The sequence below is a fragment of the Hyperolius riggenbachi genome, chromosome 2 (genome assembly GCF_040937935.1).
Source record: "Hyperolius riggenbachi isolate aHypRig1 chromosome 2, aHypRig1.pri, whole genome shotgun sequence".
In the NCBI taxonomy this organism is placed as follows: domain Eukaryota; kingdom Metazoa; phylum Chordata; class Amphibia; order Anura; family Hyperoliidae; genus Hyperolius; species Hyperolius riggenbachi.
In genome coordinates this window covers 30,355,381-30,494,285 of record NC_090647.1, presented here as the reverse complement: position 1 = coordinate 30,494,285, position 138,905 = coordinate 30,355,381, and the positions used below count along the sequence as shown (strand labels likewise).

Here is a 138,905-nt window from a genome sequence, read left to right as displayed (position 1 = left end):
GTGGTCTTTAACCATTTCAGCCTTTTGGACGTAGCTGCTACGTCCAAAAGACTGCTGCCACACTGCTGCGCGCTCCTGCAGCTGATCGCACCCCATTCATTGCTCTAAGCCCCCTTTAGAAAGACCGATGGCTTCTATGATAAGCTGCAAACTTTCTGAACAAAAAAAAATTCACGGCTTCCCTACACTTCCTGTAACCGAGAGCGCCCGCTTACAGGATGGAAAAAAATATGACTGTGGCCATCTTGTGGCCAAATAGTAAAACTACATCTACATACATTTGTTTAATAAACACAATAAATTACATTCAGAATTAACTGTTTACCCCCCACACTCCAAAAAAATACCTAAATAAATGTTTTAACTAAAAAAAAATAAAAAAAATTACAATAAAAAAAAAAAAAACATAAATAGGGTCTGAACTTTTTAATATGCATGTCAAGAGGGTATATTACTAATATTTGTTAAATTATAAGCTTGTAAATAGTGATGGAAGCAGAACTGAAAAAAATACACCTTTATTTCCAAATAAAATATTGGTGCCATAATTGTGATAGGGACATAATTTAAATGGTGTAATAACCGGGACAAATGGGCAAATAAAATACGTAGGTTTTAATTACGGTAGCATGTATTATTTTAAAGCTATAATGGCTGAAAACTGAGAAATAATGATTTTTTTCCATTTTTTTTTTTCATAATATTCCTGCCTAAAAAGCATTTAGAAAAAATAATTCTTAGAAAAATGTACCACCCAAAGAAAGCCTAATTGGTGGTGGAAAAAACAAGCTATAGATCAATTCATTGTGATAAGAAGTGATGTGAAAATTGCTCAGATGCATAAGGTGAAAAACAACTGAAGGCTGACGTGGTTGATATCTATAGGCCACAGAACCCGCTGTGTGATGCAATTAAACATAGGTAATTTAATCAACGCAGAGGCTGCAGTATGTTGCCAAACAGTACGAGGGCTACCAGTCAATGATAGTTATATTGTTGCGGTAGCAGTGTGGCATGCATGTGCATACCGGCAAAGTTACATGATGCACTTCCTGTCTGGAAGTGACATCTGATGTCACTTGTATTTACGGTCGAGGGGCGGGAGCGTGCAGGTTTCCCTGCCGGTGCTATCTGCTGAAGGGACAAATCTGCATACAATGGTGCATTGGGTAGGCTCTTCTGCCGCCCGCAAATGTGTGAAACTAGCCAGCCTAACATAGATAAGTTAAAAAGATAGATACCAGGATATGTAATAGAGATACAGATAAAGATAGTCAGATAGATAGATAGCTAGATAGATAGATAGATAGCTAGATAGATAGCTAGATAGCTAGATAGATAGATGGGCAGATAGATAGATAGACAGTCTATCAATCTGTATATCTATATATACTGTATATAGAGAGAGAGAGAGAGAAAGAGAAGAGAGATTAAATAGATAGATAGATAGACAGAATAGCCAGCTAGCTATGCTTTACAATAGCGTTTTACAAGCGGCGCCTGGAGACTTTTAATGTTTTATAACTGCTCCTCATGATTACACATTATTTAATGATTTATAATTTTTTAAACATTATTTTTAAACGAAAAACAGTACAATATTTTTTAAAACATTATTTTTAAACGAAAAACAGCACAATATTTTTAAAAACATTATTTTTAAACGAAAAACAGCACAATATTTTTTTAAAACGTTATTAATGATTATCACAGGGGTTTTTTTAGGTTTAGGCACCACCATGGGGGTCTTAGGTTTAGGCACCACCAGGGGGGTCTTAGGTTTAGGCACCAGCGGGGGGGGGGGGGGGGGGGTCTTAGGTTTAGGCACAACCAGGGGGGTCTTAGGTTTAGGCACCACCAGGGGGGTCTTAGGTTTAGGCACCACCAGGGGGGTCTTAGGTTTAGGCACCACCAGGGGGGTCTTAGGTTTAGGCACCACCAGGGGGGTCTTAGGTTTAGGCACCACCAGAGGGGTCTAGGGGTTAGGGGTAGGTACAGGGAGGGTTCTGTGTGAGAGTGGGGTTAGGTATAGTTTTAGTAAAATTCTTATTAATCTTTTATAAAACGTTATTATACATTTCACTTTTTAAACAGGGAAGATTAACGTTTTTACAATTGCCGATTTCATACACATTATTTAATGATTTATAACTTTATAAGACATTATTTTTAAACGAAATATAGCACAATTTTTTTTAAACATTATTCATGATTATCGTTTAAAACCCTGCGCCCTTTCTTCCCGACGCCCTTTTTTAACGTACACAGATAGAATAGCTAGCTATGCTATATACATACTGTATATATATATATACACAGAGAGAGAGAGAGAGAGAGAGAGAGAGAGAGAGAGAGAGCAAGAGATAGACGGATGGATAGATAGATAGATAGATAGATAGATAGATAGATATCTAGCTATGCTATATACTGTATATATATAGAGAGATAGATGATAGATAAATATATATAGATTAACGGATAGATAGAATAGCTAGCTATGCTATACTGTAGATAGATAGATAGATAGATAGATAGATAGATAGATAGATAGATAGATAGATAGATAGTCATGCAGTCACCTGGCTCTCAGCTGTACAGATCTGCTGCTCACACACAGCTGCGTTTGAAGGAACTGATCTCTGGGTCAGGAAATGGAATGTGGACAAGAGAGGAACATTATAATGAAGGTGACCACAGGCAGACTTCAGTTATTACAGAGTTATTTATATATACAGTATATCTCAGTGTAGATGTATGTTACTCTGCAGTACAGCAGAGAGTCCCCAGGAAAAAGAGATCTGCAGTGTAGTCCAGGCTCTCAGCAATGCTACCATGATTAGGGCTGTATGCTAGCCAGGGAACTATCTGCACGGAGTTTGTATGTTCTCCCCGTGTCGGCGAGGGTTTCCTCCGGACATTCTGGTTTCCTCCCACGTCCCAAAAACATACGGTTAAGTTAATTGCAAATAAGCTTGCTTACCTTTTATTCTGCTTCCTACAAAACACAACCATTCAGCATTGTCAAAGCCAATTGCCTTTCCTTGCCTTAAAGGGATACTTAAGTCAAAAATAAAAAATGATTTTTACTCACCTGGGGCATCCCTCAGCCCCCTGAAGCTGTATGGTGCCCTCGCAGCCTCGCTCCGGTCCTCCTGTCCCCCGGCTACTTCCAGGTTTGGCGACAGCAGCTGACAGGCTGGGAACGCAAGTGATTCTCCGTGTTCCCAGCCACTATATCACCCTCTATGTTGCTATAGCGTATAACATATACATATAACATATACGCTATAGCAGCATAGAGGGTGATATAGCGGCTGGGAACACGGAGAATCACTCGCGTTCCCAGCCTGTCAGTGGCTGTCGCCGAACCCGGAAGTAGCCGCTGGCAGGGACAGGAGGATCGGAGCGGGGCTGCGAGGGCACCATACAGCTTCAGGGGGCTGAGGGATGCCCCAGGTGAGTAAAAATCATTTTTTATTTTTGACTTAAGTATCCCTTTAAGCACTGCAGCTGAGCCAACACAGTGTGTCCATGCCTAAAACTGAACCAGTGAAAATAATTTCTACAACAAGTTCTAAAATGCACGTGGTTCATGGCTACTTATTAATTTGATCTGAAGGATACACGGTCAGTGGTGGGCCGAAATTTCGCATATGCAAAATTTTGCATTGAAATTCGCAGCTACGCATGGTAATCGTGATGCTAAATTTCTAAGAAAATTGGAATTCATTTTGTATGTATTCATAATTTTGCGTAATGTTTGCATAATTTCGTGCCGACTTCGGCAGTTAAAAGCAAAGCCGCCATACACGCTATTGCTACCACAATTGCTACATATGTTACGGAGAATTGTGGGCACAAGTGAAAAAAAGGAGTAGTAGTAGTAGTTGTAGTTTTTGAGAAAATCGATTTTAAAAATGGAAAGAAAAATGGTTTTTAAACTGTCATTTTTTTAGAGTTTTAAAAAGGATTTTTTTCTTTGCATTTTTAAAATCGATTTTCTCAAAAACTACAAGGTCTTTTTGTAAAAAAATGTTTGGACTTGTATCAATAGCCTATATGGGGGCATTGCTATTCAAATCACTGCTAAACGTAGCATGAAGTTACGCGGAAATTATGTGAAATTTTACGTGAAATTACTAATGACTATGCAAATCAAATTTGCGTAATCGTAATTAGCAGATTACAATCATCGCTATACACGGCTATATATTTCTGGTACAGTGTAATCTCATTATAATAATCTCAGGTACAATAAACATTCGGGTATAGTAAACTACCTCTCCAGGTCCCGACCAATCTCCATTATAAGTCTATGGGAGCAACGCCTTGTATAGTAAACTCTGATATAATAAAACTTCTGTTACAGTAAACATGTTTTTTGGCCCCTACGTGATGCTGACTCTGGATATAGAAAAACAGTGGTCGACGCATGCGTCATATGTCAGTGTGAAACCCAGGGGCATTGCTAGGATCCTAGGAGATCCGGGGCCCCCATGGGCACCAGGGAGTTCCGCACCGCAGCGGAAATGGGCGTGTGGCCATGGGTGGGACCAAATTACATGAACTTAAAGGAGTTATTAGGCAAATGTAACAAAATAAGGGCTACTTAGCCGGGGCTTCCTCCAGCCCTTATGCTCCCAGCATGTCCCTTGCCGTAGCTCTGCCCGCAGCCGTTCCCCGCAGCTCCGTCCCGGTCCCCGAGGATGACGTCAGGCCGACCTTCAGGTCGGCCTGTACTGCGCCTGCGCTAGCGGCGCTGTCAATCACCGCCACGTGGACCGGAGCGGACTGTGCAGGCGCAGAACTACTGCGCTTATTTTGTTACATTTGCCTGCTAACTCCTTTAACAGTGGTGTAACCTAGCGATAAAGGACCTGCCTAGCAAAATGTTGGATGGAGCCCCCTATCCTTAAATTAGTGTTTACTATCAGTAAAGGCATAGAGTAAAGATGCATGCACACATTCAATTGGGACTGGAGTGGTCAATCACTGACCAATTTTACCACCACAATGTAGTATGAGGGCCAACAGACTGAATACTATCAATAGAGCTGGGCTGTCCTAATAACTAGAAATAGTAAAATTGGCTAATCAAAATTGTATGTGTGTAGCAGGCTTTACAGCTAACCCTGTACATACTGGAGGTAGCAGGGATCAGCACATGCTGCAGCTAGTTTACTAACAGTACAGGCACAGAGTAATAGCTTATTTTGTACATACTGGAGGTAGCAGAGATCGGCACACACTGCAGCTAGTTCACTATCAGTACAGGCACTGAGTAACAGTTTATTCTGTACATACTGGAAGTAGCAGAGATCAGCACATACTGCAGCTAGTTTATTATCAGTACAGGCACAGAATCATGCCCGTTTCTAGGGCCGTGCTAATCTAACCTATCCTGGGGGGCAGCTACCTAATCTAACCTATACTGGGGGCAGCTACCTAATCTAACCTATACTGGGGGGCAGCTACCTAATGTAACCTATGCTTGGGGGCACCTACCTAATCTAACCTATACTGGGGGGCACCTACCTAATCTAACCTATACTGGGGGACAGCTACCTATCTAACCTATACTGAGGGACAGCTACCTAACCTATACTGGGGGGCAGCTACCTAATCTAACCTATCCTGGGTGGCAGCTACCTAATCTAACCTATACTGGGGGGGCGCCTACCTAATCTAACCTATCCTGGGGGGCAGCTACCTAATCTAACCTATACTAGGGGAAGCTACCTAATCTAACCTATACTGGGGGGCAGCTACCTATCTAACCTATACTGGGGGCAGCTACCTAATCTAACCTATACTGGGGGGCAGCTACCTAATGTAACCTATACTGGGGGGCACCTACCTAATCTAACCTATACTGGGGGGCACCTACCTAATCTAACCTATACTGGGGGACAGCTACCTATCTAACCTATACTGAGGGACAGCTACCTAACCTATACTGGGGGGCAGCTACCTAATCTAACCTATCCTGGGGGGCAGCTACCTAATCTAACCTATACTGGGGGGCACCTACCTAATCTAACCTATACTAGGGGGCAGCTACCTATCCAACCTATACTGGGGAGGCAACTACCTGATCTAACCTATACGGGGGGACACCTACCTAATCTAACCTATACTGGGGGGCAGCTACCTATCTAACCTATACTGGGGGCACTTACTTATCTAACCTGTATTGGGGGCACCTACCTACCTAGCTAGCCTATACAGGTGGCAACTATACTGGCTACCTATATTGGAGACACCTACCTAACTAACCTATACGGAGGGCACCTACCTATCTAACCTATGCTGGGGGCAACTATTCTGGCTACCTATATTAGAGGCACCCACCTAGCTAACCTGTACTGGGGGCACCTACCTATCTAACTTATACCGGGGGCGCCTGCCTATCTAACCTATACTGGGGGCAACTATACTGGCTACCTATGCTGGAGGCACCTACCTGGCTAACCTATACCGGGGGCAACTATACTGGCTTACCTATGCCTGGCTACCTATACTGGGGGGACCTATAGCTGGCTACCTATACAGGGGTACCTATTCATGGCTACCTATACTGGGGGGGACCTATACTGAGTGCAACTGGACCTGGCTAACCTATACTGCGGGCACCCATACCTTGCTCCAAGGGGGGCGCAATTTTTACACCCTCGCCCTGGGTGCATTTTAGCCTAGAAACTGCACTGCACAGAGTAACAACGTATACTGGAGGTAGCAGAGATCAGCCTACACTGCAGCTAGTTTACTATCAGTACAGACACAGAGTAGCAGCTTATTCTGTAGATAATGGAAGTAGCAGATATAATCAGGGGGGATAGAGAGAAGAGAAGAGAAGAGAGAGACAAGAGGGGGGGGGGGGGGGGGGAGAAAGGGGGAGAGAGAGGAAAGAGAGGGTGAGAGAGAAAGAAAGAGGGAGGAGAGGGGGGGGGGGCAGAGAAAGAGGGGGCAGAGAGAGGGAGGAGAGAGAGGGGGCAGAGAGAGAGAGAGAAAGAGGGGGCAGAGAAAAGAGGAGAGAGATTGGAGAGCTGAGAGAAAGGGGGGACTACTGGGCTGGCTGTGGCTCCACATTATGTACAGGATGACTGAGCCCCCTAGCTTGTGGTCCCCCTTTCCCCGATATGGAAGTTGGAAGAGGGAAGCTGCTGACCCTGCCTGTCAGAGCAGAATTATCCACCAGGCAACCTAGGCAGGTGCTTGGGGTCTAGTGCATGTCAAGGGGCCCACTTACCACCTTCTCTGACCTCTCTCCACTTCGACTTACCAGAAGGAGGCCCCAAATCTACTACCTTGCCTGGGGCCCCATTACACCTTAATCCATCTCTGCTGCCTGTGGGTGAAGGTCCTGGGGGCGGGGCTTATAATCAAATATTAGAGTCCCTTTTAATGTTAGAGGGGCCTCAAGATGTATGTCCCCAATTCCAAGGCAGAGGGGGCTGTTGTTTTTTACTCCTAATTTGGAAGAAATACAAAGTTTATTTAAGGGATTGAAAACTTTTTACTTCATCTGTGTTTTTCACTTCTTCACCACTAATTAAATCAAACATAGCTTTATTGGCATGACCAAGCTTCAATACAGGCCACTATATACTGTATACAGTATATTGTCAATTGTTTTAAAGCAGTAGGATCAGCCATACTACGCCAGGGAAAAAAAAACATATATATAAGTAGATAAATACTTGATCTACTTACATAACACATGTATTATACTGTCCATGTTTTGATTTCAGTGAATGTTATATAGTAAATGACGAGAATTCTGTTCCTGGTGGGGGCCATGTCTTTTGCCCACAGTTAAGGCTAACTCGTGATGTCATTTCTGCCCTTTACTTTTTTTCTTGTCTCCTCCAATCGCTGAGTCGCCTCAGCCTTGCTTGTAAACACAAGTGAATAGGGGATCAGGTTTCAGATAAGCAGCTGGCAGGGAAATAAAGGGAAGAGGAGGAATAGATTGTAGATAAGAACCCCCAGCATGCAATTATTTGGCAACGACTACTAAAGGGCTAGTGCTCCTTAAGTATGTGATAACTCCAAATTATAACAGCAGAAAAAGTTTTGAATGCAGGATTAGCACCTTTATCACTTAATACACTCAGACCAGTTGCTGTTGAAATCTGATTTTTATGGTGACGATACCACTTTAATGCTAAATAATAGTTCACCAGTAGATGGCCCCAGAGGCTAATTCTTTTTCTTGCACTAAAAAAAAAAAAAAAAAAAAATAGAAAAAAAAGCAGCTGAACAAACTCGGATGGTTAAAAACTCAGCATAATAAGGCCCGTTTCACACTGGCATAAAAAAATGGTCTTTTTAGCGAAACTGATTGGACCAGATCCTAACGGAGGTGAACAGCTCCTATGTTAATCGGTAGGATCCATTTACATTGCTCTGCCAGATCCGATCGCCCCGTTCCGCTGAGCAGACTACAAGTTTGGGGTGGGAGTGATTTTTCCGAATCGACTCATCCGCTTTACTGACCGCCCGCTAATGGAAAATAGGGTCACGGATGAAAAACTGATGCCTTTTAAAAAGTGATCTGTTTGGACGGATCCGTTTTTACCCAGCAGTGTGAACCGACTCTCAATCTGGCTTTCATGCAAATATAGCGCGAGCAGTGTAAACATTGCATGTAAATTTAATGCATCTTGAAACTGGGCCAGATCGCTAAGCGTTTGCGGTTTGTTCACTATTTCCCATTGCAATTTTTGTAGAGATTTCATAGGAATGTGCAAATGTATGCATTTCTTCAATTGCCATCGCTCAGAAAATGCCACATACGTAGGATGTTACTGTCCTAGGGCTATGCCGATCGGCAGCAAGCGCAGTGAAAACACTGCTAGTGGGTCCCAGCCCTTAGCGACCCCAGCGCTGCAGAGCGAGAGTGCTAACCACAACACCACTGTGCTGACCACCTATACAAACACAAGCATTTATCAAGAATTGTGTGAATCATTTGACCTGACCGGCAAGTGCGTAGCGTGCTGGTCGCATGGGACTTCACTGGCCCACTCGCGATTTCCACCCTCCCCCCTTGATGGTTGGGTCAGTCCTGCTGTAACACTGAGCAGGAGTTAGTCCTAGACTTTTTGCTGCCTGAGGCAAACTTATGAGGATGTGCCCCCCCAATCCCTCCCCCCACCCCATATTTGGAATGATAGCACAACACCCGACAATTTACTCTGCTTCATTTAATGTTCTCACATGACATGCTGCAGCTCAACACAATAGCACATTGGCTGGCTGTGAGTCTGTGACAAACAAAACTGCTCACCCTCAGCCACTCTATTCCTCCTCAGTCAGGACAGCAGTGCCCCCCTCCTCCCTTCTGCAAGGCAAATGAAACACTGCTGCTCTCCTGCTTCCCCCCTCCTCACTCACTGTCAGACTCCTCACACAGCACAGCAAGCTGCTTTTCCCCAATGACGCTCTCCTGCCTCCCCTCTTCTCACTCACTGTCAGATTCCTCACACAGCACAACAAGCTGCTTTTCCCCAATGATGCTCTCCTGCCTCCCCCCACCTCACTCACTGTCAGGCTCCTCACACAGCACAACAAGCTGCTTTTCCCCAATGACGCTCTCCTGCCTCCCCCCTCCTCACTCACTGTCAGGCTCCTCACACAGCACAACAAGCTGCTTTTCCCCAATGACGCTCTCCTGCCTCCCCCCTCCTCACTCACTGTCAGGCTCCTCACACAGCACAACAAGCTGCTTTTCCCCAATGATGACCTCCTGCCTTCCCCCTCCTCACTCACTGTCAGACTCCTCACACAGCACAACAAGCTGCTTTTCCCCAATGATGACCTCTTCACCTCGCTCTCCTCTCGCTTCTCCTCCTCCTCTGACTGCATGCTGTTAGTGTAAACACAGTACAAACATGCTGCCCCTGTAATCTCTGCGCCTGATGCATGTGTTTCACCTTGCCTCATGAGAGAACCGGCCCCGACACTAAGGCTGCTTTACATGTATTTTTTGCATTGTGGTGGAGTTGTGATACTCCTGGTGTATCCCACCGCAACACAAGAAATGTCAATCATATGATCCTGCAGCAGTGTGCACCGACAGGGTCATATGCAGGAAGTACGTCGCTGGGTTTCCAGTCGGTCTGCACATGCGCACCGAGACACACCACGCACCGTCATTTACACTACATGTATCAGCCCATAGACTTGCATTACAGGAAGCTCCATGCGTTGAGCACAGTGCTTGCGGTAACACGTTGTTGCCCTTGCGTCGGAACAGACTGCAATACAGTGGCTTGCAAAAGTATTCGGCCCCCTTGAAGTTTTCCACATTTTGCCACATTTCTGCCACAAACATGGAGCAATTTTATTGGAATTCCACGTGAAAGACCAACACAAAGTGGTGTACATGTGAGAAGTGGAACAAAAATCATACATCATTTCAAACATTTTTTACAAATCAATAACTGCAAAGTGGGGTGTGCATAATTATTCGGCCCCCTTTGATCTGAGTGCAGTCAGTTGCCTATAGACATTGCCTGATCAGTGCTAATGAGTAAATAGAGTGTACCTGTGTTTAATCTAATGTCAGTACAAATACAGCTGCTCTGTGAGGGCCTCAGAGGTTGTCTAAGAGAATATTGGGAGCAACAACACCGTGAAGTCCAAAGAACACACCAGACAGGTCAGGGATAAAGTTATTGAGAAATTTAAAGCAGGCTTAAGCTACAAAAAGATTTCCAAAGCCTTGAACATCCCACGGAGCACTGTTCAAGCGATCATTCAGAAAGGAGTATGGCACAACTGTAAACCTACCAAGACAAGGCCGTGTACCTAAACTCACAGGCCGAACAATGTGGTCATGGGTGGAGCCAAATGTACAAATGCTGTTTAGATAGCCAGATGTGTGCCCCTTCCCCCGTTTAGATAGGCAAATGTGCCCCCTTTTAGTTAGATAGATGTGCCTTCCTTCCCCATGTTTAGATGTCAGATATGCCCCTTATAGTTAGCCAGGTGTGCCCCCCTTGTTCTGCTGCTGTTAACACTTCTGCACTCCTCTGCAGAGGGAGAGAGAGAACCAGGGGCACCAGCCAGCAAGCTGCCTCTCACTCACTTGGGGGTGCGGATGCCATGCTCTGCTGCGTCCCCTTACAGTGCTGCGCCCGGGGACATGTGTCTCCACGTGCCCACCCATAGCTACGCCACTGGCGGTAGCAAAGGGCAATGCAGGTTTACCCTGCAAGTGTAAAAGGGGCCTGAAACAAGCATGTGACACTCACTGACCACCACACATCATCCACTCTGCCAAAAACATTCCAAAACTATCACCTTAAATGAGACCTTACATTGTATGGTGCAGTTACAGGACCGTTCTCTATTATTTATCAGTAGTAAGTGAGGTAAACAACAAAAATGAGGAAAAGTTTAAAGAGAACCTGCAGTTAAAGTGAATCTCCAGCGTTAAAAAGTTATATTTACCTGCGGAGTCTTGTCTCATGAAGCCGTCCCGAAGCCCCTGCATCACTCCACTTCCGGCGCCTGGCCCCGCCTCCCCTCACGCCAAGCTATTTACTGCAGTACACACTTGGCCTTTTTTCTCCGAGGAGAGAGGGGAGGCAGGGCCAAGCGGCGGAAGTGGAGTGATACGGGGTCTTCAGGACGGCTTCATGGGAGGAGTCTCCACAGGTAAATATAACTTTTATTTGCAGCAGCGCTGATGGATTTTCATTTTAAGGCTGGAGGGTCACTTTTTAAAGACTTATGCAGGCTGCCATATTTATGCAAATGTTTTGGTACGTCACCGGTCAGCTTGGCACTGGGTGAGACCAATAACAACGACCCAAAGAACACTGAGGGACCTCAAAAACTTCTTGGGGCTAGAAGAAGCTCCAGGTGAGTAAAAGTCAAAGGACTTATCATATACCTGTATATAATCAACTGCATGATGTGATGAGGATGAATCATCTAACCTACAAAGCTCTCCACAATCTCTCTCCCCTGTACATCTCCTCACTAATTTCCAGATACCAACCCAGCCGCAATCTCAGATCTGCACATGACCTCCTTCTTTCATCCTCTAGAATCACCTCCTCGCATTCACATATACAAGATTTCTTACAGGCTTCACCTCTCCTGTGGGATCTCCTTCCACAACACACCTGTCACTCTCCAACCTCTCCCTCAAAACTCCCTTCTTCAGACAAGCATATGCTCTAACGAATGCCTTTCTCCTTCAACCTCAGGCCCAATTGTGCTCCTCGGACTTTAATGTACAGATGATGGCATCATGTAGTTATCTGTGAGCTATAACTGGACTTTTTATTTGTCCTAGAAACCCTCCGTGTCATTTCCCAGATCCTTGTTATTCAGCCGACAGGTATGTGAGGTGGGTGAGCAATAGGAAATCCACTTTCACTACTCACTGCTTCATTTATAAAATAAACTGACGCTGCTTACATTTCACCACTATGAGCTGGCCCAGCAGATTCTAAGAACTCCAGGAAAAAGAAATGATGAAAAAAAAAGATTTTAAAGAGGAACAGTAGTCAAAATAATGTAATGAATAAAAATGCTTAAAGTGAACATCCAGACTAAAAAATATCTACTCAGCAACACTGAAAAGACTTGGTGTTTCTTTAACAGTTTCACAGCATCATTACTTTGTTTTTCTTACCCAAGCCTTATTTTTAGCTGCACAGAAGAAAACTGCCCGGGCATTTTTCCCCTGATGCTGTGCAAAGCATAATGGGATTTCTGATGTTGTTTTTTTTTTTTTAATTTGAGATTTAAAGCCTAGCGCGTGCAGCTGGGAGGGGTGATCCGGACACAGGACAGTTGGAACTGTGTATCATGCTTCCTGTCACCTCCTTTCAACCAAAAAATGGCTGCCCCCATGAAAATCATAAGCATTTGCCTGTTCTTTTAAAACAGGGTGGGTAAGAGATTATACTACCTACAGTGGAGGAAATAATTATTTGACCCCCCTCACTGATTTTGTAAGTTTGTCCAATGACAAAGAAATGAAAAGTCTCAGAACAGTGTCATTTCAATGGTAGGTTTATTTTAACAGTGGCAGATAGCACATCAAAAGGAAAATCGAAAAAATAACCTTAAAGGAGTACTATCAAACTTAACCACTTTCTGTCTGTAGCATAAATCAAAATTGCAACAGCAGTCTGTGCGAAAACAGCATATCTTTCTGCTGTGCAGTGTAGCTTTTTTTTTTTTAATTTACCTTATAGACGGCATCTGACACACTGACAGCGACGGGGAATGGGGCAGCTCATTACATGAGAGGGGATTCCTTTTTTACAGTGCGGCAGTGCATTATCCTACTTTCATGTTCCCCCACATCAGAGCGCACTATACAGCGAGTGACCCGCCTGCTATGAGGAGCGAGAGACAACCTGGTTGAACTCGATGGACGTATGTCTTTTTTCAACCAAAATAACTATGTAACTATGTAACCGCTCTCGCTCCTATTCTGCCCAGCCAATCTGCCGTGTGTCGGGCTGCCTATGCTATGCAACGGCAAGCATAAGCTGGAGGAGGGCGCGTCATGATCCTTCCCTTCGGCTCCTGCTTCTGATGCAGTGGCGCGCCCTCCTCCAGCTTATGCTTGCCGTTGCGTAGCATAGGCAGCCCGACACACGGCAGATTGGCTGGGCAGAATAGGAGCAAGAGCGGTTGTCTCTCGCTCCTCATAGCAGGCTTCGGCGGGTCACTCGCTGTATAGTGCGCTCTGATGTGGGGGAACATGAAAGTAGGATAATGCACTGCCGCACTGTAAAAAAGGAATCCCCTCTCATGTAATGAGCTGCCCCATTCCCCGTCGCCGTCAGTGTGTCAGATGCCGTCTATAAGGTAAATTTAAAAAAAAAAAAGCTACACTGCACAGTAGAAAGATATGCTGTTTTCACACAGACTGCTGTTGCAATTTTGATTTATGCTACAGACAGAAATTGGTAAAGTTTGATAGTACTCCTTTAAATAAAAGATAGCAACTGATTTGCATTTCATTGAGTGAAAAAAGTTTTTGAACCCCTGCCAACCATTAAGAGTTCTGGCTCCCACAGAGTGGTTAGACACTTCTACTCAATTAGTCACCCTCATTAAGGACACCTGTCTTAACTAGTCACCTGTATAAAAGACACCTGTCTACAGAATCAATCAATCAAGCAGACTCTAAACTCTCCAACATGGGAAAGACCAAAGAGCTGTCCAAGGATGTCAGAGACAAAATTGTAGACCTGCGCAAGGCTGGAATGGGCTACAAAACCATTAGCAAGAAGCTGGGAGAGAAGGTGACAACTGTTGGTGCGATTGTTCGAAAATGGAAGGAGCACAAAATGACCATCAATCGACCTCGCTCTGGGGCTTCACGCAAGATCTCACCTCGTGGGGTGTCAATGGTTCTGAGAAAGGTGAAAAAGCATCCTAGAACTACACGGGAGGAGTTAGTGAATGACCTCAAATTAGCAGGGACCACAGTCACCAAGAAAACCATTGGAAACACATTACACCGCAATGGATTAAAATCCTGCAGGGCTCGCAAGGTCCCCCTGCTCAAGAAGGCACATGTGCAGGCCCGTCTGAAGTTTGCCAATGAACACCTGAATGATTCTGTGAGTGACTGGGAGAAGGTGCTGTGGTCTGATGAGACCAAAATAGAGCTCTTTGGCATTAACTCAACTCGCTGTGTTTGGAGGAAGAAAAATGCTGCCTATGGCCCCCAAAACACCGTCCACACCGTCAAGCATGGGGGTGGAAACATTTTGCTTTGGGGGTGTTTTTCTGCTAAGGGCACAGGACAACTTAATCGCATTAACGGGAAAATGGACGGAGCCATGTATCGTGAAATCCTGAACGACAACCTTCTTCCCTCTGCCAGGAAACTGAAAATGGGTCGTGGATGGGTGTTCCAGCACGACAATGACCCAAAACATACAGCAAAGGCAACAAAGGAGTGGCTCAAGAAGAAGCACATTAAGGTCATGGAGTGGCCTAGTCAGTCTCCGGACCTTAAACCAATAGAAAACCTATGGAGGGAGCTCAAGCTCAGAGTTGCACAGAGACAGCCTCGAAACATAAGGGATTTAGAGATGATCTGCAAAGAGGAGTGGACCAACGTTCCTCCTAAAATGTGTTCAAACTTGGTCATCAATTACAAGAAACGTTTGACCTCTGTGCTTGCAAACAAGGGTTTTTCCACTAAGTATCAAGTTTTTTATTGTTAGAGGGTTCAAAAACGTATTTCACTCAATGAAATGCAAATCAGTTGCTATCTTTTATTTAAGGTTATTTTTTCGATTTTCCTTTTGATGTGCTATCTGCCACTGTTAAAATAAACCTACCATTGAAATGATACTGTTCTGAGACTTTTCATTTCTTTGTCATTGGACAAACTTACAAAATCAGTGAGGGCCCGGGGTCAAATAATTATTTCCTCCACTGTATATATTTTAATTAACATAACTAATGAAACTTAGTGACAGTATGTTTGTTTAGGCTGGAGTTCCTCTTTACCACACTGCTTCCCATCCCCTTCTTGCACCTCTGACACTGTGGTTGTCCTTGATTGGTTTTGGTGTGTCGTATGAATTGTTATCTATAGAGTGCTTGGGGGGCCCCAATGTAAACCTTGCACTGGGGCCCACTGCTTCTTAGTTACCCCACTGCCTGAATGTTATATGTGGTTAGGTTAAGGTTCCCTTTTAAGTAAATTGAAGTGAAGAGAAAATTTCCAAAAAACAAAAATAGTATACATGTGCTGTAATCGCTAAAGCTTATTAAGGTGGCCATACAAGGTACAATTTTTCATTTTTTTTCTGATTAGATAAATTAGTTTGATTATTCCGTTAATTCGAATATAAAGATTTTTCCAGCATGTCCGATCAGATTTTTCTCAAAAAAACGGAGAATCGTTCGAATTTCTTGATCGAAAAAAAAAAAATATTTTCAACTTTCATTCGATTCGATCATTTCGATCGAATAAACAGGAAAATCGAACGTTTTTATTGTATAGTGTATGGGCACCATAAGGCTGCATTTCCACAACTTGTGAATACAATCCATGCATTTTTCTGCACCTGAAAATGCACAGAAACGCACTGTAACACAAGGTAATGGGTTAGTATCTATATAATGCGATTTTCCGCGTTGATAGCACACTGCATTTTTCTGCAGGATGCATAGGAACACATGCGATTCGTGGAAGGTCAGAAATGACGACTGCCAACTGTGGGAATTCTGATTTCTGCCAATGCTCATTACCGATTCCGTGGACTTCTGATTTCCGAGGTGTCTTTTGTTTTTGTTTTTTCTGATTGGTGCAATGCTACCTAGTTCTGTGATTGGGCTAAAACTTTTTACGTTTTTTGAATTCCAACGGAAAATGACAATTTCCAATCGGAAATGCGTAAATTTCAATTCCGTGGAATCCGAATGTCATCCCTATTCACGATGAATGTATTGCAATGTGGCCTCATAAGAACGCGTCTGTGCATTTTTCTGGGTGGAAAATCCCATTGCGTTCCTTCAACCCACACATGAAGTGGCCAAGAGACAGAAGTTATAACGTTGATTAATAGGTTGCTAGGCAGAAATCATGAAATAAAAAAAAAACACATGCAAAAATTTGCATTAGGACGCTCCTACACCGAAAATCCCAATCCGCAAACACTTCTGTGATGTAATTTTCATTATTTACATCACGCGATTTCTACCGCAACTCACAATAGGGAATTGCGAAGGGTTTAGAAAACAGAGGAAAAATGCAGCGGCCACAACTTCGGCGATCGGCGAAAAATCAAAGTGCATTGGTGCAAAAAGGGTCCTGTAATCACCATGTTATTGCAGTGCCCTTGCTATAGGCAAATCGTGGCGATCCAAAAATGCAAATGTGACAGTGTAAAAGGACCCTTAAAATGCATACAAAATTGTATGTGTTTTTTGCAATGCAGGAAAAAAATGCATTATAGAACCCTGCAATTATAATTATTATTTAGTATTTATATAGCGCCGACATCTTCTGCAGCGCTGTACAGAGTATATATATTGTCTTGTCACTGTCCCTCTGAGGGGCTCACAATCTAGTCCCTACCATAGTCCTATGTTTATATCGTGTAGTGTATGTATCGTAGTCTAGGGCCAATTTTTAGGGGGAAGCCAATTTACTTATCTGTATGTTTTTGGGATGTGGGAGGAAACCGGAGTGCCCGGAGGAAACCCACACAGACACGGGAAGAACATACAAACTCCTTGCAGATATTGACGTGGCTGGGATTTGAACCGGGGCATCATAATTCACAATTACAATGCAAAATTGTAATGGGAAATTATGGGGAAAATCGTAATTAATGTTGTTTTTAAACACAACCACGAACCGTAACTTTGCAATTTCGCATAATTTGCACGTAACTTCAGGCCGACTTTAGCAGTTAATAGAAAAGCTAACGTACATGCCACTGTCACCAAAATTGCTAAAGTGGATCTCCATCCAAAAATTAAAAACCTGTCAGTACAGCTGTAAAGAAAAGTTATATTTACAGGTAGTCCCCAGTTTACGAACGCCCGACTTACGAACAACCCGCCGATACGAACGTCCGCGGACCCGCCGCGATGACGTCACGCAACCCGGGACTACCTCTTCTGCTGCCGTTTTTGAAGCAGAGTAGGCGCAGCGGAAGGCAGATAGGAGACATCTCACCTGTTCCAAGGCGGTAGAAGGTCCCATCGTGCTGCCCAAAAGCTGCGCCCGGGCAGCTTCTCATGCGTCGCATAATGACGCAATCAGGAAAAGCCCCCTAGTGGTGGCTCCTCCTGATGCGTCATTATGCGACATATGAGAAGCCACCGGGGGGACAGTGAACGAAGAGAGAGGACGGGCTGCGCAGCTTCGGGGCAGCACAATGGGATGTTACACTGGCATGGAACAGGTGAGATGTCCCCTATCTGCCTTCCGCTGCGCCTACTCTGCTTAAAGGATGGGGGCAAAGGTGGCTGGCACAGCGTCCCGACTTAAGAACGGATTCAGGTTAAGAACGAACCTACAGTCCCAATCTCGTTCGTTAACCGAGGACTAGCTGTACCTGAGGAGTCTCGTCCCACAAAGCCGTCCCGAAGTCCCTGCCTCACTCTACTTCCGGCGCCTGGCCCCGCCTCCCCTCACTCCTCGGAGAAAAAATGCCCGGCTATTTACTGCAGGGTGGAGCCAACTTCTGTACAAATACATCACTAGCCTACAGGCCTGTTGCTATGGAGGGGGCAGAGAGGAAAGACTTGGTACTTTTTTTTTCTCACAAGTCTTCTTAAGCTCTGGCCACCCCCACCTGCATTGGCATGGCCCGTCCTTAGCTCAGTAGCCGTGGCCAAATCGGCTGCTGAACAGATGATAGCCGCTCGCAGGTGGGGGTGGCCACAGAGCTTCAGAAGACTTTATGTCTAGTGATTTACAGGAGAGCATAAAGACAGAGCCTGGCATGTTGTGCTCATCCGGATTCCGAATATCCGGGTAACCTGGATATCCGACCTTTTTTCAGCTATCCGATTCGGATTCCGGATTTCTGTGCAAATCCGGATAGCTATCTGCGGGTATTTGGTCGCATACCCGGATATCCGCGGATATCCGAATCCGATTACTGTAACTAAGGAGATGACATCATTGAGCCAATCAGAGGGCTCCCAGCAGAAGCCCTAGCAACCAATCACAGAAGGGAACCCTGGCCAGCCCCACCTGACCTCATTGAGCCAATCAGAGGGCTCCCAGCCTAAACCCTGGCACCCAATCACAGAAAGGAACCCTAGCCAGGCCCCCCTGTATAATAAGGAGGGTTGCCATTATGAGAAATCTCGTCCCTTGCTTGTGAATGCACACTGAGAGACATGCTGCAGTGCTGCTGGCCTAGCAAGTGCTGTATACAGTGATAAACCTAAAGCTGTTCAATGATTAACCCCTTCACTATCACTACACTATTGCTATATTGTTAATTAGGTAGCAGCCAGCTAGCTTGATTTCATTCAGTGAGTGACAGTCAGAGTGTGTGCTGCAGGGCTGCTACAGCTGCTATGTGTCTGTGTGTGTGCTGTGCACAGACCAGGCCAGCTGCTGCCTGCTGGCCAGCTATTAGCCTTAGCTATGTACAGTATAGGTTAGGTTAGGGATTAGGGAATAGGATTCCTGTGTTATTGTGTAGTTAGTACTGTAGTACTGCAGTCAGTGCTAGTAGTTGTTATAGTAGTACTACTATGTTAGCTTACTACAGAACTGCTGTGTTGCTGAGCAGTGCCAGTGTGATGATAAATGTGCACTAGTGTCTTCTCCTCTGCTGTCTGACTGTCACTCAGCACTTTGTACGTGGCACGTGGCACTTTGCACGTGGCACTTTGCACGTGGCACTTTGCACGTGGCCCTTTGCACGTGGCCCTTTGCACTTGGCACTTTGCACGTGGCATTTTGCACGTGACACTTTGCACGTGACACTTTGCATGCGCCACGTGACACGTGCCAAGTGCCACGTGCAAAGTGCCACATGCCACGTGCAAAGTGCCACGTGCAAAGTGACACGTGCCACTGCCAAGTGCCTGGCAGACGTTACACCTGCTGCTGCTGCTGCTTTGCCCTGCTCCTGCTGCCTGTGCTGCTCCCACCACCAGGGTGCCACAGACCACTGCTGCTGTGCTGATATCACCTATATTTAACCCAAAACACAATTGCTGCATAATTTTTGGGAGGTGTCTGGGCTGAAAACAGTCATGTCCCAGATGTGCGGTTGGACTTTGGACACAATGTGGACTGCACGACCGTTGTCTGGAACAAAGTCCTGATGTTAATTGACAGCCTTTTTTTTGGGAAGGGGGGGGATTTTAAGTCCCCACATCATCAATTTGTGTTTCCCTTTAAAAATCATGATGCTACATGTCCCATTTACCCTTAAAAATGTTTTAAAAGCAATTTAAAGGCCACTTCCGGTTTCCCTATCCAGATATCCGAATCTGCCCGGATATCCTGGATACTGGGGTCGGATATCCGACTCTATTCGGATGCCTAAAAGTTCGGATCCGGATATCCGATCTGGATCCGGATATCTGGGTATCTGGATCGGGATCAATTCGGATTTTGAAAAGGGGTATCCGAGCACCCCAGGACACAGGCTCTGCCTTTTACACTGGCAGCCTCATTTCTAGGGGCAGGCAAGGGGGGTGTCCGCCTGGGGCATAGTGCAGGAGGGGGGCGCAGTGGGGGGAGCAGCGTGCATACCAACACAGCCAGACTTCTCCCTCTCTCTCCCCCCTTCTGTGCTCCCCCTCCCATTGCAGAGGTCTGGCAGCGAGTGTGGGTAATTGAAACAAAAATTGAGACATAGACAGAGGCGCTCAAACCTACTGCTTGACCCACTGAGTTGTGCTCCCATTTTTGCCGGAGGAAGCGAGGTCACGCCCGTGAAACGCGTTGCATTTGTGGAGTTGAATAAATTATTTGCCAATTCTGTTTTATCGAGACTCGAGTGAGTTTTCTTTTTTGTAAGAGGGAGGTAAGTCCACCCTAACATCCCCTCTGCTTTTAAACGGTTTTTCAAACGTTTTACTCTACTCTGGCGCCTCTGTATACCGAGCTTTTGCTGATCTTCTAGTCCACCCTGGGTGGAGGGGTGCATCTTCATCTACTATCTACAGAGAGCGACTTCTTAACCTGAGTGGGGTCAGGTCCTAATGCTCCCCACCTGCATTTAAAGTGGTTGCCTATGGGTAACCCGTGTTTGTGAGTATACTGTATACACATAAAATTGTATTGAACTCTTCATTTTACCTGACAATACTGCACCATATTGGGCTCTCCATTCTCTTCTTGTTTTTAAGCATAGGGTAATTGAAAGCACTTACTCACCTCTTATCATGTGATAGAGCTTCGTGGGCTTCTCTGCCTCCCGTGCCGCTCACTCTACATCCTGAGGAGAGGGAGGGAAGAGTCATGCCCCCCTTCCCGCAGCTGTTAGTGTGCCCGCTACTCCCTCCTCCTGCACTGCAATCCCAGCCTGGGGACACCTATAACTGGCTACCAGTGGCGTAGCTAAGGAGCTGTGGGCCCCGATGCAAGTTTTACATGGGCACCCCCCAAGCACTCTATACATAACAATTGATACGGCACACCAAAACCTGCCAATGGCAACTACATTGTCAGAGGTGCAAGAAGTGGATGGGGAACAGTGTGTTAATGATTACCACAATTCAAAGTATCTATAGAAGTGATTATTATGAGCACCGGATCAATAGAGAGATAATACTGTAGTTGAGGGAGGGCCCTGCGGTGCCTCTCTGGCCCAAGGTCCCCGATGCGGTCGCAACCTCTGCACCCCCTATTGCTACGCCCCTGCTGGCTACCTACTGTATACTGGGGGCACATCTGGATATCTATGCTGGGGGCGGGGCACACTTTGAAATCTCCGCCTCTAGTGCTAGTGAACCTTCTCCCGGCCCTGTCTGAATTTGATACAGGAACCTACTTATCAGGAATGTTCAGTAATGGATGATAGGCAACACTGCTGTACACTTTAGTTAGAATGCTGCAGGTGCAATATAGTCAAAGGATTTTTGTTTTTATCTTGGCGCCCCTTTTAATTTCCATAATTCTCGTCTGACACAGAAAGTGTGACGTTGTGACATTCTATTTACCGAGACGCGAGATGATCTATAGAGCCCGGCATCCGGTGTCTGGCTTTAAATAAAGGGGGAAAAAATAAAATGCTTCTGGTTACTAGAAAGCAGCTTTGCCTGTAATTCTTGTGCTGGGAAAAATGAAGTCGGCGTCAGATATTAAAAGATTTCGGAGAATCCTCCCACTGGAGGTAATTATAGCTCCTGCGCTCCGCGCTGCGCCCTGCGGTATCCCAGCCCATTATGAAACACACACACACATCACGGCAGCAGCAAGCGCAGCAAACCTTACGCACGCCAGGATGCTGGATTAACATCCCTGCTGGAAGCTGACGTGATTGGCTGCGCTCCAGCCCACGGCCTCGCAGGCCTCTAAATAAGGTCAAATATTAGCTCCTCCAGATGCAATCGGCAGTTTCTGCATCAGATCTGGACGCCGGGCCTGGCGTGTGTGTGAAGCTGACAGGTCTGATGGATTGCGCAGGTCGGCGGTTGGGGACGGTCGGCGGTGTACGATCTCTGTTCAGCTTCAGATGTCAGGGCTGGGCTGCAGGTCACACTGCCTGGAACACAAAACAGCACAAAGCACATTCATTTTCCCAACATAAATTCTATGGTACGCCCGGCCTAGGACCGACGAGAGGGCTTTCAGCAGTGTTTTGGAATCACAGACAATTGCCAGTAACTGCAAAAATCGGCCAAATCGCAATTGGCCTGTAGCATTGTGCTAGCGATTGCGATTCAATGAGAAGTATTGGATTGCAGCAAATCACTTTGCAATCACTGCACAAAAGCAATTTTGCAGTTATTTTACTGCCCGAACTATCCTCCCAAAAATTGAAATTACAATAGCTACTCACAATCCCTTTTGCAACCGCTAGCGCTAAAATAAGAAAGCTATAAAAAAAAGTAGGGAATCCCTGCTGAAATTGCTTTACAAGATGCTGGCAAAAACGCTGTCCGATGGCGACTGCAACCAGCAATCTGTAGTGGGTTCCAGGCTTTAAGCTGGTGACACACAAATTACAATGTTTCAATTCGATTTTACTACAATTCGATGAAAAACTTAGTTGTACAGAAAAATTGCAATTTTTTTTAAATTTGACTGAGATATCCAATCAAATTTCATGTATTTGTCGATTTTTTCGATTGGAGATGTTCAGACCAACTGCCCCAAGAATTGTATGGTGTGTGTGTGATAGATTGCAGAATTGTATTCAACCTCTCAACTATTCAATACATACCAAACTTTATTTATTGTTTGTATAAACAACAAAAAGGTGGCATTATAAAAGAGTGTGAAAATGTACGTTAAACAAAAATATGGAAAGAGCATGGTATGTAATTTAAAAATACAAAAGTAGGTAGAATTATCATATATACATGGATAATAAAACGTAACAGTATTGTGCTTTGTTTATTTATTTCAATTAATTTCCATTAATAAACAGAAATCAATGAGTGGCTGCATTTGCTGAAAAAAAGTGTGTTAAAGGATACCCGAACTGACACGTGACATGATGAGATAGACATGGGTATGTACAGTGCCTAGCACACAAATAACTATGCTGTGTTCCTTTTTTTCTTTCTCTGCCTGAAAGAGTTAAATATCAGGCATGTAAGTGGCTGACTCAGTCCTGACTCAGACAGGAAGTGACTACAGTGTGACCCTTTCTTGCTCTCAGAAGCCATTTTCTGCTAGGAAACTGTTTTATAGTTGGAATTTCTTATCAGTGAGGGTCACACTGTAATCACTTCCTGTCTGAGTCAGGACTGAGTCAGCCACTTACATACCTGATATTTAACTCTTTCAGGCAGAGAAAGAAAATAGGAACACAGCATAGTTATTTGTGTGCTAGGCACTGTACATACCCATGTCTATCTCATCATGTCACATGTCAGTTTGGGTATCCTTTAACTTACCTTTTCTCCTGAATAGTGTAAGTAGTTTTCGCCTTTTTCTTGCGTACGTGTGAAATCGTGCGAGAGGGAATTACTATTCCCCCTCCAGGTCCACGTGGATAGTGTGGAATGATATAATACGGCTTTCAGCTATTGCTGGAGGCTGAATTACAGTTTTTTAAAAGTAACTTCATCTCCGTCTGACAGCACCGAAGTTACTATCTGTACGCTGCTGTAATTCCTGTTACGGTCTATGGTGGCGCCGGCTGCGCCCAAATCTCCTGCGCTGTATAGGCCGTGTTAGCTTTTTCTCTGCTCTGTTTCCTCCCCTTTATCATCTTACGATTGGCAGAGTGCAGGGCTACGGCAAGATGGCTGCCGAAGCCCTGTACTGGAGACACAAATAGTCTCCAGTACAGGGCTTTGGCAGCCATCTTGCCGTAGCCCTGCTCTGCCTGCCGGAGGAATATGCAGGCTGCTGGAGCGGGGCTGCGGGGAATGAACTGGCGCAGCGTCTATTAGACGCTGCGGCCAGTTGAGCACCTTGCTGGGGGGTCCAGAATCGGGCGGGCGGCAGCGCTCCCCCTGCGCACAGTGAGCGGGCCCCAGAGCGGCCCCGGGCCCCCCTGCGGCTGATTGGGTCGCATCCCCGGTAGGTACGCCGGTGCCCTCAGCCAATCGGCAGTCCTCCATTCCTCCTCAGTCAGGACAGCAGTGTCACCACCTCCCTTCTGCAAGGCAAATGAAACACTGCTGCTCTCCTGCCTCCCCCCTCCTCACTCACTGCCAGACTCCTCACATAGCACAACAAGCTGCTTTTCCCCAATGATGACCTACTGCCTCCCCCCTCCTCACTCACTGTCAGACTCCTCACATAGCACAACAAGCTGCTTTTCCCCACCTCGCTCGCTCTCCTCCTACTCTGACTGCATGCTGTTAGTGTAAACACAGTACAAACATGCTGCCTCTGTAATCCCTGCGCCTGATGCAAATGTTTCACCTTGCTTCATGAGAGAACCGGCCCTGCACACACCATGATGAAAACATGTATGAAAGCTCAGTGTCGTCATTTGTGATGAGTTTCTATTGTTCTGTTTCTGTGTTGTGTTCTGCATCTCTTGTGATATTCTTGCATTACTGGGACATGTATTCCTGGCAGTCCCTCCCACAGCTAACCCAGGCATCAGCATATTTCAATTTACCTCTGAGGTTTCCCATCAGTGTGTCAGCTGGACCAATGGAAATCCTCATCAGCAAATTTGGCTAATCTCCAATCCTACTAATGTACTCGTATATATAGCCAAACTCCTTAAAAGTACGCTGACCATACATCCCGCTTTACCTGGGACTGGTCGCGGATTCAGGGTCCCGTGTCCCGGGCTGCATGAGGTCCCGGGAAACATCCCGCTTTTAGCTGCGGGACGTCCTGGCCTCGGAACTCTGACCACTGTGCCATTGCATGAACTGGCGGTGGCATCTAATAGATGCCGTGCCAGTTCATAGCCCGCAGCCCCACTCCAGCAGCCTGCATAGTGTTCGGCAGGCAGAGCAGGGCTACGGGTCCGAAGCCCTGTACTGGAGACTGTGTCTCCTTTACAGGGCTTTGGGCGCCATCTTCCCGTAACCCTGCTCTGCTTGTCAGCGCGGGAGATTGGAGGAGGATCGTCCGAGGAGCTGTGCGCCAGAGGCCAGGAGAGGAGACTTCTGTTAGGTGAGTAAATTATTTGTTTTTTGCTAAAATGTTGCCCACATTGCGTTTGTTTTCTGCTGAAATGTGGCCCAAATTGCGTTTGTTTTTTGCTGAAATGTGTCCCAAATTGTGTTAGTTTTCTGCTGAAATGTGGCCCAAATTGCGTTTGTTTTTTGCTGAAATGTGGCCCAAATTGCGTTTGTTTTTTGCTGAAATGTGGCCCAAATTGTGTTAGTTTTCTGCTGAAATGTGGCCCAAATTGCGTTTGTTTTTTGCTGAAATGTGGCCCAAATTGTGTTTATTTTCTGCTGAAATGTGGCCCAAATTACGTTTGTTTTTTGCTGAAATGTGGCCCAAATTGCGTTTGTTTTTTGCTGAAATGTTGCCCACATTGCGTTTATTTTCTGGTGTCTGGGGTAACGGTTGCTGCATTTATTATTTAATGGTCATAGTTGGCTATATTTGCTGCTTTGGGGTTACGGTTATGCTCTGCTCATACAATGTCATGGCTACGCCCATTTTTTGGCTACATGCGCCGCAAACACCCCCCAAACCCCAATCCCCCCCTACGGCCATTTTTCGGCGCCGCAAACACCCCCTCCCCCCCAGCTCCCCACCCCCCATCCCAGGTTGGACCCAGAGAAATCTGGTCACTGTATTAAAGGGAACCCAATGTGAGAGGGATATGGAGGCTGACATTTATTTCATTTTACACAATACCGGGTCCCTTGCAGCCCTGCTGATCCTCTGCCTCTAATACTTTTAGCCATAGACACTGAACCAGCATGCAGCAGATCTGGTGCTCTGACTCAGCTGACTCAGGTTTTACTGGATTAGCCATATGCTTGTTCCAGGGTTTTGACTCAGACACTACTTATGCCAGAACATTAAAGAGACTCCGTAACAAAAATTTCATCCTGTTTTTTATCATCCTACAAGTTCCAAAAGCTATTCTAATGTGTTCTGGCTTACTGCAGCACTTTGTACTATCACAGTCTCTGTAATAAATCAACTTATCTCTCTCTTGTCAGACTTGTCAGCCTGTGTCTGGAAGGCTGCCAAGTTCTTCAGTGTTGTGGTTCTGCTATGAACTCCCCCTTCCAGGCCCCTCTACACTGCCTGTGTGTTATTTAGATTAGAGCAGCTTCTCTCTTATCTTTTACAAGCTGGATAAATCGTCCTCTGAGCTGGCTGGGCTTTCACATAATGAGGAATTACAGACAAGGGCAAAGCTGTTTGCAGGAAGAAAAGAGCAGCCTGAAACTTCAGTGCATGAGAGATGCAGGAGGAAAGAAACACACAAATGATCTCTTGAGATTCAAAAGGAAGGCTGTATACAGCCTGCTTGTGTATGGATGTATTTTCTATGTGTGGACATACTGTACATCAACCTACTTCCTGTTTTGGTGGCCATTTTGTTTGTTTATAAACAAACTTTTTAAAACTGTTTTTAACCACTTTTAATGCGGCGGGGAGCGACGAAATTGTGACAGAGGGTAATAGGAGATGTCCCCTAACGCACTGGTATGTTTACTTTTGTGTGATTTTAACAATACAGATTCTCTTTAACAGGACGGCCAGGCAACTGGCATTGTTAACATGGAAATAAATATGGCAGCCTCCATATCCCTCTCACTTCGGGTTCCCTTTAATGTAGTAAAATGAATCTACAACTTGAGCGGAGAACTGTCCAGTGTGCAAAAACCAAAGCCGTCCAGTAAGAGGTAAATTCCAGCATTGTCTTCATTCTCAATGTCAGGCAGCAGACAGACCTGCTTACTGTAATTCTAGTGATTTCCCAGAGCCAAGTCCAATCCCCCCCCCCCCCCAACACCCAGTTCTAAAAATACAGAGAAGCCACAATGTGGACTTTGTACCTGTGAAAATAAGAACCATGTTTTCTGTCTCTCTTCTATACTGCTCTCTTGTAAGAGTAAAATCTGGCATTGTTAGTGTAGTTCAGCAGAGTCGGGCATGTGATGGTCCAGTCCTTTGGGGAGATACATGAATATTGAGCATAGATGATGACATGTTATTCTGAAACATGGCAAAGGGTCATTTGCTTGAGCGTGGTCTGTGGGAGGCACCCGGTGTCTGCAGATCATGGGGTCCTTGCAGTGATGGTATTTCCTCCTCTAGGCCAACTTTCTTCTTCTTCTCGTGCAGCCCTGCTTCTGAATATTTAATTCACCCCTTGTATACAGCAGCCCCCTTCCCGTTCCATGTGCTGCCCCATTTCCATGCAACACATACAAGTACAGCAGACCCCTGGGATACACATGTGACCTGTATGTACTGTATGTATGGATTATTAGATTGCTGTTCACATCCCATCTGATCTATAAAGTTACAGTTGAGTTATGAAGTTAACCTCGAGCCTCTGGAGGTATTGGAGGTAACTTCAGATCATCATAACATGTTTTTTACATTGCAGTTCCACCTTTATCTTGTTCTAACCAGTTTTATCTGGTTTATGAAGGCCGAAGCCATGGCCTGTGCACGAGGTGTCCACGCTCGGCTGTGTTGTATTGCGCAGAAGCGGATATCATAGGTTTATACTGTGATCATGCACCTACGACAGCGACCGCATATGTGCTTGCGTGTGTTATTGTTTAGGGAGTATAATTGGGTTGGGAATACGCCTGGACTCCGCGACTTTGCTGAGACCAACAGACGTGATTGTGTCGCCAGGTGTTTTCCCCTACGGAGGATTGACGGAGTACCCTCTTCCTTCCTTAGGTGATGTTGCTACAACACTTGGTAAAGAATGTTGGTGCATGCTTACTCATAATTACTAACATTTAAACTATGATTCTGCAAATACCTTCTTAAAGATACATTTACATTTATAATAGAATTATAGAACAATAAATACTATTATTGTTTGAATTATTTCAGTTTTGCCTATATTTCTTTTTAATCTACTATAAGTAGTGTGCGCTTTGTAGCAGGGTTTAAAAACCCTATATTTTGGGGCAAAACACCCCCCTGTCTTGCACAGCTGCCATGGGTTAGACATCCACCCAATGATTGTTTAAAGGATACCCGAGGTGACACGTGACATGATGAGATAGACATGTGTATGTACAGTGCCTAGCACACAAATAACTATGCTGTGTTACTTTTTTTTTCTTTCTGTGCCTGAAAGAGTTAAATATCAGGTATGTAAGTGGCTGACTCAGTCCTGACTCAGACAGGAAGTGACTACGGTGTGACCCTAACTGATAAGAAATTCCAATTATAAAACACTTTCCTAGCAGAAAATGGCTTCTGAAAGCAAGAAAGAGGTAAAAAGTGGAATTTCTTATCAGTGAGGGTCACACTGTAGTCACTTCCTGTCTGGAGTCAGGACTGAGTCAGCCACTTATATACCTGATATTTAACTCTTTCAGGCATAGAAAGAAAAAAAAAGAAACACAGCATAGGTATTTGTGTGTTAACCTCTTGACGACCAGCTAACGCCGATTGGCATAAACTAGTCGTCTGCGGGTTACCATGGAAACGGGCGCTCGATCGAGCCGCCTTTCCATGTCAGTTCACGGAGGGTGCCTCCGTAAACAGCTGGAGAGCCGCCGATCGCGGCTCGCCGGCAAAATGTAAACAGGCGGGGAAGAAATCCCCGCTGTTTACATCATACGGCGCTGCTGCGCAGCAGCGCCGTAAGGCAGATCGGCGATCCCCGGCCTCTGATTGGCCGAGGATCGCCGGCATATGATAGGCTGAAGCCTATCCTTCAATGCGCAGGACGGAAATCCGTCCTGCGCAGCTCACAGGGGAAGGGAGAGGGAGGGAGCGGGCGAGAGGGTGGAAAGCGCTGCGGAGGGGGGCTTTGAAGAGCCCCCCCCGCTAAGCAACTGCAGCCGGCGGCGATCAGACCCCCCCAGCAGGACATCCCCCTAGTGGGGAAAAAAGGGGGGTAGTCTGATCGCCCTGCTGCACTCCTGATCGGTGCTGCAGGCTGTAGAGCCCACGCAGCACCGATCAGTGCAGAAAGCCCTGGTCGGCAAGTGGTTAAGCACTGTACATACACATGTCTATCTCATCATGTCACATTTCAGTTCGGGTATCCTTTAAGATAAAATGGGGTCCTAGGCAAAGTAGTAGGTTTAGGTCATCCTGCTGGTCCTATTGGCAATCTGAGGTGTTATACGAGACAGGGAGAGTGACAGTTGGTGCCCCTTAAACCCACTTGGCCCCAGGCACCTGCCTAGGTTGCCTTGTTGATGATTCTGCTCTGCCTCCACCCACCCATGCTTTGCTCCCCATTTGGTGCCTCCTTATTCTGTTTGCAGTGTACATAGTAACACTGCCTTCCATGTCCTTCTGCCCCTTTGGAAGAAGCTTTCCCTGACCCCTTTCCCTATGCAGAAACCCAGCCCTAGGATCTTGCAGAATCTTGTAATCAGTGATGTCAGTAATCCAGGTATAATGTTTGAAAGAAATGCTGCACTACTGGAGTCCAAATCTCAGGCTCTGGGGAGACGTGTAATGAACTGCATTTTTTACTTGGAGGATATTCCAAGGAGCCAGAGGATTGACTAGAGGGGTTCAGCTCCTATGATTGCAGGGGGCCTAGAGCTGTGGGGGGCCCCCAACTACTAACCTTTCATTAGCCCCAGGCACTCACATTTCCTGATTCCAACACTGAGGCCCCTTTTACACTTGCATTGAAAACCTGTGTTGCGTTACCCTGTTTTACCGCATGGTGACGCAATGGCAAGGCAATGGGGCCGAGCGCAACAGCGCATTACCACCAGACTTTTGCGGATAATGTTTTTATTGTAACAGCCAACGATTTATACAGGAAAATCATGACGATTAACAAACTTTTGCATCCCACTGTATATGACATGAAAATCTGTAATAAAGTATTATTGACAAAAATGTGAGTAATGTACCGACTTGAGGTGCAGAAAAGCCTTTGGGAAATGTCCATATCATTTAAGAAGACTCCTGTAATGCAAATATCAGAGAAGGCATTGTCCCAGCAGTCTCAGGATGGAACATACTTCCTCATAACAGCCTGATTTTTGGGTGAGAGCAAGGTCAGACTAATACATCTGTTGATCTTGGTGTTGATATTTCAGAATAATAACAAACGCGCATCTTCTGTGTCCCGGGATAAACAGTCCCCCTGGGAGCCCCCCTCAGAACCGCACAGAGACGTTAAAGTAAATTAGCACAGACAAACGGGCATTGGCAGGTCTGTCAGAGAGCCCATGAGGAATGTCACGCCTCCTCTACATATCTCTAAATATCTCTTCCCTCTCAGTGAGGCAGCCATGACAGAACGTTACACCCTCAGCAGAGTTCACAGCCAGCCTGATGGAGGCCCTGCCGTGGTGAAACACCTCCACACAGAGCCTATCGCAGATAAATCAGGGGAAAAACAGCCTGTCAGCTTACTGAGAACGAGTGACATTGCTGAGGTGTGAGACATTCTGGGCATCCTCCCTGCTGAATCCGCTTCCTCGAAGGTTAAGAAGAGAGTCTTGTGTATGGCGTAGTATGGATACAGAGGCGCCAAAAGGATAAAAGAATCTAAAAAGTTTAAAACATGAGGAGGAAGTGGTGGACTTACCTCCTCTGGGCAGACACAAAAATTGCCAATGTGTTTGTCAAATACAACAAGTTAATTTACATACTCCGGGGGACAATGCAACTCGTTTCGCAGGTTTGATCCCGCTTCATCAGGCAATAACAATGGAGCAATAGCATATGTGGTCAGTAGAAGAGCCAGGCACCTCTGACAGAGCTATATAAAGTCCACCCTTGGTGGAGGGGTTTTACCCCCTTTTTTCCTCATCTACGGAGAGCGACTTCATAATCCTGAGCGGGGTCAGGTCTAATCTCCCCACCTGCATGTACAGTGGTTGCCTTTGAGGTAACCCTGCTTTGTGAGTATAGCTTATTACTCTATCATACTTTATTTCAGCTACCAGTACATACTACACTATATTTGGCTCTTGGTGTCCCTACTCTGTGTTATGTATGGCGTGTCGCTTTGTTATATTGGGCTCAATTCACTAAGCCTTACTGCATTCGGTAATACAGAAAACAGACGTTTTTACTGAACATCTAAAGGGCCGGATTTCCGGAAAGGCCACCAAGGCACAGGTCTTGGGTGACAGTTGGGCAAGGGGTGTCTGGACTTGGAGGAGGGACTGCTGCATATGGAAGAAGAGGCTGCAAATGGAATGCAGACGCTGCAAATAAGGCGCAACACATGGAAATAGGGAGCTGCTGCCCTAGGGACCTATATAGAACTGAAGGAGGCTGCTGTACATGAATGTTAGACCTGGAAGAGGGGGCTGCACAGGGAGAAGGAGGGGTGCTGCACATGGTAGGGAAGAAAAGTATTAATACATGGTGCTAGAAAGTATTAATCTGGTAAAATATTGATTCACAAAGGCTCAATATATCGATTCATTTTACCACATGGTAAAAGTAAAATGACTGACTAGTGAGGTAAATGACAGACTTGTGCGGTAAGTACTTCAGTAAATGTATATTCACAAAGATTAGAGCATGCGGTAAGACAAGTGAGATTTGCGCAAAAAAGTGGGATCATCGCATCACCAGGCCGCCTCCAAATGGCCTCTGCTCAGAGATGCGCAAGCCCCACTCATGGGATAAAATACACACCGAGCATACACATGACCTGTCTACCACTTGGAGGATGTTGGTTTCCTGTAACAGCTTGCATGCAACTTGTTAAGTACTCGTCCCTCCCACTGCAAAGAAGTCTTTCCTCCATGGGAGGGGACCTAACACTAACTAAATCCTACCTATGCATATGCATAGCCTGGGCGCACTACCAAGTAAAATTGAAAATTGTGCAAAAAAGTGGGATCAGCGCATCACCAGGCCGCTATGTATGTATGCTATGTACTAATTTAATTTATTTTTGGTCAGCTGCTCCCACTTAACAGCTTTGCTTTTGGTGTATATGCAGAGCCTCTGTTTGGATTCAAGGTGCGTTTGTAGTTTCTGGGGGGGCTCAGCGCATCTCTGAGCAGAGGCCATTTGGAGGCGGCCTGGTGATGCGCCGATCCCACTTTTTTGCGCAATTTTCAATTTTACTTGGTAGCGCGCCCAGGCTATGCATATGCATAGGTAGGATTTAGTTAGTGTTAGGTCCCCTCCCATGGAGGAAAGACTTCTTCGACAGTGGGAGGGACGAGTACTTAACAAGTTACATGCAAGCTGTTACAGGAAACCAACATCCTCCAAGTGGTAGACAGGTCATGTGTATGCTCAGTGTGTATTTTATCCCACAAGTGGGGCTTGCACTCTCTTGCAGGTAGGCACGCATCTGTTTTTAAGTAGCGCTGTTCATTTCTTTGCTATGTACTAAGACAAGTGAGATGCTCGGTAGTTAACCTCCAGCCTGGAGCTGTTACTAGCAATTAGCCACTCTGTAAACTGGAAGGGCAAAGGAGATAGCCAATAGGAAAAGCCACCCCGTCCCACTCCTTACTCCATTGGTGCCGATACACTGCAGGGCGGGGCAGCAGAAAGTAATAAAAACACAACATGCAGGAGCAGAGCACATTCATAGGGGTTTCCCTTGTATCCCTTTAGACATGCACAGGGAAGGACTGATACAAGGAATCAGAGGGACTAGATTAGTCATGCAGTCTAAAGGGACGCCAGGGATGCCTTTTACAGCTGTAGGCTGTCACAAGCAGCTGTTGTAAAGGAACGGCTCATGTTTTAGGCAGATAACCTGAAGAATTTTAGGCTGATAACCTGAAGAATCAGCAGAACTCCGTCCAGAAATGGGAGAATATCACCGTAGCAGGACGCAGCTTGTTGCTGAGACTTTCTCCACAGCTAGTTACACTTCTACTTATTACAAAACAGGTCTTAGTGAATGGAAGCCATGTTTTTCTGTAAATTACCAAAATATAACCGCGTGTGTGAAAATCTTTGTGAACTCAGAAAAAAAAATATGAAAATACAAAATGTGGTATTTTACCGACCTATTATATTTTACTCAATGCATGAAGTGGTGAATACCACTGTTCCTTTTTTAAGACCCTTTTACTATATAGGGCAGCCTTTCTCATCCATTTCAGGGTCGAGGAACAACTACAAAATGTTGCCTTCTACCTACTATTATACACCTCTCAGTTAACAATAGTACGGTTGTCATATTACACATGCAGCAATCACTACCCCATGTTACAATTGCAGCAATCACTACCCCATGTCACACTGCACAGTGCAGCAATCACCCCACATATGAAGTGCAACAATTACTTCACAGTGCAGCAATCACCCCACATATGAAGTGCAACAATTACTTCACAATGCAGCAATCACCTCACATATGAATTGCAACAATTACCTCACAGTGCAGCAATCACCCCACATATGAAGTGCAACAATTACTTCACAATGCAGCAATCACCCCACATATGAATTGCAACAATTACCTCACAGTGCAGCAATCACCCCACATATGAAGTGCAACAATTACTTCACAATGCAGCAATCACCCCACATATGAATTGCAACAATTACCTCACAGTGCAGCAATCACCCCACATATGAAGTGCAACAATTACTTCACAGTGCAGCAATCACCCCGCATAAGAATAGCAACAATTACCCCCACAGTGCAGCAATCACATGCCCATCTATCAGTAGTGTCAGTGGGCTTCAGACTGCTCCTCCCCCCAACACAGCACATGCCCGGCTATCACCCCTTCCCACACATCTACACAGAAGAATATTGCCTCTGAATCAGTACATTGGTGCTCAGTGGTGGGGAGGGGAAGGCACATACTCACCGTCCTCCACTCACTCTGTCTCCTTCTCTCCATGCCTGCTGCCTTACTTGTGTTCTCTCTATTCTCACCTGAGCTCATCTCAGCCATCAATCTGTTGGTTGCATCAATGGAAGGGTTCCGCAGTACCCCGGTTCAGAATGGCTGTAGAGTGTACATTGTGATCTGTGATTGGGGAAAAGAGGAAGATGTGAAAATAGCTTTGTCTTCAGTGCAAGTTTAATGCAGATGGTATGCAGCTTGGAACTGGGCCTCATTGTGAACTGCATACGAATTATATGCAAGACGAGTTATTGGCTCCTCATCGACCATCTCACCTCCTGCTTCACTGAACTAAACTTACTCCATTATTATGTGACATAAACGGTAGAGGTCGCTTTTAAACAGCTGTCTGCTAGGTCAATTCTATAAAAAGCTGCTGATTCACACTGAAGCCTGGGGCCCACTAAAGCGATTTTGGCAACGTTTTTGGATTGACAACGATTCCAAAAAACGCTTTGCCAATGTATTGTATTGGGGTTGAACCCACTAGTGAGATTGTGATTATGAAAATTGCAGTCATAGGACATGCAGCTTTTTGGCATGTTTGTGCTCAATGCAAAGTTTTGAAGCGCTGCAAACCCCTCTCCTCCCCCCAGGGAATTCAATAGCAGAGTTAATTAGTAAACAAGTGTAAAATACACATTCCAGGAGCAGACAGTAGCAGATAGTATACATTACTTACAGTAATTGTTACATCTAATACATTATCGAAACAAATGAACTGTGTAAATAAACAGGAGGGATAGACAAATAAAATGTGTGGGTTTAATGTACAATAGAACTATTTACATTAAAGCTATAATGTATGAAAGTGGATACATTGTGTATTTTTTTCACTTTTTTCCTTATTTTCCTTTTAAAATGCATAGAAATTAAGGTAATTACTAATAACAAATATCAGCCACAAAAAGCCTTATTTGTCATGAAAAAAACAATATATAACCGTATTTTTCGGAATATAAGACGCACTTTTTCTCCCCCAAAACTGGGGGAGAAAAGTCAGTGCGTCTTATATTCCGAATATACAAATATAAGATCAAAATCGCAGCTTACTGTGGCTTGACGCTGCATTTCATACCATCCCCCATGTGCTTTGCCGGTACTCTTGTCCTAAGACAAGACTAGCAGCAGCATCTAGTGAGTGAGAGGTGAAAATATACTCTATGCAGCTGTTTAGTGCTTTCATGTAACCCCACAGCAGATACAGTACATTGGTATCTAGACTGACAGTGACTACACAAAATGAGGTATATGACAGCACCTGATGAAATATTTTAGGACTTTTTGGTTCAGAATATTTTTTTTTCTTTATTTTCCTTCTCTAAAACTAGGTGCATCTTATATTCCGAAAAATAGATAGATAATTTAGGTGTGATAATTATTGATAAAGTTATTGTCAAAGTAATCACAGCTGAACTGTGAAAATGACCAGGGTAGTGAAGTGGTTAAAAAAAAGCTAGTTATACTTAACGAGTGTTCTGATGTCCGGCTTCCGCCCGTAGCCCTGCCCCCTAGCAATCCCCTCCCCCTAGTCACAGACGCTTCTCTAATTGGTCCTAGCTAAGCACCTATGACCTATGGGGGCGGGGCTACAGACAGAAGCTGGACATCAGGACACCCGGTGAGTATAACTAACTTTATTTACAGGTACAAATTGCCAATGGGAGGCGCTGTACAGTGTACTGTATGGCACTTCAAAGCGCCGCCCATCGCAATCACTAAACTCCTAGGAATCGCTGCACACAGCATTTGTGTGGTTTAAAAGCGCTGCAGCAATTCCTAGTGGATTCCTAGCCTAAGAGCGCTTTTAGGGCTGGAGGACCCACAGGAGCCGTTTCAGCCGCACTTCGGAAGCGCCAGCAGCAGAGCTAGGCTAATGGAAGTCAATGGAGGTGATTCCACAGGAGTGATTTCCCGAATTACAATTGCGGATCCTGCAGCAGTTTCTGAGCGACTGCGTTCCAATACAAAGTATTGGATCGCTGCAAAATCACTTTTGAGGCCTGGAACCCACTACAAAGCGCTATCGCTAATCGCAATCGCTAGTGTTTTAAATGAGCGTTTTGTAAACGATTTCAAGAGCGTTTTCTGGCGATTTTGGTAGCAATTTTAAAAAGTGTAAGCGTTTTGGCAGAGATTGTGGAGCAATTTGCGATTAGCGTTTTTAATCCTGATTGGTCCTTTCAATTAATTTACATTTTTGTTATAGTGTACAGTAATTTAAATATGCTAGCAAAATCGCTCGATATAGCGATTCATGAGCGATTACGCCAGCGTTTATATACTTTACATTGCAGAAACGCTAACGCAAAACGCTATTGCTCAAAAATGCTGCATGTGCTGCGTTTGCGATTTTGCTAATCGCAGTCGCTCCAATGAAATTTGGCCCATCCATTAACATTAGCTGAGCGTTTAGGGAAATCGCCAGCGGTTTGAATCACCCCCTAAACGCTCAAATTGTTCTAGTGGGGTCCAGCCCTCCAATGGCCCTTACAAAGCGACTTTGCAGCAATTTTACAACCCAGAACCAATTTTTTTTTAAAGAGAAGGAAATCGCAAATTGCAATCACTGTTCAAATCACTAACATTAACTTCTAAAATGCTTTAAAATCATCAGAAATCGCTGTAGAAAATGTTGCAAAAATAACTACAAAAAAGGCATTTTGCGGTTGCGTTTTTGTGATTTCTAGTGGCCTTTTCTGATCGCCAGCGCTTTCCAGTGTTTTGAAAAGAGCAGGGACATTAAAATCCTATGGCCTATTTCACAAGGAGACTGAATCATTTCTCTTAAAAATCGCAAAATCAGTGCATGGGGTATTTGTATTTGTACCAATCAGGAGCATAACTACATATCATGGAGGCCCCCCAGCAAAACGCTGATGGTGCCCCCAATATTCACTCCCTTTCTCTTGTTCCCTTACCCCTGGTGACCATCACAGCCTGGGGGCCCATCTCACAAGGCTCATAAAATAAATACAGTACATAACAGTATTGTTAAAGAGACACTGAAGCGAGAATAAATCTCGCTTCAGAGCTTATATTTAGCAGGGGCATGTGTGCCCCTGCTAAAACGCTGCTACCCAGCGGCTAAACGGGGGTCCCTTACCTCTAAAATCCCCTCCTGCAAAATCCGCGACCAACTTGGTCGTAGATTTTGCTGCTGTTGAGGCAGGGCTAACGGCTGCAGCCCTGCCTCACAGCACGTCTATCAGCGGCGCATCGCCGCCTCTCCCCCGCCCCTCTCAGCGAAGGAAGACTGAGAGGGGTGGGGAGAGGCGGAGATACGCGCTGACAGACGCGCGTGGGGCAGGGCTGCGGCCATTAGCCCTGCCTGAATGCGGAAGCGCTCCCCGGCTGCACAGAGGGGATTTGGGAGGTAAGGGACCCCCGTTTAGCCGCGGGATAGTGGCGTTTTAGCAGGGGCACACATGCCCCTGCTATCTATGAGGTCTGAAGCGAGATTTATTCTCGCTTCAGTGTCTCTTTAAAACACATTATTGGAGGAAGGGGAGGTTAGTAACAATTATATAAAAGAAAAAGCGCTGTGAAAATTGCATCACTTGCGAAAATTCAGTCTCTCCAAAATCCCTATTCGCTGGCACTTATTTGGTGTGGAAATCCCCTAATAAAAACAGCTGATGTACAGAATGGCGTCACCGCCCTGAGATAACGCATTCAGAGGCGTAACTAGAAATCACTGGGCCCCCTCCCCTGCTTTCTGCACAAGTAAACTGAGAACCAATGTTATTCAGTTGGCTAGTAGTGCACACTTGAATGTGATTTCTCCAATCTCCATGCAGAACAAAACATCAGATCAGACAGCAGTGAAGTGAGCACTTTCTCTTTCAATTACGTTAGTTTCTGTGTTAAAACATGCATGTTTTCACACATACAGACACACATTGGTGTCAGAGCCGGGACAAGGTCCTCCTGCACCCAAAGCTGAGACACCAAAGTGCGCCCCTCCATCCCTCCCACTCCAGCCGTCACTCACTGATTGCTATGATTGCTATTAGACGGCGCCCCAGGGCCCCCAACACCTTAATCTCTAGTTATCTGGCCTGCAGACAATGCCATGCATCTCCTTTTCTTACTTCTCGTTGCTTCAAACACAATAGGGGAATGTTAGCTGAGTGAGTTGTGCACCCCCTCCTACACTGCGCCCTGAGGCTGGAGCCTCTCTCGCCTCTGCCTCAGCCTGCGCCCCCTCCTACACTGCGCCCTGAGGCTGGAGCCTCTCTCGCCTCTGCCTAGGCCCGGCCCTGCATGGTGTGCAGAAAACACATACAGAATACTGACAGACAAGTGTGCACCCAGCCACAGCTTAATACACTCAGTCTGGAGCAGAACTGGCTCTGCAGACTTCTCCAGCATTACTGCAGTACACAGCACTTGGGGAGGGGTAGAGAGGTTGGGGGCGTGGCCCTGTACACAAGACCCTGCTGCACACTGAATAAGGTCTGTCTACAAATCTTTTTCTACAAAACTTTGTATGACTCCTTATCAGTGGCTGAGCAGATGCAGTCATTAAAAACAATGGTGCAGAGAGCAGAAAATGTTTTACCTCCGTACCCTTAGTCATACCTCCCAACATTTTGAGATGAGAAAGAGGGACACTTAAGCCACGCCCCTGACACACCTCTAACCACACCCCTGCCACAACCCTAATCGCGTATACCTTAAAGACTTCATTAGAAAAATGTGGTGTTTTAGAATTCAAACCACACTGGTCCTTTCTGTCCTGGTTCATTTTCCTTCATATGAATATTTTAAAATTAGTAATGTATCAATTTAAAGGATGGTAATAAAGTTTAGAGTCAATCAAACACATTTTTTAGTAGAAAAATATATATTTACAATGAACGCATTGGTAGCATTGCTTGCTGCCCGCCTGGCAAGTCTGTACTTCCATATTCTGTGTCGTGTTTACCTGAGCCTGCAGTACTGCTTTCCTATGGGCATTTTATAGCAAAGTCCCTGTTATCTTGAACTCAGGCAACCGGAAGTCTCAACTAACCGGCATGCCAGAAGGGATAACAGGTACTGTTATTTTGGGCAGGTTTAAAGGCATTCAGATACTTACTGAGCCTCTGGAGACATTTTGTAGTCTTCCTAGCGGCTTTTCAGTGCCCTCCTTGCATGGAAGCAGACGTGCCACCTGATTCGATGCAGGTCAGGTGACATGCCAGCTTGCGTGCACCAATGTATCAGGTAACATGCCAGTTGCCGTGTCCCGGTGCGGGCACAGGAGGTCTGCAGGGGGCCAGTAGAAGCCCCAGGTAAGTTAAAGATGAGACAAGACACATAACATTTATACCGCGCTTTTCTCCTGGCGGACTCAAAGAGCCAGAGCTACAGCCACTAGAATGCGCTCTATAGGCAGTAGCAGACAGTGTTAGGGAGACTTGCCTAAGGTCTCCTACTGAATAGGTGCTGGCTTACTGAACAGAACCCTTAACCATTACACCATCCACACCCATAGAAACCATAGAAACCATAACCAAGAATTGAACTTCATCCCAATCTGTAGCTGATACCCCCTTTCCCACGAGAAATATTTCCCTTTTCTCAAATAGATCATCAGAGGGTGCTGTATGGCTGATATTGTGGTGAAACCCCTCCCACAAGAAACTCTGAGGACCGTGGTACTCCTGGCAGTTTCCTGTCTGTGAACCTCATTGCATTGTGGGAAATAGCTGTGTACAGCTGTTTCCAACTGCCAAAAAAAGCAAGCAGCACCTCCTTCCGCTGACATCACCTGCCAGCAGTAAAAATGCCACGACGTGATAAATGTCAGAATGTAAATCAGGGAGAGGAAATATTTTACAATGGGCAATCACTGACTAAATCATTTATACATAATTGTTGTAAAAATGAAGCACTTTTTATTACATTATTTCCACTGGAGTTCCTCTTTAAACTCATTTTTTTTTTTCATTACAGTACTCCTTTAAAGTACACCTGACGTGAGAGGGATAATGGAGGCTGCCATATATATTTCCTTTTAAACAATACAGATTGCCTGGCTGTCCAGCGGATCATCTGCCTCTTGTAGCCATAGACCTTGAACAAGCATGGAGATCAGATGTTTCTGACTTAAGTCTGACTGGATTTGCTGCATGCTGGTTTCAGGTGAGTGATTTAGACACTACTGCAGCCAAAGAGATCAGCAGTGCTGCCAGGCAACTGGTATTGTTTAAAAGGAAACAAATATAGCCGCCTGCAGATGTGAGTTGTTTGAATGGCGCAATTGTTTGTTATCATTTGATTTGAGCAAATAACACCGATTATGTCCCGAACTGATCTGCCAGGACAGTTCTTGTTCCCCATTAGTTTCCAGCAGTGATGGTCCAGCAAAAAGCTTCATAATTGTACAGTATAGATGTGATAGCTGCTACAGGTGTGCCTGCTGTACAAGCTGGGACTTGTAGTCCCACCAGAGCCTCTGTGTAATGTAAGAAAGACATGTGAGATGAAATCAGTTTCTCTGTAGTTTGTAACGACTAAAGGTGGCCACACACCATACAATTTTTTTAAATATCTGTTCAATTTAAGAATTGCAAACAATTTTTCTGACCGATTGTAACATTTCATAAATATGACCAATGTACCACACACACGTATGTTCAATTTCCCCCAATGATGATAAAAACGATTGCAAACTCAGAGAACATTGCTAGTGTGTGTATATTAATAAATTGACACTCCAACACACACCATACAATCTTTAGTAGAAATTGAAGAGAAATATCTGGAATTGCGGATCGAAATAAATTGAAAAAAAAAAAAAAAACGGGAAATCCGATCTGATTTTTCAGTCAAATGAAAAAAAGCTTTCTATTTTTCCGGGAGATACGATTGTTTTTATCGAATTGCTGTAAAATCGGATCATTTTATTGTATCGTGCGTGGCCACCTTTAAGCTTAACACACACCATACAATCTTGGTTGTACAGATTTACCAAATCTATGTAGTATAAGAGCCAACAGATTGAAAATACCTGGAATGATTGATTGGATAAGCTCTTAAAGGATACTGTAGGGGGGTCGGGGGAAAATGAGTTGAACTTACCCTGGGCTTCTAATGGTCCCCCGCAGAAATCCTGTGCCCGCACAGCCGCTCACCGATGCTCCGGCCCCGCCTCCGGTTCACTTCTGGAATTTCTGACTTTAAAGTCTGAAAACCACTGCGCCTGCGTTGCCGTGTCCTCGCTCCCGCTGATGTCACCAGCAGCATACTGCGCAGACTCAGACCATACTAGGCCTGTGCAGTGCGCTCCTGGTAACATCAGCGGGATCGAGGACACGGGCGTGCAGGCGCAGTGGTTTTCAGACTTTAAAGAGGATCTGTAACATGAAAAGATCCCCTGGGGGGTACTCACCTCGGGTGGGGGAAGCCTCCGGATCCTAATGAGGCTTCCCACGCCGTCCTCCATCTGTCAGGGGTCTCGCTGCAGCCCTCCGTGGAGTCCGTGCAGCGGTGACGTCAATATTTACCTTCCTGGCTCCTGCGCAGGCGCTCTGACGGCTGTCGGCTCCGAACTACACGGAAATACCCGATCGCCGTCGGATCTGCTCTACTGCGCAGGCGCAAGTTTCCTGCGCCTGCGCAGTAGAGCGGACCCGAATGAGATCAGGTATTTCCGTGTAGTTCGGAACAGAAAGCCGCCACAGCGCCCCCGCTGGAGCCAGCAAAGGTAAATATTGAACTGACAGTCGGCACAGTCGCCGCTGTTCGGAGGGCTGCGGCGAGACCCCCGTGGGACAGAGGACGGCGTGGGAAGCCTCATTAGGATCCGGAGGCTTCCCCCACCCGAGGTGAGTACCCCCCAGGGGATCTTTTTAATGTTACAGAGTCTCTTTAAAGGGGAACTGAAGAGAGAGGTATATGGAGGCTGTCCTGTTTATTTCCTTTTAGACAATACCAGTTGCCTGGCAGCCCTGCTGATCCTCTGCCTCTAATACTATTAGCCATAGCCCCTGAACAAGCATGCAGCAGATCAGGTGTTTCAGTGGTTCAGACTTATAAGTCTGATCTGACAAGACTAGCTGCATGCTTGTTTCTGGTTTTAATCAGATACTACTGCAGAGAAATAGACCAGCAGGGCTGCCAGGCAACTGGTATTGATTAAAAGGAAATAAACATGACAGCCTCCATATACCTCTCTCTTCAGTTCCCCTTTAAAGTCGGAAATTCCAGAAGTGAACCGGAGGCGGGGCCGGAGCATCGGTGAGTGGCTGTGGGGCACAGGATGTCTGCGGGGGACCATTAGAAGCCCCGGGTAAGTTCAGCTCATTTTCCCCCGACCCCCCTACAGTGTCCCTTTGGTGGCCACACATGATACAATAAAATGATCCGATTTTACGTTAATTCGATAAAAACGATCAGATCTCCCAAAAAAATCAAAAGCTTTTTTTCATTAAACTGAAAAATCCGATCGTATTTCCCGTTTTCTTCGATTTTAATCGATCCGGAATGCCAGATAATTTTCTTCAATCTTTCTAAAGATTGTATGGCGTGTGTTGGATTGTTAATTTTTTATTATACACACACTAGCAATTTTCTCTGAGTTTCCAATCATTTTTATCATAAGTGGGGAAAAATTGAACATAGGTGTGTGGTACATTGGTCATATTTTTGAAATGTTACAATCAGTCAGAAAAATTGATTGCAATTCTTAAATTGAACAGATATTTAAAAAAATTGTATGGTGTGTGGCCACCTTTATACTAGTAACTACATGAAAGTGGTGAGATTGAATAACCAAGGTGGTATGGCGTGTTGAGATGAAGTTTTGTGCCAGTGATAATCTCTGTTAGTTTTGGTTTATTAATCAGCAATGTTGCAGAGAGGCTGTTGCAGCTCCTGTCATCCCCCCATAGGGGGCGCCCTTGCTGACAGGCTGGCCATGCAGCTCTCTTCGGGGGGATCTTGACGTAGTTGTGTCCTGCTGACTCTCCTCGCAGAGCTCTTATAGCCCCGGGTTAGAGCTGGGAAGGCAGCGAGAGCCGGAGCTGCACCTGGAAGCCACCATGTCCCCCTCAGAGCTCGCCCTCCTCCTGCTGCTCGCCATAGCCGGCCACACGCAAGCCAGAGCCAGACCCCGTGAGTACCCACCCTGCTACTACCTGTCATAGGGGGACAGATCACTGATAACAGGACATATGTGATAACAGGGGAGAGATATGTGATAACAGGGGAGAGATATGTGATAACAGCTCAGATATAACAGGATAGAGATGTATGATAACGGGAGAGATATGTGATAACAGCTCAGTGTTATATGATAACAGGACTGAGATATATGATAGCAGGACATAGATTTGTGATAACAGGACAGAGATATGTGATAATCAGATACATGTAATAACAGGACAGAGATGTATGATAACAGTTCAGAGATAACAGGAGGACAGAGGTATGTGATAACTGGGCAGAGATGTGTGATGATAGCTCAGAGATATGATAACAGGACAGATATATGTGATAACAGGTCAGATATATATATATAATAACAGGACAGAGATATGTAATAACAGGACAGAGATATGTGATGATAGCTCAGAGATATATGATAACAGGACAGAGATATGTGATAATAGGGCAGATGTATATGATAACAGGACAGAGATTAGTGATAACAGGACAGAGAAATGTGTTGATAGCTCAGAGATATATGATGACAGGACAGAGATATATGATAACAGCTCAGAGATAACAGGACAGAGATATGTGATAACAGGGCAGAGATATGTGATAACAGTACACAGCTATGTGATAACCGGACTGAGATGTATAACAGCTCAGAGATAACAGGACAGAGATATGTGATAACAGGGGTGATATATATGATGATAGCTCAGAGATATGTGATAACGGGAGAGATATATGATGATAGCTCAGGGATATATGATAACAGGACAGAGATATATGGTAACAGGACAGAGGTATGTGATAACAGCTCAGAGATAACAGGACAGAGATATGTGACAGGACAGAGATACGTGATAACAGCTCAGAGATGTATGATAACAGCTCAGAGATAACATGACAGAGTTATGTGATAACAGGACAGAGAAATGTGATGATAGCTCAGAGATATGTGATAACAGGGCAGAGATATAAGATAACAGCTCAGAGATATATTAACAGGGCAGAGATATGTCAGGGCAGGGATATGTGATGATAGCTCAGAGATATATGGTAACAGCTCAGAGATATATGATAACAGGACAGAGATATGTGATAACAGGGCAGAGATATGTGATAACAGGACAGAGATATGTGATAACAGGGCAGAGATATGTGATGATAGCTCTAAGATATATGATAACAGGACAGAGATATGTGATAACAGCTCAGAGATATATGATAACAGGACAGAGATAAGTGATGATAGCTCAGAGATATAGGATAACAGGACAGAGATGTATGATAACAGCTCAGAGATATAGGATAACAGGAAAGAGATATGTGATAACAGGGCAGAGATATGTGATGATAGGTCAGAGATATATGATAACAGCTCAGAGATATAGGTTAGCAGGACTGGGATCTGATAACAGGGGGAGCGCAACACTGATAGGGTGACAGCATTGTCATAGGGGAACAGCTCACTGATAACAGCTCAGAGATATGGGTTAACTGCTCCATGTTACCGTATATGATAACAGTACAGGAGTGCAATAACACGACTGGGGACTAATAATGGGGGACAACACTGATGAAGGGGGACAGCACTTTCATAGGGGAACAGCTGACTGATAACAGCTCAGAGATATATGATAACAGCTCAGTGTTACATGATAAAAGGACAGGAGTGTAATAATCGGACAGGAATCTGATAATGGAGGACAGCACTGATGTGGCTACAGCACTATCATAGGGGAACAGCTCTCTTATAACAGGACACAGATATATGATAACAGCACAGAGATATAGGATAACAGGACAGGAGTGCAGTAACTGGACTGGGATCTGATAACAGCTTGGGGCAGGGATCTGCTTACAGTCCAGGGCAGGGATCTGATAACAGGGCAGGGATCTGATAACAGCCCAGGGCAGGGATCTGATAACAGCCCAGGGCAGGGATCTGATAACAGCGCAGGGCAGGGATCTGATAACAGGGCAGGGATCTGATAACAGCGCAGGGCAGGGATCTGATAACAGGGCAGGGATCTGAGAACAGGGCAGGGATCTGAGAACAGCTCAGGGCAGGGATCTGAGAACAGCGCAGGGCAGGGATCTGATAACATCATAGAGCAGGGATCTGATAACATCATAGAGCAGGGATCTGATAACATCATAGAGCAGGGATTTGATAACAGCCCAGGGCAGGGATCTGATAACAGCCCAGGGCAGGTATCTGATAACAGCCCAGGGCAGGGATCTGATAACAGGGCAGGGATCTGACAACAGCACAGGGCAGGGATCTGATAACAGGGCAGGGATCTGAGAACAGCTCAGGGCAGGGATCTGATAACATCATAGAGCAGGGATCTGATAACATCATAGAGCAGGGAACTGATAACATCATAGAGCAGGGATCTGATAACAGCCCAGGGCAGGGATCTGATAACAGCCCAGGGCAGGGATCTGATATCAGCCCAGGGCAGGGATCTGATAACAGGGCAGGGATCTGACAACAGCACAGGGCAGGGATCTGATAACAGGGCAGGGATCTGATAACAGGGCAGGGATCTGATAACAGCTCAGGGCAGGGATCTGAGAACAGCTCAGGGCAGGGATCTGAGAACAGCTCAGGGCAGGGATCTGAAAACAGCGCAGGGCAGGGATCTGAGTACAGAGCAGGGCAGGGATCTGATAACATCTTTGAGCAGGGATTTGATAACATCATAGAGCAGGGATCTGATAACAGCCCAGGGCAGGGATCTGATAACAGCGCAGGGCAGGGATCTGATAACAGCGCAGGGCAGGGATCTGATAACAGCGCAGGGCAGGGATCTGATAACAGCGCAGGGCAGGGATCTGATAACAGCGCAGAGCAGGGATCTGATAACAGGGCAGGGATCTGATAACAGGGCAGGGATCTGATAACAGCGCAGGGATCTGATAGCAGGGCAGGGATCTGATAACTGCGCAGGGCGAGGATCTGATAGCAGGGCAGGGATCTGATAACAGCCCAGGGTAGGGATCTGATAACAGCCCAGGGTAGGGATCTGATAACAGCACAGGGCAGGGATCTGACAACAGCACAGGGCAGGGATCTGATAACTGGTGCACATGATGCAATTTGATTATGTCCAACATGTCTGATCTGATTTCCAATCGATTTTTTTGTTTTTAATAAAATGCCTTCGAGGTTGGAGCTGTCTTGGCGTTCCAAAGGTTAGGGGCAGCATGATAGAAGGCTATGGTTCCAAAAGTTTTGTTGCAAATACTGCCTTATTATAGCCTGAAATAGCGTTTAGTGGTAATATGCTGCCTAATCTTTAGGTGGGGGACTTGCCTGCTCAGTTATATATATTCATTGTATTATCATAATCTAAGATGTGGATGTTGTGGAAAATTGTCAGATTTGTTGCATCTGTTTACATGGTAATTACGGTATTTTATTAAACAAGAAGGGGCTTCATTCGAACACGCAGGAAGCGAGGAAGGTTTTTTTCTAAAATGAGTGGTATCTTCCATTACCTATAAACGTGTTTTGGAAATATACAGGTCTGACGATTGGCACAGATAGAAATTTAAAGTAGAGGAAATTGTAGGGGAAGTGTATTGTAACCTTTTGTGTACATAATACTTAGTATTAAAGAGGACCTGAACTCAGAACTTCCTCTTTGCTCTAAAAGATAAGCAACAGCATAATAACCTTTAAAGAAAAACTCCTTTGTTATGGCTAATACAAATCCTGCAATAAATCTGCAGTGTGCCTACCTCCTGCTTTCATGGAAGCAGACATAGGGTTAACATCCTGTGTTTACAAATTAGCTGCTCTTGCGAGGCAGCCAGGGGACACAGCTGAGAGATCAAATTACAGTGGTGATTAGTCACAGATGAGCAGGAATTAGACAGGGTAAACTCTCTAAATACTTACAGGGTGCATTTATCTGTGTTTTCCTTCTGTCTTGTGCATGAGTTCAGGTCCACTTTAAATGTAAATTGTTGCCTAAGAAAAACAGTTTATCGTATTGCTGTCTGCTGGCTCCTGGGAAAGTGGTTAGCCAGTTATACAGGCAGTTGAGAGATCTGGAGGGCCAGAACACTGAAGATGAGCCAGTTAGCTTCACCTTGGAGGGGTAGTTGGAGCCAACAAATCACTGACCTGCTAGCACCACTGCTGCAGCTACTGGAATCTAGGATTTGCTAAACCCCGTGTCAGCCTCCTGGGTAGAGCTTGTTTGCACATTAGGTGATTTCTTGCTCATCACTACTGTTCAGTATACTTGTTACCATAGCTACAGGTCAGCTACTATCGTGAAAAATTGTAAAATGTAAAACACATGAAAACACATATATAAAAATGGTATTCCTCCCAAAGTAAAATGTTGCTGTCACTTACAGTGGGTAGTAGGAATCTGACAGGGTTTGGACTAGCCCATCTCCTCATGGGTGATTCTCAGGGTTTTTCTTTATTTTCAAAAGCACTGAGTGAACGGCAGTTGCTCAGTCCAACTGCTAGAATAGTGTGCAAACAGGTGAGTGTATGTTTGGAGGCGGGATGGGTAGGCTGTATCTTTGTACAGATCCTTTCCAGTGAGTGCTTTTGTAAAGAATAAATGAAATACTGACAGTCAACCATGAAGAGATGGACTAGTTAAAAGCCTGTCAGTTCTGTCAGATTTCTACTGCTTACTGTAAGGGATACCAACATAGCAGAAAAGTAATGTATAGCTCATTTTACTCTGGAAGAAACATACTTCTTATTTGTATGTGTTTACATGTATTTCAATTTAAATGTTACACATTTTTTTTGCTATAGTGGTCTTTTAACCACTTAATGTATTTGCTACAGTATATCTACGACCCGGAGACTTCATCTTAGCTCCAGGTGCATAGATATACGTATCTCGCCACAATTGCTGTTGTGCGCGCTCCCGTGTAAAATTACACCTGCATACATAACATTAAACAACAATACATAAAATACCCCATTAATTAGCCTATTACCTCCCCTCCCATAGTTACCAAAATAAAACACTTGTATAATAATACATAAATAATTACGTTAGGGACTTACATTTTTTGTATGTATGTCATGAGGGTATATTACTGCTATTTTTTCAAATAAGGACTTGTAAATAGTGACGGAAAATGGAAAAAATGCACCTTTATTTCCAAATGTTGCCATACATTGCACTAGGGACATATTCTAAACGTTTAACAATCTGGACAAATGGAGAAATAAAATGTGTGGCTTTTATCCACAGTGTGGGCTGGTGCTCACAAGAGCGGTTCTGAAGCGGTTTTTGAAATGCTTGCAGGGGGAAAACCGTTTGGCTAATGAAAGTGAATGGGATGGTGCGCACCAGAGCAGTTCAAACGCAAACTCGGAGGCTGCAGCATTTTTGAGGCAGGGGTCACACTTGTCTTTCAGTTTCTACACTTTTCAGAAAACTGAAAGACAAGTGTGACCCCTGCCTTACAGCAGCTAATGTAATTTATAGAGAAAACTGACAAATTGCGCAAGATGTCAGTTTTTTTTCTGCATGCGAAATCTGCATTTAAGTGTGAAATTGCTTATTGATTAACATGAGTTCTCAGTTGAAGTCAGTTTTTCTGTGCAGAAAACACGCACGAAAGCCGTCAAGTGTGACCCCTGCCTCAGATTTCCAAGGCGTTTCTGCCTCAATGTTAAAATATAGGAAAGTGGAAAACCGCTCTGAAAAACGCTAGATCAGAGCGGTTTTCCAGTCGTTTTTGTTACAGAAGCTGTTCAGTAACAGGTTTACTGTAACAATATTTGTAATCTGATACACAAAAACGCTCCAAAACCAATAGGCATGTTTAGAAAACGACTCTAAACATGCCTAGAATAGCTCTGAAATCTGCTTCAAAAACCTCTAGCGTTTTGCAGATCTGCTAGAGGTTTTTGGTGTGCACTGGGCCTAATGCTGGGCATACACGGCATTTCCAGTCCTTATCAATCGAGCCGCTGATGGCTCAATTGATAATATCCGACAGGTCCGATGACCTGCCGGATAGATTCCCCGCTCGATCCCCGCCGGTGGACAATAGCGGGGAATCGAGCGGGTGATAAGGAGAGCCGGCGGGGATGAGCGGGGATCGATCCGCGCGGACGAGCGGGGGTGCGCCGGCATCTAGCCAGCGGCTCGATCCGGCGCATAATTGGCTAGGTGTATGCCTAGCATAAGGCATTTTATTTTAAAACTGTAATGGCTGAAATAATGAATTCTCCCATTTTTTTTCTTATTGTTCCCATTAAAATGCATTTAGAATACAATCAATCTTAGCAAAATGTACCACCCAAAGAAAGCCTGATTGTTGGCGAAAAACAAGATATAAATCATTTCCTTGTGATAAGTTGTGATGAAGTTATTGGCCAATGAATGGGAGGAGTGATGAGAGGTGAAAATTGCTCTGGTCCTTAAGGCGAAAAACCTTAGTGCTGAAGTGGTTAAACAGCGTTGTTCTTTGTAAGCAGTATGCAGTAGTGTGTGTCATGAAAATGAAGTTACTACCTCCTGAAGTGACTGCAGTGAGGTTGGAGTAGCAGACGATGCGAGTGTGCTGGGAGGAAGCATGTCTGTGTGGAATGCTCTGATAAGATCCAGGGGCGGCTCTATATTTAGGAGAGTCCTGCGATGTAGCGAGCGATGTCGGGCCGCGGTGTACGGCGTTCTTGCGTTCTTGGCTTCGGCACATGGATGGGATGATGTGTGGTCCGTTCGCTCATCAGTTCCGCTTGTCTGTCCCTCGCTGGGTGGGATGGGAACATGAAAGGCTGAGCGGAGTTTTACGGCGCTGGCTGCCGCCTTGGGCTTGCTGTTTGTGGCGGAGGGTAGCGGTCACTCTGGGGTCGCGTCACAAAAACTCATGTCATGCGTTATCTCAGCTGACTTATGTTCCACCTCAACTATAAAGGTGGGCATATACTGATCTATATGACCAACAGATAGATCCATCTCTGATCATTATTTTATCCGAAAGGGATCTATCTGATCCAATCCCTCCGCACTCCAGTTAGAGTGACATCTATTGACAATCTGTGCGCACCTGCAGGATTTCCCAGTGCTGCCCCCCTCCCCCCCCCTGGGCCGTGCAGCATGTAGGGGCAGCTTGTTGCCATTTTACCTGTCCACAGCTTCTCCTTCCCTCCTCTTCACTGTCCCAGCTCGGCCATAGACCCTGAACAGGTCAAATATTTCTGACTGAAATGTGACTGCATTAGCGGCATGCTTGTTCCAGGTGTGTTATTCAGATACTACTTCAGCCAAAGTGACCAGTTGGGCTGCCAGGCAACTGGTATTGTTTAACCTCCTTAGCGGTAACCCCGTGTGTGACACGGGGTAAGCCGCCGGAGGGTGCCGCTCAGGCCCTGCTGGGCCGATTTAAATAATTTTTTTTTTGCTGGACGCAGCTAGCACTTTGCTAGCTGGGCCAGCACCCCGATCGCCGCCGCCGCACGCCCGATCGCCGCTATCCGGTGCGGCGCGTGCCAATCAGTGCCAGGCAGCGCCAAGGGGGGGATCGGGTCTCCCAATGACGACGGGGGAAGCCCTCCAGGAATTCCCGTTCTTTGAACGGGATTTCCTGATCGCCTATCGCCGGAGGCGATCGGCGGGGCTGGGGGGATGCCGCTGTGCAGCGGCTATCATGTAGCGAGCCCTGGGCTCGCTACATGATTTAAAAATTTTTTTTTTTAAAAAAGACTATTTTTCATACCGCCAAGGGGGTTAAAAGGAAATAAATATGGCAGCCTCCCTACTCTTCTTAGGGGCAGTGCACACCAAAAAGCTTTAATGTAATCGCAAATGCTCATCGCTTTTTGAAGTGATTTTTCTAGGAGATTCCAGGCATGTGCAGAACAATTTTGTAATCACGCCTAGCGATTTTTGGAGCGTTTTGACGTAGCGTTCTTTATTTTTTGATACAGTAGGGCTGTAACTGAACAGCTTCTGTAACAAAAACGTTTGGAAAATCGCTCTGATCTAGCGCTTTTCAGAGCGATTTTCCACTTTCCTATACGTAACATTGAGGCTGGATCGCCTCAGAAAAGCGCAGAGATGCTGCAGGACCTGAGTTTGCGTTTGGGAGAAAATCACATCGCTCTGGTGTGCTCCATCCCATTCAGATACATTAGCCAAATGTTTTTCAAAGCACTAGCGTTTTTAAAAGCACTCAGAAGCGCTCTTGTTGTGCACCAGCCCTCACATCAGGTTCCCTTTACCTTACCACCTGCTGAGCAGTGATGGAGAGCCTTGCATTGCAGGCTCTTGCACAGGGTAGTTTTTTAATCAATGGCCAGCTGTAAAGAGAACCAGAGATGAAGCACCCTCTTATATTTTACCTTATAAATCAGTGGGAACATGACAGTAAACACCTAATCTGCTCTTTGTTTCATTGTTCTCTGTTTAATCTGACTGTGATCACCTCTGATAAGAATCCCCGACTGAGCATTCAGTCTGGCTTTGCTACGGAAAGATTATAGCTGAGTCTGTCTTCTCTGGTGTCTTTTCAAGCCCAAGCCTGCCCCCTTGTGGCTCTGCTATAATGACTCAGCTATAATTATTCCCTGCAAAGCCAAACTGAATGCTCAGTCCGGGATTCTTATCACAGCTGATAACAGACACTTTTAGCAGTGAGCATGAAACAGAGAGCATGGTAAGTGTTTTCTCTAATGTTCCCACTGATATATATGGTAAAATACACAAGGGTGCTTCGTCTCTGGTTCCCTTTAAAGGGAACCCGAGGGGAGAGGGATATGGAGGCTGACATGTTTATGTCCTTTTAAATAATGCACATTGACTGGCTGTCCTGCTGATCCTCTGCCTCTAATAGTTTTAGCCATAGCCCCTGAACAAGCATGCAGCAGATCAGGTGTTTCTGACATTATTGTCAGATCTGACATGATTAGCTACATGCTTGTTTCTGGTGTGATTCAGACACTACTGCAGCCAAATAGACCAGCAAGGCTGGCAGGCAACTGGTATTGTTTAAAAGGAAATAAATATGTTAGCCTCCATATCACTCTCACTTCAGTTGTCCTTTAATTTCATAGAGCAAACATATTTGGAGCAAAGAGGATGCCATATTCAATAGACTAGACTTTTCCATTCCTCCTCTGTGCTGAATTAAGTTACTCTCACTCTGTTAGTGATCACCAGACCTGTGCGCTGGTCTCCCTGTCCGCCGTGCGTCTGCCCATGTGATGGAGATCTCAGGGGAGATGATGTTACAGAGATGCAGCTCGCAGTGCTGGCGCCACAAGTTTGGATTCCTCACAACTGTAAAACAGCCAGCGCATCCAGACTGACTCCTCACACGCCAAGGGGAAGGCTCGCCACTGGAGCAAGTGCAGAGATATCTGTATATCTGTATGTCGTGTGTCCAATCACACAGAGCGCTGGGAACAAGGAGGAAATATCGGATCAGGCCATTTGGGCACCCAATGCAGCTACTACTTAGAAATTAATGGTTCTAGGTGATCGGAGGCAATCGGCTACAACTAGCGGCCATGAGGGCATGGGGTTAGGAGGTTTGTTTTAGGCACTTACGGGGGGATGGGTGTTAGGGATAGGTATTAGGTTGGAGATTCATTTAGGCACTTAGAAAGGCTGGAGGGGGGGGGGGGGGGTAGTTTCCGCATTTTGGGCACTTGGGGAAGGGGGGGTTAGGGTTAGGCACTGGTAGGGTGGTTTTAGGCACCTAGAGGGGTATGGAATAGGCATGAGGTGGGGAGGGGGTTAATTTTAGGAACTAACAGGGAGAGAGGGAAGTGGGCGGGGGGGGGGGGGGGGCTTTGCTTTAGGTGGGGGGTTGGTTAGGCACTTGGAGGAGGGTAAGGGCTAGGCATTAGATGGGGCACTTAGAGATGGGATGAAGGTGTGACTGGAGGTGTGATGAAGGTGTGGCTGGAGGTGGGAAGAAGGTGTGGCTGGAGGCATGATGGAGGTGTGGCTGTAGGTGTAATGAAGGCGTGGCTGGAGGTGTGATGAAGGCGTGGCTGGAGGTGCAGTGAAGGTGTAGCTGGATGTGTGATGGAGGCGTGGCTGTAGGTGTAATGAAGGCGTGGCTGTAGGTGTAATGAAGGTGTGGCTGGAGGTGTACTGAAGACGTGGCTGGAGGTGTAATGAAGGCGTGGCTGGAAGTGTGATGAAGGCGTGGCTGGAGGTGTAAAGAAGGTATGGCAGGAGGTGTGATGAAGGCGTGGCAGGAGGTGTGATGAAGGCGTGGCGTGGCAGGAGGTGTAATGAAGGCGTGGCTGGAGGTGTACTGAAGGCGTGACTGGAGGTGCAGTGAAGGTGTAGCTGGATGTGTGATGGAGGCGTGGCTGTAGGTGTGATGATTGCGTGATTGGAGGCGTGTTGGGGTCGTGTTTCCTGCACACATATATTTGGCTCACAGATGTCCTCCTCCGTGGAGATACAGTGAGGAAGCTTGCTGTAGAGTTAGGCTGAGAGCTGCTGTAGGAGGATGGAGGTGTGGTGAAGGCGTGGCTGGAGATGTGATGAAGGAGTGGCTGGAGATGTGATGAAGGCGTGGCTGTAGGTGTGAAGAATGTGTGATTGGAGGCTTGTTGGGGTCGTGTCTCCTGCACACATATATTTGGCTCACAGATGTCCTCCTCTGTGGAGATACAACGAGGAAGCTTGCTGTAGAGTCAGGCCGAGAGCTGCCGTGGAAGGCTGGAGGTGTGATGAAGGCGTGAAGGCGTGGCTGGAGGTGTGATGAAGGCGTGGCTGGAGGTGTGATGGAGGTGTGGCTGGAGGTGTGATGAAGGCGTGGCTGGAGGTGTGGCTGGAGGTGTGACTGGAGGTCTGGCAGGAGGTGTGATGAAGGAGTAGCTGGGTGTGTAATAAAGGCGTGGCTGCAGGTGTGATGTGGGAGTGGCAGGAGGAGGTGTGATTGGAGGCGTGTTGGGGTCGTGTCTCCCGCATACATATATTTGGCTCACAGATGTCCTCCTCCATGGAGATACAGCGAGGAAGCTTGCTGTAGAGTCAGGCCGAGACATGCCGTGGGAGGCTGGAGGTGTGATGAAGGCGTGGCTGGAGGTGTGATGAAGGAGTAGCTGGAGGTGTAATAAAGGCGTGGCTGCAGGTGTGATGTGGGAGTGGCAGTAGGAGGTGTGATTGGAGGTGTGTTGGGGTTGTGTCTCCTGCACACATATATTTGGCCCACAGATGTCCTCCTCTGTGGAGATACAGTGAGGAAGCTTGCTGTAGAGTTAGGCTGAGAGCTGCTGTGGGAGGCTGGAGGATGATGTGCCTCTCTCAGTGCCAGCACTGCTGTCATTCCCATGTAAATCTCACACTAATGGAAACACCTGCTTTAACCCATTTGCCTCAGTGCAGCGCCGGCCTCAGCAGCAGCTGCTACCAGAGGCAGACGAGTTACAGCTGCTGCTCTCAGAGCTGGACGTCCGAATCCACCAGCCACGCCCAGATCCAGCGCCGCGCCACTCTGCTGCCAGCTGAGCGGGATGGGGAGACTGGAGAGCCAGCGTTCAGGCGCACTGCATCACTCCTGACCACAGAATGGCCCCTACTTACAAACAACTGCAGTCACAGCGCTTCAGAGATACAAACAAACCAGTCTTCTTGTATAAAATATTCAGCAGTCAGCACTGTTTTTATTGCATATTTTTGTTGTTAAATGTTACAGTATTTTATAAACTGTTATAAGTGTCCCTGCCTAGGTACAAAATCACATACTTACCTACGAAGAGGGGATCCTTTGGATCCTATAGAGGCTTCCCAGGGCGTTGCTGCTTGCAGACCCTCCAAAGATTACCGAGAAGGGCTTGTTGGTGATCTGATCGGGCTGCGCTCCTCTTCTGCCACGATCTAGGCCACACTGCGCAGTAGCATGGAGCCCCTCATGCAAAAATTATGCTGTAAAAGTTATGTGTGCGTTTAAACTTGTAGACTTTGCACATCTCTGTACAGTGATGTATTTGGCCTCTAGTGAATGTACACGCTGCACTGCTAGTGATGTCACGGGACTGTAGTGATTGGATCAGCTGTACTGTTGGTGATGGGTCTCTAGTGATTGGATAGACTGCACTGTATGTGATGTCACTGGTCTCTAGTGACTGGATAGGCTGCATTCTCAGTGATGTCACTGGTCGCTAGTGAATGGATAGGCTGCATTCTCAGTGATGTCACTGGTCTATAGTGACTGGATAGGCTGCATTCTCAGTGATGTCACTGGTCTCTAGTGAATGGATAGGCTGCATTCTCAGTGATGTCACTGGTCTCTAGTGACTGGATAGGCTGCATTCTCAGTGATGTCACTGGTCTCTAGTGACTGGATAGGCTGCATTCTCAGTGATGTCACTGGACTCTAGTGAATGGATTGGCTGCATTCTCAGTGATTTTACTGGTCTCTAGTGAATGGATAGGCTGCATTCTCAGTGATGTCACTGGTCTCTAGTGGATGGATAGGCTGCATTCTCAGTAATGTCACTAGTCTCTAGTGATTGAAGAAACTATATTCTCAGTGATGTCACTGGTCTCTAGTGAATGGATAGGCTGCATTCTCAGTGATGTCACTGGTCTCTAGTGGATGGATAGGCTGCATTCTCTGCAATGTCACTGGACTCTAGTGAATGGATAGGCTGCATTCTCAGTGATGTCACTGGACTCTAGTGAATGGATAGGCTGCATTCTCAGTGATGTCACTGGTCTCTAGTGGATGGATAGGCTGCATTCTCTGCAATGTCACTGGACTCTAGTGAATGGATAGGCTGCATTCTCAGTGATGTCACTGGACTCTAGTGAATGGATAGGCTGCATTCTCAGTGATGTCACTGGCCTCTAGTGACTGGATAGGCTGTATTCTCAATGATGTCACTGGTTTCTAGTGGATGGATAGGCTGCATTCTCAGTAATATCACTGGTCTCTAGTGATTGAAGATACTATATTCTCAGTGATGTCACTGGTCTCTAGTGATCGGATAGACTGCACTGTCGGTGATGTCATTGGTCTCCAGTGATTGATTAGATTGTATTGTCGGTAAGTCACTGGTCTCTAGTTATTGGAGAGATTGCAGTGTTGGTGATGTCACTGGTCTCTAGTGATTGGACAGACTGCAGTGTTGGTGATGTCACTGGTCTCTAGTGATTGGACAGACTGCAGTGTTGGTGATGTCACTGGTCTCTAGTGATTGGTTAGACTGCAGTGTTGGTGATGTCACTGGTCTCTAGTGATTGGCTAGACTGTACGGTTGGTGATGTCACTGGTCTCCAGTGATTGGTTAGACTGCACAGTTGGTGATGTCACTGGTCTCTAGTGATTGGTTAGACTGCACAGTTGGTGATGTCACTGGTCTCTAGTTACTGGTTACACTGCACAATTGGTGATGTCACTGGTCTCTAGTGACTGGTCAGACTGAACAGTTGGTGATGTCACTGGTCTCTAGTGACTGGTTAGATTGCACAGTTGGTGATGTCACTGGTCTCTAGTGATTGGTTAGACTGCACAGTTGGTGATGTCACTGGCCTCTAGTGACTGGTTAGACTGCACAGTTGGTGATGTCACTGGTCTCTAGTGACTGGTTAGACTGCACAATTGGTGATGTCACTGGTCTCTAGTGACTGGTCAGACTGAACAGTTGGTGATGTCACTGGTCTCTAGTGATTGGTTAGACGGCACAGTTGGTGATGTCACTGGTCTCTAGTGACTGGTTAGACTGCACAATTGGTGATGTCACTGGTCTCTAGTGACTGGTCAGACTGAACAGTTGGTGATGTCACTGGTCTCTAGTGACTGGTCAGACTGAACAGTTGGTGATGTCACTGGTCTCTAGTGATTGGTTAGACTGCACAGTTGGTGATGTCACTGGTCTCTAGTGATTGGTTAGACTGCACAGTTGGTGATGTCACTGGTCTCTAGTGATTGGACAGATGGCAGTGTTGGTGATGTCACTGATCTCTAGTGACTGGTTAGACTGCACTGTCACTGCTTTCAGTCTCTGCGGGCTCTTTGCACCTACGCCCCGGACGGTGTGGCGATGTGTGATTATGGACTGGGGTTCATTCTGTTTTGCTTTTCCCCTCTTTCTCCTTCCCTCAGTTGTGTGTGATGAGACACAGAGATGTCTGCTGAGAATTATCTCCCGCGCCGGCTCCCAAGTGTCTGTTTGGCTCTTACATTTATAGCATCCACACTGAACATTATTAGGTGTTTTGCAGTATTTTTAGTTGTTTGACTTGAAAACGTTGTTTTTATGTGAAAATCTGCCAAGTGGTGTCAGCACGTCTGCAGTGGTGTTTACAGAACTAATCCTTCCTCGTGTCTCTGCCTGGCCTGCTGGGTTCTCGTTGTCTCTGGTGTTTGGGGGGTGCAAGTGGATGGCAAAGTTTGAGGTTATTGATATAAAGGAAACCCGACCGCAGACTTTGATGGGACGGAATCACTGCTGGACCAGAGTCACATGATTAGCAGAGCAGCCAATGGAAGCATGAAGGGAGATGAGGATCCCGAAAGCAGAAGATGAGTGATTAGTCATTTTCAGAAATGGCATGGTGACACATTTCTTATCTGCAGATTTTTGTACACCAGCTGCAGACAGTGAAATAATAAGCCAAACGCTAGGTCCACTAGGCAGGGGACTAAATAGCCCTATAAGGGTACTACTACTAGTACCCTTATAGGTCTATTTACACCTATTGTTTGGTATACAGTTCCCCTGGTACATCCCTCGGACAGTTTTCAGTAAAATAATAAGCACAAATACAGTATAGTATGTAGTCATTATACAACTATGTTGCACAGACCTTTCTTTACAGGTAGTCCCTGACTTACGAACAACCCGCCGATACGAACGGCATGGATTGTGTGTTTTTTTTTTTTTCAAATTGGACTTGTAGTTTTTGAGAAAATCGATTTTAAAACAAATTCGAAGAAAAATTGGCTTTTAAACTTGTATAAACAGATACAAAGGGCAGAGGTGACACAGAGGGGGACACTGGAGGCACAGGAGGGCACAGAGGAGGTACAGGGGACAGAGGTGACACAGAGGGGGACACTGGAGGCACAGGAGGGCACAGAGGAGGTACAGGGGACAGAGGTGACACAGAGGGGGACACTGGAGGCACAGAGGGGCACAGAGGAGGTACAGGGGGCAGAGGTGACACAGAGGGGGACACTGGAGGCACAGGAGGGCACAGAGGAGGTACAGGGGACAGAGGTGACACAGAGGGGGACACTGGAGGCACAGGAGGGCACAGAGGAGGTACAGGGGACAGAGGTGACACAGAGGGGGACACTGGAGGCACAGGAGGGCACAGAGGAGGTACAGGGGACAGAGGTGACACAGAGGGGGACACTGGAGGCACAGGAGGGCACAGAGGAGGTACAGGGGACAGAGGTGACACAGAGGGGGGCACTGGAGGCACAGGAGGGCACAGAGGAGGTGCAGGGGACAGAGGTGACACAGAGGGGGACACTGGAGGCACAGGAGGGCACAGAGGAGGTACAGGGGACAGAGGTGACACAGAGGGGGACACTGGAGGCACAGGAGGGCACAGAGGAGGTACAGGGGACAGAGGTGACACAGAGGGGGACACTGGAAGCACAGGAGGGCAAAGAGGAGGTACAGGGGGCAGAGGTGACAAAGAGGGGGACACTGGAGGCACAGGAGGGCACAGAGGAGGTACAGAGGGCAGAGGTGACACAGAGGGGGACACTGGAGGCACAGGAGGGCACAGAGGAGGTACAGGGGACAGAGGGGACACTGGAGGCACAGGGGGGCACAGAGGAGGTACAGGGGACAGAAGTGACACCGAGGGAGGCACAGGAGAGCACAGAGGAGGTACAGGGGACAGAGGTGACACAGAGGGGGACACTGGAGGCACAGGGGGGCACAGAGGAGGTACAGGGGACAGAGATGGCACACAGGGGGACACTGGAGGCACAGAGGAGGTACAGGGGGCAGAGGTGACACAGAGGGGGACACTGGAGGCACAGGAGGGCACAGAGGAGGTACATGGGACAGAGGTGACACAGAGGGGGACACTGGAGGCACAGGGGGGCACAGAGGAGGTACAGAGGGCAGAGGTGACACAGAGGGGGACACTGGAGGCACAGGAGGGCACAGAGGAGGTACAAGGGACAGAGGTGACACAGAGGGGGACACTGGAGACACAGGAGGGCACAGAGGAGGTACAAGGGACAGAGATGGCACAGTGTTTCTACTTAAGAACAGATTCAGGTTAAGAACTAACCTACAGTTCCTATCTCGATTGTTAACCGGGGACTACCTGTATTTTGGTGAAGGAAGGGCCAGCTGTAGTCTAAGGTGAACCTGAGGTGAGAGTGATATGGAGGCTGCCATATTTATTTCCTTTTAAATAATACCAGTTGCCTGGCAATCCTGCTGATTTTTCTGGTCAGTAGTGTCTGAATCACACCTGAGACAAGCATGCAGCTAATCAGGCTTGAGTGATAATTAAACATCTGATCTGCATGCTTGTTCAGGGGCTATGGCTAAAACTATTAGAGGCAGAGGATCTGGGGGACAGCCAGGCAACTTGCATTGTTTAAAGGGAAATACTGTACATATGACAGCCTCCATATTATAATTATTTATTATTATTATAAAGCACCAACATATTCTGTGGCGCTGTACAAAATAGGAAAACAAACACACAATGATATACAAAATACAGAACTGGAGATTACAATGACAGATGTAACATGATGAATAAAATGTATAACAGAGAGGAAGCTATGAAATGAATAACAATCCAAGACACAAAAGGGGGAGAGAGCCGTGCTCTTGTGAGCTTACAATCTAAAGGAATGGGGGGGGGGGGGGACAAGAGGTGGGGAAGTATACAATATATATACAGGCAGTGCATGATTAGGATATCACTTTCACCATGGATTCCCTTTAAGGAGACATTTTAGAGGATGCTGATCACCCATTGGCTTACACACATGAGACCATAGTCTTCGGTAAATGAAAGATCACAGACCAATTTTACCCCCTTCCATGTAGTATGAGAGCCATACTCTACACAGTCTATTCTATGGAGCTGCACTCCACATCAGACAGAGATCTTACCCCCTTCCATGTAGTATGAGAGCCACACCTACACAGTCTATTCTATGGAGCTGAGCTCCCCATCAGACAGAAATCTTACCACCTTCCATGTAGTATGAGAGCCATACTCTACACAGTCTATTCTATGGAGCTGAACTCCCCATCAGACAGAAATCTTTGCAAGATGCAACAGATCAGTATCTGCAAAAGATCCGTTCCTGCAAAATGCATTCATAGTCTATGAGATCTGCAGATCATCATACACACCTTGTTTAACGGACAATCATCTGCAGATCAGATCCACCAGGATGGATCTTTGGATCTGCAGATGATTGTCTGATCTGCAAATGAATGTCAGTTAAACAAGATGTGTATGAGGATCTGCAGATCTCATAGACTATGAATGCATTTTGCAGGAACGGATCTGTGGCAGGAACAGATCTTTTGCAGATACTGATCTGTTGAATGTGTGCAGCATCTGTGTGTGCAGCATCTTGCAAAGACTTCTATCTGATGGGGAGTTCAGCTCCATAGAATAGACTGTGTAGGTGTGGCTCTCATACTACATGGAAGGGGGTAAGATTTCTGTCTGATGGGGAGTGCAGCTCCATAGAATAGACTGTGTAGGTGTGGCTCTCATACTACATGGAAGGGGGTAAGATTTCTGTCTGATGGGGAGTGCAGCTCCATAGAATAGACTGTGTAGGTGTGGCTCTCATACTACATGGAAGGGGGTAAGATCTCTGTCTGATGGGGAGTGCAGCTCCATAGAATAGACTGTGTAGGTGTGGCTCTCATACTACATGGAAGGGGGTAAGATTTCTGTCTGATGGGGAGTGCAGCTCCATAGAATAGACTGTGCAGGTATGGCTCTCATACTACATGGAAGGGGGTAAGATTTCTGTCTGATGGGGAGTGCAGCTCCATAGAATAGACTGTGTAGGTGTGGCTCTCATACTACATGGAAGGGGGTAAGATCTCTATCTGATGGGGAGTGCAGCTCCATAGAATAGACTGTGCAGGTATGGCTCTCATACTACATGGAAGGGGGTAAGATCTCTATCTGATGGGGAGTGTAGCTCCATAGAATAGACTGTGTAGAGTATGGCTCTCATACTACATGGAAGGGGGTAAGATCTCTATCTGATGGGGAGTGCAGCTCCATAGAATAGACTGTGTAGGTGTGGCTCTCATACTACATGGAAGGGGGTAAGATTTCTGTCTGATGGGGAGTGCAGCTCCATAGAATAGACTGTGTAGGTATGGCTCTCATACTACATGGAAGGGGGTAAGATCTCTATCTGATGGGGAGTGCAGCTCCATAGAATAGACTGTGTAGGTGTGGCTCTCATACTACATGGAAGGGGGTAAGATTTCTGTCTGATGGGGAGTGCAGCTCCATAGAATAGACTGTGTAGGTGTGGCTCTCATACTACATGGAAGGGGGTAAGATGTCTGTCTGATGGGGAGTGCAGCTCCATAGAATAGACTGTGTAGAGTATGGCTCTCATACTACATGGAAGGTGGTAAGATCTCTGTCTGATGGGGAGTGCAGCTCCATAGAATAGACTGTGTAGGTGTGGCTCTCATACTACATGGAAGGGGGTAAGATTTCTGTCTGATGGGGAGTGCAGCTCCATAGAATAGACTGTGTAGGTGTGGCTCTCATACTACATGGAAGGGGGTAAGATTTCTGTCTGATGGGGAGCTCAGCTCCATAGAATAGACTGTGTAGAGTATGGCTCTCATACTACATGGAAGGGGGTGGGATTTCTGTCTGATGGGGAGTGCAGCTCCATAGAATAGACTGTGTAGGTGTGGCTCTCATACTACATGGAGGGGGGTAAGATTTCTGTCTGATGGGGAGTTCAGCTCCATAGAATAGACTGTAGAGTATGGCTCTCATACTACATGGAAGGGGGTAAGATTTCTGTCTGATGGGGAGTGCAGCTCCATAGAATAGACTGTGTAGGTGTGGCTCTCATACTACATGGAAGGGGGTAAGATTTCTGTCTGATGGGGCGTTCAGCTCCATAGAATAGACAGTGTAGAGTATGGCTCTCATATTACATGGAAGGGGGTAAGATTTCTGTCTGATGGGGAGTGCAGCTCCATAGAATAGACTGTGTAGAGTATGGCTCTCATACTACATGGAAGGGGGTAAGATTTCTGTCTGATGGGGAGTGCAGCTCCATAGAATAGACTGTGTAGAGTATGGCTCTCATACTACATGGAAGGGGGTAAGATTTCTGTCTGATGGGGAGATCAGCTCCATAGAATAGACTGTGTAGGTGTGGCTCTCATACTACATGGAAGGGGGTAAGATTTCTGTCTGATGGGGAGTGCAGCTCCATAGAATAGACTGTGTAGGTATGGCTCTCATACTACATGGAAGCGGGTAAGATTTCTGTCTGATGGGGAGTGCAGCTGTATAGAATAGACTGTGTAGGTGTGGCTCTCATACTACATGGAAGGGGGTAAGATTTCTGTCTGATGGGGAGTGCAGCTCCATAGAATAGACTGTGTAGAGTATGGCTCTCATACTACATGGAAGGGGGTAAGATTTCTGTCTGATGGGGAGTGCAGCTCCATAGAATAGACTGTGTAGGTGTGGCTCTCATACTACATGGAAGGGGGTAAGATTTCTGTCTGATGGGGAGCTCAGCTCCATAGAATAGACTGTGTAGGTATGGCTCTCATACTACATGGAAGGGGGTAAGATTTCTGTCTGATGGGGAGTGCAGCTCCATAGAATAGACTGTGTAGGTGTGGCTCTCATACTACATGGAAGGGGGTAAGATTTCTGTCTGATGGGGAGTTCAGCTCCATAAAGTAGACTGTGTAGGTGTGGCTCTCATACTACATGGAAGGGGGTAAGATCTCTATCTGATGGGGAGTTCAGCTCCATAGAATAGACTGTGTAGGTATGGCTCTCATACTACATGGAAGGGGGTAAAAAGTTGGTCTGATATCTTTCATTTTCCAAAGACTATGGTCTGATGTGTGTATGTGTGGCCTTTATTCAATTCACCTTTTCTCCTGGGAGATCATTTTTCATATTCTGTTTAAAATAACTTTTCAGCAGTTTGCAATAAAAAAAGTACCAAAAAGTAGGTCAAAAAAACACTGTCAACTATGGACAAGCTCCAACGACAATATTGTAATTATAAAGGCATGCTAATGCATCATAATACACCTGATAGTGTGGTATCCAGATAATGGTGTGCATGGTCTACTTGCCGGTCCACCACCATCCTGATCCTGCCGGTCATGGACATTGCGGTGCAGATATGGAGGTTGATTCATTATAACAAATAGGGCCTGATTCACAAAACGGTGCTAACTGTTATCACGCTGTGAAAAGTGCTTCCCGCGAAATTTCACGTGATAACGGTTATTGCGCGCAAAAATTAGCATGCGCGCATTAACACAAATTTTTTGTACGTTAACGGTCGCATTTGCGCGATAAATTCGCGTTGATGTGAAAACGCGCTAAACCACGCGAAAAGCCGTGCTAACAGTTAGCACCGTTTGTGAATCAGAGTGAACATGCCTTATCAGAGTTAACATACCTTATCAGAGCTAGCGTGCCTTATCAGAGCTAGCAAAGCGAGCGCTACAAACGTATGCATGCTAATTGGCAATTGGCAATGACATTATCCCCGCACTTTGATTGGCCCAATAGGCTGCCTGTCAAGTTTCCTGTCAAGTGGCAATCAAAGTGCGGGGATAATATCCTTTAAAGTGATTGGACCCGCAGGGGCTCAGGGTAGGTCCTGGAGTGGTGAGAACGTATAGGTGGCCTGTTGCCTTTCAGCTTATAAAAGCGCATTTTGCATCTCACTTGTGGAACAGTTAAAATCTGACAGAACCGACAGGTTTTGGAGTAGTCCATAACCTCATGGGGAGACCCTGCGGCGATGGAGAGAGGCACAGGAGGATTGTGACAGTGTACATGTGAGTGTGTACTCTGCTGCGAACACTCTCCACAGGCCTGGGGGGAGCACATTTTAGATGTGGGGAGACCTGGGGGGGCATCGGTCATCCCGAAATCTATCGCCCAGCGCCCTTTTGTGCGAGATCTTTCTGTTTGGACCGATCGATGGTTTGATACATTTTGTCCAGAAATCAACCAAACAAATGATCGGGTAGTCATGTTGCTGCATCGTTCTTGGGCGAATGCGATCATGATTGAATCTGCCAGGGAAAATCGACAAGTGTACCGGCAACGTACAGGTCAACTGTCAGGAAAAAGTGTAACATTTAAAGAGACACTAAAGCGAAAAAAAAATTATGATATGATGATTTGTATGTGTAGTACAGCTAAGAAATAAAACATTAACATCAGATACATCAATTGTTTCCAGTACAGGAAGAGTTAAGAAACTCCAGTTGTTATCTCTAGGCAAAAAAGCCATTAAGCTCTACGACTTTCAAAGTCGTGGAGAGGGCTGTTTTCTGACTTTTATTATCTCAACTGTTCCTGGACTATTTACTTTTTATCTGGCAGAGGAGAGGTCATTAGTTCACAGACTGCTCTGAAAGAATCATTTTGAATGCTGAGTGTTGTGTAATCTGCACATATTGTAGAATGATGCAATGTTAGAAAAAAATACTATATACCTGAAAATAAAAATATGAGAATATTTTCTTTGCTGCTAATCTTCTAGTAATTATTCATAGTACACAACCAATTAACTATATCATATTATTTTTTTTCGGTTCAGTATCTCTTTAAAATGCATAAATGTACATTTCTTTCAGAGTAAGTTGATCTATATACTGTATTACTTTCTCCTATATCGCTGTCACTTACAGTAGGTAGGAAAATCTGACAGGTTTTGGACTAGTTCATCTCCTCATGGGGGATTCTCAGGGTTTTTTAAATTTACAAAAGCACACTGCCAAAATACTGTGTAATCGAACAGAGAAGCTGGCTGCCATCTTTGTATAGATCCTTTTTTTTTTTTTTCCCCCAAAGTGGTCCTTCGAAGGACAACTGAAGCGAGAAGTATATGGAAGCTGCCATATTTATTTCCTTTTAAACAATACCAGTTAGCTGGCTTTCCTGCTGATCCTCTGTCTCTAATGCTTTCACCCATAGCCCCCGAACAAGCATGCAGCATATCAGGTGTTTCTGACAGTATTGTCAGATCTGACAAGATTAGTTGTTTCTAGTGTTATTTAGACACTGCTGCAGCCAAATAGATCAGCAGGGCTGCCAGGCAACTGGTATTGTTTAATAGAAAATAAACATGGCAGCCTCCATACTCTTCTCACTTCAGTTGTCCTTTAAAGAGAATCTGTATTGTTAAAATCGCACAAAAGTAAACATACCAGTGCGTTAGGGGACATCTCCTATTACCCTCTGACACAATTTCGCCGCTCCTCGCCGCATTAAAAGTGGTTGAAAACAGTTTTAAAAAGTTTGTTTATAAACAAACAAAATGGCCACCAAAACAGGAAGTAGGTTGATGTACAGTATGTCCACACATAGAAAATACATCCATACACAAGCAGGCTGTATACAGCCTTCCTTTTGAATCTCAAGAGATCATTTGTGTCCTTCTTTCCCCCTGCAGCTATCACCCACTGAAGTGTCAGGCTGTTTCTTCCTGCAGAGTGCAGACAGCTGTGCCTGTATGTAATTCCTCAGTATGTGAAAGCCCAGCCAGCTCAGAGGAGGATTTATCCAGCTTGTAAAAGAGAAGAGAGAAGAGAGAAGCTGCTCTAATCTAAATAATACACAGGCAGTGTGCAGAGATGGGCCTGGAAGGGGGAGATGCATCACAGAACCACAACACTGAAGAACTTGGCAGCCTTCCAGACACAGGCCGACAAGTCTGACAAGAGAGAGATAAGTTGATTTATTACAGAGATGGTGATAGTAGAACGTGCTGTAGTAAGCCAGAACACATTAGAATAGCTTTTGGAACTTGTAGGATGATAAAAAACAGGATGCAATTTTTGTTACGGAGTCTCTTTAAGCCTTCCCCTCTATAAAGGACGTTGAAGATCTCCTTTCCTTCGGCATTTCTGCAGCTTATTAGACGGCACACATATTTTCACAAGATGAGATGTATAGACATGAAGTATACAGGAGGTCTTATCTCGGTGGGTTGTTTATAACTTTATCATGGCTTATTTGAAGTTTTCATACTCAATGTTTAGGACAGAGTTTGACTTATACCAGGATATCCATAAGCTCTTTAATCTAAACCTCATATGTTTCCGCTGACTTGTCTCCAATAAACAAGAGGGAAGAAGTGAAGTTCGCCGAGTGACGCTTGCGGGACGGGGACACTGACTCACCAACATGGTTCTCTTTCTTTTTCTTTTTCCACTAAATCCTGCATGAGTGATTGAGATTGTGAAAGTGACTCCTGGAATTATCATCGCCCAATCCAGACGATGTAGCACCCCAATGCCCCCCCCGCTGTCAGATCGTTATTTATTCTCTGGGTTAAAGTGAACCAGCGACGAAGCACCCTCGTGTATTTTACCATATATATCAGTGGGAACATTAGAGAAAACACCTACCCTGCTCTCCATTTCATTCTGCACTGCCCAGCTTGCTTGTTATCAGCCCTGATAAAATGGCTTTGCTCAGGAATATTTATAGCTCAGTCTGTGTTCTCTAGTGTCTTTTCAAGCCCAAGCCTGCCCCCTGCTGGCTCTGCTAAGAGAATCATTATAGTTGAGTCATTATAGCAAAGCCAGACTGAATGCTCAGTCGGGGATTTTATCAGGGCTGATTAGAAACAAGCTGTGCAGTGCAGAATGAAACAGAGAGCAGGGTAGGTGTTTTCTCTAATGTTTCCAGTGATATATACTGTATGGTAAAATACATGAGGGTGCTTCGTCTCTGGTTCACTTTAAGCATTCGACAATTGTTTTGGGAACGTGCATGGTCGCCTGTTAAGGCACAAAGGGATAAAACCCTCATAAACACCCCAAGTGATTGCAATACCTGTGTAAACCAAACCAAACGTCCACTGATGTCATAAGGCTACTACACACATCCAATTTTGATTTGTTAATTGACTTTCCCCTAAATTGGCTCTAGATGAAAGCCTGGTACACACTTTCAATTAGGATTGGCCAATCACTGACCAGTTTTACCACCTCTGTGTAGTTTGAGGGTTTACCCACACAATCTGCTCATAGTATTCCATATCTGTTGTCCCTCATGGAGGTGGTAAAATTGGTCAATGATTGACCAGTTATAATTGAAAGTGTGTACCAGGCTTTACAACGTAAAAAAAAAAAAAAACATTCACTATGCTTCTGCCCCTCCCAGATGTCCTCAAGTCGCTTCCTTCTTGTGCCTAGGCTTATGGAGGAGGCACTAGTCTGGTTTAGGGGACCCAGCGGGAGACCTCATAGGCAAACAGTTCTCCAATCACAGCACTATCTACAGCACAAAGTGTTTTGATTGGCCAAATAGTGTGGGTGTAGTTTACTACAACCTGGCTGTCTGACACCTTAAAGGAGTCATCAGGCAACCTCCCCCCCCCCCCCGCTTCACTTAACCGGGGCTTCCTCCAGCCCCTTGCAGCTGACATGTCCCGCCCCGCGCTCAGCCGCAAGAGCAGGGTCCCAAGTGCAGAGGTCGACCTCCTCTAGTATGCCTGTGCATGCTCCGCTGTCAATCAAGTCCACGTTGTCTGCAGTGTAGTGCGTAGGCGTAGTAGTTCTGCACCTGCGCAGTACATTTGGGACAACGTAGACTTGATTGACAGCGGCGCTCGTGCAGGCGCAGTAGAGATGACCTCGAGGTCGGCCCGGCACCGGCAGGGACCCTGCGCCGGAGGCTGAACGCGGAGGGGAGGCATGGGACATGGGATGCGGATCCGTCAGGCTGGATCTGATTGAACGATGATCGTTTATTTCTAAAGGTGTTTATGGAAATCGCTAGATGACGATCATTGCACGCATGTGCAGAATCGTCACCCAACAAACTCTAACGTTACTTCTTTATGCGCGCGCAATATTTATTACTGATCGGTCGTTTGAACATATAGCCAGTCCGTATATGTTGTATGACCTCGTTCAATCAGGAGATCGGCATTCCAGTTGTCAAATGCTTGTTCATCTGCTAATTATCTGTTGTTCTGAAAAATAGTTATCTTACGTGTGTATGTAGCTTAACCCCCCCGGCGGTCTGATTCTTTCTAGATTTTAGGGTCTAACAGCAGTGCAATCTTTTAGCAGGCTTTTAGACCCTAAAACCTGGAAAAAAATCACACCGCAGAGATCTGCAGCAGCTCAGCACTCCCTCACCTCCCTGGCATCCAGCGCTGCAGTTCTCCTTCCGTCCTCCATGTGGCGCTGTAACCCTATAGTGAGATTGCGGCTGTCGTCATGACGACAGTTGGCGATCTCACCAGGGGGAAGCAGACCCTCGGCGGAGAGGAAGAAGAATGGCGGCCGACATTGGGATGCTCCGGGAGGTGAGTTACAATGCCCACTGGGCGCATTGCTCTGCATAGACCTCTCGGCGGCTTCCACGGGTTCAGCTCGGGATAACCGTTTCAAGCTTGTTTTTTTCTACCCCGAGCCGGACTTGTGATAACCGCTAAGGACGTTAGCCCTTTAGCAGCCAGTTTATTTAGAGGCTTGCAAGTGCTCCAGGCACATTTTTTTGTTTCTCTATTTGTTACATTTTCTTGCTTCTAATTAGTACTGCTGTAATGTGTATTTATGGCCACTTGTCACTAGAGGGCAGTGTGAGACAATAACAGAGGACTCTGCTTACAGTTTCTATATTTTCTGCTAGAAGAGAGACATCAAAGCCTTCCATGAATTTACAGCACTACGAGTTCTGCCCACTGAGGTCATAAGCGGTGCACTTATCTCAAACGAGATAACTCTATTGAAGTTGCCAATGGGTTAAGAGTTCGAAAGGGTGCCGTCTACCCAATCACGTTAGCGGAATTTTCCTATGAGGTTTCCTGCTGGGGTCCGCTAATCTAGACTAGCGCAAGGAGAAACATTGTAACGTGTTGATGGTAAAAGTGACAAATACCCCAGTTATGCATATAAAACCCCCTTTCCCCTCCGGATTCTGTGTTGACTCCAGATTTCTTCTGCTGAAAGGGTTAAAGCTGTGCGTTGTGTGGCAGGACCCTTGCCCAGGCCCTGTGCCCATATGAGGAATAGGAGCGGGCCCTGCGAGTCCAGTGTTTAGTAATAGTCTGTTTGGGCGAGGTGTCCTGCTTACATCTCATTCACTTCTATCAAACACAACCTTGTTTTCTTTTCCACTCAGTCACTGGGAAGCTGACACGGTGGTAATCCTGCGCCGGGTCGCGTTTCAGCCGCTGAGGAGTGATTTCAGTACAATGAAGTGTGGGAGATGTTATCTACACATACCGTCTACTGTACCATTTAACCCATTAGTGAGGAGGGGTCCGGGGCCCGCCGTAATAACGGGCAGGGACGAGGCACAGGTTTTTGTCATGCAATGGGGAATCGCAGATTTACGGCGACCTCGTTCATTTTTATAGGCTCTTTACCACTGTCAATCAACCAGCAACAATCTACAATGTGTACATAGCTGGGGAGGGGCGGAGTTCTAATCTGAGTGGGATTCAGCAGGCAGTAGTAGGTTGCTGAGGATCTATGAATAGATACTGAAGGTTTTTTTTAATGTAAATCTTCTGTGCATAATTAATTTTTAAGAAGGTTATTATTATTATTTATATAGCGCTGACAGCTTACGCAGGACTGTGCATAGTATGTTGTCTTGTCACTAACTGTCCCTCAGAGGGGCTCACAATCTAATCCCTACCATAGTCCTATGTCTACATCAGTGATCTGCAAACTTGTCTCTCCAGCTGTTAAGGAACTACAAGTCCCACAATGCATTTGTCTTTATGAATCATGACTGTGGCTGTCAGACTCCCACAATGCATTGTGGGACTTGTAGTTCAGCTGGAGAACCAAGTTTGCAGATCACTGGTCTATATCCTAGGTTCTCAACGTGTGGTACGCGTACCCCAGGGGGTACTTCTGATGGTTCCAGGGGGTACTTGGGCTTGATATACTTAACTAAGAATAACAAATTTAGAGTTTTAGAAAATGATAAATCGTATTTAAACACCATCAAATTAGTATTTTAGCTAATTAAAAACAATAGTAAATGCTTGGAAATTGTTTAGTACCAATTATCATGTACTAAGATTAAATATATATTTGTCAAGAGGTACTTGTGATAATGTTTACTATGCTAGGGGGTACTTGGGGAGTACAGGGTTTTAAAAGGGGTACATGCCAATAAAATGTTGAGAAACACTGGTCTATATCATATAGTGTATGTATAATAGTCTAGGGCCAGCTTAGGGGGAAGCCAGTAAACCTATGTTTATGTTTTTGGGCGGAAACCCACAAAGACACAAAGGGAACATACAAACTCCATGCAGATAGTGCCCTGGCTGGGATACGAATCGGGGACCCCGCGCTGCAAGGCAAGAGCACTAACCACTACACCACCGCGCTGCCTAAATGCGTTTACACAAAACTGAAGGAAGGATCCTCTGTCTAGAAGGGGAAACATTCTCTCTCCTGCAGCTGAATGCCGCTTGTTGTCTGGGCTTTGTTTTGGATGTAATCTTTGGGTGGTCTGACTATTTTCTTGCTGCGTTTTACCAGGATGTGAGACATTTCTTCTCTCCTTTCCTGAGTGACTAATGAATAAGCCAGATCACCAATACTTGTATTTTTTCCAGGCCTTTGTCAGTTGGAGGGTTATTTTATCAGGCTTATATTAGAGTGATGGGGACTTAAAGAGGCCCTGTAGTGACATGTAGTAGAATGCAGTAAATAATTCTGTATAGCCACTTTTACGGCCATTTTCCTGGTTTCAGCATCAGAAACAATTCCTATATCTATTTATTGTTATGTAGCCCCGCCCTACAGTGACGCGTAACCTAGGCTGTTTAGCTATGTGGAATTCTCCTCTAAGAGCATTCTGGGAAACCAGGTATATTGCAGAACTCTACGTAAACAAACATTTTGCAGAGCTGCATCTATAGATGTCGTCACCTGTGATGAATTTCATAATGTAACTCTGGGTGAGGAAAGATTTCTCAATGGACGTAAATACTAACTCAAAATGTTATAATATGCTGAATATTGTAAAGAAAATAAGCTATTTTATTCATTAAGTTATTCTCAGTACAGGGCCTCTTTAAGGCCTCATTTTCACTTGGGTGATTTCAGCCCCGTTTTAGCAACGCAATCCGATTGGCAGGGACTTAGGAGAACTCATGGAGAAGCATGTGATCAGTTTGATCAGCTGATAGATTTGTAAGGTTCTGATTTGCTGGTTCTGATCATGTGTTAAACCAGGAAGTCATCACAGCAAATCAGAACCTTACAAATCTATCAGCTGATCAAACTGATCACATGTTTCTCCATGAATTCTTCTAAGCAGGGCCATCCTTAGCAGGGACATTAGAAGTGTGTAGACTGCACTGTCTGATGTCCCCCCCATCCATGTGGCAGGATTCACCAGAATCCCAACACATGGCTGCATGCATTTTCGTGCATTTTTAGTCCGATTCCGTTCATTATAAATAAATGGGGTTGCAACCGCATCGGGGCAAATTGCGGAGCAATGCAGTCGACAACCAACTGTGTGTGGCTACAGTGCAGTCATGGCAACGAGGCCTGAAGTGAGAGTGATATGGAGGCTGCCATATTTATTTCCTTTTAGACAATAGCAGTTGCCTGGCAGCCCTGCTGATCTTTCATGCATCAGTAGTGTCTGAATCACACACCTGGAACAAGCATTATCCAATCACACTTCAGTCAAACCTCTGATCTGCATGCTTGTTCAGGGTCTATGGCTGAAAGTATTAGAGGCAGAGGATCAGCAGGACAGCCAGGCAATGTGCATTGTTTAAAAGGAGATGAATACGGCAGCGTCCATATGCCTCTCACTTCAGGTGTCTTTCAGGGTGGTTTTACTTTTATTTTTTGCCTTGCGGTGGGGCCACATCCCACCACAACACAAAAATGTACAAACTTATGTCCCTGTGGCACAGTGCACTGACAGGGTCATATGCATAGCACCGCCCCCACTCAGTGATGTACTCCCTGCTGGGCAGAGTGCACCGACAGGGTCATATGCATAGCACCGCCCATTTCAGTGACGTACTCCTTGCTTGGCAGAATGCGCTGACAGGGTCATATGCATAGCACCGCCCCCAATCAGTGATGTACTCCCTGCTGGGAAGAGTGCGCTGACAGGGTCATATGCATAGCACCACCCCCAATCAGTGATGTACTCCCTGCTGGGCAGAGTGCGCAGACATGGTCATATGCATAGCACCGCCCCCGCTCAGTGACGTACTCCCTGCTGGGCAGAGTGCGCAGACAGGGTCATATGCAAAGCACCGCCCCCGCTCAGTGACGTACTCTCTGCTGGGCAGAGTGCACTGACAGGGTCATATGCATAGCACCGCCCCCGCTCAGTGACGTACTCCCTGCTGGGCAGAGTGCGCAGACAGGGTCATATGCATAGCACCGCCCCCAATCAGTGATGTACTCCCTGCTGGGAAGAGTGCGCTGACAGGGTCATATGCATAGCACCACCCCCAATCAGTGATGTACTCCCTGCTGGGCAGAGTGCGCAGACATGGTCATATGCATAGCACCGCCCCCGCTCAGTGACGTACTCCCTGCTGGGCAGAGTGCGCAGACAGGGTCATATGCAAAGCACCGCCCCCGCTCAGTGACGTACTCTTTGCTGGGCAGAGTGCACTGACAGGGTCATATGCATAGCACCGCCCCCGCTCAGTGACGTACTCCCTGCTGGGCAGAGTGCGCAGACAGGGTCATATGCATAGCACCGCCCCCGCTCAGTGACATACTCCCTGCTGGACACTGGGATTCCCGTTGGCCCGTGTGCATCCTCGCCACAATGCAGTGTGCTCCCGTTGATTGAATTCTTGCGTCGCCGCGGAAAGCATACGGTAGCTCACTGCGGACTTTGAAAACTTCCAGCGCAACCCGGGAATTGTGCTAGGCCCCATTGACTTACTCTGCGGTAACACAGGGTAACGCAACACACTGCAATGCAAGTGTAAAAGGGGCCTCAAATGACACTGGAAAAGATTTTTAAAAAGTTAGATACTTACCTCAGTAGTGGCAAGTCTCTGGACCCTCCAACAAATTGTGTGTAAAATGTTAATTTTATGCTAATTTTATGCTAATTGTACAGTGTGCAGCTGTTGCATGTAATTGGTCCAAGTTCAAGTTTGTATGTATTTGCATAAAATTTGCATAAAATAACTCAGCTCTGCATTTTGATTGACCATTCCTGACTATAATACAGAGGATAGCCACACTAGGAAGTAAAGCTGTGTTACCATGGAGACGGGTGTGAATGAGGTCTTGTTCCCGCCTCAGCTTTGGCCTCTGTCAGGCCTCTCTGGGTCAGGCTGTGGAGGACGCGGGCCGCAGCCTGTGTGTCGACTGTTTCTGATCTCCCACACCAGGAGACTGACCCCCTCCACACTGGCAGATTATACGGACAGACGAGGGGAAGGCTCGTTGTACTAAGGACAGTGTACTCGGCTGTTAGGAGGAAATACTGCATTGTCCTTTCGGCTCAGGTCCAGTAATAGAGTGTGTAATGATCCCCCACTCCAGGTAACGTGATATACTGTGACAGATAGCAGTGATGCCACCGTATCTGTCCAGCAGGGGGCACGCTTATACACCTTTTCCATAGGGATGTGACTACTGTCACTTAGTGCAAAGATGTTACATGTTTTAGGCCCTTTATTATAGGGTATTATGTAAGGCGGGTCATACACTGGCAAATAGTCACCAGATTCTATAACAGATAGATCCCTTTCTGATCGAAACCTGATGAAAGAGGGATCTGTTACGGCCACACGCCACAAAAAGATTTTAAATTGATTTCACCTTAAAATCAATTAAAAATCCATATAACCGCCTCCATTGCTGGCAGACGCTTCATGTCTACCCCCATCTATCGCTCCACCCGGGCACATGCAGAGTGTTGGCAGCAGAGCGCATACTCACCTGTCTGCTGGCACACTCCTCCTGTGTCTATTCTCTATCACCTGTACCCGGTTACCCAGTGGCATTACGTGACCACGTGCATAACGGTCATGGTATATGATAGCTGTGACTGGGATGGAGAGCGGACTCAGGAGGAGCATGCCAGCGGACAGGTGAGTATGCGCTCCGCTGCTAACACTCTGCATGGACCAGGAGGACGAGCAACTTTGAGATGGAGAAGACTTGCCAGGGGTACATCGATTAGCCACGGATCTACTTCCGCTATGGCTACACACCCGACTACAAGCAAGATTTTTCCATACAGAGAGATCGATAGTTCTGATCGATTGCAAACAGAAATCGATTAAAACTATCATCATTATCAGGGTATCAATCTCTGGGCGATCCGATCATAGTGATAAAATCTGCAAGCAAAAATCGACAAAATGTATGGACACCTTAAAGAGGATCTGTAACGACCCCCCACCCACCACCACACACACACACTTACCTTGGAAGGGCGAAGTCTCTGGATCGTAATGAGACTTCCCCTGTCCTCCTTACCCGCTGGGATTCAGTGCTGGCAGCCCCTGAACACTGGCGATGTAAATATTTACCTACAGCAGTCTGGCGCAGGCGCAGTAGATTGGATCCAATCGGGCTCAACTATTTCTGCTTGAGCACGATCGGAGTCATGTGACATCTTCAATCTGTTTCCTGCATAATGAAATGATTAAGTGGCCTGGTTGTCAGGGATTTGTGTAGAGCAGACTGTCAGCAGCATGAAAGGGCTGCTAACAGGCTAATACTTTGGGGCTGATGCAAATGTTATGTTAATTTCATACAGGTTCGAATTGGACCATCGCATGTAGTAAGCTGAAGATTTCTAATTGGTCCAGTTCTAAGCATATATTTGCATAAATATAGTCCCGGATGGGATTGCCCCACCCCTTACCCCTACCTGCTCCAGAGAGGAGAGACTCACCCCCTGTGCCCCCCCCCCCCACTTGTCCTTACCTGCCCCACCCCTTACCGCTACCTTTATTATTATTATTATTATTTATATAGCACCAACATCTTCCACAGCACTGTACAGAGTACATTGTCTTGTCATTAACTGTCCCTCAGAGGAGCTCACAATCTAATTCCCTACCATAGTCCTATATCTATGTATGTATTGTGTAGTGTATGTGTTGCAGTCTAGGGCCAATTTAGGGGGGAGCCAATTAACCTATCCGTATGTTTTTTGGGATGTGGGAGGAAACCGGAGTGCCCGGAGGAAACCCACGCAGGCACGGGGAGAACATACAAACTCCTTGCAGATGTTGACCTGGCTGGGATTTGAACCAGGTACACAGCGCTGCAAGGTGAGCACACTAACCACTACGCCACCGTGCTGCCCCACCTACCTGCTCCAGAGAGGAGAGACCCACCCCCTGTGACCCCCCCCCACCCCACTTGTCCTTACCTGCCCCAAAGTAAGTGACACACCCCCTTGCTCCTACCTGCTGCCATGCAGTCTTAGCACTTACACATTCATGTGTGAGTTTGGTCCCCCTTTAGAAAACAGAAGGAGGTCCTAGGGACGGGAAGTGGGGTAAAACCCTTCCAGTGGGGGCTCGAACAGCAATAAAAAGACAAAAGTGCTAAGCCCATTCCACACTATTGAGAAGAAAAATACAAATTTCTGCTGATATTGAACTTTGAGAATCCAGGAGCTGTGCCTCTTACGAGGGCAGAGAAAGGCTTCTGCAGTGTCATATGGATCCTAGCGTGCCTTACGGAAGAATGAGGCCATGGAATAGCATTGCAACAATTTCTTATTCTAGGGTTACAATTTGTTTCTTGATAAAGAGCTGTGCTGAGCCGTCTTGCTGCACTGGCCTCAATTCACGGAGTTTTATCAAACACTTAATCAAACGTTTGATAAACGTTTGATAAATTACCTCATGGGTAAAATCTAATTTTGAATTCACTAAGGTGTTATATATTTATCTAATGTTTTACCAATAAAACGTTCAACAAATATATAACACCTTAGGCCTCAATTCACGGAGCTTTATCAAACACTTTATCAAACGTTTGATAAACGTTTGATAATTTACCTCATGGCTAAAATCTAATTTTGAATTCACTAAGGTGTTATATATTTATCGAATGTTTTACCGATAAAACGTTCAATAAATATATAACACCTTAGTGAATTCAAAATTAGATTTTACCCATGAGGTAAATTATCAAACGTTTGATAAAGTGTTTGATAAAGCTCCATGAATTGAGGCCTTAGTGAGCTTTTACCCATGAGGTAAATTATCAAACGTTTGATAAAGTGTTTGATAAACGTTTGATAATGCTCCGTGAATTGAGGCCACTGTGCAGTCTTCGAGTCATTAATTCTGTGCCGGTTTCTTCATGAGGTTACTGGAAAGCCCATTGAGGGTATGATTAATAGGGGACCCGTGATTAAACGGTACCAGATGCAGCATGACATTGTCCTGCATTTCAATATAGTCAGAGATAATAAATACCTAGACTGTCTCATACTTCGGCATTGTTTGCTTTATCTATGTCTCCTTGGGGGCTTCTATTGACTTACAGATACCAATAAAACTGCAGGGAAGAGAGATAGTAACATATGTGACCTCCTTACCCTCATTTCTAACATTTCTGCCAGGAAGGAGTCATTCTGCTGGCCCTCGGGAGGCTGTCCTCCTGGGAGGCGGTTTCCTGCCATGTGCTTCTCTTCTTTGTCAGAGAAGTTTAAAGTCACCAGGTCATGATGAAGGTTGCTGTGTGGTCTTCTCTGATGCTGGAGGAAGAATAGACTCGGAAGTACAATAACAGAGGTGTTGTCTATTTTTGGATTTCAGCATGGCATGACTTTAGCTACTGATACAGAAAATGAAGATCGATACCCCCAAACTACAGAAAGAAGGCTGGTAGTTTGTTTGGAGGAGAGTTCTCACAGTTGGATGTAGTTCGGCCTGGGGACGGTGGTAGTTGCTGGGGGGAAGCCTGGCATTTTGTTTAGGGTAGAGGTGGCTTGTATTGCTGAAGTTTAGCTTCAACCTGTAGATAAATGTGAGGGTGTACCTTGTTTGAGGAGAGGTGACATTTAGTGCTAGGCTTTCAGTAGGGGTTACTGCTGAGCTTTGGGTGAAAGTTAGTTTAGCACTAGGTGAGGATAAGGCTAATGTTCAGCTTGGAGTGAGGTTAAGGTTGGTATTAGGCTTTGGGGCCTGGTCAGTGTAGGTCTTTGAGTGAAGTTAGATCATTGTTGGACTTTGAGTGAAGCTAGGTCAATGTTGGACTTTGAGTGAAGCTAGGTCATTGTTGGACTTTGAGTGAAACTAGGTTATTGTTGGACTTTTGGTGAAGATAGGTCTTTGTTGAACTTTCGGTGAAGATTGGTCTTTGTTACTTTGAGTGAATGTAGTTCTTTGTTAGATTTTGAGTGCAGCTAGGTCTTTGTTGGACTTTGAGTGAAGATAGGTCATTGTAGGACTTTGAGTTAAGATAGGTCATTGTTGGACTTTGAGTGAAGATAGGTCTTTGTAGGACTTTGAGTGAAGATAGGCCTATGTTGGACTTTGAGTGAAGCTAGGTCTTTAACTCGACCTAATGTGCTAAATACTACTGCCTCCCCAAAACTTATCATAATCTCCCGTTTTGATAAAAATAATCCTTCACCCACCAAATATAACATAACCAATCTCTCTCTACACCCCTTCCAGCGCACTTTTTGCATACAAACACATATAAAAATGGCAAATGCAAAATTGTGCATGCAGAAGATTGAATTCATAAAATGCCAGAATAAGTGTGTTTGGTCCTATAGTCTGGGACTACTACTCACTTGTGTCCGCAGAAAACACCTACGCTTTTTCACAGACGATATTTCGCATTTTGTGCACTTTTTAAGCCACAAATCACCTACCACAGACTGCAGACACGTGATGTGTATCTTTATGTTGCAGGGTTTTATTTAAATGGGCAAAAATCACGCAAATAAAAAATCGCAGAGTTCCGAACGAATGCGCACATCTCCATAGAGAAGCATCATATGCGATTTTTCATTGGGTAAAATTGCACGTGATTATTTTTACATATTTTGTCCCTATCTTAAAGTGAACCTAAGGTGAAAATAAACTGATGAGATAAACAATTATATTTATCCTCCTACTCCTAAAAATACCTTTTTTAATTTTCCCAGGGTTTTCTTTTATATTTAAACACTCACAAAGTAGGTTGAATATGTTACTGTCTCTAATCAGTGGCAGCCTATTAAGTGTCCCAGAGTTAGAAAAAGGTCAGTAGTTCATGTATGTTATCTCTTCCTGCCCTCGGAAGTTGTATTCTGCCAGGAAAACTTTTATGGCTGTAATTTGCTTATCAGTGATGTTTACTATATACCTGACAAGGTACCGACAAGACAGAAGCTGTCACTTCCATGCCTAGAAATTAACTATTTCAAGCAGCAAAAGAAAACAAGTAAAACAGCCTGGTTATTTATATGTTTGGCTCTGTACATACACCTGTTTATCTCATCATGTCACATGTCGCTTCAGGTACACTTTAAAGAAAATCTGTAACGAAAAAACTCCCCTAGGGGTACTCACCTCAGGTGGGGGAAGCCTCCGGATCCTATTGAGGCTTCCCCCGTCCTCGTCTGTCCCACGGTGGCGGCGAAAATCCTCCCGGAGCGGCGGCGATGTAAATATTTACCTTTTGGCTCCAGCGCAGGCGCAGTATCCGCTCCTTCCCAGGGAGATAGGCGGAAATAGCCGATCTCCGTCGGGCTGCTCTACGGTAGAGCTGACCCGACGGAGATCGACTATTTCCGCCTATCTCCGTCAGAAGAGCCGCAACAGCGCCCCCACTGGAGTCTGGAAAGGTAAATATTGAACAGGCTGTCATGTCTGTCGGGCCGCTGTTCGGAGGGCTGCAGCGAGACCCCCGTGGGACAGAGGAAGACGGGGGAAGCCTCATTAGGATCCTGAGGCTTCCCCCTCCCGAGGTGAGTACCCCCCAGGGGATGTTTTTCTTTTTACAGTGTCTCTTTAAGCAATTGTTTCCTCTGTACTGATAAGGCAATGAAGTGAAACATTGGGACCCCCCTAATCTAGTCCTGCTATGAATCAGAGTATTGAAAAGACTGTTGAGCACAAATGAGAGTTTTGTGACACTTTGAATGTATTAAGCTGTGAGAGTGTTTCGCTGTCCATGGTTCTGTGTGACTAGTGTCTCCAGGAACCTCCCTGTATCCTTGCCAAATCAAATCAAAGATAGCTTTATTGACATGACCAAGCTTCAATACAGGCATTGCCAAAGCAGGGGGAATAGGGGACATGGGATCGGGAGGGGGTGCAGTGAGTTAGCAGTTCATGGACATTTTTTTTTTTTTTTTTTTGGGGGGGGGGAGTTTACAGTTCATGTATGCTCCTCTCTGTCTATATCCCTGCCTGCCTCTCTCTGTGGCACAGGGGCACAGGATGGGTACAGTCACGTCATAAAGTGCAAGCCTTACATTGTTCCAGGACTGTGGGGCAGCAGGCGTATCAGAGCCTGCGCCAGGGAAGCTACAGCGCTAAAAAGTGCAGAAGTGATGCAGTTGCTCAGAACAACCACATTACAGGAGGGACATTGCAGTCAGGTGTAGAAGACCAGCAACAAAACTGATCATAGGGATGGAAGGTCTCACTTACCAGGGAAGGTTAGATAAACTGGGCATATTTACTCTTGGAGAAAAGACACCTAAGGGCCCTTTTACAATTAACCACTTGCCGACCATGGGATTTTTCACTGATCGGTGCTGCGTGGGCTCTACAGCCCACAGCACTGATCAGGAGTGCAGCAGGGCGATCAGACTACCCCCCTTTTTTCCCCACTAGGGGGGTGTCCTGCTGGGGGGGTCTGATCGCCGCCGGCTGCATTTGCTTAGCGGGGGGGGGGGGGGGGCACTTCAAAGCCCCCCTCCGCAGCGTTCTCCACCGTCTCGCCCGCTCCCTCCCTCTCCCTCCCCCTGTGAGCTGCGCAGGACGGATTTCCGTCCTGCGCATTGAAGGATAGGCTTCAGCCTATCATATGCCGGCGATCCCCGGCCAATCAGAGGCCGGGGATCGCCGATCTGCCTTACGGCGCTGCTGCGCAGCAGCGCCGTATGGTGTAAACAGCGGGGATTTCTTCCCCGCCTGTTTACATTTTGCCGGCGAGCCGCGATCGGCGGCTCTCCAGCTGTTCACGGAGACACCCTCCGTGAACTGACATGGAAAGGCCGCTCGATCGAGCGGCCGTTTCCATGGTAACCCGCAGACGACCAGTTTACGTCAATCGGCGTTAGCTGGTCGTCAAGAGGTTAAAGAGAAACCGTAACCAAGAATTGAACTTCATCCCAATCAGTAGCTGATACCCACTTTCCGATGAGAAATCTTTTCCTTTTCACAAACGGATCATCAGGGGGCTCTGTATGTCTGATATTGTGGTGAAACCCCTGAGATTAAGTGTAAAAGGGGTCTTAAAGAGACTCTGTAACGTCAAAAAGATCCCCTGGGGGGTACTCACCTCGGGTGGGGGAAGCCTCCGGATCCTAATGAGGCTTCCCACGCCGTCCTCTGTCCCACGGGGGTCTCGCTGCAGCCCTCCGAACAGCCAGCGACAGAGCCGACTGTCAGTTCAATATTTACCTTTGCAGGCTCCAGCGGGGGCGCTGTGGCTGCTTTCGGCTCCGAAGTAGGAGGAAATACCCGATCTCCGTCGGGTCCGCTCTACTGCGCAGGCGCCGGAAACTTGCGCCTGCGCAGTAGAGCAGACCCGACGGCGATCGGGTATTTCCGTGTAGTTCGGAGCCAACAGCCGTCAGAGCGCCTGCGCAGGAGCCAGGAAGGTAAATAATGACGTCATCTTGTACGGAGGGCTGCAGCGAGACCCCCGTGGGACAGAGGACGGCGTGGGAAGCCTCATTAGGATCCGGAGGCTTCCCCCATCCGAGGTGAGTACCCCCCAGGGGATCTTTTGATGTTACAGATCCTCTTTAAAGAACCACTATTGCGAAAATTTTAAAATTTAAAATACATGTAAACAAATTCAAAGAAGACGTACTTTTCTTCCATAGTAACATGAACCAAAAATTACTTTTCTCCCATGTTGCTGCCACTTACAGTAGGTAGTACAAATCTGACATTACAGCTTTGGACTAGTTCATCTCTTAATGGGGGATTCTCAGCATGGCCTTTATTCTTTATAAAGACACTCCCTCTGAAAATGATTTATACAGAGATGCTGGCTAGCCTCCCTGTTCACCAAACACTTCTTTGGCAGTTGGACGGAGCAACTGCCATTCACTAAGTGCTTTTGAAAATAAAGAAAACTATAAGAATCCCCCATGAGATGGGCAAGTCCAAAACCTGTTGGCTCTGTCAGATTTCTACTACCTACTGTAAGTGACAGCAACATAGGAGAAAAGGGATTTATGACTTGTTTTACTCTGGGAGAAAAGTACTTCTTATTTGTATGTATTTTAAATTTTACGATTTTCACAATAGTGGCCCTTTAATGTGGCCATATATATGTAGACTTTGCAGCTGATCGACGAATCTGATGGAAGGCCAAGAGCATACCTGATCGAGAATTGGACCAATTGTGGTTCGAAATTGGTTGCATGTATTGATCAGACATAGGGAAGAAAGCACCGGAACACCGCTCACTCGGACAGGGACAGTGCTGGAACCAGGGAGGCCAAATCCCTATTGATCAGACATGCTGGAAAATCTTAGGTTAACCTGCTCGATTGGCAGTAACGGCGCACGAAAATTACGAGTGACAAACGCAACAGAAACCGCCAGCCACGTCCTCCCAAACGTAGATGTTACCCTCAACCACACATTTTATCTGATTGCCATTGGAAGTAGTGATGCTCATAACCTGCTAATTACGCCGACGCAACATTTTACATAAATTGTCACAATTACAGATACAGAAGATTTATATTGCGCTTTCCTCCTGGCAGACTCAAAGCCCCAGAGCTGCAGCCGCTTGGGGCACTCTCTATAGGCAGTGGAAGTGAGTCTTGCCCAAGGTCTCCTTACTGAATAAGGGGCAGGCTTACTTAACAGGAAGAGCCGAGATTTAAACCCAGGACTCCTGTGCCGGGGCAGAGCCCTTAAAGGACATCCGAGGTGAAAATAAACTGATGAGAAAAACAATTGTATTTATCCTCAGTCTCGTAAAAACGACTTTTTTAGATATCCCACCGTTTTATTGTATATTTAAATCTAGTTTTTACGTTTTTACTGTTTCATTGTTTCTGCACAATGACACCTTCATTGAAGTATGCTAGAGCTCAAATCTATGAATTATTGACCCTTTTTATCTCTTTCCTGCTCTCAGAAGCCATTTACTGACAGGAAAGTGTTTTATGGCTGTAATTACTTATCAGTGAGGATTATGCTATAGTCTTAAGGCTCATACACACGGGGTACGGACGTCGCCGCAACCACGTGGCACGCGCGTGTTGCGGCGACGGTTCGCCCGTGTGTATGACGCGCGCGCCCCGAACCGTCGCCCGTCGGAGCTGTCGCCAGGCGATTGACATGTTCAATCGCCGGCTACAGCCGTCGCCGCAACCTCGCCGGAACTGTCGCTAGTCCCGCATGTGTATGCGGGCTAGCGACAGCTACCCACACACGTAGAGATGAGCGTAATGACCTAATTACGATTTCGTGAAATTTCGCGTAATTAGTGTAATTACGATTATGGTCGTAAGTACATAATCGTAATGAAGAAGGATTTCGCGAAATTTCGCATTACAATGGGTATTTGTTCATGCCGTAATTTCGCATTAAACGCTACCGTAATTTTGCGTTAAACCGTAACGCTCCGTATAATATAAAAAAGCTGCCGACTTTAAGGGTTAATAGCAAAGCCCCCTTAAATGCTAAGAGCCTCAAATTTGGAGAATATATTAAGGAGATCAGGAGGAATAAGAGGAAAAAATTTTTTTTCAAAAAGACCTTATAGTTTTTGAGAAAATCGATGTTAAAGTTTCAAAGTAAAAATGTATACATTTAAAAACTTTAACGGTTAATAGCAAAGCCTGCTTAAAGTTTAGGAACACCAAATTCCTAGGGTATATTAAGGGGATCAGTGGGAATAAGAGGAACATTTTTTTTTTCAAAAAGACCTTATAGTTTTTGAGAAAATCGATTTTTAAGTTTCAAGGGCAAAAATGTCTTTTAAATGCGGAAAATGTCAGTTTTTTTTGCACAGGTAACAATAGTGTATTATTTTCATAGATTCCCCCAAGTGGGAAGAGTTTTACTTACTTCGTTCTGAGTGTGGGAAATATAAAAAAAAAACGACGTGGGGTCCCCCCTCCCAGACCTCTTTAACCCCTTGTCCCCCATGCAGGCTGGGATAGCCAGAATGCGGAGCACCGGCCGCGTGGGGCTCCGCACCCTGACTATACCAGCCCGCATGGTCCATGGATTGGGGGGTCTCGGAAAGGGGAGGGGCAGCCAAGCTTTCCCCTCCCCCTCCGAGCCCTTGTCCAATCCAAGGACAAGGGGCTCTTCTCCACCTCCGATGGGCGGTGGAGGTAGAGGCTGCGATTTCCTGGGGGGGGGGTTCATGGTGGAATCTGGGAGTCCCCTTTAAAAAGGGGTCCCCCAGATGCCCACCCCCCCTCCCAGGAGAAATGAGTATAGAGGTACTTGTACCCCTTACCCATTTCCTTTAAGAGTTAAAAGTAAATAAACACACAAACACATAGAAAAAGTATTTTAATTGAACAAAAAACATAACCACGAAAAAAGTCCTTTAATATTCTTAATTAACCAATAATACTTACCTGTCCCTTTAAATAAATGATCCCACGCAATATCCTCGGAAATGTTCTATCAGTTACAATGTAACAAAGTTATTACAATGTAACAACTTTGTTACATTGTAACTACGCCGCACCCGACGTCACTCGCCGCTCACCCTAAGTCCCCGCAGCTCCCGCTGTCCACCCCGCCCACATGTGGGTGACATGTGGGTGACATGTGGGAGAGGCGGGGAGGGCAGCGGAGCCGGCGGGGACTTAGCGTCCTGCACGGACCCGACAGAGCTCTGAGCTATATAGCTCAGAGCTCTCTAAGCATCTTTGTATTTGGGCTCCAAGGAGCCCCATTGGTCCTTAGCAGACCAATGGGGTTCCTTCAAATCAGAAGGAACCCCATTGGTCTGCTAAGGACCAATGGGGCTCCTTGGAGCCCAAATACAAAGATGCTTAGAGAGCTCTGAGCTATATAGCTCAGAGCTCTGTCGGGTCCGTGCGGCGGGTGACCGGCGAGTGACGTCGGGTGCGGCGTAGTTACAATGTAACAAAGTTGTTACATTGTAATAACTTTGTTACATTGTAACTGATAGAACATTTCCGAGGATATTGCGTGGGATTATTTATTTAAAGGGACAGGTAAGTATTAATGGTTAATTAAGAATATTAAAGGACTTTTTTCGTGGTTATGTTTTTTGTTCAATTAAAATACTTTTTCTATGTGTTTGTGTGTTTATTTACTTTTAACTCTTAAAGGAAATGAGTAAGGGGTACAAGTACCTCTATACTCATTTCTCCTGGGAGGGGGGGTGGGCATCTGGGGGACCCCTTTTTAAAGGGGACTCCCAGATTCCACCATGAACCCCCCCCCCCCCCCAGGAAATCGCGGCCTCCACCTCCACCGCCCATCGGAGGTGGAGAAGAGCCCCTTGTCCTTGGATTGGACAAGAGCTCGGAGGGGGAGGGGAAAGCTTGGCTGCCCCTCCCCTTCCGAGACCCCCCAATCCATGGACCATGCGGGCTGGTATAGTCAGGGTGCGGAGCCCCATGCGGCCGGTGCTCCGCATTCTGGCTATCCCAGCCTGCATGGGGGACAAGGGGTTAAAGAGGTCTGGGAGGGGGGACCCCACGTCGTTTATTTTTTATATTTCCCACACTCAGAACGAAGTAAGTAAAACTCTTCCCACTTGGGGGAATCTATGAAAATAATACACTATTTTTACCTGTGCAAAAAAAAACTGACATTTTCCGCATTTAAAAGACATTTTTGCCCTTAAAACTTAAAAATCGATTTTCTCAAAAACTATAAGGTCTTTTTGAAAAAAAAAAAATTCCTCTTATTCCCACTGATCCCCTTAATATACCCTAGGAATTTGGTGTTCCTAAACTTTAAGCAGGCTTTGCTATTAACCGTTAAAGTCGGCGGGTTTTTAAATGTATACATTTTTACTTTGAAACTTTAACATCGATTTTCTCAAAAACTATAAGGTCTTTTTGAAAAAAAAATTTTTTCCTCTTATTCCTCCTGATCCCCTTAATATATTCTCCAAATTTGAGGCTCTTAGCATTTAAGGGGGCTTTGCTATTAACCCTTAAAGTCGGCGGCTTTTTTATATTATACGGAGCGTTACGGTTTAACGCGAAATTACGGCAGCGTTTAATGCGAAATTACGGCATGAACGAAACGCGAAATTTCGCGTTGAAAATTACGCTTACGGTATTTTCAATTACGATTTTAATGGCAATTACGCTACGCTAATTTCGCATCGTAATCGCAAATTTCGCATGCGTAATTATAGTAATGCGAAATTACGAAAATTTCGGCTCAACTCTACACACACGGCACACGGAGCTTCCGGCGGGGGGGAGGAACCTCGGCGACAGCTTCCGCCGCATCGCTAATCCCTCTGCTGCAGTGTGGATGCAGAGGGACTTGGCGACGAGCTGTCGCCGAACTGTCGCGCACACGCTCCCGTGCGCAGCGACAGCTACAATTGTCCCCCCGTGAGTACTTAGCTTTACCCTGTCCCGAGCCCGGGAACATTTGTTTGTGTAATTTTGTGCCAAATTTTAGGCAAAGCCCCTCCCTCTGTATGTTAAAGTGGATCCGAGGTGAACTTTTACTCATTGCATATTTGTGTTCCTTTCCTATTGTTTATAGGGCATTCCTCAAGCCAAATACTTTTTTGTTTTTGTTTTAATACTCTAATTCCCTATAAACTAAAAAAAAGCCACGCCCACAGGGTTTCAGAGAGCCTTGGCAGTAGCAAGGGCTCATGGGAGCTCAGTCTGGGCAGGAGGAGGTATTACTAGAGTTGATTTCAGAGGCAGGGAGGAGGAGGGGGGATTAGGCTGATGGCTCAAGATACAGATAAGCCTGCCTCGGTGTAATGTTTACAAACAACATGGCTGCTGTCATTGTATCACAGGAATAAATAATCATATTCTATTAAAGCTGTTTGCAGCTAGATTTGTTGTGTAAACTATCTAAACTTTAGATAAGATATATAGACAAGTTACTTGTTATAGTTCGTTTTTCATCTCGGATCCGCTTTAAGGGGAATAGTGGGAACTATTTTAAAAATGCAGAGACATAGTAAAAGCAGAGACTGAGGAAGGTGATTTTACTGCATTATGTGGACATCGCTGAGGGTAGCACAAGACCCATCGGCCTGAGGTGGCAGAGCACATAACTGAGGCATTGGCCCGATCCATACACACGACTCTGTCAGGCAGATCTGTCAGACAAACGTCCCGCCGCCGGTCTGTGCGTGCGGAGAACTCACTGCTTGTTCTCTCGGACCTTCTCGTGTCATCATGTAAACTCGTGTCATCTGGCCGCGTGGAGGGGAGGCTGCGGAATACGCCGTCTCCCTCGGCCGCGGATTATTGCCTTTGGCCTGGCAGAGGCGAGCTTCATGGAACAGAGCTCATTAAACGCACTCAAAGCAAAACAAACAGCACTTTTGTGAGCACCAGGTTGCTAGTGGAAAGCTGTGAGCTCACAGGAATGTGATGCCCCCAGCATTGCCGGTCCAGAAATTCACACGGGCGGCCGCAAGACGGGCTCGTCTGGGGAGAAGGGCTCCGACATTACTACGTGACAAGGCGGGGCGCTGGGCTGCAAGAAAACAATGCAAAGGGTTTTTTACAAACTGATTTACAAAATCTCACAAACACAACAAGACTACTGGGTATCCTGGGCACTTTAAAGGTGTATTCAGCATATAACATGTCGTCACTGCACAAGACATTATGTAAGTGAATGCCATTAACCAATTCACCACTGAGGGGGTTTTCTCCTTAAAGAGAACCTGAATGAAAATAAAAAGTCAAAATAACCATACACAGGTCATACCTCCCGTGTAGTCTACTACTCAATCACTTTCTCCTCTACTGCATCCCATTTGTCCGCTGTGATCAATGGAATTACCCATACTCCATTTTAAAAATGGCCATTACCCCATAACAGCTTCCTGGTCAGCACACTGTTAAACTGTAATATCACCCACTTGAGCCATAGGGAAACATGGACATTACCTTGCACATTCAGTTGTAACTGACAGCTGCTGATATATAACTGACAGCAACTGGTATATTTCAGTTCTGACAAAATATTGTCAGAACTGGAAGGGATCACCGTAAGAAGTAAATGGTGAGCTTCTGAGAGAAACTGATGGTGAAGTTAGTATGTAATGTTCATTTGCAGCTACAACATGTGTTTATTTTAAATAATTTTACTCGCTTCAGGTTCCCTGTAAGGACCAGAGCAATTTTCACCTCAATGCTCCTCCCTTTCATTTGCCAATAACTTTATCACTACTTATCACAATTATATGACCTATATCTTGTTTTTTTCGCCACCAATTAGGGTTTCTTTGGGTGGTACGTTATGCTAAGAAATATTTTATTCTAAATGCATTTTAATGAGAATAATGAGAAAAATTAAAAAAAAAAATTTAGTTTTTGACCATTATAGTTTAAAAATAAAACGTGCTACTGTGGATAAAACCCACATTTGTCGCGGCTATTAATATATTTAAAATATGTCCCTACTACAATGTATAGCAACAATATTTTTTTGGGGAAATAGAGGTGTATTTTTTCAGTTTTGCGTCCGTCTTTAACCACTTAACGACCGCCCCCAGCCGATGGGCGGCGGCAAAGACCGGGCCCAAACGACCGCAATACGCCCATCGGCGGGGGCGGCTGCGGGAGTGTCTGTGCGGCGATCGCGTCATTCGTGACGCGATCAGCCGCCGGGGACTGGCTCCGCCCACCGTTCGTTGTAACCCGCCGGCCGTTCGGAAGCGCCGGCGGGTTACTAGCACCCGGATCGCCGCATGTAACAAGTATAATAGGCTTTGTAATGTATACAAAGCCTATTATACTGGCTGCCTCCTGCCCTGGTGGTCCCAGTGTCCGAGGGACCACCAGGGCAGGCTGCAGCCACCCTAGTCTGCACCCAAGCACACTGATTTCCCCCTCCCCTGCCCCCTGATCGCCCACAGCACCCCTCAGACCCCCCCCTGCCCACCCCCCAGACCACTGTTTGCACCCAGTCACCCCCCTAATCACCCATCAATCACTCCCTGTCACTATCTGTCAACGCTATTTTATTTTTAAGTCCCTAATCTGCCCCCTACTCCCTCCTGATCACCCCCCCACCCCTCAGATTCTCCCCAGACCCCCCCCCCCAGACCCCCCCCCCGTGTACTGTATGCATCTATCCCCCCTGATCACCTGTCAATCACCTGTCAATCACCCGTCAATCACCCGTCAATCACCCCCTGTCACTGCCACCCATCAATCAGCCCCTAACCTGCCCCTTGCGGGCAATCTGATCACCCACCCACACCAATAGATCGCCCGCAGATCCGACATCAGATCACCTCCCAAATCCATTGTTTACATCTCTTATCTCCTCTAAACACCCACTAATTACCCATCAATCACCCCCTATCACCACCTGTCACTGTTACCCATCAGATTAGACCCTAATCTGCCCCTTGCGGGCACCCAATCACCCGCCCACACGCTCAGATTGCCCTCAGACCCCCCCTTATCAATTCGCCCGTGCAATATTTACATCTGTTATTCCCTGTAATAACCCACTGATCACCTGTCAATCACCCATCAATCACCCCCTGTCACTGCCACCCATCAATCACCCCCTGTCACTGCCACCCATCAATCAGCCCCTAACCTGCCCCTTGCGGGCAATCTGATCACCCACCCACACCAATAGATCGCCCGCAGATCCGACATCAGATCACCTCCCAAATCCATTGTTTACATCTCTTATCTCCTCTAAACACCCACTAATTACCCATCAATCACCCCCTATCACCACCTGTCACTGTTACCCATCAGATTAGACCCTAATCTGCCCCTTGCGGGCACCCAATCACCCGCCCACACGCTCAGATTGCCCTCAGACCCCCCCTTATCAATTCGCCCGTGCAATATTTACATCTGTTATTCCCTGTAATAACCCACTGATCACCTGTCAATCACCCATCAATCACCCCCTGTCACTGCCACCCATCAATCACCCCCTGTCACTGCCACCCATCAAACAGCCCCTAACCTGCCCCTTGCGGGCAATCTGATCACCCACCCACACCAATAGATCGCCCGCAGATCTTCTCTCCTCTAAACACCCACTAATTACCCATCAATCACCCCCTATCACCACCTGTCACTGTTACCCATCAGATTAGACCCTAATCTGCCCCTTGTGGGCACCCAATCACCCGCCCACACCTCAGAACGCCCTCAGACCCCAGCCCTGATCACCTCGCCAGTGCATTGCTTGCATCTATTTCCCCCCTCTAATCACACCTTGAGACACCCATCAATCACCTCCTGTCACCCCCTAGCACACCTACCCATCAGATCAGGCCCTAATTTGCCCCGTGTGGGCTCCTGATCACTCGGCCAAACCCTCAGATCCCCCTCAGACCCCCTTCCGATCACGTCCCCAGTGCATTTATTGCATCTATTTTCCCCTCTAACCGCCCCCTGAGACACCCATCAATCACCTCCTGTCACCCCCCTAGCACTCCTATCCATCAGATCAGGCCCAATACATCCTGTCATCTAAGAGGCCACCCTGCTTATGACCGCTTCCACAAAATTTGCCCCCTCATAGACCACCTGTCATCAAAATTTGCAGATGCTTATACCCCTGAACAGTCATTTTGAGAAATTTGGTTTCCAGACTACTCACAGTTTTGGGCCCGTAAAATGCCAGGGCAGTATAGGAACCCCACAAGTGACCCCATTTTAGAAAGAAGACACCCCAAGGTATTCTGTTAGGTGTATGATGAGTTCATAGAATATTTTATTTTTTGTCAAACTTGTGACAAAAAAAAAAAATCTTCTATGAACTCACCATACTCCTAATGGAATACCTTGGGGTGTCTTCTTTCTAAAATGGGGTAATTTGTGGGGTTCCTATACTGTCCTGGCATTTTAGGGGCCCTAAACCGTGAGGAGTAGTCTTGAAACGAAATTTCTCAAAATGACCTGTGAAATCCTAAAGGTACTCATTGGACTTTGGGCCCTTTAGCGCAGTTAGGGTGCAAAAAAGTGCCACACATGTGGTATTGCCGTACTCAGGAGAAGTAGTATAATGTGTTTTGGGGTGTATTTTTCCACATACCCATGCTGAGTGGGAGAAATATCTCTATAAATAGACAATTGTGTGTAAAAAAAATAAAAAAATTGTCATTTACGGAGATATTTCTCCCACCCAGCATGGGTATGTGTAAAAATACACCCCAAAACACATTATACTACTTTTCCTGAGTACGGCAATACCACATGTGTGGCACTTTTTTGCAGCCTAACTGCGCTAAGGGGCCCAAAGTCCAATGAGCATCTTTAGGCTTTACAGGGGTGCTTACAATTAGGCACCCCCCAAAATGCCAGGACAGTGAACACACCCCACAAATGACCCCATTTTGGAAAGTAGACACTTCAAGGTATTCAGAGAGGAGCATAGTGAGTCCGTGGCAGATTTCATTTTTTTTTTGTCGCAAGTTAGAAGAAATGGAAACTTTTTTTTTTGTTGTTGTTGTCACAAAGTGTCATTTTCCGCTAACTTGTGACAAAAAATAAAATCTTCTATGAACTCACCATGCCTCTCACTGAATACTTTGGGATGTCTTCTTTCCAAAATGGGGTCATTTGGGGGGTATTTGGACTATCCTGGAATTTTAGCCCCTCATGAAACCTGACAGGTGCGCAGAAAAGTCAGAGATGCTTGAAAATGGGAAAATTCACTTTTGGCACCATAGTTTGTAAACGCTATAACTTTTACCCAATCCAATAAATATACACTGAATGGTTTTTTTTTTATCAAAGACATGTAGCAGAATAACTTTCGCGCTCAAATGTATAGGAAATTTTACTTTATTTGAAAAATGTCAGCACAGAAAGTTAAAAAAGTCATTTTTTTGACAAAATTCATGTCTTTTTTGCTGAATATAATAAAAAGTAAAACTCACAGCAGCAATCAAATAGCATCAAAAGAAAGCTGTATTAGTGACAAGAAAAGGAGGTAAAATTCATTTAGGTGGTAGGTTGTATGACCGAGCATTAAACCGTGAAAGCTGCAGTGGTCTGAATGGAGAAAAAGGCTCTGGTCCTTAAGGGGCGAAAAGACTGTGGTCCTGAAGTGGTTAATTACAAGCCCATATTTGCAAAAATTACAGTAATATACCCTAATGACATACATGATAAAAAAAAGTAGAGTCCCTAAGGTAAACATTTATGTATTTTTATTTTAAATGTCACTTTTTTTAATTTTTTTTATAAAAGTGTGTTGTTTTGTTAACTATGGAAGGGGAAATAAGGGGTTAATTAATGGGGTATTTTATTGTAATGTATGTATGTGTAATTTTACTATTTGGCCACTAGATGTCCCCCCACTTTTATTCCTCCTGTGTACTGAACACACAGAGGAAATAGTGTATGTATGCGTTACTTTCACTTTTGTCATTGATCACCATCATTTATCATATGCAATTAGATTGGTGAATGGGAACTGTGTACTACCGTGCGGTGACATGAACATGCACGAAAGCGTGTGCATTGGCATTCGCGGTAAGATCCTTACCTAAGGAGGGGGAAGGCTGTGGGTCCCATAGAGCCTTCCTGTTCCTCTCCTGGTCCCCTGGTCCCAGCTCTGGCTCCTCCATTCAAATCTCCAGCCACAGGAGACTCGGGAAGTCTTCAGGAGCCCAAGTGCTACCAAAGATGGGCGTCTCTATACTGCGCGTGCACAAGTGCGTGAAAGAGGGCGCTTGTGCAGGCTCAGTACGGAGCAGCCCATCTTAAGGAGCACTCGGGCTCCCAAAAACCTCCAAATCCTCCTGCAGTGGCTAAGAGCTGTCTCCGACCCATCGATTGGAGACTGGTAACGAGGGAGCCAGCGCTGGAACAAGGGGGCCAGGAGAGGAACAGGAAGGCTCTATAGGACCGAGAGCCTCCCCTCTCCTTAGGTAAGTATCTGTTTTTTTTTGTTTTTTTTTGTTTTCTTACTTCGCTTCAGACTCACTTTAAAGCGGAATATAACCCTGCATTTCAACTTTGCTCCAAAACATTATTTACAGCATATTATATGCAACCAGCATTTTTTTTTTTACTAGACCAGCATTGGAAGGGTTACACAGGGCTTTAAAGTTCCTGGAGATTTCTGCAGACGCATCCGAAGCTGTCATAGATACATTTTGTTTACATAAATGTATCTAAGTGTTGAATGTGACTCACTGTCTCTGACTGAGAAGGAGCTGGAGGACAGCCAAAGAGTGTGTAACATTTCTCAATAGATACATTTAACTAAATAGAATGTAACAATCTGAACTTCTGCATATCTCTCCACGGAACTTTAAACCTCTATGTTTAACCCTTCCAATGCTGGTCTAGTAAAAAAAAAAAAATATGCTGGTTGCATATAATATGCTGTAAATAATGTTTTAGAGCAAAGTTGAAATGCAGGGTTATATTCCGCTTTAAAGAGGATCTGTACTAAGAAAAAACGCCAGTGAGGGGTACTCTGGATCCTATCAAGGCTTCCCCCCTGCTCCTCAGTCCCACGGTGGCAGCGATTGAGCTCCTCAAACGGCAGGGATGTAAATATTTACCTTCCTGGCTCCAGCGCTGGCGCAGTAGTGGCTCTCAGCTCGGAAATAGTTGTTGTTTAAAAGGAGATAAATAAGGCAGCCTCCCTCTCAGTTCAGGTGTCCTTTAAGGGATTAATAAAAGGCCTGAGTTGACTCAGGATCAGAAAAATGGTGCCCTGGGCAAGATAGCAGCTTTTGCCTACTGCTGATTTTTTTTTAGTAAGATTTGCTGGGGGCTAGCATCCAACAGGCCCCTACACTCTCTCCAGGCCTTAGGAAACTGCCTGGGTTTGCCTTGTGGATGATCTGGCTCTGCTCAGGATAGGCTACTCTATGAGCACCCTGGGGATTGGACATTTAGTTTTGGTAAGGCGTGGTGCTCAGTGAGGTTTCATGATTGCTTGGAAAGGATTGGGGCACACGAGGTCACCTTTGCTGCATCGAGATGATACCTGGATGTCTGCAGAAGCACCTGACTCCCTACACATGGACCTCCTTACCTGCGACAGTGACTTAGGATTATCACCTCCATCATATGGACCCAGCTGTGGTGGCCTTGTGGACTTCTCCGTTATCTCTGGTGGAATTATAAGTGTGGATTACAACATGGACTTCTTCATCTCCTTCCGTGTGGATTACAATATCTCCATCCCGGATTCTATGACAAATCAGTCTACGGATCGACTTCTCGGTTACCTTGTACTTGGTGATCTCACGGACGGAACGCCCATCAACCGAAAAGAGTCCCTTTTTTTATTTATTGCACTGAGACAACTTTTTATGTATTTCTTTTGGGGCATTTTTGGGAAAAAAATAGTGGAAATCTACAGATGACAAATGTTTTGTGTAAGCAGGATTATCCACCAGGCAACCTAGGCAGGGCGCAGTGGGTGGCAACGGGGCCCACCTGCCACCTTCTCTGACCCCTCTCCACTTCAGCCTACCATAACATCTTATTCGATCTCTGGCTGTGTGTGTGATCAAGTTTTGGGACACCTGGAGCAGCCGATCCTCAGAGTACCTGCAGAGAGGAAACAGACGTTCCTTTTTCTGGGATCAGTGACCGCCCTCTGTCATTTCACTGGCTGAGTCACGTTCTGCAAGTCCAGAGTTCGCTTGGCATCAGTTTGTTTTTTTTCAGTTTAAGGACAACTATCCCAACACAAAAGGGACAGGGGGAACAGAGAGGCACAGAGGGGACAGTGGCATGGGGGGGGGGGGGGGGGCAGAGCCACAGAGGGGAAATAGAGCCACAGGGGGGTCTAAGCAGCACAGATGGGACTGAAATGCACAGATGGGGGGGGGGGGGCAGAGGCACAGAGGGGGACAGAGTCACAGGGTAGGATTAAGGATTAAGAGGCACAGATGTGTACAAACAGGGACAGAGAGACACTGAAGGGGACAAAGGGGCAAAGAAGGGGGCATAGAGGCACAAAAAGGGACAGAGAGGCACTGATGGGGACACATAGGCATATAGAGGGAGACAGAGAGGCACAGAGGGGGGCTCTGGAGGCAAAGGGGGGCACATAGGAGGCACAGGGGATAGAGGTGGAAAAGTCAAAGAGAAAGGTTTATTGAATGTACTGTGGCCCTTTCACACCCAGTTGTCCTCTTCTCAGTCCAGACAGATGCAAACTGTAAAAATCTGACTATAGCATGGTGACCTCTGCAACTCCACCCAGCCTCTCTGCTAACTCCTCCCCTCATCCGTCCCTTCTGCTGAGCCATGCTGTCTGCTTTCTGCATGCAGAGACAATACAGCTGCGCTGTGTGTTCAGTGCTGACTGTCTCTGCATAGCTGCCACTCATGGTGGCTTCATTGTTATGAAAGGTATCATGTTGACACCTATCAGAAATCCCCCTGAAACTAGAGGGAGGAAGTGTGAAATTTGAGGGAGCCTGTGTAAACATTGGGGTGCCCTATGATCTGTAGCAATGCCTCATTCCTTACTGGAGTTTCCCTTCTACACTGAAGTCCAGAATTGCAACTTAGCAGAATATGAGAGATTGATATTAATGTTGAATTTTTGGTATTGCTGCAACTGCCCCCAGCCTTTCTGCTAACTCCCCTTCTCATCCGTCCATTCTGTCGAGTCATGCTGTCTGCTTTCTGCATGCAGAGACAATACAGCTGCTCCGTGTGTTCAGTGCTGATTGCATTGCTCCCCATCATGGTGGCTTCATTTTTACAAGGTGGAAAAACTGAGGAAATCCACCTGCTGGTCAAGCAGCATAAACCCTGTGTTATCATTCCCAAAAGAAACCTACTTTAGCCCTTACTGTGAGCAGCAACACCTGATTATTGCTGCTTGGCCAGCAAGTGGATTTCCTCAGCTTTTCCATCTCCCAGTCCGACACTGACAAGAGGTATCATGCTGACCCCTAGCAGAAATCCCCCAGAACCTAGACTTACCAAAGGGGGAGGAAGTGTGAACTTTGGTGGTGCCTGTGTAAACATTTGGGTGCTGTATATCTGTAGCAATGCCTTTTTCCTTACCAGAGTTTCTCTTCTATGTGGAAGTTCAGAATGACTACTTAGCAGAATATGAGAGATTGATATTAATGTTGAATTTTTGGTATGGAGGCTTTTGTCTGCACCACCAGAGGGTCCACAAATCACCTGTGCGAGCGTCTGTCAGTAAGAGGCTTCTGGAACCGTTACTGGCCTGAAGTAGCGTGGAACATACACTCCTATGCCAATAATGACTCTTGCTGAAACGCTGCTCCCAACTCCCCCACTCCGCATGAATTCGCCCTGTCTGTTTTGTTTTTTTCTCACATTTCTGCAGACTTCTGTTTTGGTTTTTTTAAAAGGGCTTTTAATACGACTTTTTTATGCACAAGACTCACAAAGAGACATAGAAAGCGGGTCTGGATAATTTCAGGATAGTCCTGTGTGTAGAGAAGGTGCAGATCTCTCAGGGCTTCTTCCAGCATCGCTGTGAGGGTGTCTCCTGCCAGCGCCGTGTGAAATGACTGAGCTCTGCTGTCCTCCACAATAATCCTATTGTACGACGCCGGCAGGTTCAAGACAAACATGGCTGTGTCCCCGCCTCCAGCTCTGTCTGCAAGACCCACCATGAAAAGAAAAATAAACTTGCACTAAAATAACTTCCTGAACTGAAAGTGAAGCACTCTCTGAGGCCTTGTTCTCATCTACAATCGAAATCACAATCGCAAGCGTTTTGCGATTTTGTGAGTGATGTTTTGCGCGCTGCTTTTTTTTTCAAAGTACTTTTCTAAAGTGCTTTTGTAGAGCAATTTTTTAATTCACTCTCTGACGCAAGTCAGGAAGTGAACTCTTTGACCCGGAAAATAATAAATACAATGTATTTATTCTTAAAAACGCAATCGCTGCACAAAGCATTTTGTAAGCGTTTAGCGCTCTTACTATACCTTCCATTAGACCAAAATAGCCCCAAAAATGGTACAGGCACCGCTATACGGAGCGCAGAGCGGACAAAACGCGCTGATGTGAACCTTCTCATAGAGATTCATTGCACAAGCGTGTTGTGGGCGATTTTGAAAATCGCCTGCGCTTGAAAAAAGGACAAAAAACGCCCCCTAGTGGGAACAAGCCCTAATACCGGTACACGAGGTTCAATTTCCCGTTCAATTGACGGGTAATCTGATGGGAAGTTGTATCGTGTGTACATGTCCAAACTGTTCCTGATCAATAACGGGATAGATTTTCCTATAATAACTTAGGAAAATCAATTCCCGTTATCGATCAGGAGCCGATTGGACATGTTGGAAATAATTGACTAATTTCTGTCAATCGGATGGGATATTGCATTGTGTGTACTAAGCATTAGGTACATAAAAGACTACGGTGGCGTAGTGGTTAGAACCCTCTCCTTGCACGGATGGGTCGGCAGTTTGAATCCCAGCCAGGGCACTATCTGCACGGAGTTTGTATTTTCTCCCCATGTCTGATTGGGTTTCCTCCAGGCACTCCGGTTTCCTCTCACATCCCTAAAATATACAGATAAGTAAACTGTCTTCCCCCAGAATTGTCCCTAGACCACGATACATATACTACACGATACATATATAGACATTAGATTGTGAGCCCCTCTGAGGCACAGTTAAGTGACAAGACAGTAGCGCTGCGGAAGATGTCAGCGCTATAGAAATACGAAATAATAAAGTATTCCCTGCGTGCAAAAACATTTAACCTCCTGGGCGTTACGGACAAGCTCAGCTCGTCCAGTAACGCTGCAGTGTACTGCTCAGGCCCTGGTGGGCCGATTTGCATAAATTTTGTTTCAAACACGCAGCTAGCAGTTTGCTAGCTGCGTGTTTGTTCCCATCGCCGCCGATCCGCCACTACCCACCGCGAAAGAGGGCCCCCCCCCGCAGACCCCTTGGGCAGTCTGGCCAATCACTGCCAGGCTACGCTATGGGGTGGATCGGGACTCCCACTGACATCATGACGTCGATGACATCATTCAGATCGTCGCCATGGCGATGGGGGAAGCCCATACAGGAAATCCTGTTCAGAACGGGATTTCCTGTTGGATATTTGCACCGGCGGCGATCGGAGGGATGGGTGGGAAAGCGAAGGGAGGGGGGAAGCATGTAGCTAGCGCTAGGCTAGCTACATGTTAAAAAAAAAAAAAAACATAGCAAAGAAATGAACAGCGTTCCTCAAAAACAGATGAATGCTTACCTGCAAAAAAGTGCAGACCCCACTCATGGGATACAAATACACAATGAGCACACACACAACCTGTCTACCACTTGGAGGATGTTAGTTTCCACTAACAGCTTGCAATGCAATTTGTTAGGTACTCGTCCCTCCCACTGTCGAAGAAGTCTTTCCTCCATGGGAGGGGACCTAACACTAACTAAAACCTACCTATGCATATGCATAGCCTGGGCGCGCTACCAGTAAAATGAAAAATTTCGCAGAAAAAGTGGGATCAGCGCATCACCAGGCCGCCTCTGAATGGCTTCAGCTCAGAGATGCGCTGAGCCCCCCCAGGAACTGCAAACGCACCTTGAACCCAAACAGAGGCTCTGCATATACACCAAAGAAAAACTAACAAGTGGGAGCAGCTGACCAGAATTAAATCAAACATAGCAAAGAAATGAACAGCGCTACTTAAAAACAGATGAATGCTTACCTGCAAAAAAGTGCAGACCCCACTCATGGGATACAAATACACAATGAGCACACATACAACCTGTCTACCACTTGGAGGATGTTAGTTTCCACTAACAGCTTGCATGCAATTTGTTAGGTACTCGTCCCTCCCACTGTCGAAGAAGTCTTTCCTCCATGGGAGGGGACCTAACACTAACTAAAACCTACCTATGCATATGCATAGCCTGGGCGCGCTACCAGTAAAATTAAGAATTGCGCAGAAAAAATGTGGGCTGAGGCCATTCAGAGGCGGCCTGGTGATGCGCTGATCCCACTTTTTCTGCGCAAAAAAAAAAAAAAACTATAAAAAAACCCTCCTGCGGCCGTGCGCCGCAATAAATCAGAACGCCAGGGAGGGTTAAAGAGGAACTTTATCCTCGGATTAAACTTCATCCCAATCAGTAGCTGATACCCCCTTTCCCACAAGAAATCATAAGGTAGACATAAATCTAGCGATTCTGATTCAATCAGCAAAGCGATCGACTTTATTACGGGATCGACTTCAGTATGGTGGATGGAAAGTCCATTGACTAGTGACCCACACACTACAAATGATATCCTATGCGATTTCCCTTCACACTTGATCTGATCGATGTTGTGTCTCCATGCTCTGAATGCAAAAATCGATTCAGAGTCTATCGAATGACATGTGAACAGTAGCCAATTCCTGTGCGATTGACCGATATCTTGCATCCTGCTCCATCCACTAAGCTGGTCAATTCCACATGAAATCAGCCACTTTTCATCAACTGGAAATTCTGGAGCACACTCGATTCTATCTCAATTCTTTAAATTGATCGAATTGAATAGTCGATTGTACAGGCAGATCGCTAGATGTATGGCTATCTTAACAGATCATCAGGGTCATCTGCATGGCTCATATTGTGGTAAAACCCCTCCCACAGTGTGATGTCAGGACCATGGTCCTGACAGTTTGCTGTCTTTGAACATTGTTGCATTGTGGGAAAAAATGGCTGTTTCCAACAGCCAAGAAATGAGTATCTCCCTTTTGCGGAATGTTCGTTAACTGAGAGCTCTATGCACAGAAATTACCTGCCAGCAGTAAAGATGTCACCACCAGTGATAAATGTCAGAATGTAAATCAGGGAGAGGAAAGATTTTACAATGGGAAATCACTGACTAAATAATCTATACATGAATATTGTAAACAATAAGCAAATGTATTCATTACGTTATTTTCACTAGAGTTCCTCTTTAAGGTGGCCATACACCTCCCGATCTGCCAGCAGATCAAACATCAGATAAATTCCCTTCTGGTCGCATCTGGTCAGATAGAAATCTATTGCCTTCCCGCACACTGCACACTGATTTCCAATCGATTTTAGCATAAAATCTACTGGAAATCGTGCTAGCGCCGCCGCCTGTTGCTGGGCCATCGACCCCAAGTGTACATGACCCCTTCCATGCGCATGGTGAGTGTTAGCAGTTGTACCACCTGACGTGGTCGGGGAATAGAATGCCGTTATCACAGCATGTCCATTTGACTGGTTTTGAAAGGGACTTGATCAAAATGATTGATCGTGTGGCCATGTTGTGGCATTGATGTCTGCCATATTTTATTACTATGATTGAATGGAAAGGATTCCAAAAATGTAGCAATGTATGGGCACCCATATCAATGGAGAGAGAGGTAAAAGTTTGTACAGCTCTGCTTATCCCTGCTAATCGGCAGATGTAATCATTGCCGGCCAGGATAAGCTCCCTGCCTGGTCCCTACACTCTGCCCCCTCCTCTGCTGAATAGACATGGTGCCTGGCAAGATGAGTCATGAGGGAGGGGGAGCAGAGTGAGGAGACCAGGCAGAGAACTTCTAGCTGGCAATGATTATATTTGCCGATTAGCAGAGATAAGCAGAGTAAAAGTATAAACTTTACTGCTGTCTGCATTGAAAGTAAATGTTTTTACACATGGGGATTGCTTTCAAATGTTCTCTTATGTACTAAGAGTTGTTACTTCATTTGTAGTTTAGGGAGTTACCGTAAATCCCACTTTAAATCTTGATACATTAGTTGTTTTTTTAAATAAGTGTCTAAGTACAGTATATACTGTACATGTGAGCAGAGGTGAGCATTGACTGCAAAAAAAAAAGGAAATATGCATTTTATGCAGCTCAAGTAGTTGGCTCATGTTTGGGGTATAGTGTTCCATTCAGAGGGGTATATTCACTAAACTGCTGTGAGCTTTATGTACAGTAGGTATTGATAATTCTATTGAGTAACATGTTTGTTTTCCATTCACAGGTCCAGATATGTTTTGTATATTTCATGGTAAGAAGTACAGCCCTGGAGATAGCTGGCACCCGTACCTGGAACCTCAAGGAGTTGTCTACTGTATACGCTGCATGTGTTCTGAGGTATTATTATTAGTCCTTTCCAGCTATATGAACACTGTTCCATGTGTTAACGCTGTGAGTATATTAATCATAGACTGCCCCAAGCCCTATAGAATGTTTTGCTATTAATAAACAGTCAGCTCAGAAAACTACACAGGATATAAAAGCTGCAGGGCCGGAGCTACCATAGGAAAAAATGGGCAATTACCCCAGGGCCCCAGAGTCTGTAGGGGCCCCCAAGTTGTCTCTCCCTCATCTTAACTGTTGCTCCCCAGGGACTCTGCAGAGTCTGTTAAGTTTGGAGGTGATTGGGGGAGGGTCAGCAGCCAGCTCAGGGGCCCAGGACGGAAATTTGGCTGCAACAAAGGGCCTCTAATGATGCGTTTTGGTCGGGGGTGTCTGTTGAGGGGCCCCCAGGCTAATTTTGCCCTTGGGCCCAATTGTTACTTGAACCGGCCCTGAAAAGCTGCCATTGATTTCCATCAAATAACTACCTGGAAGACGTTTGTTCCCCACCCCCTGGTTCCTGTCCTTATCCTCTGTCTTTAAAGGACAGCTGAAGTGAGAGGGATACGGAGGCTGCCATATTTATTTCCTTTTAAGCAATACCAGTTGCCTGGCTTTCCTGCTGATCCTCCGCCTCTAATACTTTTAGCCATAGACCCTGAACAAGTGAGCAGGTCAGATGTTTCTGACTGAAGTGGGACTGCATTTGCCATATGCTTGTTTCAGGTGTGTGATTCAGACACTGCTGCTGCATGAAAGATCAGCAGGACTGCCAAGCAACTGGTATTGTTTAAAAGGAAATAAAAATGGAAGCCTCCATGTCCCTCTCACTTCAGGTGCCCTTTAAAGGAAGAGGATGAGAAAAAAAAACCCGGCAGACAGTCTTCTGTAAAGAGAGTTCTCAATGACAGCCTTCATATTGCTCTCATAATAAGATGCTGTATGTGTGAAATGTCCTGACTGCACATTACCAGTCCTGTGATTTGTATAGTCATAGACAGCACAGCCAGCCCTTGGTCATCCTTTTTCCTGATTTCCTGATGAGATCACACGTGCACAGTGAAGAGTAGCAGCATACTGATGAGGTTACATGTGCACAGTGAAGAGTAGCAGCATACTGATGAGGTCACATGTGCACAGTGAAGAGTAGCAGCATACTGATGAGGTCACATGTGCACAGTAAAGAGTAGCAGCATACTGATGAGGTTACATGTGCACAGTGAAGAGTAGCAGCATACTGATGAAGTCACATATGTACAGTGAAGAGTAGCATCATACTGATGAGGTTACATGTGCACAGTGATGAGTAGCAGCATACTGATGAAGTCACATGTGCACAGTGAAGAGTAGCAGCATACTGATGAGGTTACATGTGCACAGTGAATAGTAGCAGCATACTGATGAAGTCACATGTGCACAGTGAAGAGTAGCAGCATACTGATGAGGTTACATGTGCACATTGAAGAGTAGCAGCATACTGATGAGGTCACATGTGCACAGTGAAGAGTAGCAGCATACTGATGAGATCACATGTGCACAGTGAAGAGTAGCAGCATATTGATGAGGTTACATGTGCACATTGAAGAGTAGCAGCATACTGATGAGTTCACATGTGGACAGTGAAGAGTAGCAGCATACTGTTGAGGTCACATGTGCACCGTGAATAGTAGCAGCATACTGATGAGGTCACATGTGTACAGTGATGAGTAGCAGCATACTGATGAGGTCACCCGTTCCCTTCTTGTACCCATGGTTGCAGTGTATGATTGGAAATGTTCCGCTCCCTATTTGTCATCTAGCCTGAATCCAGCTATGCATGAGATCACAGAATAATAACAAACACAGATTTATTTATTTCTTACAGCTGTATATAAACATAATTATTATTTTTTAAAACTAAAGTATACTGTAATAGGATTAAATCATGTTTTTCCTCGATTTGCCTGGAGCGCAGCCATCAGGCAGTTGTGAAGTGGACTTGTTAAATTCAGAAGCCTGGAGGGAATACTTTCTTTTTTGGCCTGGAAGTCGCTCAGGCTTCTTCGGGGGAGTTTTTCGGGCCTTGACTGGCGTCCAGCAGTGCCAGTGTTAAGTCCCAGCGAGGAGGGCGGAGTTTCAGCTACACACTGCTGCATTATCCCGCGGCACTGGAGGGTTTCATGAGGCGGCTTGTGCTGCTTTTACAAGCCATAACATTTTTGTTACTAATCCTTTTCCCTGACCACTGTTCCCTCGGCCCCAGTCGCGTCTCGGGGACCATGAACAAGGGGGCCATTCATGGGCTGCAGGGCTGGCGCTGGTCCCTGCGGGCGCCAGATACTTACCAGCTCATTGATAAAGATGCTCTGCTGTCCCATGGGACCCCGGGCCACATCACAGCGCTCAGATGACATTGGCACAGATCCCGCCCCCTCCTGGCGTGACTGCACCTCAATGCTGGACATGCCTGACATCACCTGGAGGCTCAGACAGATTAATTACCCTCATGCACAGGCCGGCCATGGTCCTTTAGAAGAAAACCTGCACAGATGGAGCTTTTCAAAGAACTGTGTTTCAGTGTGCCTGATTTCTGTGGATCTGGAGACTATGGGCATGATTTACTAAAGGGGCCCATACACCTAACGATTTTCCCGCCGATATACAGCCATTTCGATCACAGTGATCAAAACGGCTGTGAAATCGCCGTGCACACCGCTAACAGAACGATCGATTTCCGTCTGAAATCGATCGTTCTCATCGATTCCTGTCGACCCATCCGTGCGGAAGATTTTTCTCAGTCGCCGGCGGGTCGGGAGTGCGTCGTTAGCGGCGTTTGAATGCCCGATGACCGACGCAATACAGCGGTAATACATTACCTGCTCCAGCCAGCGCGAGTCCTCTGGTCTTCTTCTCCGCTTCGGGCTCCAGAGCTACACAGAACTTCCTGTCCCGGCAGGAATTTTAAACAGTAGAGCGCCCTCTACTGTTTAAACTTCCCCTGGACAGGAAGTTCAGTAGCCGGAGCCGGAGCGGAGAAGAAGACAGCGGGGACTCGCGCCGGCCGGAACAGATAATGTATGCGGAGGGGGGGGGGGGGGGCGGCGTCAGCGGCAGCTCCACAGATTGTGATCGGTTTCAGGCTGAAATCTGTTCACAATCTGTTTGCAGTAAAGGTAGCCATACGATCCCTCTCTGATCAGATTCGATCAGAGAGGGATCTATCTGTTGGTCGAATCTGATGGCAAATCGACCAGTGTATGGCCACCTTAAGACAAATAGCATGCCTTATCCAAGTTAACATGCCTTATCAGAGATAACACGCCCTATCAGAGTATAATAGCGAGCGCTACGAACCTATGCCTGCTAATTGGCAATGACGAGAGCTTCACCCTGCCCTGAGCCCCTGCGGGTTCGTAGCGCTCGCTATGCTACTCTGATAAGGCATGCTATTTGTCTAGTGCTGGGAATACACGGCTCGATTATGAGCCATTTAGATGGCTCGATAGGTAATTTCCGACACGTCCGATCTCCCGCCCGATCGCTTCGCCGCTCGATTCCACCTTGAAGTGAATGGAAAAAGATAAGAAAAACAAGCGGAAGATAATCGAGCGGGGAATTGATCGAGCGTGAGAATCGAGCGGCAAAATCTAGCCGTGTATTCCCAGCATTAGGGAATCAATCCCTATAGGTCATCCAGAAACCCATACCTGTATTTATTAAAGGACCACTATTGCGAAAAATGTAAAATACATGAAAACACAAACTAAAAAGTACATTTTTCCCTGAGTAAATTGTGCTATAAATTATTTTCCTCCTATGTAGCTGTCACTTACAATGGGTAGTAGAAATGGCACAGAACTGACAGGTTTTGGACTAGTCCATCGCATGGTGGATTCTAAGGGTTTTCTTTATTTTCAAAAGCATTTAGTGAATGCCAGTTGCTCGGTCCAATTGCCAGAATAGTGTTGAAACAGGCAAGGGGAGTGGCCTGCATCTTCGTATAGATCAGGCTTGGGCAAACTTGGCCCTCCAGCTAGTCCCACAATGAATTGCAGGAGTCTTACAGCTACAGTCATGACTCATAAAGGCAAATGTATTGTGGGACTTGTAGTTCCTTAACAGCTGGAGGGCCAAGTTTGCCCATGCCTGGTATAGATACTTTCTAGGTAGTACTTTTGTAAAGAATAAGTGAAATACTGAGAATCCCCCATGAACAGATGGATTAGTCAAAAATCTCTCAGTTCCATCAAATTTCAACGAACTACTATAAGTGACAGCAACATAGGAGAAAAGTAATTTATGGCTCATCTTGCTTTGGAAGAATTATACTTTTTATTTATGTGTTTACATTTATTTTAAATTATACAATTTTTCGCAATAGTGTCCTTTAAGAGCCTATTTCCACTGACTCAAATGTAATTTGAGTACAGCTGCCGATATGCTTTTTTAAATGCGAATTCATTACAACGCATGCGTTTTTATGCACGTTTTCAATGTGAATTTAAGCATCCGGTTTTTATTCTCCGTAGCAACATGACATCACTGTGACTATCGACACCATCCATTGCCGTTTTCTGCTCGGTAGCAGAAAAAGGTTTCTATACACCGAAATAAGCCCCCGGCAGCCAGTTGTGTGAATCGGCCCTCATTTCTGACCACAGAGTTATTAATAGGCTAGCAAAATTTGCTTACCAGATGGTTACCTTATGCACCCTCATTCCAAAGCCCCGCCCGAGTGCAGCAGCACCTCCCCTCCATGCGCATAAGCCCACCCCTCTTCCAGTTACACCTGCCACATGCTTGTTGCAGGTGTGTGACTCAAACCAACTACAGTCAAAAGCTCAGCATGACAGCCAGGTAACTAGCATTATTTATAAGGGAATGACGATGGCAGCCACTTAAGGTTCCCTTTAATTCAGCCTATTTAAAGGGAACCAGAGATGAAGCATCCTCATGTATTTTACCATATATATCAGTGGGAACATTAGAGAAAACTCTTACCCTGCTTGCTCTCTGTTTCATTATTTACTGTTCAGATTGTTTCTTATCAGCCCTGATAAAATCCCCGACTGAGCATTCAGTCTGGCTTTGTTCAGGAATCTTTATAGCTGAGTCTGTCTTCTGTGCTGTCTTTTCAAGCCCAAGCCTGCCCCCTTGTGGCACTGCTCAGGAATCATTATAGCCGAGTCATTATAGCAAAGCCAGACTGAATGCTCAGTTGGGGATTTTATCTGGGCTGATAAGAAGCAGGCTGAACAGTGAAGAATGAAACAGAGAGCATGGTAGGTGTTTTCTCTAATGTTCCCACTGATATATATGGTAAAATACATGAGGGTGCTTCCTCTCTGGTTCATTTTAATAAAGAGTAATGAGTAGAGATCTGTTTTTTTTGGAGATAGGAGTATTTACCATCTTCCATTTTTTGGTTTGTAGAGTGGAAGTGTAACCTGCTACAAGATAAAGTGTCCCATCCTGCAGTGCATCCACACGGTCACTGACCCCCACCAGTGCTGCCCGCGCTGTGTAGGTAAGTGCTCGGATAGACCGTTCTTTTTACAAAGGGGTCGGTACGGTAGAGATGTTCCATATTTTCAAAATATGTTACCTAGCTTGGCAAAAAAATGTGTCCGCCTTCACACGTATCTCTGCAATTTTGGGCCGCATTTTTCTGCGTTATTTTCATATTCGCAATTATGCATTTTTAAATTTTTCGATTCTGAATCTTCTTTTGTTTATTTATGGTTTATTTCTGTGTTTCCATTGATTTACATTATGCACAAATTGTATGTCTGTTCTAAAACAAAAACACATGCAGGCCACATTTTTTGCCCTCCCCGTATAAAGTATTGGGGTGTCAGTGGGGGTTTGTAGCTTCCTGCACAGTAACTGTGACGTACACAGTTCAGTTGCAGGAATTGAGTGATGACCTCACTGAAGTGCGCTCCAAGGTCACCCTGCGCCGCTCACCCCTTTGTTTACATTGCTGCTGATCTGATGTTTGTGTGTTGGGGGTAGGGGGGGGGGGTAGGGGGGGAGGATAGGGTGTGGCGCAGAGGCAGCCATGCAAGTGACAGACAGCATGGCCTGGCAGCATGGGAAGCACCTGCTGTGGGTGGGGCTCCAAGTACCTCGGCCAAGCGATACCCCTGGCTGTGACTTTCTGGGGAATTCATTTTGTTCATTGTATAAAATAGTTGATAATTTTGTATGGCGGCTAGCCAGAGATTGATTTTCCTTGTTTCTGCAGAGACGCCCTCTGGCCTGCGGGCGGCGCCCAAGGTGTGCCAACACAATGGAACCACCTACCAACAGGGAGAGATGTTCACCACACAAGAGCTCTTCCCATCCCGACAATCCAACCAGTGTGTGCAGTGCAGCTGTTCGGTAGGTTGTGATTCTCACGTTATCTCAATATTACTGTGTGGTGACAGTAATGCCTCTCCCCCCTTCCTCTAAGCTTTTCCATGAAGGATAAGACTCTACACAACTGTGGTGAATATTCTTCTGAACCTCACCAAAGACTGCACAACTGTGGTGAGTGCTCTTCTGAACCTCACCAAAGACTCTACACAACTGTGGTGAGCGCTCTTCTGAACCTCACCAAAGACTCTACACAACTGTGGTGAATGTTCTTCTGAAGCTCACCAAAGACTCTACACAACTGTGGTGAGCGCTCTTCTGATCCTCACCAAAGACTCTACACAACTGTGGTGAGCACTCTTCTGAACCTCACCAAAGACTCTACACAACTGTGGTGAGCGCTCTTCTGAACCTCACCAAAGACTACACACAACTGTGGTGAATGTTCTTCTGAACCTCACCAAAGACTCTACACAACTGTGGTGAGCACTTTTCTGAACCTCACCAAAGACTCTACACAACTGTGGCGAGCGCTCTTCTGAACCTCACTAAAAGACACTACACAACTGTGGTGAGCACTCTCCTGAACCTCACCAAAGACTACACAACTGTGGTGAGCGCTCTTCTGAACCTCACTAAAAAACTCTACGCAACTGTGGTGAGCGTTCTTTTGAACCTCATCAAAGACTCTACACAACTGTGGTGAGCACTCTTCTGAACCTCACCAAAGACTACACAACTGTGGTGAGCGTTCTTCTGAACCTCACAAAAGACTCTACACATTTATGGTGAGCACTCTTCTGATCCTCACCAAAGACTCTGCACAATTGTGGTGAGCGCTCTTCTGAACCTCACTAAAAGACTCTACACAGCTGTGGTGAGCATTTTTCTGAACCTCACCTAAGACTCTACACAACTGTGGTGAGCTCTCTTCTGAACCTCACCAAAGACTCTACACAACTGTGGTGAGCACTCTTCTGAACCTCACCAAAGACTCTACACAACTGTGGTGAGCGCTCTTCTGAACCTCACCATAGACTCTACACAACTGTGGTGAGTGCTCTTCTTAACCTCACCAAAGACTCTACACAACTGTGGTGAGCGTTCTTCTGAACCTCACCAAAGACTCTACACAACTGTGGTGAGCGCTCTTCTGAACCTCACCAAAAACTCTACACAACTGTGGTGAGCGTTCTTTTGAACCTCATCAAAGACTCTACACAACTGTGGTGAGCGCTCTTCTGAACCTCACCAAAGACTCTACACAACTGTGGTGAGCGCTCTTCTGAACCTCACCAAAGACTCTACACAACTGTGGTGAGCACTCTTCTGATCCTCACCAAAGACTCTACACAACTGTGGTGAGCGCCCTTCTGAACCTAGGTAGTAAAAGGGTTTCATTCAGACCCATTTCACACTAGCCTGTTTTTCTGTAGAATAACGCCACGCCAATGAAAGTCAATGGGCATTTCATACCTGGCGCGGTGCATTCTGCCGGAAGTAACTAATTCGGTGCACGGGCAACAGGGCATTGGAGGCCGACTTGGGTCACGGTGTGCGGCAACCAGAAGTCATGGCAACACAGAGATTTACATTTTTCGTGTTTGCATTGTGGCGTGCATGCACGGAAGCTTATTTTTTAAATACAATTCCGCGCAATTCTTCGGCCACAGGAAGTGACCACAAGAGAGCCGCACTTCCTGCTTGGCCTGCAGCCAGAAGGGAGATTACTGAGCATAACCGCGGTAATCCCTGAAGGCTATTTTTAGGGTTGCGGTGAAATCCGTGCATCTCGCTGAAGCACTTGTCCACCCCCGGTCCCCAATCTGAAATCGGCGTCAGGGGTAGGAAAACAATCGGAGACCTCCTGGAAAACCAGATGGAAGTAGCGTCGCAAAGCCAATAGTAGAATGTTGGTAACATTATCGATATTCTAATTATCGGCAACACCCGACGCCCAATTTAACACTCGGCTGTATGAAATGTATGCAGTCATGGTGGCCACAATATTTATATAACCTAGGCACGCTCATTTCCAAGTAGTGTCTGCAGCCGGCCTGTTCCAGGAAACTCTCATCTCAGACGTATATTATCCTTTTGCAAGACTTTGCCTGACTGTACAGCTGATATGTGTGATTCTTTTATTGTATGCATCAGGGAGGCAAAAAATCAGATATTCTGTAACTCGCCCGAAGAGCTAACAGGGGGGCGCTAGGGCCGCCGCCGCATTGGCCACTGTGATGTTTGGGGGTTCACGGGAACTACTGCTAGCACGCAGGAGACAGTAGAGGTATCAGAGAGTCCAGTTTTATTTGAGCTGAACACAAACAAAATAAGCTTTTCTCCAGCAAAAGGTAAGGAATTCCAGATAAACAAAGTAGCTTACTTCAGCTTTGTAGAGAAACAGAGTCCTTGCTTGCTGAGCAATATTATAGTCCAGCAAACAGTCCAGTTTTGGAAATATAGTCGATGGATCCAGCAAGCTGTCCACTCTGTCGTCCCAGCACAGTAGGCCAACACACATCCACCTTGCAGCACACCTGCTGCACTCCTTAACAGCCCGGCCCCTGTTCAGAGCTCCAGATATCTGCTGTCTGGCTGTTTTCAAAACCAGGTATGGACTGGGGTGGAGGGAGGCCCGCCCAGTTACCTTCCTTCCCTGTTTCAGAGCTCCGGGCCCTGAAAAACAGAACATAGCAACCATTGGTTGCTACACTACCCCGGGCTCCTTCCCAGTCCCTACCTGTCTTAAAAGAGCCTAAAATAAGGCGGAATATATCTGCCATCCAGGACCCATCCCTGGAGTCCTGTACACCACACACACACATACATATATATACACCTTTATATGTTATTACAGTATATACTCGCATAGAAGCCGATCTGTGTATAAGTCGAGGTAACCACTTTTTCCTCACAAAACCAGGAAAAAAATGATTGACTTGCGTATAAGCCCCCTCACAAATATAGCCCCCTCCACAGTAGCCAGATGTTCCCCCAATACAAGTCATCCCCCCTCCCCATAGCCAGATGTGCCCCAGGATGATACAGTGGTGTCTCAAGAAACCTTTAGATGGCGGCATAGCTATGATACACAGCGATTGCCAAACAGGAAGAGTCCCCAATCATTGCACACTCTGCTTGACAAGCCGGGGAACACAGGTAGTCTTGAGCAGCGCACTCTGCACACCATGTTGCGGGGAATGGGGGGCACGGACACGGTAGGGGGGCAGCTGGCAAGAGCAGGATCACTAGTGCACAATCCTTATGCTCCTCTGCCATTAACAAAAGCAGGTCCACCATCCGTTCTGCTCCACTGACTCGCATATAAGCCGAGGGGGGTAACTTTTCAGCACATTTTTTTAGGTGAAAAATTAGGCTTATACATGAGTACATACAGTATATCATGTTTATAAAAAAACCTCCATGAAGGTCTGATGTCTCTAGCACTCGGTGTGACCAATGGGGGGCTTCAGTCGGTGTCACAGTGTTCTTAGCGGTGCTGTTTGTGTTTTCTAGGATGGTCAGATATACTGCGGCTTGGTCACCTGTCCAGAGTTGGTGTGCTCCTCTCCGATGACCGTACCAGACTCGTGCTGTCCTGTGTGTCGAGGTAAGGAGTCCTCCTCAACATTCTACAGTCACATCAAGCTTTACTACATTATTTATTTTAAAAAAAGCAAAACACAAATAATCTTATTATATAACCTGGAAGCAGAGCGTTGCTTTTTACCTGACGAAGGTACTTGAGTTGCATCAAAAGTTTGTGGTTGTAATGCACTCTGTTACTTTACTCTTCTGAGGTCACTGAGGTAACATAAAAAGAAAAAAAAAGTTTGATAATATAGGTTTTTGTGTGTGTCCCCCCCCCCCCCCCGTGGCAACGGTAGGCGTGGCCATGGCCCGCTGTGGGCGGAGCAAACTGAATAATGCCATCTGGTCAATAAGGACAAAAAATCTGAGGAATGCCATGAAGAACTAGATTTCAATGTACTTCATTTTTTTTTGCAATGGTTCTCTCCCACAATGCATGATCTGTTTTTAAGGTATTGTGTTGAAAACACATTTTAAAAAAGCTTTAAAAAATGTAGTAAGAAACACACGTAAACACATGCACTTTTTTTCACGCATTTTTTCCTTAAATTTTGCCAGCATATTATGAGTGTGGACTGGGCCTGTCTGCGATCCTGTGGCCCAATCCATACTGTACATGTGGTGTAACCACCAATAAGACCCCATCTTTATATCTTGTGATGTTTTCTCTATTGATCTTCTGTCTTGATGTTTGTGTTTTATAGACACGGGGTCATTTGAGCGGTCAGTGGAGGAGGAGCCATTGAACAGAGGTGTGGTACGTGAACTTCCATGTCCTTACTTGAAACCAAGCACACCATTGTTTTTCTTGTGAAATTCCAATAAGTTTGATGTGTCACATGACCCTCTTCCTCTTGAAAAAACAAAAGTTGGATTCAAAATGGCCGACTTCAAAATGGCCGCCATAGTCACCACCCATCTTGTAAAGTTTTCCCCCTCACATATACTAATGTGCCACAAACAGGAAGTTAATATCACCAACCATTCCCATTTTATTAAGGTGTATCCATATAAATGGCCCACCTTGTATATTAATCACATATAAAAATTATTTAGTTCGTGTTTACAGATTTACTTTCGTTTGCTGAGAGTTCTAAAGCAAGTAGAAAATATAGCTGGTCTCCCAGAACGCTCAGGGAAAGGGAGGTGGGGGTGATTACCGCATAAGAAACAGCCTAGGCTAACCCTAGGATGGGGCTACATACCAATAAACAGCAGAATATAGCTATAGGAAGTGTTTCTGATGCTGAAACCAGGATATTTAATGTAAAAGTGGGTACCCTGAATAATGGACTGCGTTCTACTCCATTTCGTTTCGGTTCCTCTTTCATTGTATTCCATGGCGGGAATAAGGTGGTAGGTCATGAAACGCATAGGTACAGAACATTACAATGCTTAGCAGGTCTGACAGCGATCATCTTTCAGAGAAACGCACAGAAACGTTCTAAAAAGGAAAGTAAGAGATGAGATCATCGCAGTAATGTCAGAGAATTCCTGAGCGGTTTATACAGCGTGCCCCTTCTGGAATGTCCACAGTCACTCCCCCTGCAGACCACACAGGGGTGTTACATAATATGCAGATTGAACAGAGGCCCGCATTCATCAGAGCTGCAGACACCTGTTCTTGTAAAACGCAGCATACGCCATGCTAAAGGCTCTGAATAGAACACTTCTCCATGTGTCTAAATGATTCTGTGCTCACCCACTGCCATCCCAATGTACAGCTCACCTCCATGTCTACTAAGACCGGCTTCCGACAAAGATGAACTATGGTCTTTCCTTTAAACAACAAGTTACAACCACTCTAACCTAGAAATAAAAAACACATATATAAGTAAATAAATACTAGTTCTACTTACATAACAGATGTATTGCATTGTCCACGTTATGATTCCTGTGAATTTTATAAAGGAAAAGCAGAGAATCCTATTCTAGACAGTGGCCATCTTGTTTACCTTTGACCTCCTGACATCATTTCCTCCCTCACTCTTTTTTCTCCTCTTGCTAATTGTGTATTTGTTACCCGCCCTCCTCCCAGAGTCTTCAGACACTCCCACTGAGGTCTATACTAGAAAGTGCACTGTCTTATGTCATTATAAGGAGGAGGAAATAAAGGGAAGAGGAGGAATATATTATAGATAAAAAGACCCCCCCAGCATGCAACTGTTTGGCAATGGCAATTAAAGGGCCAGTGCTCCTAAGGTATGTGATAACTCCAAACCATAACAGCAGAAAAAGTTTTGAATGCGGGATTAGCATATTTATCGCTTAATACACTCAGACCAGTTGCTGTTGAAATTTGATTTTTATGGTGACAATCCCGCTTTAAAGAGAAACTCTAGTGGCTTATAGCAGAATGTAGCAAATTATTCAGTATTCCCACTTTTACATTCATCTTCCTGGTTTCAGCATCAGAAACACTTCCTGTTTCTATATATTGCTGTATAATGGTATTTAGCCCCGCCCTCCCTTTGATGTTTAGCCCAGGCTATTTAGCTATGCTGAATTCTCCTCCTAGAGCATTCTTGGAGACCAGGGTCCTTTTCAATTATTGTATATGAACAGATATTGTGTACGGACAACCACTGATTGCAATATGGAGAGGCTCCTCATGAACTTTGAACAAATGTCCCCATCTGTTTCTCCACACACTGAGCAGTGCTGGGAGGTGCAACCGTATTGTTACAGTATCTACAGAACCATTCTGTCGACCATTCATCAAGAATCTTTTACAATGAATTTTGTTCAGTGTATTCTTAGCTTAATCAAGGTAACAAGTACTGTAGTAAAGTTTTGTATCTGGTTTCCATTCTACAGAGACACTCCCATGACCATTGCATCAGCGAACTCCTCAGTAAAAGATCCTTCGGAGCCACAGAGTCCACCTCCATCAGCAGCTCCCTGGGCTTCAACCCTCGCAGCTTCAAGCAGAAGGGCGGAGGAGGGGGGACCACTATAAAAATACTCATGAAGGAGAAGCACAAGAAGGGTGAGAATCCTGAGGAAAGCTAACCTCATGGCCTCATACACTCATCGTCTTCACTATGGCATAACCAACATCTCCACTGAGCCAAACTAACCACATGGCATCCTACTCTCAGTGTCTCCACTATGGCAAAACCCACATCTCCACTGAGCCAAAGTAACCACATGGCCTCCTACTCTCAGTGTCTCCACTATGGCAAAACTAACATCCCCACTAAGGCAAAGCTAACCACATGGCCTCCTACACTCAGTATCGCCACTATGGCATAACTAACATCTCCACTATGGCAAAAGTAACCAAGTACTAAAGTAGATGAAAGCGGCTGGGCACATCCAGTAAAAAGACCTTTATTGCAAATGATTAAAAACTGATATGAGGCTTCAAAGGCTGCAGGTGCCAGGAGAGAGAGGGACAAGCAGAAAAGAACAGTCGACAGCTGTTTCGCACTCAGACAAAAGAGCGCTTCCTCAGGTCCTGAGGAAGCGCTCTTTTGTCTGAGTGCGAAACAGCTGTCGACTGTTCTTTTCTGCTTGTCCCTCTCTCTCCTGGCACCTGCAGCCTTTGAAGCCTCATATCAGTTTTTAATCATTTGCAATAAAGGTCTTTTTACTGGATGTGCCCAGCCGCTTTCATCTACTTTAGTACTTGGCTTGTTGAACTTACTCTGGGCCTGGAGCACTCCGGAGTGACCAAGTGTGGTGGCCCAGTGCACCTCTTTTCTTCATACTGTGTATGGCAAAAGTAACCACATGATCTCCTACACTCAGTATCTCCACTATGGCAAAATTAACATCTCCACTATGGCAAAACCAATATCTCCCATCAGCAACACTAACCACGTGGCCTCCTGCTTTCAGTGTCTCCATTATGGCTCCCGGGAAATCGGTGCTGTCTACGCCTGCTGGACTCCCTGTTCCCTGGTGTTCTTTAAAGGACACCTGAAGTGGGAGGGATATGAAGACTCATTACCTGGGCGCCAGATTAACGATACATTCTAGGGGCTTCTATTAGATGCCAGCCAATCCCCACGTCCAGATCCCCTGCTCCTCCCACGTTTACCGTGTGTGCAGGGAAAGCTGTGCGGAATGGTTGCAGAAGTGTGAATAGTTAGTGACTTACCTGCTGTTTTTCTGTTTTTTGCAGCCTGCATTTACAACGGGCGGACGTATTCGCACGGCGAGGTGTGGCACCCGGTATTCCGAAACTTCGGAGCCATCCCTTGTGTCCTGTGCACCTGTAAAGATGGCACCCAGGACTGCCAGCGGGTGACCTGTCCCGAGGAGTACCCCTGCGACAACCCAGAGAAGGTGGAGGGCAAATGCTGCAAGGTCTGCCAGGGTAAATCTCATCTGTCGCACTCAGCAGGGCTTAACATAACAGCTGCAGGGTGCATTCAAGCGCACCTGAACTCACAACTTCCTCTCTGCTCTAAAAGATACACAACAGCATAATGAACTTTAAAGAAAAACATTTCCTTGCAACAGCTGATACAAAGCCTGCAATAATTCTGCAGTGTATCTACTTCCTGCTTTCATGGAAGCAGACATAGGGTTAACATCCTGTGCTTAAAAATTAGCTGCTCTGCTGAGGCAGCCTGCTGACACAGCAGAGAGATCAAATTACAGTTGTGATTAGTCACAGATGAGGGGGAATTAGACTCTCTTAATACATTTACGATTTACAGTATCTCTGTTTTCCTTTTGCCCTGTCCTGTGCAAGAATTCAGGTCCACTTTAAAGAGGCCCTGTAGTGACTTATAGTAGAATGCAGAATAACCACTTTTATGGTAATTATCCTGGTTTCAGTAACCGAAACACTTCCTATATATATATATATATCGATATATACAATATATGTAATACAATAACAATTGCAAAGCACTTTTCTCTCACGGGACTCAAAGCGCATAGATATGTCTCAGATCAATACATGGCTGCTGGCTGGACGGGGGTTGGCCTTGTTCACACTATCAGCGTTTGCAGGGTTTTTAAGCACCGGTGATTTCTGAAATCGCACTAAAAGCTCTTGTGCAATGATTCCCTATGAGAGGGTTCACATATGAGCAGTTCGATTGCGTTCCGCTTACAAAGTGCTGCCTGTACCATTTTCTGAGCGCTTTCGCTCAATGGAAGGTATAGGGAAATCGCTGGGCGCTTGAAGAAGCGCTTTGTATAGCGATTTCCTGAGCGCTTCAAAGAATAAATACATTGGGCTCGATTCACTAAAGCGTAATAAATCAGTTGTCACGCTTTAGTGAATTGCCCCATGGTGCACGTGAACAGTTTCCACCATTCGCGTGTTAAGTTTTATCGCGCGAACAGCATTACGCTTCATCTGCTAAGTGAGGAATGCCATTGAAAACTACGGAGCTTCGCACGATCAGAAGATAGAGTTTGGTAATGAAAATATCAATGGTGCTTACATTAACATTGAGTTAATGTAATACGGCACGCACAAAGTTTAACGCGCGTTGCTTTATGTACTGCATACAGTAATAATTCATGATCTATGTTCTGTTCGCGTGATCTGCAGTGACTTCACGTGATAATGATACTTAGCATGTGATAATGATGCTTAGCACATGATAATGATACTTAGCATTTGATAATGATATTTAGCTTGTAATAATGATACTTAGCACGTGATAATAATACTTAGCACGTGATAATGATACTTAGCACATGATAAGGATACTTAGCACGTGATAATGATACTTAGCTTGTGATAATGATACTTAGCATGTGATAATGATACTTAGCACGTGGTAATGATACTTAACACGTGATAATGATACTTAGCACGTGATAATGATACTTAGCACGTGATAATGATACTTAGTACGTGATAATGATACTAAACACGTGATAATGATACTTAGCACGTGATAATGATACTTAGCACGTGGTAATGATACTTAACACGTGATAATGATACTTAGCACGTGATAATGATACTTAGCACGTGATAATGATACTTAGTACGTGATAATGATACTAAGCACGTGATAATGATACTTAGCACGTGATAATGATACTTAGCACGTGATAATGATACTTAGCACGTGGTAATGATACTTAACACGTGATAATGATACTTAGCACACGATAATGATACTTAGCATGTGATAGTGATACTTAGCACGTGATAATGATACTAAGCACGTGATAATGATACTTAGCACGTGATAATGATACTTAGCACGTGATAATGATACTTAGCACACGATAATGATACTTAGCATGTGATAGTGATACTTAGCACGTGATAATGATACTAAGCACGTGATAATGATACTTAGCATGTGATAATGATACTTAGCACGCGATAATGATACTTAGCATGTGATAATGATGCTTAGCACGTGGTAATGATACTTAACACGTGATAATGATACTTAGCACATGATAATGATACTTAGCACGTGGTAATGATACTTAACACGTGATAATGATACTTAGCACGCGATAATGATACTTAGCATGTGATAATGATACTTAGCACATGATATCACGTGCAAAGCGGCTTATCACTGTCATGGTAAGTGTTAGCACGCTTTAGTGAATCGAGCCCAATGTATTTATTCATTTCCGGGTGAAAGAGTTCACTTCCTGACTGATGTCAGGAAGTGAAAATAAATTGCTCTGCAAAAGCGCTTAAAAAAAGCACTTTGAAACCACAGGGAAAGGCGATTAAAAAAATCGTAATAAATCGATCAGCGCTTGAAATAACGCTGGCGATTTATAATGTGAACATAGCCTTACAGAGGAATCAGTCAGGTGTTCATAAATGCCAGACTAAACAGGCGGCTCTTCAGTTTGGACTTATGCTAGGTAGACACTATGAGATTTCCTGTCAGATCGATTATTTCTAACATGTGCGATCTGCTTTCCATACGATTTTCCATAGATGTTAAAGGAATACTATCGATTCACATATTTTTTTTCAATTGACACAGGAATTGTTTGGGAAGTGCTGCTAAGTATTGGTGTATACATTTTAGTAGCAAATTCTTTGTTTACTGTTAGCAAAATACTTTCAAAATTTACTGAAGTTTACTGATGCCAAAACTGACTGCTGACTGAGCCATGAGGAGAGGGGAAATCGCCCTCACACTTGATCAGTTAACTCTATGTGTAGCTCTGTGTGTGACAGAGAAGAGAGCTCCCAACAGCTGCAGCTGCTGTGTCCTGTGTTTCTGACTGAAGTGTCTGAAGAGAGCAGAGGAAATGTAACTAATTGTCACAGCTTTTCATACTGTTTTTGCTTTCAGAGTTTGATATGTTTGATATTTGCTTTCTGTAGTCTAATATGTAACTCTGGCTGTGCATTGAAGCAGACACCCCTTCTGCAATTGATTTGTCCCAATATAGCTAAATCCTACCCTCAATAAATTACAGCTTTTGCCTCTGATATTTAACATGAAAAGTAGGAAAATGTTTACACAGCTACTTAGACATTATTTGCACACTGTCATTGTAGAACACTTAGGTATCGATAGTATTCCTTTAACTGAAAATCGATTGGAAGCAGACATGCTGAAAAATAGCTGTCATTCCATGTGTAAGCCCTATCAATCCATTTAAGATTGATTAGTGATGAGCCAAAATTTTGTGTTTTCGTAATAACACATAATTATCAGAAAATGTATAATTCATAATTTTGTGTTGTTGAATCATAATTTTGTATTTAATATTGTGTTACTCGTAATTGTGCAAATAAAAAAAATAATTATGAAAATGATCGAATTACAAAAATTCATGTATGATCCAAATGACACGAAATTTCACGTAATTGGTCATGATTAAGATTTTTCCATTATCATCGTTATTATGAAAATGAAGCAAAACTTTGTAAAATCATAATCAGCACATTACAATCATCACTAAGATTGATATCCAGTCTGAAAGATGATCGGAAATCTGATTGAAATGGAAAAAAAAACTAGCTTTCTTCTATATCCGATCAATATGAGATCTGAATATCGATCTGATCCAGTGGTGCACCTACCATAAGGCTGCAGGTGCTCACAGCATTGGGTGCAGCCATGGCTAGGGGTGCCGCTGTGGTGCTCAGTCACTGTGTTCTTCCACCCAGGACCTTTTCTCATAGTTTGGGAAAATAGCAGCAGGCAGTGCAGGGGACTGACTGTACTACTTCCTGCACTAGATGTAGCACCCCTCCCCCTTCCTGTCCCGTGGCCAATGTGTCTCCTTGCTCTCTACACACAGCCTGCAGTGAGTGAATGTGCAGAGCAGCAGGGTGAGTAGAGAGAATGATTGCTGTGCTGCAGCTTGGACATTAGCAGGGAGAGGTGGCAGGATGTATTTAGTGCTTCAGAAGTTGCCTGTCATTAGTAGACATGAGCACTGACTGCTGTAATATCAGAGTGCCCTGGACTATTGATTATTTATCCTGATCAGAGTAATTAATCAATAATGCAGGGTAGTCTGCGGTTGCAGATGCCAGAGGCACTGACACCTTCTGTAGCACTGTATAGAGTACAGAGTTTCATAACGGTTAGCTCCGTCCACATCCTTATGACTCCTCCCCCCCCCCCCCAAATCCCCCCGAATTTGCAGTGACTTGCTCGGCGCCCCAACCCATCATCCCTCCCATCTAAAAAAATTTGGTTGTTTTTGGGGGTCGTCTGAAAATAATCAGCACCGGGTGTCAAATTCCCTAGGTACGCCACTGATCTGATCACTCGCTTGAATAGGATCTGAAGTGAAGATTGCATGCTGTGTACCAGCCTTATAGAAATGGAGTGGGGCAAGGCAGTAAAATTATTGTTTCTCCCTGTAGAACTCGCATGGTTAATATGTTAGCCTTCTTATCTCTCGAAATGGAGCTCTGGTCAATGATGTAGTAAGCTCGCAAGAACAGGGTTCACTCCCCTATTGTTTTTTTTTGCAATAGCTGTATATTTATTGGAAAATCATTTTTAAAAATTGTAATGTTGTGCCCCCTTTGTTTCATGCCCCCCCATCTGGTCACTATACCATACTTCACTATGGAAGATAATGGCACTGTATAAATTATTAATACTTCCTTTACGAATTTTAGCTCTCTTTTAAAATACCAGCATGCTGCTCCAAGCATTAGCAATGAAATCTGACTGCCGGAATGAGTGTCAATGTGTTGATGATGATCTGCACAGAGTGTGAGAGGGTGTGTAAAATAGTTACAATGTATGAATGTTAGGAGGTGGACTTGCAATAGTTACAATGTATATACTATTAGGAGGTGGACTTGCAATAGTTACAATGTATATAATATCAGGAGGTGGACTTGCAATAGTTACAATGTATATAATATCAGGAGGTGGACTTGCAATAGTTACAATGTATATACTATTAGGAGGTGGACTTGCAATAGTTACAATGTATATAATATCAGGAGGTGGACTTGCAATAGTTACAATGTATATAATATCAGGAGGTGGACTTGCAATAGTTACAATGTATATAATATCAGGAGGTGGACTTGCAATAGTTACAATGTATATAATATCAGGAGGTGGACTTGCAATAGTTACAATGTATATAATATCAGGAGGTGGACTTGCAATAGTTACAATGTATATAATATCAGGAGGTGGACTTGCAATAGTTACAATGTATGAAATATTAGGAGGTGGACTTGCAATAGTTACAATGTATGAAATGTTAGGAGGTGGACTTGCAATAGTTACAATGTATGAAATATTAGGAGGTGGACTTGCAAGAGCCTTGGTGTCCTGAGGAGGCGTGACTACACGCGAAACAGCTGTTGACCCAGGCTTTCAGTAACCTGTTGCTTGTTTTTTCCGTGCTTGAATAAACTACCTCTGCATTGGAGTGCCGGAGTCCGTCATCCTTTTTTCAGATTGTGTGGACTTGCAATAGTTACAATGTATGAGGCAGGGAACACACTTGACTTTCCGTTTTCTGGGCGTGGTTTTCTGCACACCAGGTGTGCTTCTATGCAGAAAAGCGCACGCGTTTTTTCACAGCAGTTATTAGTAATTGATACAGAAAACTTACAAAATGTACAGAATCATGATGCAGAATGTCAGTTTTTTTTCTGCACGCAAAAAGTTGTTCTCAGTGTTTCTGTGCAGAAAACGCGTATGAAAGCAATCAAGTGTGTTCCCTGCCTTAAATATTAGGAGGTGGACTTGCAATAGTTACAATGTATATAATATCAGGAGGTGGACTTGCAATAGTTACAATGTATATAATATCAGGAGGTGGACTTGCAATAGTTACAATGTATATAATATCAGGAGGTGGACTTGCAATAGTTACAATGTATATAATATCAGGAGGTGGACTTGCAATAGTTACAATGTATATAATATCAGGAGGTGGACTTGCAATAGTTACAATGTATATAATATTAGGAGGTGGACTTGCAATAGTTACAATGTATATACTATTAGGAGGTGGACTTGCAATAGTTACAATGTATATAATATCAGGAGGTGGACTTGCAATAGTTACAATGTATATAATATCAGGAGGTGGACTTGCAATAGTTACAATGTATATACTATTAGGAGGTGGACTTGCAATAGTTACAATGTATGAAATATTATATGAGGAGGTGGACTTGCAATAGTTACAATGTATATAATATCAGGAGGTGGACTTGCAATAGTTACAATGTATATAATATCAGGAGGTGGACTTGCAATAGTTACAATGTATATAATATCAGGAGGTGGACTTGCAATAGTTACAATGTATATAATATTAGGAGGTGGACTTGCAATAGTTACAATGTATATACTATTAGGAGGTGGACTTGCAATAGTTACAATGTATATAATATCAGGAGGTGGACTTGCAATAGTTACAATGTATATAATATCAGGAGGTGGACTTGCAATAGTTACAATGTATATACTATTAGGAGGTGGACTTGCAATAGTTACAATGTATGAAATATTATATGAGGAGGTGGACTTGCAATAGTTACAATGTATATAATATCAGGAGGTGGACTTGCAATAGTTACAATGTATATAATATCAGGAGGTGGACTTGCAATAGTTACAATGTATATAATATCAGGAGGTGGACTTGCAATAGTTACAATGTATATAATATCAGGAGGTGGACTTGCAATAGTTACAATGTATATAATATCAGGAGGTGGACTTGCAATAGTTACAATGTATGAAATATTATATAAGGAGGTGGACTTGCCTTCTGACAGAACACTAAGGTCCCGGTTTCCACTTGCGCGGTTTCCACTCCAAATCTGCAGATTTTCCCCGCAGGCAAATCGGGGAAACTCTGCCATAGGGTACAATTCACTTGCGCTAACGATTCGGCCGACATTGCCATCCGAAATGGTGTAGGAGGCTGCGAATCCCATAGCTGTGCATGGGACGGCTGATGGGATTCGTCTGCGTAGCCGCAGACCCGGAGGGGCCGCCGCACGTCTTGCAGATGCGTGCGGCTCAAGTGGAAACGGGCCCTAACACAATGACAAAGTAAAAGATCTTTAACAACACAACTCGAGCCAGAGCTCCGCCCCATCAGGTGGCAACATTCCTCAGGGTCTCAGACTCCTCCTGCCATTCTGTGAAGACCTTTTTATCTTTGATGGTATGTGTTTTAGGGTGCCCATACATTACTCAAATTTCAACATAGATACCCAGCCAATTTAATCATAATGATCGAAACTGGCAGAGATTTGTTGGCACAACATGGCTACCCAATTTATGGTTTAGATCGATTTTAGGACAAAATGATTGAAAGGGTTCAATTGGGTGCGTGGTGGTAATAGTGTTCAATTTCCCCATGGCCGACGGGCCCCAGTCCGATCTCCCTTCAAGTGTATGTGTATCCCCTGGGCCCTGGGTGAGTGTTGCAGGCTCACCTGTCACACTGGCGAGACTCCTCCAGGGTCTTTCTCCATTGCTGCCCTGCAGCTCCTGTACCACCTTACGCCCCCACATGTATTGACATCACTACATGCTCCCTTCTGCTCTCCTCTCACTTGCCGCCCACTCTCCGCCTCTTCCCAGCCCTCCTCAATGATGAGGAGAGGATGGCTGGATGGAGGCGGGGAGTGGGCAGAGAGCAAGATGGAGCAGGGGAGGAGCTCTGCCCTTTCATGCTTCCTTTACAGGTGCTGCAGAGAGTGGGAGGCATGAGAGGATGGTGTGGTCTGATCCAGCACCCCCCAGATGTCCCCCCTTGCCTTCCCCAGCTACTCCTCTGGCTTCCGGCCATTTGGCCACATTAAAAAAATAAATGATTGTCCGGAGTTGTGCTCAGATATAGGGTTTTACAGCTGTCTTTTCTCCCATCAGATGACAAAGTGAAGCCCACAGAGATCGCTACCGCCCGGTGTGTGAAAAACCCGCATAAGATCCTGGTCTACATGTATATGTCGCCCAACAGTGGGAACCAGAAGGAGAACCTGCGCAAGATCGCCATCGAGAAAGAGGCCTCTGAAGATGTGGAGATTTACGTCTGGAAAATGGTGAAAGGTGAGCATGAGGATGACTCAGATTGAGGCTGGGCGCATGCCTGATTGAATCGCAGACGTTTTGCTGCATCACAGGAAATGCGCACCGCCACACGTGATTAAAGTCAATGGGCTGCTCGAGAATTTGGGGGTTTTTTTTGCCTGCGTTCTGTTTTTGAATTTTTCTCTGCAGTATCTGGAAAGAATCTGTCAGCTTTCTGCTTTTAGTAAGATGTCCCTGAAATACTGCTGTAAGAACATGGGGTGGGGATTGTGCAGAAGCAAAACATAGGTGAAAAAGTGAATTGCGTATGGCCCATTTTTTATGTAAGGTCTTGCTTTTTCAGGAAGACAGTGCCCAACCGCATTCTGCACTTATTACAACAGCATTGCCGGGGCTTCGTAGTAGAAGGAGACCCAGAAAATGTTGAACAGATGAAATCCTATATTAGTTGAAAAAGGCACAACATTTCATCTTTTAGAAGTATATTAGTGAGTTTCCTCAGTTACTTAAAGCAAAGGTTGATGCAATACGGTGGTAAACCTGGTGCTGGCATCAAATCCAAAATGAGAATCGATTTTTCAAAAAACTATTATATTTTTCAGAGGCGTAGACCCACCCCCTCCTGCACCTCTACCTGCTTTGTCTTCTCTCTTCTCCCACCCTGCCAATGCTGCCCATACCCTTCCTGCACCCTCTGGTGACATCATCACCTGGTTCCTGCAGTAGTTCAGTGGCCAGCCACACATACATTTGAAATCGGCACTGGTAGACTTGAACGCAGGATACAGCCAGTATATGGCTTATCCTGCTTCTGCACAAGTCCAGGCTGTGTTAATTACTATTTCCCCTCCAGGCCGCCATGGATAGTGGGGGAATGATATAATTCGGCTTCAGCTATTGCTGGCGGCCAAATTATAGTGTTTTAGAAGGTACTTCGGCTCTGTCTTCTGACGGCGCCGACGTTACTCACTGGGCGCCACTATAGCTGTAATTCCTATTACAGTCTATGGTGGCGCCGGCTGCACTTAAATCTACCTGCACTGAAAAGCACTGCTCCGCCAGGCACATAAGGTGGGAAAGGGGAGAGGCTTGGGAGTCAGGTACATAGGGCTCGAGTCAGTAAACGTTGCTAACCCAGTTAGCACGCCTAAAGGCTTTGGGCGTGCTAACTAGGGTGCTAAGTAGTTAGCACATACAAAATACTTAGCACCGTAGTTAGCACATGCAAACTTAGCACCGAAGTTAGCACATGCAAACTACTTAGCACCATAGTTAGGACATGCAAACTACTACTTATCACCGTGCTAACTAGGGTGCTAAGCTCCATGGTTAGATACCCCTGGTCTTGCTAATTATGATCTTGTAAAAGATAGAATATTTGGAAATTTAAATTTAATCTGAGCTCTATAAATTATGTGACGATCATTATATTATTGTTAACAATACCTCTCATCTTCCACAGTGACAATTGATGCTGAAGCTACTGTTGGTAAAGTTAGGAGGCGCACTGCTACACTGCATATTCTGTCATATGTTCCTTTTCTTTGTTGAATAAACACTGATTTTATTTAAAAAACTAGGGTGCTAAGTAGTTTACATGTGCTAACTACCGTGCTAAGTAGTTTACATGTGCTAACTACGGTGCTAAGTAGTTTACATGTGCTAAATACGGTGCTAAGTAGTTTGCATGTGCTAACTACTTAGCACGTGCAAAGCATGTTAGCACGTGCAAAGTGGCTTTTCACTGGCGTGCTAACACTTAGCACCCTTTTCTGAATCAAGCCCATAGTGTGTTCTCATCCATCTTGGGGGACTTGTCAGGGCTCAGTTCAGCTTTTTTAGTGACAGGAGACAGTGCTACTAAGGTAGTAAGACTCCATAGTATGCAACCTTACTGTCAGATAGAAACCCATTTATCCACTATACAGTGTCACTTTACATTTCTTTGGTTTTTGTATATGTGAAGACCTGTTAGTATGAGCTTGCTGAGTACCACGACTGAGTCTGTCTGTTTTCACCTGCAGGAATATTCCATTTGATTCAGATAAAGAAAGTGGCAAAACAGGACTTCAGGCAAGAAGCAGAGCACTTCCGGTTGGTCACCAGAACAAGCGAAGGTAAGATGGCATTTCCTATTCAGGGTTGAGTGCTTGACTTACACCAAGTCCCATATTTTGGCCATGAATGACTAGTTTGGCAATGTCCACGGGGCCAGGGAGAGCCGGAGCTTGGGAGATATTGCTGAGGTAGAAGTAGGAGGAGGAATCATAATAAGAGGTCCTGAAGAAGCGACTGGAGAGGTAGCAGAGAGAAGCAGGCCACAGTTGTTCCCCACCATCCTGGCCCAAGTACCTAGACCTCCTCCTGGCTCACTCCTAGCCGTGCTGTGTCTGTTCTGACCAGAGTCATCTGGTGTCACATTATTCGCACTTGGGACAGTTGAGATGAAGCCTCCACACTCTAGCTTGATCTGTTTGCCAAACTCTATATGAGAGGTCAATGAAAATTTATGGACGGTCTGTGGGAAACCCTTGTCTAGAACTCTCCACATCCGGCACCTGCGGCATGTGAGCTCCTCAATCCAGCCCTCTCCTCCAGCCTTGGTGGCAGATGAATGGAATGGGTCTCCTAGATCTCCACCATGGTGGTTTCATGATGACGTTTTCTTGTTTGTCCGCCGTTTACTGTGCTTTCTCCACTATGGGAAATGAAAGCCCGGAATGTTTATTGCTCCATGGAGAAACCGATCTTCCGAAGAGTGGCGAGTGCAGATTTTCCGCCCACATTTACTAGTTTGAGTTCCTCGGTCTCCTCTCCGTTATTATTTCCCCCATGCCCTTTAATAAGTAAATAGAGCTGGAGCTACTGATGCAGTAGTGCTTGTCAGTTGGCATCTAGAGGAAAAATGTCATCACAGTTTGGTGTCCTTGAACTTAAATACCAACTAAAACCCCAAATTGGACAGAGCAAATTCTCACATCAATCATGTGGATTAATGGACATAGTAAGTATTATCTTTAAAACTGAACTTTTTCGATTTAAATACCCATAGTGTAGTTCTGCAGATGTGCACCTATCATACCTGAGGTATCTACCAGTCCCCCCTGTAGTCTTTGAGGTCTGTCGGTGTCTTCGGGAGCCTTTCCATTTTGCTTAGCAAGGAAATGAACAGCGCTACTTAAAAACAGGCAAGTGCCTACCTGCAAAAGAGTGCAAGCCCCAATTGTGGGATATAATACACACTGAGCACACACATGACCTGTCTACCACTGGAGGAGGATGTTAGTTTCCTGTAACAGCTTGCATGCAACCTATCAAGTACTCGTCCCTCCCACTGCGAAGAAGTCGATCCTCCATGGGAGGGGCCTAACACTAACTAAATCCTAACCTATGTATATGCATAGCCTGGGTGCGGCTAATCAAATAAAATCGAAAATTGAAAATTGCGCAAAAAGGTGGATCAGCGCAACACCAGGCGGCCTGGTGTTGCGCTGATCCACCTTTTTGCGCAATTTTCGATTTTATTTGATTAGCCGCACCCAGTTAGTGTTAGTATGTACTAATTTATTTCGTTTTTGGTCAGCTGCTCCCACTTAACAGCCATGCTTTTGGTGTATATGCAGAGCTTCTGTTTGGGTTCAAGGTGCGTTTGTAGTTTCTGGGGCGGCTCAGCGCACCTCTGATTGGAGGCCATTCGGAGGCGGCCCGGTGTTGCGCTGATCCACCTTTTTGCGCAATTTTCAATTTTCCATTTTGCTGCTGTCACTCCAATCAAAGTCTCAGACCCGGCTGAGCCACGCACTCATGTGCTGTCCTGCATGTGTGCCCTCTTAAGAGCATTCTGCGCATGCGCAGCTCCAAGTCTTAATGAACCGTGCATGAGCAGAATGCTCCGGCCAAAGGAGAGGAGATAATTGATGGTTTAGAGACAAATAAATAAAGAAGAGCAAAGAAGAGAGGGAATAAAGAAAGAGACATAAAATGAGATGGAGAAGAGAAGGAATAGAGAAAGAGAAATAAAGAAGATAGAGAAGAGTTGGAATGGAGAAAGAGAAATAAAGGAAAATAGATGGAACGGAGAAAGAGAAATAAAGGAAATGGAGAAGAGATGGAATAGAGAGAGAGAAATAAAGGAAAAGAGATGGAATGGAGAAAGAGAAATAAAGGAGATATGGAATAGAGAAAGAGATATAAAGGAAAAGAGATGGAATAGAGAAAGAGAAATAAAGGAGATGGAGAGATGGAATAGAGAAAGAGAAATAAAGGAGAGAAGAGATGGAATAGAGAAAGAGATATAAAGGAAAAGAGATGGAATAGAGAAAGAGAAATAAAGGAGAGAAGAGATGGAATAGAGAAAGAGAAATAAAGGAAAAGAGATGGAATGGAGAAAGAGAAATAAAGGAGAGAAGAGATGGAATAGAGAAAGAGAAATAATGGAGACGGAGAAGAGATGGAATAGAGAAAGAGAAATAATGGAGATGGAGAATAGATGGAATAGAGAAAGAGAAATAAAGGAGAGAAGAGATGGAATAGAGAAAGAGAAATAATGGAGACGGAGAAGAGATGGAATAGAGAAAGAGAAATAAAGGAAAAGATATAGAATAGAGAAAGAGAAATAAAGGAGATGGAGAAGAGATGGAATAGAGAAAGAGAAATAAAGGAGAGAAGAGATGGAATAGAGAAAGAGAAATAAAGGAGATGGAGAAGAGATGGAATAGAGAAAGAGAAATAAAGGAGAGAAGAGATGGAATAGAGAAAGAGAAATAAAGGAGATGGAGAAGAGATGGAATAGAGAAAGAGAAATAAAGGAGAGAAGAGATGGAATGGAGAAAGAGAAATAAAGGAGATGGAGAAGAGATGGAATAGAGAAAGAGAAATAAAGGAGAGAAGAGATGGAATAGAGAAAGAGAAATAAAGGAGATGGAGAAGAGATGGAATAGAGAAAGAGAAATAAAGGAGAGAAGAGATGGAATAGAGAAAGAGAAATAAAGGAGATGGAGAAGAGATGGAATAGAGAAAGAGAAATAAAGGAGAGAAGAGATGGAATAGAGAAAGAGAAATAAAGGAGACGGAGAAGAGATGGAATGGAGAAAGAGAAATAAAGGAGACGGAGAAGAGATGGAATGGAGAAAGAGAAATAAAGGAGATGGAGAAGAGATGGAATAGAGAAAGAGAAATAAAGGAGAGAAGAGATGGAATAGAGAAAGAGAAATAAAGGAGATGGAGAAGAGATGGAATAGAGAAAGAGAAATAAAGGAGAGAAGAGATGGAATAGAGAAAGAGAAATAAAGGAGACGAAGAAGAGATGGAATGGAGAAAGAGAAATAAAGGAGACGGAGAAGAGATGGAATGGAGAAAGAGAAATAAAGGAGATGGAGAAGAGATGAAATAGAAAGAGAGAAATAAAGGAGAGGAGAGATGGAATAGAAAGAGAGAAATAAAGGAGAGGAGAGAAGAGATGGATTAAAGAGAAATAAAGGAGATCAGAGGAAAGATGGAATAGAGAAAGAGAAATAAAGGAGACGGGAGAAGACTCAAAAGATGGAATAGAGAAAGAGAAACAGAGGAGAGATGGAATAGAGAAAGATAAATAACGGAGAAATGGAATAGAGAAATAAAGGAAAGAGGAGTTGAAATAGAGAAAAAGCTACACAGGAGAGGAGAGATGAAATAGAGGAAGAGAAACAGAGGAGAATAGAAAAGGGATGGAATAGGAAGAGAAATAAAGGCGAGGAGAGATGTAAATGAAGATGAAGGAGAGAAGAGATGGTGCGTGTGCTGTACAGTATGTGTTGTGTTTGTAGGGGGGGGGGGGGGGGGGAGGGGGGAGGTGTATATGTGTTTTTGGCTCCCTTTTGTGTGCATTTGTGATTGGTTAGGTGTGTGTGTGTTTTATGTGTGTGTCAGGAGAATAGACACACCCACCCCATGCACCACTTGATCTAGGCTCAGGCCCTTTGCGATTGCAGCAATACAGCACGTATCTACCACAGGACATTAGTAGCAGCAACCAGTCCAGCAGAGAGATTTGTGGTCAGTGTGACGAGGTCCGTAGAGAAGGCCTCAGTCTCCCTCCTGAGTCTTGGCCTGCGATGTTTTCTGATTGTAAACATGACATAATTCGCGCCGCGAGCCTCTAATTTACGGCTGGCAACCGCAGTGCTCTGTGCTGGATTTTATTGGTCCCTCATGAAATGTAAGGAAGTCTGGAAGTCTATATGCAGAGCTTCTGTTTGGGTTCAAGGTGCGTTTGTAGTTTCTGGGGCGGCTCAGCGCACCTCTGATTGGAGGCCATTCGGAGGCGGCCCGGTGTTGCGCTGATCCACCTTTTTGCGCAATTTTCAATTTTCCATTTTGCTGCTGTCACTCCAATCAAAGTCTCAGACCCGGCTGAGCCACACACTCATGTGCTGTCCTGCATGCGTGCCCTCTTAAGAGCATTCTGCGCATGCGCAGCTCCAAGTCTTAATGAACCGTGCATGAGCAGAATGCTCCGGCCAACAGAGAGGAGATAATTGATGGTTTAGAGACAAATAAATAAAGAAGAGCAAAGAAGAGAGGGAATAAAGAAAGAGAAATAAAATGAGATGGAGAAGAGAAGGAATAGAGAAAGAGAAATAAAGAAGATAGAGAAGAGTTGGAATGGAGAAAGAGAAATAAAGGAAAAGAGATGGAATGGAGAAAGAGAAATAAAGGAGATGGAGGAGAGATGGAATAGAGAAAGAGAAATAATGGAGAGAAGGGATGGAATAGAGAAAGAGAAATAATGGAGAGAAGAGATGGAATAGAGAAAGAGAAATAATGGAGAGAAGAGATGGAATAGAGAAAGAGAAATAATGGAGAGAAGAGATGGAATAGAGAAAGAGAAATAAAGGAAAAGATATAGAATAGAGAAAGAGAAATAAAGGAGATGGAGAAGAGATGGAATGGAGAAAGAGAAATAAAGGAAAAGAGATGGGATAGAGAAAGAGAAATAAAGGAGAGAAGAGATGGAATGGAGAAAGAGAAATAAAGGAAAAGAGATGGAATGGAGAAAGAGAAATAAAGGAAAAGAGATGGAATGGAGAAAGAGAAATAATGGAGACGGAGAAGAGATGGAATAGAGAAAGAGAAATAAAGGAGAGAAGAGATGGAATAGAGAAAGAGAAATAATGGAGACGGAGAAGAGATGGAATAGAGAAAGAGAAATAAAGGAGAGAAGAGATGGAATAGAGAAAGAGAAATAATGGAGACGGAGAAGAGATGGAATAGAGAAAGAGAAATAAAGGAAAAGATATAGAATAGAGAAAGAGAAATAAAGGAGATGGAGAAGAGATGGAATAGAGAAAGAGAAATAAAGGAGAGAAGAGATGGAATAGAGAAAGAGAAATAAAGGAGATGGAGAAGAGATGGAATAGAGAAAGAGAAATAAAGGAGAGAAGAGATGGAATAGAGAAAGAGAAATAAAGGAGATGGAGAAGAGATGGAATAGAGAAAGAGAAATAAAGGAGAGAAGAGATGGAATGGAGAAAGAGAAATAAAGGAGATGGAGAAGAGATGGAATAGAGAAAGAGAAATAAAGGAGAGAAGAGATGGAATAGAGAAAGAGAAATAAAGGAGATGGAGAAGAGATGGAATAGAGAAAGAGAAATAAAGGAGAGAAGAGATGGAATAGAGAAAGAGAAATAAAGGAGATGGAGAAGAGATGGAATAGAGAAAGAGAAATAAAGGAGAGAAGAGATGGAATAGAGAAAGAGAAATAAAGGAGACGGAGAAGAGATGGAATGGAGAAAGAGAAATAAAGGAGACGGAGAAGAGATGGAATGGAGAAAGAGAAATAAAGGAGATGGAGAAGAGATGGAATAGAGAAAGAGAAATAAAGGAGAGAAGAGATGGAATAGAGAAAGAGAAATAAAGGAGATGGAGAAGAGATGGAATAGAGAAAGAGAAATAAAGGAGAGAAGAGATGGAATAGAGAAAGAGAAATAAAGGAGACGAAGAAGAGATGGAATGGAGAAAGAGAAATAAAGGAGACGGAGAAGAGATGGAATGGAGAAAGAGAAATAAAGGAGATGGAGAAGAGATGAAATAGAAAGAGAGAAATAAAGGAGAGGAGAGATGGAATAGAAAGAGAGAAATAAAGGAGAGGAGAGAAGAGATGGATTAAAGAGAAATAAAGGAGATCAGAGGAAAGATGGAATAGAGAAAGAGAAATAAAGGAGACGGGAGAAGACTCAAAAGATGGAATAGAGAAAGAGAAACAGAGGAGAGATGGAATAGAGAAAGATAAATAACGGAGAAATGGAATAGAGAAATAAAGGAAAGAGGAGTTGAAATAGAGAAAAAGCTACACAGGAGAGGAGAGATGAAATAGAGGAAGAGAAACAGAGGAGAATAGAAAAGGGATGGAATAGGAAGAGAAATAAAGGCGAGGAGAGATGTAAATGAAGATGAAGGAGAGAAGAGATGGTGCGTGTGCTGTACAGTATGTGTTGTGTTTGTAGGGGGGGGGGGGGGGGAGGGGGGAGGTGTATATGTGTTTTTGGCTCCCTTTTGTGTGCATTTGTGATTGGTTAGGTGTGTGTGTGTTTTATGTGTGTGTCAGGAGAATAGACACACCCACCCCATGCACCACTTGATCTAGGCTCAGGCCCTTTGCGATTGCAGCAATACAGCACGTATCTACCACAGGACATTAGTAGCAGTAACCAATCCAGCAGAGAGATTTGTGGTCAGTGTGACGAGGTCCGTAGAGAAGGCCTCAGTCTCCCTCCTGAGTCTTGGCCTGCGATGTTTTCTGATTGTAAACATGACATAATTCGCGCCGCGAGCCTCTAATTTACGGCTGGCAACCGCAGTGCTCTGTGCTGGATTTTATTGGTCCCTCATGAAATGTAAGGAAGTCTGGAAGTCTATATGCAGAGCTTCTGTTTGGGTTCAAGGTGCGTTTGTAGTTTCTGGGGCGGCTCAGCGCACCTCTGATTGGAGGCCATTCGGAGGCGGCCCGGTGTTGCGCTGATCCACCTTTTTGCGCAATTTTCAATTTTCCATTTTGCTGCTGTCACTCCAATCAAAGTCTCAGACCCGGCTGAGCCACACACTCATGTGCTGTCCTGCATGCGTGCCCTCTTAAGAGCATTCTGCGCATGCGCAGCTCCAAGTCTTAATGAACCGTGCATGAGCAGAATGCTCCGGCCAACAGAGAGGAGATAATTGATGGTTTAGAGACAAATAAATAAAGAAGAGCAAAGAAGAGAGGGAATAAAGAAAGAGACATAAAATGAGATGGAGAAGAGAAGGAATAGAGAAAGAGAAATAAAGAAGATAGAGAAGAGTTGGAATGGAGAAAGAGAAATAAAGGAAAAGAGATGGAATGGAGAAAGAGAAATAAAGGAGATGGAGGAGAGATGGAATAGAGAAAGAGAAATAATGGAGAGAAGAGATGGAATAGAGAAAGAGAAATAATGGAGAGAAGAGATGGAATAGAGAAAGAGAAATAATGGAGAGAAGAGATGGAATAGAGAAAGAGAAATAAAGGAAAAGATATAGAATAGAGAAAGAGAAATAAAGGAGATGGAGAAGAGATGGAATGGAGAAAGAGAAATAAAGGAAAAGAGATGGGATAGAGAAAGAGAAATAAAGGAGAGAAGAGATGGAATGGAGAAAGAGAAATAAAGGAAAAGAGATGGAATGGAGAAAGAGAAATAAAGGAAAAGAGATGGAATGGAGAAAGAGAAATAATGGAGACGGAGAAGAGATGGAATAGAGAAAGAGAAATAAAGGAGAGAAGAGATGGAATAGAGAAAGAGAAATAATGGAGACGGAGAAGAGATGGAATAGAGAAAGAGAAATAAAGGAGAGAAGAGATGGAATAGAGAAAGAGAAATAAAGGAGATGGAGGAGAGATGGAATAGAGAAAGAGAAATAAAGGAGATGGAGGAGAGATGGAATAGAGAAAGAGAAATAAAGGAGAGAAGAGATGGAATAGAGAAAGAGAAATAAAGGAGATGGAGGAGAGATGGAATAGAGAAAGAGAAATAAAGGAGATGGAGAAGAGATGGAATGGAGAAAGAGAAATAAAGGAGAGAAGAGATGGAATAGAGAAAGAGAAATAAAGGAGATGGAGAAGAGATGGAATAGAGAAAGAGAAATAAAGGAGATGGAGAAGAGATGGAATAGAGAAAGAGAAATAAAGGAGATGGAGAAGAGATGGAATAGAGAAAGAGAAATAAAGGAGATGGAGAAGAGATGGAATGGAGAAAGAGAAATAAAGGAGTTTAGAGGAGAGATGGAATAGAGAAAGAGAAATAAAGGAGACGGGAGAAGAGATGGAATAGAGAAAGAGAAATAAAGGAGATGGAGAAGAGATGGAATAGAGAAAGAGAAATAAAGGAGATGGAGAAGAGATGGAATAGAGAAAGAGAAATAAAGGAGATGGAGAAGAGATGGAATGGAGAAAGAGAAATAAAGGAGTTTAGAGGAGAGATGGAATAGAGAAAGAGAAATAAAGGAGATGGAGAAGAGATGGAATAGAGAAAGAGAAATAAAGGAGATGGAGAAGAGATGGAATAGAGAAAGAGAAATAAAGGAGATGGAGAAGAGATGGAATAGAGAAAGAGAAATAAAGGAGATGGAGAAGAGATGGAATGGAGAAAGAGAAATAAAGGAGTTTAGAGGAGAGATGGAATAGAGAAAGAGAAATAAAGGAGACGGGAGAAGACTCAAAAGATGGAATAGAGAAAGAGAAACAGAGGAGAGATGGAATAGAGAAAGATAAATAACGGAGAAATGGAATAGAGAAATAAAGGAAAGAGGAGTTGAAATAGAGAAAAAGCTACACAGGAGAGGAGAGATGAAATAGAGGAAGAGAAACAGAGGAGAATAGAAAAGGGATGGAATAGGAAGAGAAATAAAGGCGAGGAGAGATGTAAATGAAGATGAAGGAGAGAAGAGATGGTGCGTGTGCTGTACAGTATGTGTTGTGTTTGTAAGGTGTGTGTATGTGGGGGGGGGGGGGGAGGTGTATATGTGTTTTTGGCTTGCTTGTGTGTGCATTTGTGATTGGTTAGGTGTGTGTGTTTTATGTGTGTGTCAGGAGAATAGACACACCCACCCCATGCACCACTTGATCTGAGCTCAGGCCCTTTGCGATTGCAGTAATACAGCACGTATCTACCACAGGACATTAGTAGCAGCAACCAGTCCAGCAGAGAGATTTGTGGTCAGTGTGACGAGGTCCGTAGAGAAGGCCTCAGTCTCCCTCCTGAGTCTTGGCCGGCGATGTCTTCTGATTGTAAACATGACATAATTCGCGCCGCGAGCCTCTAATTTACGGCTGGCAACCGCAGTGCTCTGTGCTGGATTTTATTGGTCCCTCATGAAATGTAAGGAAGTCTGGCCTAAGTGCGGAGTACACTGCGCTGGCTGCCATTAATCAGCCTGTCAGCGAAGGTCGCGGCTGCGAGCGCTGACAGCCTTATGACACCGTTAGTAAAACTGCAACAGCCAGAAAATAAAAATGATGCAGACGGGACCGTGCCAGCGCTGGCGGGACGCGAGGTGCCAATTCCCATAGAGCAGTGTGAAAAATGACTGGCTTATATAGTCAGTGGCATTAGGCTGGCAATATAAGGACACGTTCTCCCGTTACGGACAGTGCGACATTTTCTACATTAATTCACATTGGTTGAGCCTTTTTTCTCAGCTGTGCTTAAAGGGAAAGTAACGTAATATTCCAATTAGACCTGGAGTCTATCTTATTAGGAAATATTCCTGTGAAAGCTCCTGGTCCTGAACCTACCCACCCTAGAATTAGTATTTAAAGCATACCTGAAGTGACATGTGACATGACAAGATAAACATATACACATATAGTACTAACTCAACCAAGAAATTATCTGAAAACCCGTCTCTGTTTCCAGTACAGCAAGAGTTAAAAAAAAAAATGCGTGAGGTGTTATCTATGCAAAAGAGCTTGTGGTCAGCTTTTGGAATTCAGTCCAGTTTCCTGAAAAGTAAATAGAAGCTAAAACAGCTGAGGAACACTGAGATAATAATTCTTCTAATGAGGTTCTACTGCAGGAAAGCCACAGGCCCTTGGGTACACCATAGTTTGAACTAGCATGCAAAGACCCCCCCTATGAAACAGTGTCCTGCTGCTCATAGCTGATTGTTTGCTTTCAGTTGAACTGCCAAGCACTGCAAGGCTTCAGGAATAACTGTTTATGTGCTGAACCAGTCAGAATGAGTGCAAATGATCAAAAGTGGCTGCTCTATCTTTCACATCACTGTTACATTGTTGCTTCGTGTTAATACAGCTGGTGATTATGATTTTTATGTGAGTATTCATACTGCAGAACAACAAAATTTGAATATTTTAATATTTTGAATGGGGTGATTCTTGATTCTTTTGCCCACGGGGTTAACAATACCCATGTTCTCCACCTTAGCGTGTAAACAGCATGTCTTTTCTCCAGTTGAGGGTATATATGATCTGGTCTTCCCTTGGTTATAAATAGGACCCTAATTATTGTATACATTCCTCTGGGATATTCTTATTGAGTTTTTTTGTCTTTTTTTATTCTGTGTTTAGGTCAGTGGAACATCTTCAGGCCTCAGCCTCCTGACCTGAACATGACTGAGATCACAGAATTGCAGTCCGAAGCCTTGTAGTGGGATATAAAGCTCTCTGCTGATACCAACAAGTCCAGCCGAAAAATACCAAGAGACCAAGTAAACCCTCAAGCCAAAACACTAGCCAATCAGATATGCCATGTGGCTGTTACCCAGAGAAAAAGGCTGTCACGCCAGAGAGTCCTACACAAGATGGCCGCCGTCCTGCCAACAGGTCACCTGACCAGAGAGCTCAAAGACTGTGGCCCAGTGATAATTCTCTGGTGTAAGAGGAGGTAACACCTTGCAACACAGGTCCTCTTCAGGCTTCCCCTCCTCAAGGGATGTCCTACGCTTCTACCAATCTTCTACTAAAATGGGATTAAGAGATTTTGTTGTGCGTCAAATGATTGTTTCTCGTCATCCCTGCAAAATCGTCTCCCACCGATGGACTCTTCACACCTTCTGTTTTCCAAACCATTTTGTTTCTATAACGACCTAAAACAGCTTCCAAAACAGAAATAGACTTATCGGCACGCTGTATTTGTCACCAACATTGAAGGAAGCCAGGGCTGCTCCAACCCATTTATTACCGCCTGTGACATTTCTCAGCCTTTGTAGAGGGCGCGGCTGGGACCACAGTTGTTATGCGATTTTGCATGATGCAAAATCCCACGCAATTCTTTCCAATGGTATGTGCATTAGTTCGGAAAACACTGAGTCCCCGCCACATAAAATTGCATAGCGCATGAGACTACCACAGCCTGCCGGCAAGTACCGGGAGTCTATGGTGAGTGGAGCACGCGTTTTAACGTGCACTAGATGCGCAAATTCGTCCATTGGAAATCCATGTCTGTTTCCCGCAGATGCAAGTGTGCTCCCAGTAGCATCCAGCTACCCGCAGTCAGACTGGCGAGGGGATAGAATCGTAGTTGCTATGGGTTACTGAGCTTTGTATGTATCATTCCACTTTGCACTATCTCATTAAATAATACAGGGGCGTAGCTATGGGGGGGCAAGGGGGGACATATGTCCCCAGGCGCCCTGGTTGTGACCCTGCGCTATATATTAATAATAATAATCTGAACATTTGTATAGCGCTTTTCTCCTGTCGGACTCGAAGCGCTCAAGAGCTGCAGCCACTGGGACGCGCTCAGGAGGCCACCCTGCAGTGTTAGGGAGTCTTGCCTTGAACTCCTTACTGAATAGATACTTGACCTAGCCAGGATTTGAACCCTGGTCTCTCATGTCAAAGGCAGAGCCCTTAACCAGTACACTATCCAGCCACGAGGTCCTATTATTAATTTATTGATGGTATTCACCAGTAGAAATGCCCAAATGAGATGGTAATAGGTCCTGCTTTCATGTATGTTGTATATAAAGAGTACCTCCGACAAAGGCTGTCATGCCAGGCTCTGTCTTAAAGCGGACCTGAACTCAGAATGTCCTCTCTGCTCTAAAAGATACACAACAGCATAATAACCTTTAAACAAAAAACATTTATTTCTTACAGCTGATACAAATCCTAAAATAAACCTGCAATACAATACAATACAATAACATTTCTATAGCGCTTTTCTCCCATAGGACTCAAAGCGCTTAGGCTCTCTCAGATTCAGTAATTGGTAGTGGGATGAAGTATTCACACAACAAAAGTTATATTTCTGCAAATGCCAAACTGAACAGGTGGGTTTTCAGTCTGGATTTAAACACGTCCAGGGATGGAGCTGTCCTGATCTGTTGAGGTAAGGAGTTCCAAAACGTAGGGGCAGCATGACAGAAGGCTCTGGGACCAAAAGTTTCCAAGTGGACTCTGGGTATGACTAGATTATTAGAACCTGTGGATCTGAGAATGCGGGGATTGCTACGCAGCTGTAACATATCTTTCATGTATCCAGGGCCTAGATTATTCAGGGATTTAAATGTCAGTAGGCCGATCTTGAATAGGACCCTCCATTCTATAGGTAGCCAGTGAAGTGAGTGCAGGACTGGCGTTATGTGGCAGTGACGGGGTTGATTGGTTAGCAGTCTGGCAGCAGTATTCTGTATCAGCTGTAGGCGGTACAAGTCCTTTTTTGGAAGGCCAGAGTAGAGAGCATTGCAGTAGTCCAGTCGGGATGTGATGAAGGCATGGACTAAGGTTGGCAGGTCTTCTGGGGGGATGAGGTGCTTGATTTTTGCAATGTTCTTCAGGTGAAAATAGGATGATTTCACCACAGCAGAGATGTGAGTTCTGAAGTTTAAATTCCCATCAATTAGAACTCCCAGGCTACGTACATGATCAGAGCTGCGTAGATCCGTGCCTCCTATTCCCAGTGATGAAGACTGCAAGTTAAGTTGTTTTGTTATCATGCTCTGCCCTCCAATCAGAAGGACTTCAGTTTTGTCTGCATTTAGTTTCAGCCAGTTGTCATTCATCCATTGCTGTAGTTCACGTAAGCAGGCGTTTATAGTTAGAGTTGGGTCTGTCACACCAGGCTTAAAGGAAAGATATAGTTGGGTGTCGTCTGCATAGCAGTGGTATGTCAGGCCATGTTTTTGGATTAGTTTTCCCAGCGGTAACATGTAAATCGTGAAAAGCAGGGGAGAGAGGATTGAGCCCTGGGGCACCCCATACTTAAAGGGATACTGTAGGGGGGTTGGGGGAAAATGAGCTGAACTTACCCGGGGCTTCTAATGGTCCCCCGCAGACATCCTGTGTTGGCACAGCCACTCACCGATGCTCCGGCCCCGCCTCCAGTTCACTTCTGGAATCTCTGACTTTAAAGTCAGAAAACCACTGCGCCTGCGTTGCCGTGTCCTCGCTCCCGCTGATGTCACCAGGAGTGTACTGCGCAGACACAGACCATACTGGACCTGCGCTGTGCGCTTTTGATGACATCAGCGGGATCGAGGACACGGCAACGCAGGCGCAGTGGTTTTCAAACTTTAAAATCTGAAATTCCAGAAGTGAACCGGAGGCGGGGCCGGAGCATCGGTGAGTGGCTGCGCCAACACAGGATGTCTGCGGGGGACCGTTAGAAGCCCCGGGTAAGTTCAACTCATTTTCCCCCAACCCCCCTACAGTATCCCTTTAAGTGATACAGGGGTGGACAGGAAGGGCCCCATAGACACTTTGTGGGTTCTGCCACTCAAGAAGGACTGGAACCACTGAAGAACTATGCCATCAATGCCGCAGTATTC

The 138,905-nt window shown here is 45.2% G+C and overlaps 1 protein-coding gene across 4 annotated transcripts; it reads left to right on the top strand.

The window, feature by feature from the left end:
- Window positions 1–43,038: 43,038 nt before the first annotated feature.
- Window positions 43,039–137,449, top strand: CHRDL2 (chordin like 2). 4 transcript variants are annotated; one of them, XM_068264653.1, is made up of 11 exons: window positions 43,039–43,167; window positions 100,649–100,761; window positions 106,159–106,252; window positions 106,973–107,109; window positions 110,605–110,698; window positions 111,384–111,436; window positions 113,497–113,668; window positions 114,809–115,003; window positions 122,970–123,149; window positions 125,156–125,248; window positions 135,703–137,449. In XM_068264653.1, exons 1-11 carry the CDS (start codon window positions 43,095–43,097, stop codon window positions 135,780–135,782), a joined length of 1,284 nt encoding a protein of 427 aa, XP_068120754.1. In that variant the 5' UTR covers window positions 43,039–43,094; the 3' UTR covers window positions 135,783–137,449. The 4 variants fall into 4 exon arrangements, with proteins under 4 accessions (XP_068120754.1, XP_068120755.1, XP_068120757.1 ...); XM_068264654.1 differs by lacking the exon at window positions 43,039–43,167 and adding an exon at window positions 65,954–66,370; XM_068264656.1 differs by lacking the exon at window positions 43,039–43,167 and adding an exon at window positions 66,510–66,575.
- The last annotated feature ends 1,456 nt before the right edge of the window (window positions 137,450–138,905 follow it).

What these genes read in the sequence shown, in the direction of transcription:
- CHRDL2 (XM_068264653.1), top strand. Translation starts at nt 43,095, where the DNA reads ATGTCCCCCTCAGAGCTCGCCCTCCTCCTGCTGCTCGCCATAGCCGGC. An exon ending in TACGCTGCATGTGTTCTGAG is followed by an intron (nt 100,762 to 106,158) that starts GTATTATTATTA and finishes TTTGGTTTGTAG; the next exon opens with AGTGGAAGTGTAACCTGCTA. An exon ending in GAAGGAGAAGCACAAGAAGG is followed by an intron (nt 113,669 to 114,808) that starts GTGAGAATCCTG and finishes TGTTTTTTGCAG; the next exon opens with CCTGCATTTACAACGGGCGG.